Below are 144,179 nucleotides of genomic sequence, written 5' to 3'. Positions count from 1 at the left end.
AACCGTAGGGAAAACAAATGCAGAAGTTCTAGACCAGCGATTCTTAACTTTTTTGGGGGGTCGCAACCCCCTTCACAAAATAACGCCCCCCCCACACCCTTACTTCACGTATTGACGCCCCCATACCCTTGGTCAACATATCTTCCCCCACCCCCCTGCTTCGTGCCATCATCTGGCTCTGCAAACTTCTTGCTGATTTTTTTTTTTTTTTTTTTTCTCTGAGATTCAAGTGAACGTTAACCGAGTTGCATACAGACTACATTAGCCCTTCTCCAGCAGTTCATCGTCCCCCTTCCCGAGGGACGTGTATATCTTAACTGGGGTTTGCTCTGTCTTGCAATATTAGACTTATTGGTATCTTTAATTTTCCATCGAAACGACTAGATTAGAGAGAGGAAAAAAAATCAAGAAACTTTGTGCTTTGAAGGTTGAAACGGGCAGAATATGAATAACCTATCTGTCTACTGCCAGACTCCATAATCCCGTAAGGGGTGGCCATTTGACTTTATTTGTTTTACGGGAGGGGCACTGACCCTCCACCAACCCACTTGCTGACACGTAGGGAGCACGTATGGTTTTGTTATATGGTTACCACCCAGCGTTGTAAATGGTTTCTTGGCTTACAGGAAACCATTTGGTTTGTAAGTCAATGTAAAGCCACCTGTAAAGGAAAGAAAAGCAATAAGAAATGACAGGAAAGATGAGAGAAATAAGAAGACAGGAGGGCAGGCACAAAAAAAGAATGAAAAAGGCTAAGGAAGAAGTAGGCAGCACTACAACAAGTGAGTGGGTAATGGTCGCCGCCACCTACCACTAATATGAATAATGAATATATATAAGTTGTTCATCGTGACACACACACACACACACACACACTAGACAGACGCAGGGAAGAAGTGGGCTTGGCTAGGGTGAAGCACCTTGCGTGTGAGAATCCTTAGGGTGTGAAAGATGCATCCTTATATTAACAGAAGAACATAACAAAGGGAAGAGAAAGAAAAACAGGGAAAAAAAAAAAAAGCTGGTAATGTAAAGAGATTCAAGAATACAAGAAATTCAACAGAGAAAAAAGTGAAAGTAAGAGAGTAAGAAAAGGAAAACATGCTGGAGGGAATGTTATAAATATTCCGGCCAGTGAAAATAAAAACGAAAGACAGTGTGTAGGAATAAAGAAAACGAAGAAAAACGAAGAGAAAAACCGAATAATGGGAACGTTTACATACTCCCCAAACTTGCCAATTTTCACCTGATTATTAAAAAAAAAAAAAAAAAAAAAAAACGGTCAATAAAACTACTAATTTGTTTCTTTTATCACTTTGCTCATAAATATAATTTTATGAACATATTTACTCAATAAAGTAAGGACAAGAAGTTTCAGTATGATAAAGTTGAAGCGAATCTCTAAATTAACCCAACTCACCGTCTAAATCTCGGGACAAACATTGTTCTTAGCTTGAAAGCGATTAATTAAATTCTATTTACTATAATTTTAATCAGATATCATCTTCAGACGTATATGTCTATATATATAACACAAGCATAAAGTTGTTTGACTGCAAAATATTTACAGAGAATAGATGATATGCACACGCCCTTTTTAAGCTTTGTTGTTACGTTCCAGGAGACGCTGGTACTCGCGATTTCGGTTGGCAGCTTATTGTTCGCATGATTTCGGCTCCTAATATTATGCATCTTTTACAACTGATAGTCAGTAAATTCTCTTCAGCATTTACCAAATGAAGCATTAATTATTTTTATAACCAAATAAACAAGCATTTCAAATATTCAGCGAGACTTCATATATTGTGACAAATGCAATAGGACCAGTTGCCGTTTTATGCGTTCTAGTAACTGTTCTGCAGTATATAACTTAGTAAATCATATATAGAAAACTGATATAATAACAAATAAGTACAGTATTGGAGAATTTATGTACTGTTCATCACTATATATCATGGAAGGAGTTTTGGAAAATATGCGACTGTGAGCCGGGAGTAGTTGACCAAGTTCCTAATTAACTTACTTGGTGATCACTGGCAACTCCCCAGTTCGTGAATGCTCTCATCAAGTAAAAGGAAAAGATATTGTGCAGGAAAACAACTGATTAGCAAAGGTGTGTTGGAGAGAGAGAGAGAGAGAGAGAGAGAGAGAGATTGACACAGGTCGTTTGTTGGACATGAGTAATTTTTGGAGACGAGAGTGGATGGCCGAAGGAATGAGAAATGCGTGTGTGTGTGTATGTGTGTGCGTGATTGGTAAATCACACAGAGCATTACCGCTTTCATCAACAAATCAAGCCTTAGCGTGTGTGCTGAGAGAGAGAGAGAGAGAGAGAGAGAGAGAGAGAGAGAGAGAGGGAGAGAGAGAGAGAGAGAGATTTCTTTTCGTTTGGTTATCCTTGGCACTGGACTTGGGCAGGACTGTGATGTAGTGATGAACGAAGAGGAAAAGGAAGTGAAAACCGGGAGAGGAATGGAGAGGAAAAGGACAAGACAGATGAGAGGAGAGAAAGAAAGAAAACAAGAAGCGGTGTCCAAGGCACAGCAAACCTGTCTCAGGCAGTCATTTTAGTGCTGACGTTTAAACACAACCGGATATCTAGTTAAAGATGTCACATATCAAATTTGGAGTAAATCTCGTGAAAATTGACGATTTTATGCTCATTTGAAATTATGGGCCCGACCCTCCTGACATTGACTTCCCTACTGCTAACTGGGGGGTGACCCCCCTGATGTAATGAGGCATATTATAGGATGAAGATTTGAAGATGCACATTTAGGTATTGGTTTTCGTATCGATATAACGAATTAGGAGTTATGGCAAAAAAACTTTTTACTTTTTTTTTTTTTAATAGTTTTTGGGCCTACAGCTTGGTCCTTGAACAATTTGGCTGAAAATTTAATCAGGTGATGAGAAGGTCATACCCCATCATCCCTGTAATGATTGTCAAAATCGCGCCAGTAGTTTTCGCGAAAAGTTGTTATCAGACAGACAGACAAAGCAGGTGAAAACATTACCTGTCCCCGACCCCCTCCGGGGCGGGGACGGGTAAAGATTAGAAGAGGGAGGGGGTCGAGCAATTAGCTTGAAGAAAGGCCAGGAATTGAAAAGCAGTAGAGGAGACGAAAGAAAGTGAATAATGTGGAGAGAGGAGGAACTGGAAAAGGGAGAGCAGAAGAAAGAAGAAATCTGCAAGGAGAGAAGAAAGAGAAATATGTGAAAGAGAAGAGAGGATGACGAAGTACAAAAGAGAAAGCAGAAAAGAGAAGCAAAGCTGAGAGGAGAGGGAAGGAATAGGAAAAAATGTGAAGGATGAGGAACAGGAAAAACAAAGGAAAAACTAGGAAGACTGAAAACGGTAAATGAGAGGAGAGGAAGAAAAAGGGAGGAAAGAGAAGGGGAAAAGGAAAAAGGTAAAGAAGAGACAATGGAAAAAAATGGAGAGGATAGGAGGTGGAGACGGGAGAAAAGACCAAGAGGAAAATGGTAGAAAATAGGAGAGGAGCGGAGAAAAGGAAGTAAACTGAAGAACATGAAAGGAGAGAAGGGAGAGGGGAAGGAAGGGAATGAGAGATGGAAGAAAATATAGAAAACTGAGAAAGAAGAGGCACAGGAGGTGAACAGAGAATGAGGAAGTGAAGAAGACGTGCACAAGGGAGGAAGGACAGAAATATAAGATGTAATAAAGGAAGGGAACTGAATAAATATGACACCATGGAAAGGGTTAAAAAAAAAAAAAGAAAGAAAAAGAAATACAGAAGCCAGAGGGAAAATGTAAGAAGGTGACAGAGAGAAACTGTGCGTAAAGAAAGAAGAATAACGATGGGAGAAGGTGCATGAAGAGATGTGAGAAGAAGAGGTGGGATGAAAGGTTAGGTTGAGGTGATAGCACATGAGAGGAGAGAGAGAGAGAGAGAGAGAGAGAGAGAGAGAGAGAGAGAGAGAGAGAGAGAACAACCGAGAATGAAAGAGAAGACAGTGAAGAAATACATAAGACTGGGAGGAAAGGAGATGAGAGTTATAGTTAGATTTACGGCTTCTTTTCCACTTCTTGTCTTTTTTCTAACATTCTTTCTCTGAATTCTTGTCTAAATTCATGGTTTTTCATATAGCTAGGTAGTGTTATCTTCGCCATCGAAGTTGCAGGAGGTTATGTATTCACTTACATTTGTCTTTTTGTTTGTCTGTCCACACAATATCTCCAAAAGTTCTCAATGAATTTCAGTGAAATTTTGTGGAAGCGTGGGCCATGGGCCAATAAAAGATTTATTAAATTTTTGGTGGATCTGGATCCGGATTCGGATCCTGTGTATTCTGCACAATAACTCTAAAATTTCTCAATGAATTTCATAAAATTTATTTAAGATTTATTAAATTTTTGGTGGATCTGGATCCGGATTCGGATCCTGTGTATCCTGCACAATAACTCTAAAATTTCTCAATGAATTTCATAAAATTTTGTGGAAGATTGGGTGGGTGAAGGAACAGCCTATTAAATTTGGGGCGGATCCGGATCCTATGTATTCCACACAATATCTACACGGATCCGGATCCGGACCCTTTTTAATAGCAATGTCATTGGCGGAGGTGTGCTCTCTCTGAGTGCCTTTTATTTACCGCACATAAAATATTCAGCTTCACTTTGATATGCTGAGGTGTTAGGCATTAAAGCATAACCGGACCTAACCTAATTTTACTTAGCATTATCTTACATCATCGTACTTTCCCTTGCATACTCTGCATTTTATATTTGCATCTACTGTATTCCTCGGTCTTCTTAATGCAGCAGGAAAAGTAGCCTATATGGTAGTATCTTTATTGACAGTGTTAGGAAAATAACATAGGAACTGGTTGTAGAAGAACAGGGGGTTTCAGGAAGGGAAGAGGTTGTGTAGATCAGATATTCATCCTAAAATGTTTCGTGGAAAATATTCTAAAGAAAGGAAAGAAGTAGTATGCTGCCTTCATGGATTTGGAGAAAACATATGACAGAGTGACACTCCGAGCTCAGACGTTGTCTAGTGAGGAGGTCAGGCCGATTTGTCCCGAGATCTGAACTCTGTTTCATTTACTCGTGGCGATTTTCGAGCATTTTTCTCAGTTTTGGCAGTGTTGAGACTTAGTCTCTGGCACTGAGAAAGATTTTTTGCTGTTTTCCAGGTTTTTCTGGGACTTAATATCAGATTGCCTGGGTGTGAGTGGGAGTGCGTGTGTGTTTGTGACTGTGTGTGTGTGTGTGTTTGTGTGTGTGTGTGTGTGTGTGTGTGTGTGTGTGTTTTTTGGCCTGCCGTTAGTGTCCCTCACTGTAGTACGACGCCGAACCCTGAAGGGGTGCCGTTAGGGCACTTCCATGAGGGGGGGCCATTAGGGCCTGATTAAAGGAGGCAGTGAGGGCGGCTCTGGTAGATTAGGGAAGTCCCGAAAGGGGCAGTGGCAGGGCCTCCCACGTCGCCCTTTAGAGGGCGGGGAGCATAGGTTGCCTGTCACTGTAGGAAACTAGGCCACTTTTTGTATTTATTGTTTTTGTATTAAGAGTGAGTGTTGGTGTAATTGCTTGTGTGACTGTGTGAGTGGTGTCAGTGAGTGTCTGTCAATCCCAGGGACTATGAAGGGGATCCGGTCCCCTAGGCCTACAGGGCCGGTACGCTTACCTCCCAAGCAGAGGCCTTCCCGCCCTGCTACTGTGCCAGGCGCGAAGCGAGGGCCCCGTCCTTCTGACGGCAGCTCTCGCTCGTCGACGTCTGGCGAGACCTCTGCAAAAGCAGCTTCCCCTGAGGTTGAAAAGAAGGGGCTTACTCAGCCTGCTTCCAGGCCAGGCGCGAAGCGGGAGCGGCGCCTCTCAGACGCCAGCTCCCACTCGTCGACGTCTGGCGACGCCTCTGCTTCCCCTCCCTCTCCGATGCTTAAGGGGACTGCTCCCTGTGCGCGGCCAGCTACTTCAGGCCCCACTTCCACTGCGGCACGTGCACGTGCAACCAAGGTTGCACGTGTGCATGAAGGAATGGAGGACGACTCCTCGGCTCCTCCTGCCCCCAGAGCTAAAACTCAGCCTCTTGACAGCGCCCATGCAATCGCTACTCCATCTGTGCGCCCGTGCCCTCAGGCGCCTACCACTGCCAAGGTGCCACCACCTGCTGCCATGGCTGCAAACAAGAGAGAGAGAGTACTGCAGCAGCACCCACTACTGCTACTCCCCCTGATGGAGCTGCCACTTCTGCTACACCCATCAACTCTCCTGATGATGACGGTTTCATCCCTGTGGTGCGTAAACCACGACGAGTGCCGCAGGGAAACGCCCCTCCTCCTGCATCCAGGACTTCGGTGCCACGGAGGCATCCCTCCGTGTCAGTAGCCGTGCGCCCTCCACCTCACTCTTCCTACCCAGCGTTCTGCGTGCCTGTGCAAGAGGGGTACGCGACAAGCTACGATGCTGTAGCCACACTGGAACGCCACCTGCCAGGGCTGCGATGCTCCAATGTCATTGAGAAAGACGGCAGCTCAGTCTTGGTCCCAAAAGACGAGGGAGCATACGATCTGTTAAGGGCGACAGCACAGGACGAGGCCTCTCCTGTCAAAATAATAGAGCTGACACCTGGGCAGCAGAATTCCAAAGCAGTCGTGATGGGCTATCCTTTGCGGATGCCGGTGGAGATACTCCTCCAGCACCCTCAGGTCGAAGAGGCAACCCGCTGCCAGAAAGCGTGGACCAGGGAGGAGACTCGGCAGGTTGTCGTCACCCTGCGGGGTCCTCTGATCCCTGTTATTGACCTGGGGAACTGGGGAGAGTACCACCTCCGCCCCTTCACCCCCGAGCCACTCCGCTGCTACAGGTGCCAGCGATACGGGCACCACAGAGCCAATTGCAACCGGCCTGTGATCTGTGGGATGTGCAGTGGCCCACACGAAACAGAGAGATGCCTAGTAAAATTCAAGGCCAAGGAGCCTGTCTCCACCCGCTGCCCCAACTGCTTGGGGAAACACCATGTGTGGCACCCCAGCTGTCCAACCAGAATTGCTCTGGTCGATCGTGGCCGAGAATTCCAAGCTGCCTGGGTGAGGGAGAAGCAGGCAAGCAGCAACAATCCGGCACCTCCAGGAACTTTCATTTGGGGGCAGCAACGTTGTCCAGCAGCGACTGCACCCCCAGTACTAGACGAGAGAGCGTTTCCGCCACTCCAACCTGCTCTCACTCGTCACACGATGACCGCGGAGGTCCATCACCCTCCTCCACCCAAAGTCCAGAAGATAGTCGAGGAGTCTACTCCACCAATGCCTCACAACACGGACTCTCCTCTCATAGTGTTCACCAGAGAGGAACTGCGATTGCTGGGCACAGAAATTGCCAGAAGCCTGGCTCAGATGCTGGGGACGATCCTCGGCAGGCCTCTGGAAACGGCGCCACTTGTACAGGCCGTCAACGTCATGGTAGACCAAGTGGTAGAGGCAAAAGAACACCCTTGCCCTTCTGCCCTGGCACCTCCAGCATCATCTCCCACACAGACAACCATGGAGGAACCACTACCCACCCACCTTCATCTGCCTCGCCCTTGCATGTCAGACAACATGACTCCAGGGCTCACACCAGCCACAGCAGCCATAGAGGAAGAGCAAAGGGCTCTTGGCCTCCAGACAGATCCTCCCCAATGCCAGACACAACTGTCAACCCCAACCCAGACGATGGAGGAGGTTCGTCTATGTCTCTCTCCGGACGGCAGGACGACACCTCCCTCAGAATCCTCCAGTGGAACTGTCTAGGAGCACGGAGCAAGCTCCCGCTCTTGCAGGAGGCGGCTGAGAGGGACCGCCCCCATATCATATTACTGCAGGAGACCCTGCTCCCAGACAGTTCCACATTTCGTCTCACGGGTTACACCACCCATCTCCTCCCGTACGTTCGTGGCGTCACACGGGGATGTGCCGTTCTGGTTCAGGACCACATTGCGTGCACGGATTGTGAGCCCCCTCCTTTCTGTGGACCTGATGTGGAGGTCCAGGGCGTGGTTCTCCACCTGGCTGAGTCACCTCTAACGGTATATAACATATGCTGGAGCCAGAGGGGCACTCTAGAGTTGGGAGATTTGTCCTCCCAAGGTGCTAGGGGAGCCGTGTATATAGGGGGCGACTTCAATGCCCACCACGCCCTTCTATCTTTGCCTCTTCAGTCCAATGAAGCAGGACGGCACATCTCTTTGGTTCTGGAGGAGATGGGTGGTGTCTCCCTACTCAATGATGTGACAGAACCCACCCATATTGGGGGAGGTCGCCTCGATCTCTCCCTTGTCTCAACACCACTTGCGGGTCTGGCGTCGTGGTCACTCCACCCCCACCTTGCGAGTGATCACTTCGCTCTCAGAGTGAACCTGAACAGGAGACTCAATGCGGCTCGCAGGCAATACCGGCGGTGCCGTACATCTCCGCACCGTCGGTACTTGGTTGCAGTGACACACCATGTGGCTTCGGAGAAACGCCGCCTTAAGGAGGAGACGTGGATCGGATGGTGTCGGACGTTGGATTCTCACTCCACTCTCCGTGAGATGTGGAGAAGAATCAAGTCCATCTCCGATCCACGTCCTCCCCGTCCTCCATCTCATCCTGACCCTGTCGCTGAGGCCAGCCGTCTTGCCCAGCACTTCGCCGACTGCTCTGCCTCGTCTTATCTCCCGCAGTCTGTCAGAGCCCTACAGGAACAGCTGTCCGCCTCTCGCACTGCAGCAATTCAGGCAGCATGTGATAGGCCTGACCCTGCTGACTGTCTGATCACCAGTGGGGAGCTCCATAAAGCGCTGCAGCGCAGACAGGACACTGCACCGGGGCTTGACGGCCTCACATACTCTGTCCTATCAAATGCCGGAGATTATGGTAGAGCACGTCTACTTGACCTGCTCAACCTATCGTGGTCTGAGGGGCGTCTTCCGAGGTCGTGGAAGACGGCTGTTATCCACCCGATTCCGAAACCTGTTGATCCCGCCGCCATGCGCCCCATCTCCCTCCTCAGCTGTGTTGCCAAGACGACTGAGAGGGTTGTGCGGGCTCGCCTTGCTTGGCGGCTGGGACCACTGCACCCAAGGATTTATGCTTTTCACCCTGGCAGGAGTACCACCCTGGTGGAGTAGACTCCTTGGGGAGCTGAGGGGAGGAAAGGGAATGGCCGTCTTCCTCGACCTTGAGAGGGTGTTTGAACTAGCGAACCCAATGGTTATCTTGGCGGCTCTTGCAGCCAGGGGTGTGGGAGGCAGGTTACTATCCTGGATCAAGGATTATTTCACTGCTCGATCAGCGGGGGTCCGATTTCAGGGGCATCTCTCCCCTTTTTCTCACCATGACAATGGCACCCCTCAGGGAAGTGTCTTAAGCCTGCTCTTGTTTAACATCTTGATGGAGGGGCTTTTAACCATTGACTATGGGCCTGGCATAACATTACTGTGCTATGCAGACGACCTAGCCCTCATTTTTACCCGCAGGGACTGTTTTTCGCAGGCATATTCTGCCCTCTCCCGCCTGCATGAAAAATGCAATGAGCTAGGGCTCAAAATAAATCTTACAAAGACCAAATGTCTGCCCTTTGGCCTCCGTCCCCCTGACTTCCCGGTGCTGCTCGGAGGCCACCAGCTCACCGTGGTCACTTCGCACCAGTATCTGGGGGTCTGGTTTGGCGGGGGCCTCACCTTTGGCAGCCATGTCCGATATCTGAGGGAGCGTGCCTTAACTCGCATGGCTGCCCTCCGATACGTTTCAAAACAGAGTCTGGGGGCATCATATGCAGTCCTCCACACGTTTTACATCCACGCGATCCGCTCTCTTGTGGACTACGGAGCAATCTGCTTGTCTGGCCTCACACCGCCAATCTCCAGATCGCTGGAAGTCATCCAGAATGATGCTCTATGGATCATGCTGGGTGCTCCACATTGGACCCGGATCACTAACTTACAGATGGAGAGTGGTTTGCCGTCACTGGCGCACCGAATAGCACTACAAGTGACACTTATCACTCACCAGTTAGTGCAGCGCCAACCAGAACTGCCAGTCTCTGCCCTGCTCCTACGACTACTACGACGACCACCTGAGCCGCTCCCCCAAAGCGACTGGGCCCGAACCACAGCAGCACTTATCCACAACCTGGAAGTCGCGCCTTGTCTCTGCCAAGGCCCTGATTCCCCATTTCCTGGGTTTCAACACCCACCGCCATGGAGGCCACCTCCATTCCACATTCTCACTCCAACGGAGGCAAAACCTCGCTCCTCTATCCCTGCCATCCTGCGACAAGAGGGTCTCAGTCAGGTGGCTGCTCTGCACTCCCCGGGCTCGGCCACTTACTTTACAGATGGGTCGGTCCACCCTGATGGCTCTGCTGGGTCTGCTTTCGTCCTTGGAAGGACCGTTGAATCATGGCGCCTCTCCCCTGGTGTATCTGCATTTCAGGCAGAGCTCGCAGCAATTCTGGGTGCGTTGCGACATGCTCACCATCATCATTACCAACGCATCGTTGTTCATACAGACTCCCTTTCTTCTCTGCAGAGGTTGCGGTCATTCTCACTGCAAGACAATATATTTCTCATAACGGCCATCCATACATTTGCAACCCTCCTTGTCCAGAGAGGAGCCACTATCACTCTTCATTGGCTCTCAGGACATGTGGGGATCACTGAGAACGAAACAGCTGATGTCGCTGCACGCTCCGCCTGCTCTCTGCCAGAGATCACGTTCCCACTTCTCCCCGGCACATCACATGTCCGTCGCACTTTGACTGCAAAAATAGGTAGGCTGTCTCGGGAGGAGCACCAGCTTTGCATCGCTGAAGGTTCCACATCTGCGACTTGGTATGCCACAGCCACATCATACTCTCCTTTGGTGCCACCCCCAGGCCTGCCAAACTATCTTTTAGTGCGACTTAGAAGATTACGAATGGGATTCCCATGCTATAAGCAGATTAAAAATGCAGCAACAGATCAGTGTGCTCATTGCTTACAGAGGTCGGATACGCCTCTCATCCATTACATACTTCACTGCCCTGCCACAGCTCATCTCAGATCTCGTCCCGCAGCTGGCTTTGCCCAATCGGGCAACGATTATATTGACGCTGCTGGCATTATGGCCAGAACACCTTTTAAAATTTTACTACAAACAGTTAGGGACTACCCCCCTCCTCGTTAAATACAGCTTGTGCGCTACATGTGCACCACTGACGGGCTCACTGTTTGCCCGTGTCTCAGCACTGCTGAGACGAACATCCAAACAACAACAACGACAGAGTGAATAGACAAGGAATGTGGAAAATATTTAGAAAATAAAAAATAGAGTAAATAGGAAGCTGTTGAATGCCGTGCAGTGTATAACTGAGGGCACTAACGCTGCAGCGCGTGTGGATGATGAACTGAGGGAATTTTTCAGTCTAAATGTTGAACTGAAACAAGGATATGTCATGTCGCCATGGTTGTTCAATCTGTTTATGTATGCAGTTGTAAAAGGTATATACTAGGTGGGGCAGTGGATGTTGAAGAGGCTCTAATGAGAGAGGGCTATGTTTGGAAACTTCTTGTTCTGTAGTTTGCAGATGATATTGTATTGCTAATTGAAGACGAAGAGGGACTGCAAGGCTTCGTCAGTGAGTTTGGGAGAGTGTGTAAGAAACGGAATCTAAGAGTGAATGTAGGGAAGAGTAAAGTCACCGAATGCACAGTGAGGTTGGTCGATAAGAAAATGGAAAATGTGAGTGCATTTAAGTATCTGGGTAGTGTGATGAGTAACGATGGAAGTTTAGAGGATGAAGGGCATGAAAGGGTAAAACAGGGAAGAAAGGTCGCTTGTTCATTGAAAGCAGTGATAAGAAATATGGAAATGAGCATGGAGATTAAAAAGTCGCTGCATGATAGTAGAGTGATACCCATTCTGACGTACGGTTGCGAAGCTTGGACCTTACTGGAAGGACAAGTCAAGAGTGAGAGCAGTGGAAATGAGTTATTTGAGGGGAGCATGTGGAGTTACATGGAGAGACAGAATGACGAATGAGGAGATGAAGAAGCGTTATGATGTGGTTGTGGATTTGAGAGAAAGCGTTAGGAGAAAATTTATACATTGAGGTGGTTCAGCCATGTGGAGAGGATGGAAAATAAGAGAATAACGATAAGAGTGTATGTGAGTGAGGTGCAGAGGTAGGGGGAGACCGAAGAGGAGAGGGGGGAATGTAGTGGAGACGTATATGAGAGAGGGGTGTGTGAGCTGGCGGGAGGACAGCGAAATGGAAAGGGACGGAGCGACCTGAAGGCGATTTGTTTGTGGCCATCCCTTACGGGATTGAGGCGTCTGGCTATAGATAGATAGAATTTCCCACCGTAATTGGGGTTGACGGGGAAAGGATGTGGGACACGTAACTTTACTTCAAAATGAATAATACGACACAGAACTACCCAAGGGCATAGCAAAGGTGTGTCTGTGTGGTGGGGTTTAGTGAGAAGGGAAGCACCGCCACCTCACTAAGAGTTGGAAGTTTCTAATTACACTACAGAAAATGGGTTTAATTCCTGTCACCTAAGGAGTCTCCATAGGCTCAATAACGCACCTTCAATCCCAGCTTAAGTCGTAATAATTATCTGTATGTTATTCTGTGCTTCCTGTGTCGATATTAGAAAACATAGAATGCGTGACAGATTATATTTAAGCGTAATGTGCAAAATATATATATCGCTAAAGAAGAGATCTTAGACAGCCATCTCAGCTGACGAGAATGCGACGCTCACTGACAAATGGAGGACCCTGATGCCTGCCAGTCAAGATTAATTTTTATTAGTCACATTTTGAGTGTCGCCATAGCAGATCAGCTGATCGTGAGGTAACTTGTCTGACTTCATCATTTGTTGTACAGATCGTGTGTTCCATACGACCTAAATTAGACCGGTGCCCAGTAAACTGTGTACTTTAACAAGGAAAGCTATTCTTCACCTGGGAAGCCGTCACGCTGTGTGTGTGTGTGTGTGTGTGTGTGTGTGTGTGCTTACTGTATGGGGAAGTCAAGATCAGTTGCAGAACATCGGAAGCTTCCTTGACTAATTATGACTAGCCTGATACTGAATTTCCATCACTTTAATACACTCCATATCGTCGACTTCTCGCCCTAAAAACACTAGCGACTAAGCAGGGTCCTCTTTCCGGACCGGAAGTAAAGCACCAACAAAGGAACAGGACATAAAAACTAGGCAGTATACCTTAACACATCTATTACCTTAATTCTAAAACCGTTAAAATATGATACAGAGTCATATTTAGGATATAGGATACAGAGACACAGAGTTAGGTTGGGATGACACGAGATACAACTGTACTCAACACACAGTATGATCACATATAACAATGGCTCGTGGTTCTATAAGTGTGGGTGATCGTCTTTCATTAAAACCCTAAATATCTATACTCACAGTAGCAAGAGGAATACACAAGGTTAAGAGTCTGGGGGAGGAATATTACTATGAGAAAGGCAGTGTGCGGATCATGACACTCGACTCAGTTAACTAGCTGTGGTGACACTTTTCTCAGGGTTTGGGTCTCCCGTGCACCTGACTGTCATTCACACTTACGGGAAATTTCTTTATTCTGGGAGGGCGATAGTACTTTACTTATTATTGTTGAATTACTTTCCTTCAAGGGACATGTGAGTTTGTTGGGATAAATATCACTAGCTGCTGATTTCATATGGATCACACTATGTCACTTTGTCACTGTTCACTGTTCCTCTTTCTCGGGTTTACTTACGTCTAAGGGGCGTCACTGATATTCAATCTGTCACTCTGTTCGAGGGGGAGAACGTCAGGGGGACTGCCTGTGGCGGGCAACACACTGCCCGTAGGGGAGTCACTACCCAGGTCCGGTCCATCGGTGAGTTGCAGGGAGGCCCTCCTATCAGGGGGCCTCGACCTGAAGGTAGACCCTTACTTCAGGGTCTCATTGGTGGGGTGCAGGGAGGCCCGCCTGTCTGGGGGCCTCGACCTGGGAGGTGGCCCTCGGGGCTGGGGACAAACAGTTGGAGGAGGAGGGTCTGGCGTCGGTGGCTCCGCGGGGTGAGGGGGCCAGCGTTACTCTCACCTGTAGGCTGCTGGGCTCGCCTGGGGGTCCTGGGGCTGCGGTGGTCTGCCAGGGGACGCGCCGTCAGGGTTGAGCTGCGGTCTGTCTCCTGCTGGTGCCTGGAGAAGACAAGAATCTCCCAGGAGTGGGAGGCAGGTCCGGACTCGGAGTTTGCCTCCATTCTGGTGACACCTTCGGGGCAACTCTCCCGGGTGGTGTCAAGCTATTCCCACAGGGGAACGCTGAAGGTGGAGTGCACACGGAGACCGTGTCCTCTCATACATACAGTGAGGGCAGCACAGAGGCGACTCTCTCTCCTGTCTCTGTCACAGTCGTGGCTCCAGGTTGCTTTACCCTGGGACCCACTTTTCGGCGGGCAGTTTACCACCGTCGTCTTTGAAAAAGTCACGACCTCGTGACTGCAGGTGGTAGGTGGTGGAAGTGAACGTCTTGTGGGCCGGGGTGAGTTGTTGCAGGAGGTTCGTCCAGTGGTTGGTCATGGTGTTTGGTTCTCGGGCGGGGTTGAAAAAGAGGCAGATGGAGGATGGGCGGTTTGTGTGGCGTAGGCGGCGGAGAAGCTGGGGCGTTTGTTGGATCTTGATGGGTGGCTGGTTGTACGGTAGCCAGTGGATTCGGTTGATCCTCATCTTGGTGGTTGGTGCCTGGTGTGAGGACAGTACCTGAATGCTGGAGAGTGATGGGGGGGTAGGTGCTTTTATGGGGAATGGGTCTGTGGGAGGAGCATTGCACGAGGAACGAAAAGAGTTGTTTCATTCTCTTCCTCCTCCTCCTCCTCCTCCTCATCATCATCATCATCAGGAGCAGCAGCAGCAGCAGCAGAATCATCATCGTTATCAAAATTCCAGGTTGTTGTTGATGATGATAATGACGATTATGATGATTACGAGACACAGAGCGTAACAAAAAGTAACACAAGCCACAAGAAGAAATCATAGAAGAAAAGAAAACTGAGAGAGCATGTTAAGAAATATGAAACGCATGGAAAAATAGAGGAAATAGTAAACCAAGTGAGACAGATACCACCAGAGAAAGACATACAAACAGCAGAACTAAACAAAAAATGAAAAACAGCGGGCGTAGAAGTCCCATGCATAAAATTTGCAACTATATATTTTTTTCAGTAAACTATAACTTAATTATCTTTGTGATAGCTTTAAAAAGTTGCGGAATTAAAGATATCAGCAATAAAACCACCAATTTTACACCAAACCGTGGCAAGCTGCTACTCACTTTGTCGGACTTTTAGATTGATTCGGCTCCAAAGTCAATCCGTCACTGATTGCCCGCCCCTAGTAACCTAATTTAATATGATCTAACCTAACCAAACACAACTTTACCTAACCTACCCTAAGTTTACTTGACCTAACTAACCTGAACGATTTGGAGACGAATGAGTTCGGCTCCGAATCGACCCACTCTCCCTGTATTGGACACCACCGCCTATGTCAGCACTATTTTCCTCGTGCTCTTAAGTAACATGTTATTTTTGCAAAATTTGGGTGTCATTATCGAATTGTACAATCATAAGCAACATAAATGATATTTCCGAGGAATCCGGTTGTCACAGATGAATCTATAATTATGAATGATAGTCCCTGTCATAAAATATTCATCATTTGTTAATGGGAGTTCAACTGCAGTTTGTTCAAACTGTGCAGCCCCACTCCACAATAGAAGACTGTGAAACCTGAGTGGGAAGAATGAATAATACCATTGTAGCCCCAAAAGTCCTCTGTAGCGCTTCCTGTCACCGGTGACTAGTACCATAGTTAGGCCTAAAAGTCTTCTTTAACGGTTCCTATGGAAAAGCTTTGAATAGAACCCCTCTCCTCCTCTTGCTGGAAAATCCCGTGCCTTGCTCAGTTCGTGGAGTGGGAAAAGTAAATAGTGCAACAAACAATATTTGAAAACAAAATATAGGCAATAAGAATGAAAACAGCTGAGAACAGCAGACGTTGCATAAAACAAAAGCGAGACAGCATAACAAAAAGAATGGAAGAAACACAAACCGTAGGGAAAACAAATGCAGTTCTTGACCAGCGATTCTTAACTTTTTTGGGGGGTCGCAACCCCCTTCACAAAATAACGCCCCCCCCCCACACCCTTGCTTCACGTATTGACGCCCCCATACCCTTGGTCAACATATCTTCCCCCACCCCCCGCTTCGTGCCATCATCTGGCTCTGCAAACTTCTTGCTGATTTTTTTTTTTTTTTTTTTTCCGGAGATTCAAGTGAACGTTAACCGAGTTGCATACAGACTACATTAGCCCTTCTCCAGCAGTTCATCGTCCCCCTTTCCGAGGGACGTGTATATCTTAACTGGGGTTTGCTCTGTCTTGCAATATTAGACTTATTGGTATCTTTAATTTTCTATCGAAACGACTAGATTAGAGAGAGGAAAAAAATCAAGAAACTTTGTGCTTTGAAGGTTGAAACGGGCAGAATATGAATAACCTATCTGTCTACTGCCAGACTCCATAATCCCGTAAGGGGTGGCCATTTGACTTTATTTGTTTTACGGGAGGGGCACTGACCCTCCACCAACCCACTTGCTGACACGTAGGGAGCACGTATGGTTTTGTTATATGGTTACCACCCAGCGTTGTAAATGGTTTCTTGGCTTACAGGAAACCATTTGGTTTGTCAGTCAATGTAAAGCCACCTGTAAAGGAAAGAAAAGCAATAAGAAATGACAGGAAAGATGAGAGATATAAGAAGACAGGAGGGCAGGCACAAAAAAAGAATGAAAAAGGCTAAGGAAGAAGTAGGCAGCACTACAACAAGTGAGTGGGTAATAGTCGCCGTCACCTACCACTAATATGAATAATGAATATATATAAGTTGTTCATCGTGACACACACACACACACACACACACACGGCATCGTCGGAGGTAGACGTCTGTTACCGGCGCTCCATACCAGATCTACACGGCCAGAGGCATTACCTAAATAAGTATCTTTGAATGAGTCAATCTCTGTACCAGGTTAGACTAAATGATTTTTCATTATTAAAAGGAAAAGAAATAATAAGTTTAAAATAAGACTGGTTCAAACAACAAAGAACCACGATGAGTTGAGTCAGCTGGGTTTGTTTATACTACAGCAACACCGGGAAAGCGTGCATAATTTGTAAGTACACACTCTGTTCATTTAGTATTACAAAATGGATCCATACTTCAGTAAAACAAATTTGGAAAAGAAAAGGGATAAAAGTAAAAAGCAAAATGATGATTTCTACCAAGAACTGGTTGAAGTGGAGACTCAGAATAGACTGGTTGAACGTGTACACAAACTAGAAATGGCTTTCAAAAATGAAATTGATGAAATAAAGAAGCAAATGCACTTGCAAAAGGAAGAGATAGAAAAACTGGGAAGGGAGGCCAATAAGAAAGACACAACCATCAGTGAACTAACAGTAGAATTGAATACGCTTAGGAAGAAAGTGAGTGAAATGGGAAGTACAGTAGTTAATCACGAGAGTGTTATGGAAGAGTTCAAAAATGACACAGAGACAATTAGACAAGCAAGCAGTCTTATGGACCAGAGCAGTGATATTGAGGAGAAGATAACACAGGTGAATGAAGCTGTGCAAAGCTTCAAAAATTATGTAGAAATCACGTGTGCTGAAATGGTGAAAGTAAAGAAAGACTTAGAAACAAGGGTGGAGGAAAAAAACATTAAAAAGGAAGTGAAAAGAATAATCCAAAACAATCCAAAGTTAGTCAGAGATTCAGTAGAGATAAATATATCAATAGTAATCACTGGTATAGAAGAGGAAGAAATTAAAAACAAAATCACTAGAGACAAAAAGGAGATGGCAAATGTAATGAGCTTACTGAAAGAAGTATCAGAGGAAATCTGTAGTAAAGACATAGAGGAACACAAAAGGTTAGGGAAATACGAGAAAAGCAAGACAAGACCTCTAAAGGTGACTTTCCAGAGTGTAAACACTGTGGAAGAGATACTAAAAAATCCAAAGAATCTTATGGAAAAAGAGGAGTTCAAAAATGTATGGATAAAAAGATGTCTAACACAAGAGGAACTGGAATTACTGAAAGAGAAAAGGGAGGAAGCAAAAACAAAAAATGAGGGAAGATCAGAAGAGGACAAGAAGAAATTTTTTTACAAAGTAATAGGATTGCAGGTACGAAAGTGGTACACAAACAGGATGGAAGAAAAAGGAGGAAGTTAGTAGAACCATGTCATGACAAGTATATAAACAAGATGATAAAGTTGATGTACTCAAATGTGGTTGGAATGGTATCTAAATTACTAGAGATGAATGATTATGTCAGAGAAAATGAACCACAAATAATATGCCTAACTGAGACAAAATTAACACCAAGGATATCCAATGACATACTAAACTTAGAGGAATACAATATATGGAGAAGAGACAGAAATTTAAAAAAAGGAGGAGGAATTATAATATTAACTAAGAAAAATCTAAAAGTCAAGGAAATAAACCTAGATATACCATCACAAGTAGAACTGATTGCAGTAGAGATCGACACATCTGAAGGTAAAGTAATTGTACCCAATTTGTATATGCCACCCAGATCAAACACATGGGAAAGAGACGAATATGAGGACCTGGCAGAGAGTACAATTCAGAGTATAAGATCCTTGCTACATAAAATGGAAGAGAAATCGGAAAGAATTATACTAACTGGGGATTTCAATACAAATATAAATTGGAATACTCTAGATATAAATAGCCAAGAAAGCTGTTGGGACCAAAAGCTCCTGGATCTCGTACAAGAGTTTTTCTTAACGCAACTTGTGAGGGAAACCACTAGAAAAAGAGGACTTGATGTACCTTCAGTGCTAGATCTAATATTTACTAGGCAAGAAAATGTCATTGACAGTTTAATATATCACCCTCCACTCGGCAAAAGCGATGATGCAGTACTAAATTATAACTTCAGGATAGCATATGACATAGTAAACAGCAATGACAGTTACAAAAAGAGACTAAACTATAAAACGGGAAATTATCAAGACCTAAAGAAGTATTTCTTAGAAGTTGATTGGGAAAATGAGCTTAGAGGACAAGATTTAAATGCTGTATATAAAAAACTTTGTGAATTTTATGAAATAGGAGTCCAGAAGTACATCCCACAGCACAAAGAAGCAGATAAGAAAATACAGAAATGGTTCAATACAGAATGTAAAAAATCAAAAGAAAGAAGAGATTTGTTGTGGAATAGATACAGAAGACACAATAGTGAAAGGGCGTACAATAATTACAAACAGGCAAGAAACGATTATACAAGAATAAGAAGGGAAGCCCAAGAACAGTTTGAGGAGGATATAATAAATAAAAGTCGTGATCAACCAAAGCTGTTTTACAGCTATATCAGAAGCAAAACCAAAGTAAAAGATATAATACAATCCATCACGGACGAGGGAATCACTTATACACAAGAGAAAGATATTTGTGAAGCACTAAATAAGAATTTCCAATTAGTTTTTACAGAAGAAAAAATTTTTGAGAGGGAATATGTGGAACACGCATGTCTACACATACTACCAGATATACAAATAGCAGAAAAAGTAATACAGGAGGAGTTAAGTAGATTAGACAGAGGAAAAGCAAGTGGTCCTGATGAAATTTCATGTTGGGTGTTACGAGAATGTGCAAAGGAGTTAAGTAAACCATTATTTTTAATTTTCAAGAAATCCTTGAGTCAAGGGAAACTACCTGATATTTGGAAAAAAGCAAATATAGTCCCCTTATTCAAGAAAGGAAATAGACAAAATCCTCTCAACTACCGACCAGTATCACTGACCAGTGTTGTAAGCAAGGTATTAGAAAAACTTATAAGAAAAGCTTGGGTAAATCATCTAGAAGAACACAGTATGATAACAGAAAGACAGTTTGGTTTCAGAAAAGGAAAATCATGTGTTACTAACCTGTTGAGCTACTATGACAGAGTAACAAACACAATACAGGAAAGGGAAGGATGGGTGGACAGTATCTATTTAAATTTCAAGAAAGCTTTTGACACAGTACCACACCAAAGACTATTATGGAAGCTGTACCATCAAGGAGGAATTAGAGGCAAACTGTTTTGTTGGATGCAAGACTTTCTCATAAAAAGAGAAATGAGGACAGTACTAAGAGGAAACTACTCATCATGGAAAGAAGTGACTAGTGGAGTACCACAGGGTTCGGTGCTGGCACCAATCATGTTTCTAGTGTACATAAATGATATAAACAGTAACACTGGAAATGAGAGCTATCTGAATATGTTTGCAGATGATGCAAAAATACAAAGGAGAATTACTAGCACAGACTCTTGTAGGGAGCTACAAGAAGAATTAAATAAACTTCATGAATGGAGTAGTACATGGTAAATGGAATTCAATGTGGACAAGTGTCATGTAATCAAGTTTGGTAAAAGTGGAAAAAGACTTGATTGGGATTATAAGTTAGGAAATAAAACCCTATACACATCAGAAAGAGAGAAAGACCTAGGTGTGATTATCTATAACAGACTATCTCCGGCTGACCACATCAGCGAGAAGGTACGGAACATGTATACACTGGTTGCAAATATGAGAATAGCATTCACATACATAAATGAAGACATGCTAAGAAGGATAATAACATCATTCATTAGACCAACCCTGGAATATGCATCAATAGTCTGGAGTCCTCATCTCAAAAAGCATATAGACAAGATTGAAAAAGTTCAAAGGGCCGCTACAAGATGGATACCAAGCTAAAGGGACCTAAGCTACGAAGAAAGACTAAATAAACTGAATCTACCAAAATTACAGGAGAGAAGGAAAAGAGGTGACATGATAATGCTATATAAGTGCATATCAGGAAAGGAGAAAATAGACATAAATGATAACTTAACATATGGAGAAGCATCAGCAAGAGGACACTGCAAAAAACTGCATAAGAAGAGAGGTGATAAAGACGTAAGGAAATTCAGTTTCCCAGACAGAGCAATTGATCAATGGAATGCACTACCGAATGAAATAGTGTGTGCCAAAACAATTCACAAATTTAAGGATATGTACGATAAATATGGTCTAAGACACGGGACAATACGAGCTTGACTCATTCCTGTAAAGATACAATTAGGTAAGAACAATTAGGTAAGAACACACACACACACACACTAGACAGACGCAGGGAAGAAGTGGGCTTGGCTAGGGTGAAGCACCTTGCGTGTGAGAATCCTTAGGGTGTGAAAGATGCATCCTTATATTAACAGAAGAACATAACAAAGGGAAGAGAAAGAAAAACAGGGGAAAAAAAAAAGCTGGTAATGTAAAGAGATTCAAGAATACAAGAAATTAAGCAGAGAAAAAAGTGAAAGAGAGTAAGAAAAGGAAATGTTTGTTTTTTTAGTTAGTTGTTTTCCGGGGAGGGGCACTAACCCTCCGCCAACCCTTTTAGTCGCCTTTTACGACAAGCAGGGATACTGGGGGAGTATTCTTGAAAACCCCCCTACCCCCAGGGGGATTTTAAAGATTTATACCAGACTCGATCGGAAGCCTTTGAGATGTCAAGTGCAATGGCAAAGCTATCGCCAAAGTCCCGGCCAGTGAAAATAAAAACGAAAGACAGTGTGTAGGAATAAAGAAAACGAAGAGAAAAACCGAATAATGGGAACGTTTACATACTCCCCAAACTTGCCAATTTTCACCTGATTAAAAAAAAAAAAAAAACGGTCTAAAAATACTAATATGTTTCCTTTATCACTTTGCTCATAAATATAATTTTATGAACATATTTACTCAATAAAGTAAGGACAAGAAGTTTCAGTATGATAAAGTTGAAGCGAATCTCTAAATTAACCTAACACACCGTCTAAATCTCGGGACAAACATTGTTCTTAGCTTGAAAGCGATTAATTACATTCTATTTACTATAATTTTAATCAGATATCATCTTCAGACGTATATGTCTATATATATAACACAAGCATAAAGTTGTTTGGCTGCAAAATATTTATAGAGAATAGATGACGATATGAACACGCCCTTTTTAAGCTTTGTTGTTGTGTTCCAGGAGACGCTGGTACTCGCGATTTCGGTCGGCAGCTTATTGTTCGCATGATTTCGGCTCCAAAAATTATGCATCTTTTACAACCGATAGTCAGTAAATTCTCTTCAGCAATTACCAAATGAAGCATCAATTATTTTTATAACCAAATAAACAAGCATTTCAAATATTCAGCGAGACTTCATATATTGTGACAAATGCAATAGGACCAGTTGCCGTTTTATGCGTTCTAGTAACTGTTCTGCAGTATTTAACTTAGTAAATCATATATAGAAAACTGATATAATAACAAATAAGTACAGTATTGGAGAATTTATGTACTGTTCATCACTATATATCATGGAAGGAGTTTTGGAAAATATGCGACTGTGAGCCGGGAGTAGTTAACCAAGTTCCTAATTAACTTACTTGGTGATCACTGGCAACTCCCCAGTTCGTGAATGCTCTCATCAAGTAAAGGGGAAAAATGTTGTGCAGGAAAACAACTGATTAGCAAAGGTGTATTGGAGAGAGAGAGAGAGATTGACACAGGTCGTTTGTTGGACATGAGTAATTTTTGGAGACGAGAGTGGACGGCCGAAGGAATGAGAAATGCGTGTGTGTGTGTGTATGTGTGTGCGTGATTGGTAAATCACACAGAGCATTACCGCTTTCATCAACAAATCAAGCCTTAGCGTGTGTGCTGAGTGAGTGAGAGAGAGAGAGAGAGAGAGAGAGAGAGAGAGAGAGAGAGAGATTTCTTTTCGTTTGGTTATCCTTGGCACTGGACTTGGGCAGGACTGTGATGTAGTGATGAACGAAGAGGAAAAGGAAGTGAAAACCGGGAGAGGAATGGAGAGGAAAAGGACAAGACAGATGAGAGGAGAGAAAGAAAGAAAACAAGAAGCGGTGTCCAAGGCACAGCAAACCCGTCTCAGGCAGTCATTTTAGTGCTGACGTTTAAACACAACCGGATATCTAGTTAAAGATGTCACATATCAAATTTGGAGTAAATCTCGTGAAAATTGACGATTTTATGCTCATTTGAAATTATGGGCCCGACCCTCCTGACATTGACTTCCCTACTGCTAACTGGGGGGTGACCCCCCTGATGTAATGAGGCATATTATAGGATGAAGATTTGAAGATGCACATTTAGGTATTGGTTTTCGTATCGATATAACGAATTAGGAGTTGTGGCAAAAAAACTTTTTACTTTTTTTTTTTTTAAATAGATTTTGGGCCTACAGCTTGGTCCTTGAACAATTTGGCTGAAAATTTAATCAGGTGATGAGAAGGTCATACCCCATCATCCCTGTAATGATTGTCAAAATCGCGCCAGTAGTTTTCGCGAAAAGTTGTTAACAGACTGACAGACAAAGCAGGTGAAAACATTACCTGTCCCCGACCCCCTCCCGGGCGGGGGCGGGTAAAGATTAGAAGAGGGAGGGGGTCGAGCAATTAGCTTGAAGAAAGGCCAGGAATTGAAAAGCAGTAGAGGAGACGAAAGAAAGTGAATAATGTGGAGAGAGGAGGAACTGGAAAAGGGAGAGCAGAAGAAAGAAGAAAATCTGCAAGGAGAGAAGAAAGAGAAATATGTGAAAAAGAAGAGAGGATGACGAAGTACAAAAGAGAAAGCAGAAAAGAGAAGCAAAGCTGAGAGGAGAGAAGAGGAATAGGAAAAATGTGAAGGAAGAGGAACAGGAAAAACAAAGGAAAACCAGGAAGACTGAAAACGGTAAATGAGAGGAGAGGAAGAAAAAGGGAGGAAAGAGAAGGGGAAAAGGAAAAGGGTAAAGAAGAGACAAAGGAAAAAATGGAGAGGATAGGAGGAGGAAACGGGAGAAAAGACCAAGAGGAAAATGGTAGAAGAGAGGACAGGAGCGGAGAAAAGGAAATAAACTGAAGAACATGAAAGGAGAGAAAGGAGAGGGGAAGGAAGGGAATGAGAGATGGAAGAAAATATAGAAAACTGAGAAAGAAGAGGCACAGGAGGTGAACAGAGAATGAGGAAGTGAAGAAGACGTGCACAAGGGAGGAAGGACAGAAGTATAAGATGTAATAAAGGAAGGGAACTGAATAAATATGACACCATGGAAAGGGTAAAAAAAAATAAAAATAAGATAAAAAGAAATACAGAAGCCAGAGGGAAAATGTAAGAAGGTGACAGAGAGAAACTGTGCGTAAAGAAAGAAGAATAACGATGGGAGAAGGTGCATGAAGAGATGTGAGAAGAAGAGGTGGGATGCAAGGTTAGGTTGAGGTGATAGCACATGAGAGGAGAGAGAGAGAGAGAGAGAGAGAGAGAGAGAGAGAGAGAGAGGGAGAGAACAACCGAGAATGAAAGAGAAGACAGTGATGAAATACATAAGACTGGGAGGAAAGGAGGTGAGAGTTATTCTTAGATTTACGGCTTCCTTTCCACTTCTTGTCTTTTTTCTAACATTCTTCCTCTGGATTCTTGTCTAAATTCATGGTTTTTCATATAGCTAGGTAGTGTTATCTTCGCCAACGAAGTTGCAGGAGGTTATGTATTCACCTACATTTGTCTGTTTGTTTGTTTGTCCACACAATATCTCCAAAAGTTCTCAATGAATTTCAGTGAAATTTTGTGGAAGCGTGGTCCATGGGCCAATAAAAGATTTATTAAATTTTTGGTGGATCTGGATCCGGATTCGGATCCTGTATATCCTGCACAATAACTCTAAAATTTCTCAATGAATTTCATAAAATTTTGTGGAAGATTGGGTGGGTGAAGGAACAGCCTATTAAATTTGGGGCGGATCCGGATCCTATGTATTCCACACAATATCTACACGGATCCGGATCCGGACCCTTTTTAATAGCAATGTCATTGGCGGAGGTGTACTCTCTCTGAGTGCTTTTTAGTTACCGCACATAAAATATTCAGCTTCACTTTGATATGCTGAGGTGTTAGCCATTAAAGCATAACCGGACCTAACCTAATTTTACTTAGCATTATCTTACATCATCGTACTTTCCCTTGCATACTCTGCATTTTATATTTGCATCTGCTGTATTCCTCGGTCTTCTTAATGCAGCAGGAAAAGTAGCCTATATGGTAGTATCTTTATTGACAGTGTTAGGAAAATAACATAGGAACTGGTTGCAGAAGAACAGGGGGTTTCAGGAAGAGAAGAGGTTGTGTAGATCAGATATTCATCCTAAAATGTTTCGTGGAAAATATTCTAAAGAAAGGAAAGAAGTAGTACCGATATGCTGCCTTCATGGATTTGGAGAAAACATATGACAGAGTGAATAGACAAGGAATGTGGAAAATATTTAGAAAATAAAAAATAGAGTAAATGGGAAGCTGTTGAATGCCGTGCAGTGTATAACTGAGGGCACTAACGCTGCATCGCGTGTGGATGATGAACTGAGGGAATTTTTCAGTCTAAATGTTGAACTGAAACAAGGATATGTCACGTCGCCATGGTTGTTCAATCTGTTTATGTATGCAGTTGTAAAAGGTATATACTAGGTGGGGCAGTGGATGTTGAAGAGGCTCTAATGAGAGAGGGCTATGTTTGGAAACTTCTTGTTCTGTAGTTTGCAGATGATATTGTATTGCTAATTGAAGACGAAGAGGGACTGCAAGGCTTCGTCAATGAGTTTGGGAGAGTGTGTAAGAAACGGAATCTAAAAGTGAATGTAACTGAAGAGTAAAGTCACTGAATGCACAGTGAGGTTGGTCGATAAGAAAATGGAAAATGTGAGTGCATTTAAGTATCTGGGTAGTGTGATGAGTAACGATGGAAGTTTAGAGGATGAAGGGCATGAAAGGGTAAAACAGGGAAGAAAGGTCGCTTGTTCATTGAAAGCAGTGATAAGAAATATGGAAATGAGCATGGAGATTAAAAAGTCGCTGCATGATAGTAGAGTGATACCCATTCTGACATATGGTTGCGAAGCTTGGACCTTATTGGAAGGACACAAGTCAAGAGTGAGAGCAGTGGAAATGAGTTATTTGAGGGGAGCATGTGGAGTTACATGGAGAGACAGAATGACGAATGAGGAGATGAAGAAGCGTTATGATGTGGTGGTGGATTTGAGAGAAAGCGTTAGGAGAAAATTTATACATTGAGGTGGTTTAGCCATGTGGAGAGGATGGAGAATAAGAGAATAAAGATAAGAGTGTATGTGAGTGAGGTGCAGGGGGGAAGAGGGAGGGGGAGACCGAAGAGGAGAGGGGGGTATGTAGTGGAGACGTATATGAGAGAGGGGTGTGTGAGCTGGCGGGAGGACAGCGAAATGGAAAGGGACGGAGCGACCTGAAGGCGATTTGTTTGTGGCCATCCCTTACGGGATTGAGGCGCCTGGCTATAGATAGATAGAATTTCCCACCGTAATTGGGGTTGACGGGGAAAGGATGTGGGACACGTATACTTTACTTCAAAATGAATAATACGACACAGCACTACCCAAGGGCATAGCAAAGGTGTGTCTGTGTGGTGGGGTGGAGTGAGAAGGGAAGCACCGCCACCTCACTAAGAGTTGGAAGTTTCTAATTACACTAAAGAAAATGGGTTTAATTCCTGTCACCTAAGGAGGCTCCATAGGCTCTATAACGCACCTTCAATCCCAGCTTAAGTCGTAATAATTATCTGTATGTTATTCTGTGCCTGTGTCGATATCAGAAAACATAGAATGCGTGACAGATTATATTTAAGCGTAATGTGCAAAATATATATATCGCTAAAGAAGAGATCTTAGACAGCCATCTCAGCTGACGAGAATGCGACGCTCACTGACAAATGGAGGACTCTGATGCCTGCCAGTCAAGATTAATTTTTATTAGCCACATTTTGAGTGTCGCCATAGCAGATCAGCTGATCGTGAGGTAACTTGTCTGACTTCATCATTTGTTGTACAGATCGTGTGTTCCATACGACCTAAATTAGACCGGTGCCCAGTAAACTGTGTACTTTAACAAGGAAAGCTATTCTTCACCTGGGAAGCCGTCACGCTGTGTGTGTGTGTGTGTGTGTGTGTGTGTGTGTGTGTGTGTGTGTGTGTGTGTGTGTGTGTGTGTGTGTGTGTGTGTGTGTGTGTGTGTGTGTGTGTGCTTACTCTCTGGGGAAGTCAAGATCAGTTGCAGAACATCGGAAGCTTCCTTGACTAATTATGACTAGCCTGATACTGAATTTCCATCACTTTAATACACTCCATATCGCCACCTTCACATCTACTCTCTTTTTGTAAAAGCACCATCTAAACGAGCATTTTTCTACTGTCTGGTCAACTGACTTCCTTACTTCATTTTCTTTACGAATCTATATTTTCATCCTCTTCAACCTACGCAGCTAACGTGTATACATTAACCTTCATTCCCTTTCATACTGCTTTCAATTTTGATCTTTTGTGAATAACTGTGACATACCAAACTCTTGCACCCAGACGTTAACATTGACGCCTATTACTCACTCTTAGGTGATCAAAACAGTCTGCGTTTATCAGAACAGAATACTTGAATTGTCCGGACCGTGAGGGGGTAAATGATGACAGAACTAACACTCTCAGGCTCTTATAACTCACCCTTAGCTTAATAAAATCGTCTGACGTTGAGCTGAATAGAATACCCGGGTTGTTCGGACCATAAGAGATAAAGTGGGCAATAACTCACCTCCAAGCGTTTCCTCTTGCATCCTCTGTTCTCAGTCCTCTGTTCAGTACCAAGGTCTTCATAATACCACCCACGTTATTTCTTTGGACACTTTACTCTTCACATTCTTTACATAGTAACCTTCCCTTCCTGCCACTGCTCCAATATCAGTTTATATCCATTCACCACAGCTTAAACAGCGCAAAGCCCCTCTCAGTAATGATCACTTCATTCCTCAATACATCGTAAATGCTTTTTGACTTCGCCCCTCATAGACATTTACAAAACTATGAAGCAGTCTACAAAAATTATGATTACTATTAAGGAAAATCTGTATCTTAAAAAAACAAAAAAAAACAAAACAAAAAAGTAGCTCAGTAAATAGATGTGAAATATATACTGAACTCCCCCAAACGTCGGTTGGGGAGACTGAAAAAAACAAAGTGAAAATAAATAATCAGGAACACAATTACAAAAAGTACAAGATAAGCAACCCTTGATGTGTCCCTGTAGTGGACGCTAACAGAGACATCAGTGTATCGTCCATCATCACACCCTACCACCTACACCACTACCACATTCCACCATCACCACCACCACACACCAGTTCCACCACCACCGCCTCCACCACACACCAACTCCAACACAACCACCACAAACCAACTCCACCACCACTACCACGGCCGTCGCCGCCGCCGTACTCCAAGACACACCACCCACCACAGTCATCACTACCACACACCACCATCACACCACATTACCACTACCATCAACCACCACAACCACATACCACCACCACCGCCAGCAACACACATAACGACCCCACCCCTACACCTAGCCCTTCGCCTCACCCCCTCCACATTCATCGAGGAAGCTTCACAACCTTGTATCCAGCAGGGAGTCACTAGTCCGACGCTGCCCTAGTGACATCCTGCTAGAAAAATTTACCCTTTGTAATATAATTCTCTCTCTCTCTCTCTCTCTCTCTCTCTCTCTCTCTCTCAGTACAGGTTAGCGATTTGTCTGTTAGGTGATTAGTTTTAAGGTCTTTAGATTAGTTTTTCTTTATAATATAAGGTATAAAAAATATAAAACCAAGAAAAAATTTAAAAAATAAAAATACAAAAAAAAGAAATAAAATCAAAATTATTATATATATATATATATATATATATATATATATATATATACACGTTTGCATGAAAGTGTGTCTGTATGTATGCATGGAAGTGTGTGTGTGTGTGTGTGTGTGTGTGTGTGTGTGTATGTATGTATATATATATATATATATATATATATATATATATATATATATATATTATATATATATATATATGTTTGTATATATATGTATATATGTTTAAATGTATATACATATATATATATCCGGCCTTAATAACCAGGGACTTCGGCCCCAATGGTTGATAAGCCAGAAAAAAAAAAAAAAAAAAAAAAACTCGACTTGACTGGCGTGGCGATCGAACGTGTCCACTCGAGCTCCTGCCCACCTCCTTAAGTTGATTTGCTAGGCTGTATAAGTAACAGGTTCCTGGGCACAAATCAAAATGGCTGAGATGGACGGACCAGAAATGGAACTAGTGGTGAAAGCAAGAGTGGAAGAAGAACTGAACTTGCTTTCACAGAGCAGAAATAAGGATTTGACCAAAACGGCAAAGGACGTGATCGAAACCATGATACCCGAAATGACTACCTGATAACTGTAGCAGTGTCCGAAGCAGTGACAGCAGCAATGGAACGAATGATGGAGACAGTTAAAAGAAAAACAGTGGATAGCTTCCAGGTTCAGCGGCAAGCTTTACTAATGAAGTATGAATATGACAAGTTACAGCAGTATCAAAGAAGCGATAACTTAAGCATTTATGGATTAGAGGAAGAAAGAGAACAGAGGAAACACTAGAGGAGAAGGTGGTCGAGCTTGCTTCGAGCATGGGAGTTCACTTACAACCTGGAGAAGTCTCTGTGATTCATCGCCTGGGGAAGCCCCGAGATCGTGTTCGACCTGTGATCATTCGGTTTAGCAGTAGGAAGAAGAGGAAAGAAATTCTCAAGAAAAAAGGTGAACTGAAGAAGAAAAACATCAATATATTTATTAACGAGGACTTGACACAACTTAGAGCAGCGATGATGGAGATAGTGAAGGATCAAGTGGGAGTGAAAAATATTACTTCAAGAAATGGGAAGATCGTGGCCTGGCTAAACGAGGATCCGAACCGTGCCATTGGAATAAACACCCCAGACGACTTTAGTAAGGTGGGGATCGTGACCCCAGATTGGAAGCAACTGAAGATGGATCAACTTGTGGGGGAAACTGTAGCATAGAGTAAGTGCGGAGCACAGAATAATATACCAAAAGTAAATATACTCAGAGGCAAAGGAGAGAAAATAGTGGAAATAACGCTGAAATAACATATCAAGGTATCATTATAGTATTAATTAATGTGTGTGGTCTTAAGAGTAAATTAAATACACCAGAATTCATTGATCTGTGAAGGAGTCATGAAATTATATATTTCAGTGAAATTGAATGATGAAGTTGATATGCATAATATAAGGGAGGTGTTTGATAAGCTTGGGTTTACAGTAATTTATCATGTTAGACGGAACTTCAGTGTGTATAAGTCTGGCGGAATTATGATTGCTGTAAAAACTATGATGAACCCAATATGGAAGCCAATCCAGAGTAGTTCAGAGGCTTTTATAGCCTTGTTTTTGGATAAAACATGCTTAAGATTAAAGAAACATGTCCTAGTAACTTCTGTGTACATGCCTCCAAGCAATTTTAGATATTCAAGTGTTGAACTGTTTGAAGAACTTGATCATTTTTTACTGGAGCATAATGATGATACTATTACCATATTATATGTGGCGATTTTAATGCGCACACGGGTACTACTATTGATATTGATCCATTAAATCAATATGGACTAGGGGATGATGATGATAATATGAGGAAATTGATAGATGTCAGTGAGAGTATGGTGCAGCTTGGTTTTCCAGTAGAGAGGTATTTTAGAGATATGACAGGCATTAACGCGTATGGTAAGAAATTACTAGAAATATGTAGTAACAGTATGTTGTGGAAGAGTAGGAGAGGAGTGTATGATTGGTAAAGAAACTACAGTCTTTGATACAGTTGTTGACTATGTTATTGGATCACCATTCCTCTTACCTCACGTGCAAAACTTCAAGATTTTGGACTTTGACCCCCTTTTTTCAGATGTGCATTGTGGTATATCTTTGGTTATTAGGAATATAACAAAGGTGAGTATGCAGTTGTGTGAGGATAGGGAAAGTACGGGATGTATTAAAAATAGTAAGGGGACATCTGAGGGAAATAATAAACCAGGAAAGTGGGATAAACGTAGAGCTACTGAATATGTTAAAGGTATAAACCATGATTTTGTGGCTCAGGTACTCGAAAATGCTGATTTTAAGTCTGTTTCGGATGTAAATGATGATTTAAGGAATATTCTTATTGAACTAGCTTTGATAATTTTTTCACAGAAAGGTAAGGCATTTATAAAGAAAAGTAATAATAGTAATATGTCTAGTTATGATAAACAATGTTATTAAAGCAGGAAAGAGTATCATAAGGCAAAACATAAGAATAATATAGAAAAAACTCTGAATAGTTACAATGACACGATAACAAAAAGTAAGAAATATAAGCAAGAACTGAAACGAATAAAAGGGAAAGAAAAATGTAATTTAATTGTAAAGTTACGGAATGCTAAGACCAAAGACCCTAGATTATATTGGCAGATTGTCCAGGGAACACAGAAAAAATCTGATACACCTATACTTATTTCAGAATTTATGAATCATTTTAAGAGACTAGTTCAAGAGGGTAACCCTGAAGATTCTCTTAGCAATATAGACATTGATATTGACATTGAAGACGACATTATGTTAAATAAAGAGGTTACAGAGGATGAAGTGTACAAGAGTATACTGAAGCTTAAGAATAACAAGGCTGCTGGTAATGATAATATTATCAATGACTGTAAAAAATACTAAACACCTACTATGCCCCTTATATGTAAAACTCTTTAATAAGGTTCTAGAGACAGGAAATATCCCAGAGGAATGGCTGATAGGAGTAATTGTTCCTATTTATAAGAACGTAAGAGAAGTAAATGGTGTAAATAATTATAGAGGCATAACTCTACTAAGCTGTGTATGAAAATTGTTTACAACAATACCCAAGGTACGGTTAACCAAATTTTCTGATGATAATTCTGTCATTAAGGAAATGCAAGCAGGATTCAGGGAGGGATATTCTACTACTGATCATGTCTTTGTATTAAAAAATTTAATTGATCTGTTTCAGCACAAGAAGAAAAAATTGTATTGCCTGTATGTTGATTACAGAAAAGCTTTCGACCTTGTGTGCAGAGATGGCCTCTGGTATAAACTACTAAAGATAGGAATTAATGGCAAAATTATTAGAGTAATAAGGAATATATACAGCAATACAAAATCTTGTGTTTCAGTTAATCAAGAGGTCTCTGACTATTTTGTAAGTTATACTGGTGTTAGACAGGGAGAAAATCTGCCACCACTTCTTCTCTCTTTGTATGTGAATGATATTGAAGAATACATGTTAGAACATAGCTGTAATTACATTAATATTGATGACGAATGGGTAGATAATATGCTTAAAGTTCTCGTCTTGATGTATGCAGATGATACTATTATATTAGCTGAGAGTGAAGTAGGTATTTGCAATGCAATTAAAGCTGTGGATATGTATTGTGACACATGGAAGTTAGATATCAATTGTAAAAAGACAAAGATTATAATATTTAGCAAGACAAAATGTGGAACAGAGGATTATAACTTTCAATTTAAAGGAGAAAAGATTGAAATTGTTGAGGAATATAAATATGTGGGTGTTATCATGAATTATAATGGAAGTTTTAAAACATGCCAGGAACAACTGGTGCAGCAGGGTAAGACAGCAATGTACAGTTTGATTGCAAAGTGTCGTAAATTTGATTTGCCTATTGACTTGCAACTAGAGTTGTTTGATTCGACGGTATTACCGATCATTACATATGACAGTGAGGTTTGGGGATACAGATGTATTAAGGATATAGAGAAGGTACATGTTACATTCCTGAAACATATACAGTACTTAATGTTCGTAAAACCACATGCAATGCCATGATTCATGGGGAGTTGGGTAAATATCCTATCAGTACGCATGTTAAAAGTAGAATGTTGAATTAGTGGTCAAGAATAATTACTGGTAAGCAAGATAAACTTTGTTTTGTAATGTATCAGTGTCTTTACAAACTGTATAATGAAAACAATTTCAAATCACAGTGGCTGAACTATAGTAAAACTCTGTTGAATAATTCAGGTATGTCAGGCATATGGTTGTACCAAGAAGTTAATTATCGTTTATAGATGAAACTTACTTTTGAGGGAAAGGTTAAGGACCAGTGGATCACTGAATGGCAGTCAGTATTGAATAGTAAATCATGTAGCATGTATGTTTCTCAGAAAGATAGATTTGTCTTCGAAAGGTATCTAGTAAAATTACCAAAACAGCACAGGATTAACCTATGTAAATTCAGAACTAATAATCACAGAATACCCATTGTAACAGGTAGGTTGAACAGAACTCCTAGAGAAGAAAGGTTCGCAATAAATGTAATTATAATATCGTTGGAGACGAGTATCATGTATTATTTGTGTGTACTTATGAAGACATCACAGCATTGAGGCTTAGGTATATACCAATGTATTACGGAAATAATCCCAGTAGATGTAAGTTAGTACAATTATTTCAAAGTAATAGCTATGTCATACAGTGCAAAGTAGCATTATTCGTCAAGTCCGTAATTAATATTTTTAGGTAATTTGTATTGATAACCCTAGGATAAACAATTGTGTGCTAAAATTGGGAGGTGTGCTCCATGTTTTGTACAAAGTCTGAGCCTAATAAATATATGTCTGTGTCTATGTCTCTCTCTCTCTCTCTCTCTCTCTCTCTCTCTCTCTCTCTCTCCTGCTATCATCAGTAGCTTTGATTCAGGTGAAGGGAGGTTTCTTGTATTTAATGGGGTAATGAACAAACTATTATTACTCCCATAATGCCTCATAATCTTAAAGTGAGGGAAGGGATGGGCGAAGGGAAGGGATAAAGAAAGAATGTATGGGAGAAACAGGAAGAGAGAGAGAGAGAGAAGGTGAGGTACGGAAGAGGTGAGATATTACATAAAAGCAGGAAGGGGAGAGAGAAGGAAAAGAAGTGAAGGATGGAGGAGAGAGATGAGACCAGGAAGAGACGAAGGAAAGGGAGGAAGTAGTGGGAACAAGGCATGTGGGGTGGTGCAGACATGAAGTAAAGCTGACATGAGTGATCTGACCTTTACTGATGGGGACGATAAAGGTGGTTTTGGAAACGATGTCGGACGTGAAGGAGGATTTTGAGGGAGAGAGAGAGAGAGAGAGAGAGAGAGAGAGAGAGAGTATTGAAGAAGGGGAATGGAAGAAAGTGGCAGTGAGGGAAGGAAGTAGGAAAAGGAAGGAGAGCGGGAGAGAGAAAGGAAAGGTAGATGAGAGTACAGTAATGGATAGAGGAGGTAGAGGGGACAAGGAGGTAGAGGGGACAAGGAGGGAGAGAAGAGAGGAAGGGTAAGAAGGGAGGGTAGTGGGGAAGACAGAGGAGAGGAGGAAGGGGAAAGGGTCGGGGAGAGTGGAATGGAGGGACGAGAGAAGTAAGAGATGAGAAAATCAAGTAAATAAAGAGAGAGAGAGAGAGAGAGAGAGAGAGAGAGAGAGAGAGAGAGAGAGAGAGAGAGAGAGAGAGAGAGAGAGAAAGCAAGGAGGGGACAGGAGAAAAGTGCATGAAAGGTGATGAGAGGGAAAGAAAGGGGAAGATGGGGGGGGGAGTGGTTGGGATAAGTATGGGGAGGAGAGTGAAGAGGGAAGGAATGGGAGAGGAGGGGAGGAAAGAAGAGGTGAGAGGAGAGAGGAGGAACGCATGATGAGGAACGGAAGGGAGAGGTATAAGGAGGAGAGGAAAGGAGAGTTTATGCAAGGGGAATGGGGACGGGAGGAGGGAGAGGGACGGGGAGGAAATGAGAGGGTAGGTTGGAGGGAAGAAGTGAAGTCACACATTACGGCTAATAGCTCCCAAGGGCAGCCGAATCGTTCAGTGTGTCCTGCCATACCTGCCTCCCCTCCCTACCCTGCTGCCTCACCCCACCTGCCTCACCCTTCCTGCCTTACCCGTTCTCTGCTTAACGTCCTTCTCTTATTCTCCTCCTCCTCTCCGATTCCTCTGTCCCACCTTCTGTACTATATCGCCTCACTCGGTCTCACCCCACCTGTCATACCTTACCTCACTCCCCATCCCTCTGCCGTAACCGACCTGTTTCACCTATTTTACCAAACCCAAACAGCCCCACCCCACCTGTCTCACCTAGCCTGACCCCGGCTCTGTTCACTTCTCACCTCTCAGCCTTACCCTTCCCTCCCCCCTGCCAAACATCATTATTCCCCCCCCCCCTTTCTCACTCTTTTTGCCTATCTTAGTTATTCCACCCTCCCTTCTTCACTTATCCTGCTCCACGGTCTCTACCTCATGTCTCATCCTTCCCTACCCTCTCCCTAAGTTATTCCACCCTCCCTTCTTCACTTATCCTGCTCCACGGTCTCTACCTCATGTCTCATCCTTCCCTACCCTCTCCCTAAGTTATTCCACCCTCCCTTCTTCACTTATCCTGCTCCACGGTCTCTACCTCATTTTTCATCCTTCCCAACCCTCTCCCTAATCACAGCCCCTCCCCCACTTCCTCCTCACCAATTCTACTTATTCTTGGCTGTTGCCCTACCTTCCTTGCCCCACCTCTTCTGCCTAACCTTAGCTGCCTCACCTTCTCTGCCTCACCTTCTCTTGATCGCCCACCTTGATTAACCTATTCTGCCTTACCTCTTCTGCCCGTTTGCTTCCTCGCTACCCTTGAACGCAACCTACCCCAATCTTCCTCTCTCTCTCTCTGTCCCTCTCTCTCCCTCACCTCTCCTCACATTCCTACATCATTTCCCCCTTCCCTTTCCTCTCTGCCTAACTTTAGCAATCTCACTTCCTCCTGCCTCACCCGTCCTCTGACTTCATCTGTCTCACCCCTCCTGTAATCCTCCCACCTGCCTTACTCTTCCTCTGTATCACCATCACCCATCTGCCTCACCCTTCCTTTGCTTCATCCACATGCTTCGCCTCTTCTCTTCTCTACACACCTGCCCCACCCTTCCTCTTCTTTACCCAAATGTCTCTTCCCTTTCAGTCTCACGTCTCATCCCTTCACCTTTCCTCTGCTTCAGTCCTTCTTCTTTGTTTGCCATCACCGTCATCGCAGATTTTGGCCTTTCACTTCAGTCCTCCAAGGTAAGAGGGTATCCTTTTCGGCAAGGTGCCCTGTACCGTAGCGCTATACTCAGTGTGTGTGTGTGTGTGTGTGTGTGTGTGTGTGTGTGTGTGTGTGTGTGTGTGTGTTAACTCCTAGGCTATTTAATGGCTTTAAATGAAACTCCCCAGGTGAGTTCGTCGGGTTCCTGGAAATGCTTCCTCCCATAGGCGGATCTAGACTGCTATTCTGAGAGGGGCCAAGCAAGAAACGGGCGCCATTGACTGCTATTCTGGGGGGGAGACAAGCAAGAAAGGGGCGCCCGCTAGCAGCCAGCTTATTTAAATTTTCACTACCTATTACGTATATATCAAATTCTATTGAGTAACTTTTGAAGGTTAAGCTAGACATATAGTAAACGTTTTCTATAGGAAAACGTTCGCTAACGTCCCCATTTCCACACACGCACACAAACACACGTATTAAAAGATACTTTTTGTGTGCGGCATCTATATGCCTGGGTGAGGTTGAGGTGCCTGTGGCCCTGGGAGTTCAAAGGAACAAAAGGCGCAGCAAACAACTGAAAAGAATTACAGAGGGGCGCCAACATACCTCCTGGGGGGGAGGGAGGCATGGCCTCAATCCCCCTCCTCCAATCCGCCAGTGCTTCCTCCTCCTCATCATCATCCGGACCTCCTTTCCCACCCTAGGGCAGGGTGAGGAGTAGCAATGTCCAGACAGCCAAAATATGCCTAGTCCATTGGGCAGGGGCGAACCCAGAAATATTTTTCGGGGCGGGGGCATAAAAAGGAAAATTGTGGCTAGAAAAAATCAAGATTTTTTTTTAAGCGACTTAGTGTATTTCGTTTCTTACAAGGAAGGAAATTTTTTGGGGGGCATGGTCCCCTTGCCCCCCCCCCGGGTGCTCCCCTGCCATTGGGGCAAGCTTCTATTCACTCATTACTGAAGCCCCCAGAATCCTGGCTCTATCGGATATGCCAAAAACATTCACCACGTTCTGTAGCGTCACATAAACGTATCCGATAGAGTCAATCTGGAGGCTGCTACGTTAAAAAGGGATGCCAAATCCCTGATCATGCACTTCTCACAACATTCATCCAGCCAGCTCGATCTCTCGTCAGTTCCCTAGCCTTACCGACTTCGAATCCTCTCTTCCTCACACACTCATCCACCATATCTCTCCACCTTCTCCTTGGTCTATCTCGCCTCCTCCCTCCTTCAAATTCACTCAGATATACCTTTTTCACCACTCTATTGTTATCCATTCTCTCCACATGACCATACCATTTTAGTACACTCTCTTCAGTTTTGGTGTCCACAGACTTACTTCACATCTTTCACGAATCACATTATTTAGTATCTTATCCACCCTCTGTACTCCACATACATTCCTCAGCAGTCCCATCTCCACTGCTCTTACACTTGACTTTTCATTTTCATGCCACACCATAGTCTCACATCCATATGTTAAAGTTGGCACTAACACTCCTTCGTGTAAGCCTCGTGCAGCTGCAACACTCAAGCTTCTGTTTCTTATCAAGGCCATCATTGCACCAGCTATTTTTCTTCCTTGTATCAATCTACTTTCCACTTCTTTTGCACAGTTCCCTCTCTTTTCTATCACTGTACCCAGGTATTTGAACTCTCTCACCAATGCCAGTCTCTCTCCATTCACTGTAACATCGCACTTGGAGTCCTCTTCTCTCTCAATAACCATCACTTTACTCTTTTCTACATTTACTCTCAAGGCACGACACACACACATCAGCGAAAGTCTGCACTAGCCTACCAAGTTCTTGTCCGGTATTTGCAATTAGTACTGCATCATCAGCATACAACAAATTTTAGATATTCCATCCATCACCATTCATTACCAACGTCATCCCCCTCTTCATTACTCGTGTTTTTACTTCTCTCATCACCCCATCCATATATATATTGAACAACCACGGGGACATCACGCAACCTTGTCGCACGCTCACACCGATCGTGAACCATTCACTTAGATGCCCATTTACCCTTACACATGCTTCACTACCATCATAAAAACTCTTGACGGCACCTAGCAGCTTACCATCTACACCGTACATGCGCAAAACTATCCACACTCCTTCTCTGTCCACTTTGTTGTATGCTTTTTCCAGATCCATGAATGCCATAAACACCTTATGGTCCTTCTCAAAATCCTTCTCTGCTGTCTCACTGCAAATATTTGATCCACACATCCTCTGCCATTCCTAAAGCCATCCTCCTCATCACTCACAAGGACTTCTGATATCTCTCTTACTTTCTCTATAATACCCTCCCTACCACACTCAATAAACTTATGCCACGATACTTCTTGCACTCACTCACATTTATTTTTGTACAGGGGTACAATCACAGCCTTTTTCCACTCTGCTTGCATAGTTTCACTCATCTATGCCTTCTTACATATCTCCAATAAGCACTTCATTCCACTCTCTCCACTACACTTAATCATCTCTGCATACACTGGATCAATCCCAGCTGCTTTCCCATTTCTCAGCCGCTTCACAGCACTCTTCTCCTGTGCGAGTGTCACGTCTCCTGGCGCTGCATTCCTACTCTGTACACCCCCAAAACCAATCATGTTTACAGCCACTCTGCTCTTTCTACTCCCATTCATCAGGCTTTCAAAATATGCTTTCCATCTGGTCCTTACTTCATCCCCATGGGTTAATAATCTACCACCTACATCCTTCACACCATCACATTTCTTTCTGCTTTCACTTCTACATTTCCGCACCTCTTTCCAGAATAATTTCCTATTTTCAGAGTAGTTTACATTCATTTTTCTTCCTAGATCATCATTTACCTCCTTCTCCTTCTTTTTACCCTTCACTAGTCTCTTTACTTGCTTCTTGCTCTCAGTATATTCAGTTCTTATTTCAACTGAACCCCTGTTCTGTAACCACTTTGGCCACTTCTCTTTTCCTCCACTGCTCTCTTAACATCATCCCACCATGCCGTACCTTTCCTCTTTGTTGTTACTCTTGCCACACCACACACAGCTGACTAAGCAATCCTTATATGCATTCCATAGACTGTCCAGATCCATTTCATTCCAATTCACTGATTCTAACTCCTCCCCTACTTTGGTTCTGTAATCATCTGCCATTTCTTTGACCCTCAGTTTTTCAACTTTCAGTCTTTCTCCCTGACTGCTCCTCTCTCTCCTGATCCACCTCACTCCTCTCAGCTTTATCTTGCATACCACAGTCATATAATCTGACAGACTTCCACATCGTCCTCTCATGGCCCTCGTATCAGCAACCATTCCCAGCACCAACCTCTCTATGAGCACATAATCAATCAGGCTTCTTTCAACACGATCCCCGTTCCCTTTATACAATGTATGTGTATGTGCATCTTTGTGTTTGAAATACGAGTTATAAATGCACAACCTCCTCTCCTGACACATATTCTTCAGTTGCTTCCCATTATCATTTTCTTCTGGTACTCCTTTACAACCCATTATGTTATCCTCAGGACCAGTGCCTACTCTTCCATTCATATCACCCATTACGATTACTTTATATCTCCTGGGCATTTCTCCCACTACTTCATCCAGCTCATCCCAAAACCTGTCTTTCTCTCACTCGTGTACTCACACGGTACATACAGTACAATCACCACCACTTTCACCTTCTCAAACTTGAACTTGACAAAGGCCTACATGCGCCTCAAGCTGACACATTTGTAGTCTCTCATTCCACTCTGCAACACCTCACTCATCAACAGCACAACTCCTTCTTTGCATCTTCCACTCCCATTCATGCCCGATCTTACACATTTCACACTCTCCCACTCCTCCACTTCACACCCTTTCATCATTGTTTCACACAGAGCCATCTCCCACTCTTGAACACATTCACCACTTCCACCCTCTTGCACTCCTCATTCACATCTCTCACATTCCACACGGCCATATGAATCTGCCCATTTGATTGGGGCCCTGGGCAGATAATGAGCCTCCAAGGCTTTCTGAAGCAACTGCCATGGCTAATTGATTATGGATGGGGGAATCTGGGGACATTAACCCTGCCAAAAACCCCGGTTATATGGTTGCCACCCAGCTTAGTAAATGGTTGCCTGGGTACAGGAAACCATTTGGCTTGTCACTCAGTGTAGAGATCATAGACATCTCTACACTGGGTGAGTGGATGATGGGTGCTGCCATCCAAATGTCTTCCATTATATACGGTACAATTTTCCAACCATGATTTTTAGGGGGATCAGCCCCCTAGCCCCCCCAAAAATCTCAGAAACTATGAATGGAAGGCAGATATAGCTTTGATACCATAGTATATGTTGTACAATGAGCACATATCCGTAATGCGATATTTGAGGAGTGTGACCCCCCAGTGATTCTTGGGGATCAGCCCCCATACCAAAAATAAAAATGATGATAAAGAAATGAAAGTGTGCTGATGGATTTCAACAAAACTTCTCAGGTCAGTTCAACTGGTTACTTGATAATGTCCTCCACTTAATTTTTTTTTTAAATTATATTTTGGGGGGGTCAGCCCCACCTCCAAAACTAATAAAGGATACAAAATACAGGAAAGAGGGCGGATATGACTCTAATATCTTGGTACGTGTTGTACAAAGGACTCTCATCCGTAATGCGATATTTGGGGAGCGTGACCCCCCCCACCGCTAATTCTTGGAGGGGTCAGCCCCTTCCCAAAAATAAAAATGATCAGAAATGGGGGAAATACTTGAACGTAGCTGCCCAGGTGAGTTGGTTGGGTAACTGGGAATTTTTTTCACTCTAAACAGTTTTCCAACCCTTCCTTTTAGGAGGTCAGCCTCCTTTCACCTAATTAAAAAGTAAAAATGATTAGAAACAGAGAAAAGAAAGCCCAAGATTTCAATGAAATCAACATATGAATCACATGATAAGGTAGGCAATTTCCTAGAAGCTGAACATCGATATTTGGAGTGCATGACTCCCCTCCCATGATTCCTGGGGGGTAAGCCCCCTTACAAAAAAAAAAAAAAATCAGTAATAGCAGAAGGATCTAAATATAGCTTCCCAGGTGAGTTCATCTGGTTACTCCGAAGATCATCCACTTTATACAGTTTTCCATCCATTATTTTTAGGGGAGTCAGCCCACTCCCCAAATTAAAAATACTCAGTGAAAGAAGGCCAGATATAGCTTTGATATCTTAATACTTGTAAAATGCGTGGCTTGAAAAACAGTGCCCCTGGAGAACACCATAGTACCCCCGACGACAGGGCAAGCCAAGAACAGCGTAGTGTGCCCACGGATACGCCGACACCCCCACATGGACCCCACAGGGTGGCCGCCACCAGCCAGCACCACTCTGGGCAACAGCGACACATGTCAGCCCGGGCTGTGCGCCCCAGTGACATGCAGCCACCACGCCGCCGCCACCATAGGAGAAGGACACTACCTTTGTATAGTGGAATTCCTGAGCCAGCTAGGGGTGGAGTTAGAAACTATACTCCAGACGGCGCCCCTCTGGTAGAGACGATCTATGGTCGCTCCCGAAGGGTTCCAGTAGAGACGATCTATGGTTGCTCCCAAGGTGTTCAGGTAGAGACGATCTATGGTCGCTCCCAAGGTGTTCCGGTAGAGACGATCTATGGTCGCTCCCAAGGCGTTCAGGTAGAGACGATCTATGGTCGCTCCCAAGGTGTTCCGGTAGAGACGATCTATGGTCGCTCCCAAGGTGTTCCAGTAGAGACGATCAATGGTCGCTCCCAAGGTGTTCAGGTAGAGACGATCTGTGGTCGCTCCCAAGGTGTTCCTGTAGAGACGATCTATGGTCGCTCCCAAGGTGCTCCGGTAGAGACGATCTATGGTCGCTCCCAAGGTGTTCCGGTAGAGACGATCTATGGTCGCTCCCAAGGTGTTCCGGTAGAGACGATCTATGGTCGCTCCCAAGGTGCTCCGGTAGAGACGATCTATGGTCACTCCCAAGGTGTTCCGGTAGAGACAATCTATGGTCGCTCCCAAGGTGTTCCGGTAGAGACGATCTATGGTCACTCTCATCCTCGTGAGACGATCTATGGTCGCTCTCATCCTCGTGAGACGATCTATGGTCGCTCCGAGAGTGTCGTGGTAGAGACGACCCATTGTCGCTCCCTCCCTCGTGAGACAATCTATGGTCGCTCCGAGGGCGTGCAGAGTAGAGAGACGTCCCCACGGCAGGAGACTGGAGCCCAGGCTACCTGTCCCAGAGTGACCCAGACAGGCCTCCCAGCCTCCCCTGGTCTCTGTACCCTAGCGCCTGGCTCTAGAGCAGATGCACCTGACGGACCCCAGGGGAAGTCGCTGCCGCAGCTCTCCCCTGTCGGCGCCCCTAGACGCTGGAGACCGCAGTCCACAGTGTCTCTCGGCTCTCCCCAGGACACCTGGGCGTGATCTCTCTACGCCCCCACGACGCTGGGACCTATCACAGAGGTTCCTGGAGCTATTCAGCCCCAGTCCCGAGGGCCACACGCCGGAGCCAAGTCCGGAAGCCACGGGAAGTCCAGGAAGCGAGAGGACGCCCTTACGAGCTATCCCGTGCCCTCTTGGCACGCTTCGCATTGACGGTGCCCCTAGCCCAGCATGATCACCGATGACATGTTCCTGCCTATCCCCCTGATGAATACATGTGATATTGTAGCACGAGTGATTTAGGTTAAGTGTGATTTCCCCTAATGTAAGTATTGTGCAGTGATTTTATATAGTGAATATCGGGGTAAATCAGATCACAGTGAGAAGTTAGAGGATGAGAGTGTGGAACAAGATCTGATTGACTATTCGTGTGAGTGACATGTCTGTTATATAAGTAATAAGCCTGTGCCTATAAAGACATACCCCCATTACTGTGAAGGAATATTGTGAAAGGAAGTATTAATAGTATTCTCTCCTTCCCCCACGCTGTGGAACAAGATCTGATTGACTATACGTGTGAGTGACCTCTCTGTTATATAATTAATAAGCCTGTGCCTCTAGAGACATACCCCCATTACTGTGAAGGAATATCGTGAAAGGAAGTATTAATAGTATTCTCTCCTTCCCCCACGCTACCCATAAATCTTGTTTACTACCCGCTCTCACTCCCATATCTCAAGTAAGTGGAATCAAGGATAAAATCAATTACCAAAATATTTTGGCTAGTGGAAACCATACAAATTTCACGGCTAATATCTACCGCCTTCCAGTATTACCATAACTTTCCCCTAGCCGTCACAAGTCACTCCCCGCACCTCCCCTATCTCCTCCTAGTGAGTCTCAACCCCTTCCCCGCGCCCCCGCGCGCGCGCCTATATTTACTGCACTCCTGATACACTATGGTCAGACTCAAATATGAAGTCTGTTTGGGTGGGGCCCGAGAGGGGATTTCCCTCTCTACAGCTCTGCCGCATCAACCCCAGTACCTATCACTCTCTCTCATATGTCAGCTATTTACTATTTGAAATTGTATATTAAATATTCTGTACTTATTAAATATATTAAATAAGGCTATATAGTGCTATGAATGTGTCGCTTTTTAGGATAATAACAATGATTTGTATAAATTCCACACCACGTGACAACGTCGCTTTCCGACGTTGCCAGAGGTCAAGGACACCCACCTCAGACCACAGGTGACCGGTCATTTTCTCCCTGATCTCCACCCACGATGACAGCTACTCCGACTCGCTCTCGTGTGCTCCACAGTCGGGAGAAAGAACTTATTTACAATGTAAACAAGTATTTTTTAGAAGAAAAGGCTATTGGAGACTTTATAATTCCACCTTCAGGAGCAGTTGCTCGCACTGCCAAAGCTACCAACGTTAGCGAAAAAACAGTCCAAAGAATCTGCTCAAAATTTAATAAAGCTTGTGTGACACAAATGTCACCAGAACAGCCTGTATTCTCGTCACCAAAAAAGAAGCGCAGTGCAACTGTAACGAATCTCGACGATTTCGACAAGCGTGTGGTCAGAAGAACTGTCCTGGGATTCTATGAAAGGCATGAAATTCCTACATTGCACAAGATTTACGAAGAACTCAAGGAAAACATAACTTTCAACGGAAGCAACGAGTCTCTTCGCAGGATTCTCTTGCAGATGGGCTTCAAATATGCAAAAGTTGATGGCCGAAAGTTCCTTATGGAAAGGAGCGATGTAGCAGCAGCTCGGACCAGATTTTTGAGAGAAATTCGGCAGGTCAAAGTGTCTTCCCAGAACATTGTATATCTTGACGAAACTTGGGTAAATCAAAATTATACAGTTGGAAAATGCTGGACTGACACTGCATCCCCACAAGCCACTGGAATACAGCAACCGACTGGACAAGGACGTCGTTTAATTATTGTGCATGCTGGAACGAGAAATGGCTTTGTTAACAATGCTGAGTTGATATTTCAAGCAAAAAACGATGGGGACTACCATAATCAGATGAATTCAACACTTTTTGAAGACTGGTTCAGGAATCAACTAATACCAAACATTTCACCAAACTCTGTAATTGTTATGGATAACGCTTCCTATCATTCAGTCCAACTTGAATAAACCAACCTCGTCCTGGAGAAAATCGGATATAAGGGACTGGCTTATAAAGAAGGGAGTACGGCCCAGCGACGATCTCTTAAAACACGAGCTGTATGAACTTGCAAAGAAGTTTGATACTGGCACAAAGTATGTAATTGACACAATTGCTGAAGAAGCAGGGCATCGGGTCATAAGATTACCACCGTACCATTGTCAGTACAACCCTATTGAGCTCATTTGGGCTCAGGTGAAGACCTATATAGCCAAGGCAAACACCTTCAAAATGGTTGATCTTAAACGTCTTGCCAAAGAAGCTTTGAATCATGTAACACCGAATAACTGGATGAAAGCAGTACAGCATGCTGAACAACAGCAAGAAGAAGATTCACAGCAAGACGTAGCAGTCGACCATTTCGTGGATTCATTCTTAATCAACATATCAGAAAGCTCAGAGGATGAATTGTCTGATTAAAGATCAGAGAGGACTTATGCCTACTGGGGAAACCTCTATAAAAAAAACGCGCCAAGACTTTTACCTCAGTGGTGGTGTGGAAAAAAGGTCGAAACAATATAGAAGAAAACAAAACTTATAAATATATAAAAACTTTCTCAATCAACTGAGAGAGAGAGAGAGAGAGAGAGAGAGAGAGAGAGAGAGAGAGAGAGAGAGAGAGAGAGGAGGTTTGGCAGGGCTGTAGAGAGGGAAATCCCCGCTCGGGCCCCACCCAAACCGACTTCATATTTGAGTCTGACTTTAGGATTGTTTGTGATGTCATTAGTATCAGAGAAGCAAGTATCCTGCGAGATACACATATCCTAGATAAGGTTTTATATTGCCACATATTGTGCTGTAATATCTGGTGATTTGTCCTGTGTCTGACTGTGGTAACATATGTGTAAAGGTGTTGCCTAGAGTTTTTGTGTCCTGCCTCTCTTTATTGCACTAGCTCCGGTCTCGAAAGAGGACCTCGCCCCACGTTAGGTGAAATGGAAACGAGAAGTCGAGCCTAATTTCACCTAGCATTACACTGGTGGCCAGCAGTGGTTCTAAACCCGGGCGTAAGAGAGAGGTAATCAGGAAATATTTGGCAAAATGGCAACTAATCCGCACGTTCAGTTACCCAAGTTTGACCCCGACCAGTATGATATACACACATATCTGGCAATAATTAAACCCTTACTGGATATTGGCTTTGAAAATGACCAACAAAAAATTGCAGTCACACTACCACTGTTGGGTAAAAAGGCGGCGAACATAGCATCGAAAATCGTCCCAGAACTTACCTGGCAGAACTTTACAAAGTTCACTGTACAAGCCATCACCCCATCATTGGGGAAAGTAGTGGCTCTATCCAAATTCGATAGCTTTTCATTCGACGGGGATTTAGATAATACCCTGATACAGGCAAGACGCCTGGTTACTGCTGCCTACCCGGAGGCAGATGATGAAACCCGGGATCAGCATACATTTACTCTGCTCAGAGTACTCCCAAATGTTGTAAGACAACACTTCACTATCCATGATCCAACAGGAGACACGGATAGAGATATCAGTTTAATGAGGCGCCTTTTAGCCGTCCATGCCACCCCTCAACGCATCGGCGAAATAAATCAATTCCCCGTTGACCTCATCACCGTCAACCCATGGGAATTTTCTCCGTGCTACCACGGATGTCCGATCCACGACGTCTGTGAGCAGCTAGAAGCTGCCCAGTGCAGCCAAATGACACGAGGGCGCTTACAAACCTCCCCACCATACGCAAATTCCCCTAAGCCTCAGGGGAAGGTAATACAAAAAGGGAAACACAAAAAGCGCCCCCCCCACTTCCCCCGCATCCCACTGTAATGATGGGGGCCACCTCACCTCTCCCCCAGTCTATGACAGGGGAGAACATTATCTTTCCTTTTCCTCCCCTCTCACTATCTCTTCTGTTCTACCTTCCCCTATTCCTGCCCCTAGTTCCAACCTTCCCACCCCACACACCACTATACCCCCTCAACACAAAAGCGGCCTCCCTCTTCACAGGCTTCCTAGGACCCTCTCCTCATCTTCCCCTAACCTACTTCCTAAAACCACCTCCCCTACCACCTCAGCCTCCACCGCCTCCACCACCCCCCGCACCTCACCTGACATCTCACCCGCCACACCTCGCTCACCCTCACCCCTTCCCTCCGCTGCCTCACCCTTTCCACCCAAGCCCACGTGCCCCGCCCACCCCGCCACCCCCGCAGGACAACCCACTACCACCACCCTCTCCCCTCCACACCTACGCACGCCCACTCCGACGCTCTCACCTTCTCCCGCGCCCCCAACGCGCGTGACAGCCCATGCTAACTGACCCCGCCCACCCCGCACGCCTACTTCCCCACCTACACCCACCCTCAGGACCACCACCACCACCCCCTCCGGCCGACTCTCATGCCCACCCACCCGATACACACACACCCCTACACCGCCCACCTCTCCACGACTTCACACCATCAAGCTACATCAGGCCCAAATCTCCTCTACCTGTACTCCTCAGAGACTCAACGCCGCATTACCATGGCACAAAACCCGGCCCTTACCAGCAGTATCCAACATTCAGCTCCCAACCACACCGACAGCCACACCAAGCAAGATGAGAGTGAAGCGGGCCGTATGGGCACCTACCCTTGGCAGAAACCACAGACTCCATGGGCCACACCACCTGCTAAACCTCCTCCACTCTACCACCACCACCTCCACACTCTTTCTCACCTACGACCCACCACAAGAAGAGAACTCCTACACTGTCGCCTGGCGAACTATGCTGCAACACCTCCAGCCCGTCTACACCACCTCCAACACACAAGCGTTCCACCTCCAGCCACGGGGACGTGACTTTTTACGGGGGGAGAGTGGTAAAATGCGTGGCTTGAAAAACAATGCCCCCAGAGAATACCATAGTACCCCCGATGACAGGGCAAGCCAAGAACAGCATAGTGTGCCCACAGATATGCCGACACCCCCACACGGACCCCCCGGGGTGGCCGCCACCGGCCACCACCACTCCGGGCAACAGCGACACATGTCAGCCCGGGCCGTGCACCCCAGTGACATGCAGCCACCACGCCGCCGCCACTGTAGGAGAAGGTTACTACCTTCACATAGTGGAATTGCTGAGCCGGCTAGGAGTGGAGTTAGAAATTATACTCCAGACGGTGCCTCTCTGGTAGAGACGATCTATGGTCGCTCCCAAGGTGTTCCAGTAGAGACGATCTATGGTCGCTCCCGAAGTGTTCCGGTAGAGACGATCTATGGTCGCTCCCAAGGTGCTCCGGTAGAGATAATCTATGGTCACTCCCAAGGTGTTCTGGTAGAGACGATCTATGGTCGCTCCCAAGGTGTTCCGGTAGAGACGATCTATGGTCGCTCCCATCCTCGTGAGACGATTTATGGTCGCTCCGAGAGTGTCGTGGTAGAGACGACCCATTGTCGCTCCCTCCCTCGTGAGACGATCTACGGTCGCTCCAAGGGCATGCAGAGTAGAGAGACATCCCCACGGCAGGAGACTGGAGCCCAGGCTTCCTGTCCCAGAGTGACCCAGACAGGCCTCCCAGCCTCCCCTAGTCTCTGTACCCTATGCCAGGCTCTAGAGCAGACGCACCTGACGGACCTCAGTGGAAGTCACTGCCGCAGCTCTCCCCTGTCGGCGCCCCTAGACGCTGGAGACCGCAGTCCACAGTCTCTTTCGGCTCTCCCCAGGACACCCGGGCGTGATCTCTCTACTCCCCCACGACGCCGGGACCTATCACAGAGGTTCCTGGAGCTATTCGGCCCCAGTCCCGAGGGCCACACGCCGGAGCCAAGTCCGGAAGCCACGGGAAGTCCAGGACGCGAGAGGACGCCCTTACGAGCTATCCCGTGCCCTCTCGGCACGCCTCGCATTGACGGTGCCCCTAGCCCAGCATGATCACCGATGACATGTTCCTGCCTATCCCCCTGATGAATACGTATGATATTGTAGCATGAGTGATTTAGGTTAAGTGTGATTTCCCCTAATGTAAGTATTGTGCAATGATTTCATATAGTGAATATCGGGGTAAATCAGATCACAGTGAGAAGTTAGAGGATGAGAGTGTGGAACAAGATCTGATTGACTATACGTGTGAGTGACATGTCTGTTATATAAGTAATAAGCCTGTGCCTATAAAGACATACCCCCATTACTGTGAAGGAATATTGTGAAAGGAAGTATTAATAGTATTCTCTCCTTCCCCCACGCTGTGGAACAAGATCTGATTGACTATACGTGTGAGTGACCTCTTTGTTATACAATTAATAAGCCTGTGCCTCTAGAGACATACCCCCATTACTGTGAAGGAATATCGTGAAAGGAAGTATTAATAGTATTCTCTCCTTCCCCCACGCTACCCATAAATCTTGTTTACTACCCGCTCTCACTTCCATATCTCAAGTAAGTGGAATCAAGGATAAAATCAATTACCAAAATATTTTGGCTAGTGGAAACCATATAAATTTCACGGCTAATATCTACCGCCTTCCAGTATTACCGTAACTTTCCCCTAGCCATCACAAGTCACTCCCCGCACCTCCCCTATCTCCTCCTAGTGAGTCTCAACCCCCTCCCCGCGCCCCCGCGCGCGCGCCTATATTTACTGCACTCCTGATACACTAGGATTGTTTGTGTTCTCATTAGTATCAGAGAAGCAAGTATCCTGCGAGATACACATATCCTAGATAAGGTTTTATATTGCCACATATTGTGCTGTAATATCTGGTGATTTGTCCTGTGTCTGACTGTGGTAATATACGTGTAAAGGCTGTTGCCTAGAGTTTTTGTGTCCTGCCTCTCTTTATTGCACTAGCTCCGGTCTCGAAAGAGGACCTCGCCCCACGTTAGGTGAAATGGAAACGAGAAGTCGAGCCTAATTTCACATAGCATTACACTGGTGGCCAGCAGTGGTTCTAGACCCGGGCGTAAGAGAGAGGTAATCAGGAAATATTTGGCAAAATGGCAACTAATCCGCACGTTCAGTTACCCAAGTTTGACCCCGACCAGTATGATATACACACATATCTGGCAATAATTAAACCCTTACTGGATATTGGCTTTGAAAATGACCAACAAAAAATTGCAGTCACACTACCACTGTTGGGTAAAAAGGCGGCGAACATAGCATCGAAAATCGTCCCAGAACTTACCTGGCAGAACTTTACAAAGTTCACTGTACAAGCCATCACCCCATCATTGGGGAAAGTAGTGGCTCTATCCAAATTCGATAGCTTTTCATTCGACGGGGATTTAGATAATACCCTGATACAGGCAAGACGCCTGGTTACTGCTGCCTACCCGGAGGCAGATGATGAAACCCGGGATCAGCATACATTTACTCTGCTCAGAGTACTCCCAAGTGTTGTAAGACAACACTTCACTATCCATGATCCAACAGGAGACACGGATAGAGATATCAGTTTAATGAGGCGCCTTTTAGCCGTCCATGCCACCCCTCAACGCATCGGCGAAATAAATCAATTCCCCGTTGACCTCATCACCGTCAACCCATGGGAATTTTCTCTGTGCTACCACGGATGTCCGATCCACGACGTCTGTGAGCAGCTAGAAGCTGCCCAGTGCAGCCAAATGCCACGAGGGCGCTTACAAACCTCCCCACCATACGCAAATTCCCCTAAGCCTCAGGGGAAGATAATACAAAAAGGGAAACACAAAAAGCGCCCCCCCCACTTCCCCCGCATCCCACTGAAATGATGGGGGCCACCTCACCTCTCCCCCAGTCTATGACAGGGGAGAACATTATCTTTCCTTTTCCTCCCCTCTCACTATCTCTTCTGTTTTACCTTCCCCTATTCCTGCCCCTAGTTCTAACTTTCCCACCCCACACACCACTATACCCCCTCAACACAAAAGCGGCCTCCCTCTTCACAGGCTTCCTAGGACCCTCTCCTCATCTTCCCCTAACCTACTTCCTAAAACCACCTCCCCTACCACCTCAGCCTCCACCGCCTCCACCCCCCCCGCACCTCACCTGACATCTCACCCGCCACACCTCGCTCACCCTCACCCCTTCCCTCCGCTGCCTCACCCTTTCCACCCAAGCCCACGTGCCCCGCCCACTCCGCCACCCCCGCAGGACAACCCACTACCATCGCCCTCTCCCCTCCACACCTACGCACGCCCACTCCGACAATCTCACCTTCTCCCGCGCCCCCAACGCGCGTGACAGCCCGTGCTAACCGACCGCGCCCACCCTGCATGCCTACTTCCCCACCCACACCCACCCTCAGAACCACCACCACCACCCCCTCCGGCCGACTCTCATGCCCACCCACCCGATACACACACACCCCTACACCGCCCACCTCTCCACGACTTCACACCATCAAGCTACATCAGGCCCAAATCTCCTCTACCTGTACTCCTCAGAGACTCAACGCCGCATTACCGTGGCACAAAACCCGGCCCTTACCCACAGCATCCAGCATTCAGCTCTCAACCACACCGACAGCCACACCAAGCAAGATGAGAGTGAAGCGGGCCGTATGGGCACCTACCCTTGGCAGAAACCACAGACTCCATGGGCCACACCACCTGCTAAACCTCCTCCACTCTACCACCACCACCTCCACACTCTTTCTCACCTACGACCCACCACAAGAAGAGAACTCCTACACTGTCGCCTGGCGAACTATGCTGCAACACCTCCAGCCCGTCTACACCACCTCCAACACACAAGCGTTCCACCTCCAGCCACGGGGACGTGACTTTTTACGGGGGGAGAGTGGTAAAATGCGTGGCTTGAAAAACAATGCCCCCAGAGAATACCATAGTACCCCCGATGACAGGGCAAGCCAAGAACAGCGTAGTGTGCCCACAGATATGCCGACACCCCCACACGGACCCCCCGGGGTGGCCGCCACCGGCCACCACCACTCCGGGCAACAGCGACACATGTCAGCCCGGGCCGTGCACCCCAGTGACATGCAGCCACCACGCCGCCGCCACTGTAGGAGAAGGATACTACCTTCACATAGTGGAATTGCTGAGCCGGCTAGGAGTGGAGTTAGAAATTATACTCCAGACGGTGCCTCTCTGGTAGAGACGATCTATGGTCGCTCCCAAGGTGTTCCAGTAGAGACGATCTATGGTCGCTCCCGAAGTGTTCCGGTAGAGACGATCTATGGTCGCTCCCAAGGTGCTCCGGTAGAGATAATCTATGGTCGCTCCCAAGGTGTTCTGGTAGAGACGATCTATGGTCGCTCCCAAGGTGTTCCGGTAGAGACGATCTATGGTCGCTCCCATCCTCATGAGACGATTTATGGTCGCTCCGAGAGTGTCGTGGTAGAGATGACCCATTGTCGCTCCCTCCCTCGTGAGACGATCTACGGTCGCTCCGAGGGCATGCAGAGTAGAGAGACATCCCCACGGCAGGAGACTGGAGCCCAGGCTTCCTGTCCCAGAGTGACCCAGACAGGCCTCCCAGCCTCCCCTAGTCTCTGTACCCTATGCCTGGCTCTAGAGCAGACGCACATGACGGACCTCAGTGGAAGTCACTGCCGCAGCTCTCCCCTGTCGGCGCCCCTAGACGCTGGAGACCGCAGTCCACAGCGTCTCTCGGCTCTCCCCAGGACACCCGGGCGTGATCTCTCTACGCCCCCACGATGCAGGGACCTATCACAGAGGTTCCTGGAGCTATTCGGCCCCAGTCCCGAGGGCCACACGCCGGAGCCAAGTCCGGAAGCCACGGGAAGTCCAGGACGCGAGAGGACGACCTTACGAGCTATCCCGTGCCCTCTCGGCACACCTCGCATTGACGGTGCCCCTAGCCCAGCATGATCACCGATGACATGTTCCTGCCTATCCCCCTGATGAATACGTGTGATATTGTAGCATGAGTGATTTAGGTTAAGTGTGATTTCCCCTAATGTAAGTATTGTGCAGTGATTTCATATAGTGAATATTGGGGTAAATCAGATCACAGTGAGAAGTTAGAGGATGAGAGTGTGGAACAAGATCTGATTGACTATACGTGTGAGTGACATGTCTTGTTATATAATTAATAAGCCTGTGCCTATAAAGACATACCCCCATTACTGTGAAGGAATATTGTGAAAGGAAGTATTAATAGTATTCTCTCCTTCCCCCACGCTGTGGAACAAGATCTGATTGACTATACGTGTGAGTGACCTCTCTGCTATACAATTAATAAGCCTGTGCCTCTAGAGACATACCCCCATTACTGTGAAGGAATATCGTGAAAGGAAGTATTAATAGCATTCTCTCCTTCCCCCACGCTACCCATAAATCTTGTTTACCACCCGCTCTCACTCCCATATCTCAGGTAAGTGGAATCAAGGATAAAATCAATTACCAAAATATTTTGGCTAGTGGAAACCATATAAATTTCACGGCTAATATCTGCCGCCTTCCAGTATTGCCATAACTTTCCCCTAGCCATCACAAGTCACTCCCCGCACCTCCCCTATCTCCTCCTAGTGAGTCTCAACCTCTTCCCCGCACCCCCGCGCGCGGGCCTATATTAATAGTATTCTCTCCTTCCCCCACGCTACCCATAAATCTTGTTTACCACCCGCTCTCGCTCCCATATCTCAAGTAAGTGGAATCAAGGATCAAATCAATTACCAAAATATTTTGGCTAGTGGAAACCATATAAATTTCACGGCTAACATCTGCCGCCTTCCAGTATTACCATAACTTTCCCCTAGCCGTCACAAGTCACTCCCCGCACCTCCCCTATCTCCTCCTAGTGAGTCTCAACCCCCGCTCGGGACTTTGATGAATGGTTGCGGAGAGTGCAGTCTTGTTTTCATTGCTCTTTCCTCTAGCGATCTAGGGCTGCCTCACCGGCAATAGTTTTATAAATAGGGGAATAAAAGTTAGGTTAGCTAGATCTCATTTTCCTCCCTGGCCTTAGTAGATATAGTAAGTGTCTATATCTGTTTCCTGAGATTGCCTTTGCTTACTCACCTCTGGAGTGTACCCCCCACTGACCGCTCTGGGGTGTGAGTGACACACAGGCGCGTCCTCCCGAGAGTGGTTTGAGAGGGTAATCTCAGACTAGGTGGGTCTTCCCCAGGTGCTCTGTCCCTTGCTCGTTTTTCTCTTTCTTCCCACTTCCCCCTCACGGGGGAAGTGGTACCTATGGAGGACGCCCCTACTGCCTCCCCCCCCTTCAGGGGGGGAGGTGGTCCTGACGATATTAGGCAAGACAGGACTGACCACCCCCAGACTGACGGACGCCAGACTCGAGCCCCACTTGACATCCCAGTAGCTAATGCGACCTACGTCACCATCCATGCGCTAGGTTCCACTCCCCTGTCCAGTCTCAATCCCTTCTTTATCAAGAAGGTGATTGACCACTGTGCGGGACAAGTCGAACAAGTTAAAAAACTTGCTAATGGAGATCTCCTGGTCAAAACTGTAAACTCGGCACAAGTAAAGGATTTGTTGAAACTGTGCAAATTCCATTGTTACGATGTCGAAGCCAAAATCCCAGTCTCCATGAATTCTTGCAAGGGTGTTGTCACTTGCAGGGATATCATGGTGATGAGCGAGGACGAGATCGTAAGTGAATTGGCGCAGCAAGATGTCATCGAGGCTAAATTCATAACTCGCTACTCGGAAGGCATAAGGACGAAGACAGCAACTATCATCTTGACATTTGCCAAATCTTCTCTTCCTAGTGATATCAAAGTTGGTTATGAAATTATTCACGTTCGGCCGTACATCCCTAACCCTTTGCGTTGCCTGAAATGCCAGCTGTATGGGCATGGTACAAAGACTTGTCGGGCTTCCCAGCCAGTGTGCGGCAAGTGTGCAAGCCAGGGTCATGATTCGGAAAGTTGCACATCAGAGACAGTACATTGCTTTCACTGCAAGAGTACTCACTCCACTTCCTTTAGGGATTGTCCCAAGTGGAAGGAGGAGAAGGAAGTCTGCACAGTGAAGGCAACTGAGGGTATTTCCTACTACGAAGCTAGGAAAAAGGTGAAGGAGTTGCATGCAACTCCCACGCCGAATAGGTCCTATGCTTCGGCGGTAATGTCCCGTCCTGTGATGTGCTCTGTCGAGACGCAGACTGACCCTGTCTTTCTCCCTCCTGCCGCTCACAGTACATCTCCATCTCGACCTCCTGTCCGTTCCAACTCTCTCACTGACATCCCTAAGGCATCAACTTACTCTCAGGCTGCTGCTGCCTGTCCATCAGTATGGCCTAAAGCGAAGCCTGACAAGCCTACTAAAAATAACATGACCACCCTCACGAAACAGTCACGTCCTCATGTCCTTCCGGTTCCTACTCCAGCGAGGGAGAGAAAGGTTAGCTCTTCCTCGGGGGAGGCTGGGAACCTAGTTATTGATGAAAATATGGAGGTTTCCATCAACAAGCACCGGGATAGGTCCCCTGGTAGTCGCTCGCCTACTGGCGGGCGACAAAAAAAGACGAAGCACACTGGCCCCCAACGGAAATCTTAAACCGCCGCATTCACTCTATTACAGTGGAATTGTAGAGGTATTGGGAATAAGTTACAAGATATAGCAATCTTGCTGCCAATACACAGGCCAGACGTAGTTTGTTTACAGGAGACGTGCCTGGAGGATCATCCTGATCCTCCACAGTTCAAACACTACCACTCGTATAGAAGATATGAAGGTCACGGAGTTGCCATTTACACACACAAATCACACCCACAAACAGAAGTGATTCTAAATTCTACTCTGGAAGCTGTCGCGTGCAGAGTAAAATTTAATAACACGTATCTGTCTATTTGCTCTCTGTACTGTCCTCCACATGGCCCCATTGGTAGTGATGCTTTAAATTCACTAGTGGAACATCTCCCAGGGAATAAGTTAGTGTTGGGCGATTGTTAATTAACGCCCATCACTATCAATGGGGTAGCTTGAGGATTGATGGTCGTGGGGAGCAAGTAGCCGACCTAATACTACAGTCCAACCTCTGTCTTCTGAACGATGGTAGAGCGACTCATGTAGATGATCGTACTGGTGACTTTTCGGCCATTGACTTATCTTTGGCCTCCCCTGGTATACTTCAAGATCTCTCATGGGACCTTTACGACGACTCCTTGGGAAGTTATCATTTACCCATCTGTCTTTCTTATACACGCGACATCATTTCGGACCCTCCACCTCCAAAATTTAACTATAAGAAAGCAGATTGGGGATCCTTCTCAAAGATCGCCAATTTAGATATATCTGGGGAGACCATAGATGTTAAGGTCGAAAATATAACTACTTCCATATTACACGCAGCTGAGGCTGCTATTCCCAAGACTTCTACAGTTCATGCGAAGCATAGAGCACATTGGTGGACGCCTGATTGCCAACAAGCATTAAGAAAACGCAATAGGAGATACAGGATTTTTGATAGTCAGCCCACTGAGGAAAATTTTATTCCATACAAACAGGCACGGGCTGAGGCAAGGAGATTAATAAGAAGGGCCAAACGTGACTTCTGGCGGTCCTTTGTGTCCACGGTGACTCGTACAACACCATTACGTAAAGTCTGGTCCACCATAAGAATATTAAATAATAAAGGCCCATACTTCCCAGTCACCACTTTGCACATAAATAATAACATCTATGACGAGCCCGTCGACGTTGCTAACATCCTCGCAAGGAGTTTTTCTCATGTAAGTACCTCAGCCAATTATGACCCGCGTTTCCAACATCATAAACGCACGGCTGAGCTACACATATTAGACTTTGCCACAGAAGACGTAAACTCCCCGTACAACCAAGAGTTTACGCTAGATGAACTGCTCCTTGCCCTTAAATCCTGTAAAGACACCAGCCCTGGACCAGACACCATCACGTACGGTATGATCCAGCATCTTAATCAGGACAACCTGATTAAGATGTTAGCATTGTACAATGAGATTTGGGCGTCTCGAACGTTCCCAAACTCATGGCACTTTGCGCACGTCATACCGATACCCAAAGAGGCTGGTCGTCTTATGAATCCCACTTCATTTCGTCCTATTGTGTTGACTTCTTGTCTATGTAAGGTCATGGAACGTATGGTTAACAATAGGCTTCTTTTTGTTTTAGAGTCGAAGAATTTGTTAAATGATCAACAATGTGGCTTCCGTAAATACAGAAGTTCACTAGATCATTTAATGAATTTGGAGCATTGTATTGCAGAGGCATTTGCCAAAAAAGAATTCATGATAGGGGTGTTCTTGGACATCCATAAAGCCTATGACATGACCTGGCGACACGGTATACTAATGAAGCTCTATGCTCATGGTTTAAGAGGAAATTTACCTGTTTTTATTTCAAATTTCTTAAGGGACAACTTTCTCTGTCAAATTGCCCCGTAACGTAACATCGGATATATTTATCCAGGAAAACGGGGTGCCACAGGGAAGTGTGCTTAGTCCTACTTTATTTAGTATTATGATCAATGATCTTCTGTCATCAGCTCCCATCCCGAGGAATCTTAAATACTCGCTTTACGCTGACGATTGTGCAATATGGCATTCTTCCCATGATGCACAATTTTCGGCTGGGCGGATTCAAGCAGCCCTTGACTCCGTCCACCAATGGGCCTTGCAGTGGGGATTTAAGTTTTCCGTACGTAAGTGTGCCGCTATAGTTTTCACTAATCGTAACGTACCTAATTTGTGCTTAACTTTGGATAATCAGGCGGTACCTTTTGAAAATTCTGTAAAATTTTTAGGAATAAATTTTGATCGTAGAATGAATTTTAAACTTCACGTTAATACTTTGCTTGCTCGTTGTGATAAACCGTTAAATGTCCTCAAGTACCTAGCGGGTACCACATGGGGTGCCGACAGAAAATCTTTATTAATGGTGTATAAGTCCCTTATTCGATCGAAGCTTGACTATGGCACACAGGTGTATGGCTCGGCATCCGATGCCACTCTGAAAGGATTGGATGTGTTACAGAATAAATGTTTGCGATTGTGTTTTGGAGCCGTCCGGTGTACCCGTGTGACTCGTATGGAAGTGGAGGCGAATGTGCCTCCCCTCCGTATTCGCCGTGACCACCTGGCCTTGTCCTACGGAATAAGGACGTTAAGGAAAAGTAATATCGGCAATGTGGCCTGTACCCCCCTGCGTCAATACCACCACCTTCTGCGGGGGGTGCGTCGGCCACTTGCCGCTCGCCTCCACTTACTGACTCAGGAGCTTGATGTGGACCCCAGTGACTGTGACAAGTTGGTGCTTAAAAATATAGCGCCTTGGGAGCCACCCGACTTTACAGGCGAAGTTACATGGCTCCCAGCACCAAAGGCCAAGGCGCCGGAGGCAGAGGTCCACCACTTGTTTCGTAACATCATTGTTCGTCACTTGGGGTCCCATCAATTGTACACTGACGGCTCCAAGTCGAGTGAATGTGTGGGTGCAAGTGTGTGGTCGACTGAATGTGCCCTCAGGTATCGGTTGCCGACTCATACATCTGTGTTTACTTCAGAACTTTTTGCTATTGACAAAGCCATAGACTATGCTCTCAATTCTAGGCATGACTCATTTGTCATATTTTCAGATTCAAAATCAGCCGTTCAGGCAATTGCATCTTGCACTGCGGACTCTCATGAGATCCAGGGCCGCATCGTTAATAAGTTGCATTCATGCAACAAGTCATTCACGCTGATCTGGGTGCCTGGTCATTGTCGTATCTACGGCAATGAGCAGGCTGACTTACTTGCAAAGTCGGCTGTAGAGCTCGAGGAGACTTGGGACGTTCCTCGTGAACTACGGTCGAGTCTATCTCTCGGAAAGAAATCAATAAATCTTCTGTGGCAAGGTCAGTGGACCAGACTAAATATTCCAACTTGTAAGCCGTACCTGGGCGACTGGGACACTGCCAACCGTCCCAGTCGCCTAGAAGATAAAGTGTTGGCACGGTTGCGGCTTAATGCCACCATTTTAACCCACATAAAACCATATATGGAAAGACGCTTCCCACCGCACTGTGACATCTGTAATGCGGTGTTATCTATTAGTCATATCATCCTGCGCTGTCGGCGATTTATTCGTGAACGTGCTTCACTTATAAATTACTGCGGCGCAGTAGACGTCCCCTTCACCCTTTCCACCATCCTGGGTGATGGGGACATTGTTATGACTGATAAATTGATGGCTTTCTTGAGAGAGACCGGACTGATCAGAGTGATGTGACTTTTTTACTGCTTGGTTATGGTTTTTATGAACAGTAAATATGTATATATTGTAATATTAATTAGGGCTGACAGTTGACATATTTGAAATAGTTCCTCCTCCCACCGATCTATTTCTAATATAGATGTCCCCTACATTAAGCCAAGTTCCTCGCCTGACAGTCACCAGCTGATGAGTGCAAGTGTGCAATATAGGAAGGTATTGGGCACTTGCAGTCGATGGTAGTCTGCTGGGCGAGGTTATTCACTTTTTGTACAAATTATGTAAATACATTACATTATCTTGCTTAAGTTATTCTAATTAGGGCCGACAGCTGACGTATATGGAAATGTTCCTGACTCGCCTGGTTCCCTTTCATATACTGATGTCCCCTATATTAGGTTGTGCCTCGACTGACAGTCACCAGGTGATGAGTGCAGGTATGTCATGTAGAATGGCATTACATATCTGCAGTCGATGGTGTTCTGTTAGTCGAGGTATTTTTACCATTAGTGTAGGTCTAGCTATTTGTCTCTGTAGGATTTAGTATAGGTTAGCGATTTGTCTGTTAGGTGATTAGCTTTAGGGTCTTTAGATTAGTTTGTCTTTATAATATAAGGTATAAAAAATATAAAACCAAGAAAAAATTAAAAATATAAAAATACAAAAAAAATAAATAAGATTAAAATTATTATATATATATATATATGTACGTTTACATGAAAGTGTGTCTGTATGTATGCATGGAAGTGTGTGTGTGTGTGTGTGTGTGTGTGTGTGTATGTATGTATATATATATGTTTGTATATACAGTATATATATATATATATATATATATATATATATATATATATATATATATATATATATATATATATATATATATATATGTTTAAATGTATATATATATATATATATATATATATATATATATATATATATATATATATATATATATATGTATATATGTTTAAATGTATATACATATATATATATATATATATATATATATATATATATATATATATATATATATATATATATATATACATGGCCTTAATAACCAGGGGCTTCGGCCCCAATGGTTGATAGGCCGGGAAAAAAAAAAAAAAAAAGTCAACCCCCACCCCGCGCCCCCGCGCCCGCGCCTATATTTACTGCACTCCTGATACACTAGGATTGTTTGTGTGTCATTAGTATCAGAGAAGCAAGTATCCTGCGAGATACATATATCCTAGATAAGGTTTTATATTGCTTCATATTGTGCTGTAATATCTGCTGATTTGTCCTGTGTCTGACTGTGGTAATATACGTGTAAAGGTTGTTGCCTAGAGTTTTTGTGTCCTGCCTCTCTTTATTGCACTAGCTCCGGTCTCGAAAGAGGACCCCGCCCCACGTTAGGTGAAATGGGAACGAGAAGTCGAGCCTAATTTCACCTAGCATTACAACTTGTACAATGGACTCTCATCGGTAATGCATTATTTGGGAAGTGTGACCTTCCCAATTGTCCCTGGGGAGTTAGGCACCCTCCCAAGAATAAAAACGAGCCGAAATAGGCGCAAGTGAGCACATGGATTTCAATGAAATTGGCATATATATCGCAGGATTGGGTATGATGTTTCCATATTTTCTCAGAATGCACCAGGATTGGAGTAATTGCACATCTCAAATAAATTACAATTACAATTTCTTGATATAACATTCAACTAAAATTACAATTAGGCTACATTAAATATTTTCAGTTACATTAAAATTACCACACAATTTAGAAACAAAATATTCAGTTACAATTACAATTACAGTTACAACTTTTGCATAATAGCATATGGTCTGAAAAACATTAATGTAATGCAGTTCTGAAAAGTTCATTCTGTACGGCACTACTAAAACCATCTCACCAGACTATGCTGTACTGATATATATATATATATATATATATATATATATATATATATATATATATATATATATATATATATATATATATATATATATATACCCCCTGGGGAAGGAGGGATAGAATACTTCCCCAGTATTCCCTGCTTGTCGTAAGAGGCGACTAAAAGGGACACTTTTATCTACATTCTTTTTTCTCTCTTTCCCTTGTACTTTGTCCAAACCCTCTGCATTTTACTTTCATTTAGTTAATTTCCTCTCTTCACTGTCTGGTTCCTGCGAGTCACTGGCATTGGCTCCAGGGTAAAATATTTTTCTGCCTAAGAAATCTTGATGAACTCTGGTGACGAAGCAATGGCCCTCAGTTCCGTGCAGCCCTTAAGTGGGCAGGGGGTGCTAAGAATCCCACGGTGTAGAAATAAGTTTATACATCCAAAAAGAACCTTAAGTATAGGAAACTGGAATGTTCGAACTCTTAATCAGGGTGGTAAAATGGAAGAACTTATTTCAGTGTTCAAGGAATACAAGATGGATATTTGTGCTCTTACAGAAACGAGGTTGCTTGGAGTTGATAAAGTGAATTTGGAAGATGGTATTACCATGTTGGTTTCTGGTAGGAGTGATGGAAATCATTACCAAGGAGTAGGCTTACTGCTGAGCAGAGATGCTTGTAAGGCAGTATGTGAGTTTGAACCAATTAATGAGCGCTTGCTTAATGCTCGTTTAAAATCTGACCATGGTAATATCAGTATGGTTGTAGGGTACGGTCCGACAAATGAGGTTGCTGATGAAATGAAGGATGACTTTTATGAGAAGCTGCAGGATGTAGTGAACAGAGTGGCAAGACATGATGTGTTAGTTTGCATTGGTGATTTTAATGCTATTGTTGGCAATAGTAGGGATGGCTCTGAAGACTGTATGGGTAAGGAGGGTGTTGGTATAAGAAACGAATATGGGGTGCGATTTGGAAGCTTTTGTTTGGCAAATGACCTTATAATTGGTGGAACTAACTTTGAACATAGAAAAATACACGACTACTTGGATTTCACCATGTGGTAAATATTGTAACCAGATTGACCACATTGCAATTAGCAGAAAGCATAAGAGTAATTTGCAAGATGTTTGCGTAAGGAGGGGGGCAGATATCGGTAGTGATCATCAACTTGTTGTGTCAAAGATTAAAATAAAACTTAAGAGAAACGTTAGTGGTAATTGTACAGGAGGTAATAATTATGATTTTGATGAGCTGAGGAATGATGAGAACACGAAGGAAAAGTTTCGGTGGGAATGTAGGAACAGGTTTCTAGTCCTGCAGACTTTGATGGAATCTGAAAACAATGATATTAATCAAATGTGGAGAAAGGTAAAAGAGGTTTTGCATGAGAGTGCTAAGGTTACTATTAAGAAAAAGGGAAGAGCGAGAAGGAAAAAGTGTATGTCAGATGAAACATGGAATGCAATTCAGAAAAGAAAAGAGGCTAAGTTAAGAAGTGAAGAACAACATGTTGATGGTCAGGTAGTTGAAGTACTTAGAGCAAAGTACTGGAGTTTACATTCTGAAGTAGAAAGACTCGTTAGACGTGATAAGAGGAGGCAATATGATGAAAAGGCAACAGAGACAGAAATTAAATTAAGTAAAAATGTCGGTCAGAGCACAAGAACAGCGTATCAGGCCATAAAGGAGTTAACTGGGACTGAAAAGAGAAGGAAGGAAATACCTGTACGAGATAGAAATGGTAATTTGATGACTAAAGATTTGGATATAAAAGGAAGGTGAAAAGAGCACTTTGAATCTGTTCTAAATAGACCAATCCCAGCTGATGAGGACATTTTGCCAGCCAAGAGAGATTTGCAGATAGAAACAGGGGATATAACCTTGGAAGAGGTAGCAAAATCTATAATGGAGTTAAAGAATTTTAAGGCCCCAGGAGAGGATGGAATATTTCCTGAAATGCTTAAGGTGAAAAATGACGAGTTGATGAATGCGCTTTTGAAACTTTTCAATGTGGCTTGGGATAATGGTGGAATTCCAGAAGAGTGGAAAAATGGAGTGATTATAAAAATACCAAAAAAGGGAGATTTAAGTGTGTGTGGCAATTGGAGAGGGATAACTTTGACACCTGTAGTTGCAAAAGTCTTTTCCAAAATCTTGTTAAACAGAATAGAGCCAGTAATTGACAAATTTTTAAGAGAAGAACAAGCGGGATTTAGAAAGGGTCGAGGTTGTAATGATCAGATTTTTATTGTAAGGCATCTAATGCAACAAGCTAATGAGATGAAAATGCCACTTAGTATGTGTTTTGTGGATATTGAAAAGGCGTTTGATGGTGTTTCACGTGGAGCTATGTTGAAAATTATGAGATTCTATGGTATACCAGAAAAGTTTGTAAATATTATTAGAAGTCTGCATGAAGGTACTTTTTGTAAGGTAATGGTGGGTGGTTCTTTAAGTGATCCATTTCAAGTTAGGTCAGGAGTGATTCAAGGAGTTCTTTCGCCATTGCTGTTTGTTTTGGTTATGGATTATGTTATGAGAAAGGTTGTAAGAACAGGTCAGGAATTAACTGGAAAGAAAATAAGAAGCTGATGGATTTGGATCATGCAGATGACATTGTACTGATTTGCGGAAGTATTTACGAGATGCAGAGGGTGCTTGATTGTCTGGTGGAGGAAGGAGAAAAAGTGGGATTGGTAATAAATTGTGGAAAGACTGAAATTATGAATATGAACGTGGAGAACCAAATCGATTGTGTAATTGGGAATAATGTGGTGAAGAATGTAAAAAACTTTAAATATCTGGGAACGATTGTATCATCTAATGGGTTATTAAACAATGAAATTGAGGAGAGGATTAGACAGGCTTGGCGAGCAGTTGGAATGTTGAAATCTGTTTGGAATAACAATATGCTTTCGGTACATACTAAAGTGAAAATTTACAAGTCCATGGTTAGACTAATTTTAATTTATGGTCATGAGTCATGGTACAGTACAATTGCAACAGATCAGAAAGTATTAGGATTTGAGAATAAAATACTGGAAGGATTCTTGGGGTAAAGTGGCAAGACAGAGTTACAAATGAAAAAGTAAGGGATATTACGAGATTGGAACCAGTTAATGAATATGTGAGACTGTCTCGCTGGAAGTGACTGGGGCACATATACAGAAAAGAAGATAGTTTAATACAGGATGTGCCAGAGTGGACTGCTAGATGAAGAAGAGGTAGAGGTAGGCCAAGGGAAACCTGGTTGAGGACAATGAAAAAAGAAGCAGGAGAGGAGTGTTGATGAGACCTGAAGGAGATGGCAAGAGACAAATATTGGTGGAGAGAGTTCATCGAGGCCCTATGCATCCCGTGGGGTGCCACAGGAAATTATATATATATATATATATATATATATATATATAGATAGATAGATAGATAGATAGGTATATCTATATCTATAGATATATATATATATATATATATATATATATATATATATATATATATATATATATATATATATATATATATGTGTGTGTGTGTGTGTGTGTGTCAATTTCACGTAAACTACAATGTTATAAATTATATCTACAGAGCTGAAAGTTTTTCAGATAAGTCGTCATTGCACTTTATCATTAGCAATGACCGGAAAGAAGCGACACCATGTTGGGACCTGTTGGCAGTAAAATTATTTCCAGTAATACTGAAAACTCGTTCGGATGGAGCAGACGTAGCAGCCATATTGCAGGAAATTTTGCCTATCAGAATTCTTTCATTCCGCAAACTGCATCTCTCTGGAACTCGCTTTCCCAGAGTTGTTTCCCTCCAAACTTCAAACTACGGCAGTTCAAGTCCAACTGTTACAGACATTTTATGAATGGAGGACACCAATAATCTGGTGTATAGATTATTTTATTTATTCATATGTTTTTCCTTCCTCTGTTCTGTTATTTAAAAAAAAAAAAATCCCAGCTCTCTTGCTAAGTTTATTAGTGGGTTCAGTGTTGAAGGTATTTCTTTCTGGTACAGCATACAGTAGGATCAGTTGAAAAAGGTACTGTTCCTTCCTCCACATAGTGCTTCAATAACAGATTCATTGTGCATTCCTGTGATGCTCGTTGATATTTTGAACTACTGGAAGATGATGGTATGAAGGGGAAAAGTCTGGGTCGTTTTGTCTCATCATATTTGCCCATTTCCTCATCCTCTGCTAACCCTTCCTGAAGCACCTGAACTGTCTCCGAGCCTTCCAGCATTTCTTTGACATCCTCCAGCACTTGGTCTTTTTGGCCCTGTAATGGCAGCCAGTCCAATTTGCATCTAGGATCCAGAAAACTGTTGCTTTAATAACCTTCATTTCCGTGTATGGGTCCAGCCGTTTCTTCAGGGTGAAACAGGGCTCTAACTAATGGTTCACAGCATTGCAATTGACAGCTGCTAGAAAACCCTAATTTTAATAGGTGCTCAAATGAATGTCTAAGTCCTTGTATCTGCCCCTCGACAACTTCCGTGGCTTCTTGAAATGCTTCAAAGACAGTGACAAGCTCCTTCAAGGCAGAAATTTCCGTTGATGTTATCTGTTTTTCTTTCTTTCTTTTTTTTTTTTTCTGGGAGAAAAGCCCAATCGCAGTATTAACCTCTGCTGCACTCTTGAGTAATGATTTCACCATTTTCAACTGTGAATTCCATTGTGTTACATTATGTGTTTAAAGAATCCCTTTAGATCGAAGGTATGGCGCAGCTTCTGTCGACTTTCGAATTGGGTTGATCAAGGATGCAACCTTCTGAAGTGTTGATGAGAGAAGTAATGTTTTGACATCTGGGTGAGTAAATCCATCCTTCACACACAACTGCTGAGTGTGTGCAATACACCCTATTCTTTGAGGATGCAATAACAAGATATCTTCCAAGCTAATATCCTCATCAAGGATGTTGGGGTCATCTCCTAAATATTCATCCTTTACTTGGTCCTTCTCCATGTAGAAACTTGGCAGGAAAACGTCAAAAGAAAAGACATCTGCAGCCCCTTTCTTGACTTTTCCTTGAATTCTGAACCGACTGACAACATCCTCATAGGCAGTAGCAGTCTCGGGATTTCAGTTCCCAGTTTTTGTTCACATAATGAACTGTAACCCCACGAAAGGAAGTCATCTGTCGATTCATCCTGAGGTCAAGAGTTAAAGTCTATTAAGATCCCTTAATTCTGAAGCCAAAGTAACTTCCATTTTGCTTATGGACTCTGGGAGAAGAACATTTCGGATGGAGCTTCGGGCAGGAAAGACAAACGTTGGCTCAGCCCTAGTACAAAACCAAGAAACGTGGAACTCTCCACTACCGAGGGAAAACTGTTCAGCTGCCAGTGAAAAGAGAAGCGCATTTATCCTCTGCCGTTGCTTTAGATCTTTTGGTCTAAAGTGCTCACAAATCTCGGCCCTGAAGAATGAATGCATTTTCAGTTGGCTAGTACTGCTCTTGATGATCTTGAGTTTAGATGCATGCCTTTTGTTTCCTAAATATTCAAAGTGCTGATTAGAATTACATCTCAGATGAGTTATGAGATTAGAAGTAGCTTGGATGCTTGCCTTATCTTAGATCTATGGTCATTGCATTTGATTAATATTTTATTTTCTGCAGAGCTGCAATCTTTGAAGTATTTTGATAACAGTTCAGGAAGTATATTCTGAATGACACAATTCCTCGGAGTCGTCCCACTTGTACACTCCTGGCTCGTGGTATTGCCACAGACGATTCATGTGTACCACCTTTGGGCAAGATTTGCTGCCTCCCTGAATCCAGTACATTACATTTGACAGACAGTCCATAACAGTGTAGGGCCCATTCCACAGGCTCTGCAGCTTCAGTGACTGTCCCTTCTTCCACTGAGGATTTTATAACCAAACTTTGTCACCATCCTTGAAACTCACCTCACTTGCCTTGGCGTCATACTTGTGCTTCATCACTTCTGAAAACTTAAAGGCTCCTCGCACTTGATGATGTACCTCACCCAGCCTTTCCCGAAGATGCTTCGCATAGCTGGAGGTATCTGTAGGCAGCTCCTCACCAGGTGATACTCCCATTAACAGGTCAACTGGTAAGCGTAACTCATGGCCCAACACAAGTTTTGCAGGGGTGTTGCCGGTAGACTCATGGGATGCAGACTGATATGCCATCCAGGGGCGCACCCGGAGGGGGGGGACCAAGGAGGCCATGGCCCCCCCCGAAATTTCCTTCCTTGTAAGAAACGAAATACATTAGTAGTCGCTTTAAAAAATGATTTTTTCCAGCCACAATTTCCTTATTATGGCCCTCTCCAAAAAATATTCCTGGGTGCGCCCCTGATGCCATCAGCAATACAGCTAATTTCTGGTCCCATTCCATCTGCCTCTTTACACAGTACTTGGCCAGTTCTTGCCCCAGGGTACAGTTGAATTTCTCCACCATCCCATCTGACTGTGACCTTACTAGGGTTGTCCTGGTCTTCTTGATGCCCATTAATTTGCAGCACTGACGCAACACAGCAGACTCGAAATTTCTACCCTGGCCTGAATGTTGCTCCTGTGGCATCCCAAAACGACAGAAGAACTGGTCAGCCAACACCTGACCAACAGTCGCAGCCTCTTGATAGGGGATGGCATAGGCTTCTGGCTACTTTGTGAAGCAGTCCATGGCAACACAGGTATACCGGTTTTCTCTTTCAGTGAGTGGCAGAGGTCCAGCAATGTTCATCGCGTCTCTTTCCGTTGGTGAACCCACTTGGTACAGCTGAAGGGGAACGCAACCACATTTCTTGGGTCCCTTCTTAGCACAACACACATCACAGGCATGACACCACTCTTCAACATCCTGCCCCTTGCCAGTCCAGTAGAACCTCTATCACAGCCAACTTGGCGTTTTCTTCACTCCTAGGTGCCCACTAGTGATTTGGCTTTGGAACTCATCCAAGATCTCGGACTTCATTTTCTTCGGAACCACCAGTTGCCAATACTTGCTGAGGCCATCAGGTGTCTCCCACTGATGCTCCAGTAGTCCGTTGTTCAAACGAAGAAGGTCTCATTCACTCCAGCAGCTCTTAGTCACAGGGCTGAATCTGGAAATCTCTTCTTAATATGTTAGCACAGTATTCTACTGCAGCCACCCTAGCACTGGTTGTAAATCTGCATCCGCCGTCATCACCCTCTTCAGGTCTTCTTCAGCTGACACTGGCCCTGTCACTACTGTACAGTGGCATTTCTTGCTAAGATTCCCATTCTTGCTGTTAGGACTCCATATTATAATTACAAATCATAATAGATAAATAGATGAATAGATAGATAGAGAGACAGATAGAAGCAGGAAGTCAGATGATGAGAAGGTATTGTGTTTGCGAGAATCGAGCAATGCTAAACATGCTTACACACTCTTAACTCAAGGAATGCTTTATAGGCACACGACAGCGCCTCGTGACCATACACACACATACACATATTCTTACACACAGGTTTCTAGAACTTTCCAACCACAGTGTAACACACGTGACACGACCCCTGCTACACCAGAATTTAGGAAGCAGAGCTCAGAAGGAGACAGGCCATAGAACCGGCAGGTAGTAGGGAGAAGGGCTTAGCAACATGGAAGAGAGAGAGAGAGAGAGAGAGGGAGGTGGCTAGCGGGATTCTATACTTCACTCTTGTGTGAGAGACTTTGTTAATATTTCCAAGACAAATAAAAATAGTCCCATACTATTCTTTACCTCTCCTGTCATTGCATGACAAAAAGGAACAAAGATTATCTACTGTACTTACAAAGCTACTTACATATAACAACCGCTCGTCCACAAGTTCAATATATATATAACTAATCTACAAAACTTCTCTAAAAGTTACTACAAAGAAAGAAAGAAAAAGAAATAGAGTAAGATCACAACAAGAAAACAAGAAAGAAAGAAAAAGAAATAGAGTAAGATCACATAACAAACAAACGAAAATAAGTGTCAGTGTTACTACAAATGCCAAAATGCCACATTAATTACAAACAAAAAGCAAATTGTTGTCTCCACAAGCTAGTGGCATGGCACATCATATCATCGACCGCAGCATGACCGGATTCAATGTCAGGACTGCAATTATTACAATTATGTAACTACAAACAGTATGTAACAATTATGTAACAGTTGCATTAACAAGATGTAATTTTTATGTAACTTTAACTACAATTATGTAACTGCAAACAATATGTAACAATTATGTAACAGTTGCATTAACAAGATGTAACTTTTATGTAACTTTAACTACAATTATGTAACTACAAACAATATGTAACAATTATGTAACAGTTGCATTAACAAGATGTAACTTTTATGTAACTTTAACTACAATTATAAGGCTAACACAATTATGTAACAGTTGCATTAACAAAATGTAACTACAATTATGAGGCCAACACAATTATGCATTACCACAATATTATGTAACAATTCATAAAATGTTACAATTATGTATTACTACAATGTTACTACAATGTAACCATTACAATACAATTATGTAACAATTCACAATGTTACAATTATGTATTACCACAATGTTACTACGATATTATGTCATACAATTATACCACAATTCTGTATTACCAGAATCATCTTACAAGTTAGGTGAAATATTAGACAATACTAAAGGGATAACTCAATATGTAATGTAATAACCTAGCAGTATTACCATTGCACAATTATATGCGTATGTCTGTTATACATACACATCTTACAAAATGTCATACAACAACCATTGCATTTATTCAATTATGTACACAACTTGTTTAAAATGTAATATTACTAGATCATTGCAATTTACTATGAACACTATATGTATACAATATTATAATCAATATTATGTACTAATAGATTAGCATATGTCAATGATAATTGCTGTCAGAGGACCTTCAGGGGCGTGGCCGAGCATATGTTAGGACTCCATATTATAATTACAAATCATAATAGATAAATAGATAAATAGATAGATAGAGAGACAGATAGAAGCAGGAAGTCAGATGATGAGAAGGTATTGTGTTTGCGAGAATCGAGCAATGCTAAACATGCTTACACACTCTTAACTAAAGGAATGCTTTATAGGCACACGACAGCGCCTCGTGACCATATACACATATTTACACACAGGTTTCTAGAACTTCCCAACCACAGTGTAACACACGTGACACGACCCCTGCTACACCAGAATTTAGGAAGCAGAGCTCAGAAGGAGACAGGCCATAGAACCGACAGGTAGTAGGGAGAAGGGCTTAGCAACATGGAAGAGAGAGAGAGAGAGAGAGAGAGAGAGAGAGAGAGAGAGAGAGAGAGAGAGTGAGACAGGGAGGTAGTTAGCGGGACTCTACTTTATACTTCACTCGTGTGTGAGAGACTTTGTTAATATTTCCAAGACAAATAAAAATAGTCCCATACTATTCTTTACCTCTCCTGTCATTGCATGACAAAAAGGAACCAAGATTATCTACGGTACTTACAAAGCTACTCACGTATAACAACCGCTCGTCCACAAGTTCAATATATATATAACCAATCTACAAAACTTCTCTACAAGTTACTACAAAGTCTTTTGTGACATTGCTACACTGCTTGCTTTCTGTTCTTCCATCTTCTCGTACACTATTCATCAAGTTTCTCTTGTATTTCCTCAGTGGTGGGGATTCATAGGAAAAGCTGGCTGGTTGTTGCCTCTAGTATCAAACCTTTACTGATTTACTCTCATCCTTCTCATCTTCTGTAGCCTTCTTCTTGCCATCCTTCTCATTTAGACAGTCATAGCTGAAGTGTTCCACCTCACCACATGTCCAACACCCGTTTGTTGCAATCGTGGGTTCCCTTGTACTGCACCATTCTTGCTCCTTCTTCCATTTGTAAAAATCCACCTTCTTGTGTCCTGGCTTCTTGCAGAAACAGCAACCTCCTCTGATCTTCTGTTCTCTCTTCCACTTGTAGCAGTCCACTTTCTGATGTCCTGGCTTCTCACAATACCAGCAACTTCCTCTGATCTTCTCCTGTTCCCTCTTTCACTTGTAGCAGTCCTCTTTCCTATGTCCTGGCTTGCACAGAACCAGCAATTTCTTCCAAATTTTTCTGCTTCACGTACCTGCCCCTTTCTTGCCTTGAATCCTGCACTACGACCTGCCTGAAAAGTGGACGTACTGGACCTGATGTAGGACTCAGATTCCAAAGCCCTGGCTAGTGCTTCATGCATGCTTCTGGGTTGTGCTTGTTTCACTTGCACTTCCAGCTCTGCACTATCAAGAGCATCGATGAACTGTCCCTCAGTAGAAAAGCCAACAAGTTAGGTGCCACTCCTGGGTACACCTTGTGTGCCATGCTCTCCAGGTCATGAGCAAGCTGCTGGAGGGATTCGCCTTGAGCCAGTTCACGGGTCCGGAATCTTGTCCTGTAAACCCCAGTCCGGTACATGGTCCCATATCTGGACTCCAGTACTAATACTAAGGACTGATAACTGTTCCTCTCCTCCACCTGCATCTGGTCCATAATCTCCATTGTGGCACCCTTGCTAGCCTGGCTATTATTAAGCTGCACTGCCCTCTGACTATCATCCCAACTATTCCTATCAGCAAGTAACTCAAACTTCACACGGTAAACTTCCCAAGATACTCTACTATCAAATTCCTGGGATTTCTTTTTAATTGGACCCCCACTATAGTCATGCACTTCACTGGTTTGGGGGCTAATAATGGGCATCATAATTAAGTTCAGGACCCCAAACCCGTGCACTGCGATTGCCCAACCCTGTAGTGCTATCTTTAGATGCTTGGGATTCATCAAGATTCAGCATACACTGTCTTTTTTTTTTATGCTCCTTGTACACGAATCTGAGGCTCAACAATGCAGTATTTCTGTACCTTTCTGTTCTTCATTTTGTGCTTGTAGTTGTACACTTTGTCCATATAATAGCTTCATGATTGCAGCCAGGAACACCTCCTCCTCCTGCCCAGCTCGGCTCCTTATCTGCACACCCCATTGCTCCATGTCTAGGATTAGACTCACTGCAGCATTTTGCTAATGATCCACATTCCTGACACCACTGTTAAGTCCGCATCCCACACTCTCACAGGCTTCAACAGTAATAGTTCAGTATGGGAAGGATGTTGCCCCGCGAGTTGTTCTTCCTATGGTCAGCCTTTTGTGTGCAACAACAAAATCGGCTCAGGCATGGTAAATAAACACTGGCTTCACAAGTTCACGGTCTTTATTCACCAAATAATTTCACTTAATGCTTGCCAGCTTCACTTCAGAGTTTTCACAAGTACCATAGCTGTACAATCTTCACTAAGCCGCACTCACACTGAACTGCACCGAAACTAAAATATTAACAAAACTAACTCCTCTAGGCTCTTCCACCTCCATATATAGCCTTCCCTACTTCTCCAAAGTTCTAGTACATTCTCGAAGTAGCAACAGTTACAACTCAGAGAAATTCAATATATCCCAGAGTTTTCTTACACTACATAACACTCTAAATTATTTAACACAGAAACTGTAATAAAATTACATAATCTAACAGTCACATGAATACAACATTATAGAAAAAAAATGCAGAAAATCTTATGCATAACTTTTCAAAATACCTTCACTCACAAATAGCAGGCTAACTGGCAACTTTTTTTTGGGGGGGGGGGATTTTTTTTTTTTTTGGCCTATCGACCATTGGGGCAAAAGCCCCTGGTCATTAAGGCCGTATATATATACAGTATGTATAAACACACACACACTCTTCCATGCATATATACAGATACACTTCCATGCACTCGTACATATATTGTTACGGAACAGAGAAAGATAACGTACACTTTAAGTGAGAATACTAAGAGTCACTACTGTCCCGTAAAGTTCCAGGTTCAAAACAAAAGAGTTAGGTAAAATTACAAGTTAAAGTTTAATGCTCAAACTAACAACAAAACATTCAGGACTCATAAGGATAATGTAATGGCAAAAACAGGTTAAATATATGGTTAACTGCGATAGCCTCTATTAACACGAAATTAGCAAGAGTAACTTTATCTAAGTCAGCCCTGATAAAATAAAAAAATACACCGGGTAATGCTCAGTTAATGCAAGATAAATTATTACAGATACAAAATATTATTAATGATGACTGACAAATAACCCTTACACAAATTACAAAAACCTCACTAGGCCTAAGAATCAACCTTATGCTACACAGTACAAGAAAAAATGCAACAGTTATACTCAAATTATACACAGCTGCTAGATGTTTGGAGATTTCTTGAGCACTCACAATAATAATATCTGTACAGGGGAGGACAGAGATGTGAACAAAATGAGGAGCAGATCTAAGTGGCAATGATGCAGAGACTGAGCTCATTATATAGGGGCCGGCAGAGCTTGATACAACTTGTAAGAAGGATGCGCAAATGAAGCCATGGGGACAAAGAGTTGACAATCCTGCTCTGAACTCCAGAAATGACGACTTACTCTACTATAACGGTAGAAGGGGGGAACTGAGGCAGAACACGCTCGTGATCAAACATGCAGCATACTGTGCGTTAAAATTACACAAAGGATGATGAAATCATAGGCTATGTAACAATATATATATAATAATTATTATTTTATTTGTTTTTTTGTATTGTTATTTTTATGATTTTTTTATATTTTTTATATTTTTTAACCTTACATTATTCATAAACATAAATACCTAATCTAAAGACCCTAAAACTAATCACCTAACAGACAAATCGCTAACCTATACTAAATCCTACAGAGACAAATAGCTAGACCTACACTAATGGTAATAATTCCTCGACTAACAGAACACCATCGACTGCAGATATGTAATGCCTTTCTACATGACATACCTGCACTCATCACCTACTGACAGTCAGTCGAGGCACAACCTAATATAGGGGACATCAATATATGAAAGAGAACCAGACGAGTCAGGAACATTTCCATATACGTTAGCTGTAGGCCCTAATTAGAACAACTTAAACAAGGTGGTAGAGGGTATTAACATAACATGTACAGAAAGTGAAGGACCTCATCCAACAGACCACCATTGACTGCAACTGCCCAATACCTTTCTATATTGCACACATACACTCATCAGCTGCTGACTGTCAGTCGAGGAACAGGGTTAATGTAGGGGACATCAATATTAGAAATAGATCAGTGGGAAGGAGGAACTATTTCAAATATGTCAACTGTCAGCCCTAATTAATAGTACAATATATACATAATTACAGTCGATAAAAATCAAAACCATATAATAAAAAAGTCACATCACTCTGATCAGTCCGGTCTCTCTCAAGAATGCCATCAATTTATCAGTCATAACAATGAGCCCATCACCCAGGATGGTGGAAAGGGTGAAGGGGACATCTGCTGCGCCACAGTAATTTATAAGTGAAGCGCGTTCACAAATAAATCGCCGACAGCGCGGGATGATATGACTGATAGATAACATCGCATCACAGATGTCACAGTGCGGTGGGAATCGTTTTTCCATATAAGGTTTCATGTGCGTAAGGATGGTGGCATAAAGCCGTAATCGCTCCAAAACTTTTTCTTCCAGGCAAATGGGACATTTGGCAGTGGTCATGTCGCCCAGGTACAGCTTACACGTGGTAGAGGGTATTAACATAACATGTACAGAAAGTGAAGGACCTCATCCAACAGACCACCATTGACTGCAACTGCCCAATACCTTTCTATATTGCACACATACACTCATCAGCTGCTGACTGTCAGTCGAGGAACAGGGTTAATGTAGGGGACATCAATATTAGAAATAGATCAGTGGGAAGGAGGAACTATTTCAAATATGTCAACTGTCAGCCCTAATTAATAGTACAATATATACATAATTACAGTCGATAAAAATCAAAACCATATAATAAAAAAGTCACATCACTCTGATCAGTCCGGTCTCTCTCAAGAATGCCATCAATTTATCAGTCATAACAATGAGCCCATCACCCAGGATGGTGGAAAGGGTGAAGGGGACATCTGCTGCGCCACAGTAATTTATAAGTGAAGCGCGTTCACAAATAAATCGCCGACAGCGCGGGATGATATGACTGATAGATAACATCGCATCACAGATGTCACAGTGCGGTGGGAATCGTTTTTCCATATAAGGTTTCATGTGCGTAAGGATGGTGGCATAAAGCCGTAATCGCTCCAAAACTTTTTCTTCCAGGCAAATGGGACATTTGGCAGTGGTCATGTCGCCCAGGTACAGCTTACACGTTCGAATATTTAGTCTGGTCCATTGACCTTGCTCCAGAAGATTAATTGATTTCTTTCTGAAAGAAAGACTCGACCGTAGATCACGAGGAACGTCCCAAGTCTCCTCGAGTGTATGGCTTTGTCAATAGCAAAAAGTTCGGAGGTAAACACAGATGTATAAGTCGGCAACCTATACCTGAGGGCACATTCAGTAGACCATACACTTGCACCCACACATTCACTCGACTTGGAACCGTCGGTGTACAATTGGTGGGACCCCAAGTGATGCACGATGATGTTACGAAACAAGTGGTGGACCTCCGCCTCTGGCGCCTTGGCCTTTGGTGCTGGGAGCCATGATACGTCAACAGTAAAGCCAGGTGGCTCCCAAGGCGCTATATTTTTTAACACCAACTTGTCACAGTCACTGAGGTCCACACCAAGCTTCTGAGTCAGTAAGTGGAGGCAAACGGCAAGTGGCCGACGCACACCCCGCAGAAGGTGGTGGTATTGACGCAGGGGGATACAGGCCACATTGCTGATATTACTATTCCTAAATGTTCGTAGTCCATTGGACAAGGCCAGGTGGTCACGACGAATACGGAAGGGAGGCACATTCGCCTCCACTTCCATGTGAGCTACACGGGTACACCGGAAGACTCCAAGACACATTCGCAAACATTTATTCTGCAACACATCCGATCTTTTCTGCGTGGCATCGGATGCCGAGCCATACACCTGTGCGCAATAGTCTACCTTTGATCGAATAAGGGACTTAGACACCTTTAATAAAGATTTTCTGTCGGCACCCCAGGTAGTATCCGCTAGGTACTTGAGGGCATTAACTGATTTATGACAATGAGCAAGCAAATTATTAACATGATGTTACATAGCCTATGATTTCATCATCCTTTGTGTAATTTTAACGCACAGTTGCTGCATGTTTGATCACGAGCGTGTTCTGCCTCAGTCCCCCCCTTCTACCGTTATAGTAGAGTAAGTCGTTCTCTCTGTTATACTTTGCGGGATTTTCATCTCTTTGTCCCCGTGGCTTCATTTGCGCGTCCTTCTTACAAGTTGTATCAGGCTCTGCTGGCCCCTATATAATGAGCTCAATCTCTGCATCATTGCCACTTAGATCTGCTCCTCATTTTGTTCATATCTCTGTCCTCCCCTGTACAGATATTATTATTGTGAGTGCTCAAGAAATCTCCAAACATCTAGCAGCTGTGTGTAATTTGAGTATAACTGTTATTGCATTTTTTCTTGTACTGTGTAGCATAGGGTTAATTCTTGGGCCTAGTGAGGTTTTTGATTAATGTTGGGTTATGTCAGTCATTTTTGATAATAGTTTGTATCTGTAATAATTTATCTGGCATTCACTGAGTATTATCTGGTATCTCATTTTATCAGGGCTGACTTAGATAAATTTACTCTTGCTAACTTCGTGTTAATAGAGGCTATTGCAGTTAACCATATATTTAACCTGTTTATTTTGCCATTACATTATCCTTATGAGTCCTGAATGTTTTGTTGTTAGTTTGTGCATTAAACTTTAACTTGTAATTTTACCTAACTCTTTTGTTTTGAACCTGGAACTTTACGGGACAGTAGTGACTCTTCGTATTCTCACTTAAAGTGTACATTATCTTTCTCTATTCCGTAACATAAATTTGGCGACCTAATATCAGGATATTCAGGATATTATCATAAGGATATTGCTTGATATTTTGTGACTGTTACTTATTAATTATGTCTACTATTACTACACTTGATGAAGCCAAAGATTTTTTGTCAAATGTGCAAACAGTGTGTGATATAGAAAACAGAACAAAGAATGAACTTAAGCTTGTTGCTCAACAATTGGGAATTGCAGTTCACTCTCATCATTCTAAAGATCAAATTGTTGGCATGATTAATAAAAGCTTGTTTAATGTAACTCCTCCAAATGAGCAAACGCAGATTGAATTAACTAAGTTACAGCTAGCTCTGCAGGAGGCTCGTGCTAAAGAAGCTGAATTTCAGGCAAATGCTAAGCAGGCGGAGTCTCAGGCTCGTATTCAGGAGGCTGAATTTCAGGCAAATGCTAAGGAGGCGGAGTCTCAGGCTCTTATTAAGGAGGCACAGATACAGGCTCAGGCACAAGTTGAACTTGCCAGGATTCAGGCAGACCATGAGTATCGCATGAAACAAGGTGGAACTGGATCATCTAGCTCTGATGATTTTGATGTGGCTAAAAATGTTAAACTTGTCCCTCCTTTTAATGAATCTGATTTAACAAAGTATTTTCAGTTGTTTGAGAGGGTAGCTACAGGTTTTAATTGGCCTAAGGAGTATTGGCCAGTACTCCTTCAAACTGTTCTCACCGGTAAAGCTCAAGTAACTTATGCATCTTTGCCTCAGGATCAGTCTGATAATTATGATGTAGTTAAGAGCTTGATTCTTAAGGCCTATGAGCTTGTTCCTGAAGCCTATAGAGTAAAATTTAGGACAACTTACAAGCAAGATAAGCAATCCCATGTTGAGTATGCAAAAATCAAAGAAGATTTGTTAGAGCAGTGGTTAAATTCTAAGAATGTGGATTCTGATTTTGGTAAATTTAAGCAGATGATTTTGCTGGAGGATTTCAAAAGGTGTATTTATAAAGATGTAAGCCTATATCTTGATGAGAAAAGAGTAGATAATTTGTCTGATGCTGCAGTTTTAGCTGATGAGTATGTTCTCACTCACAAGAGATATTCTAGAGAAAAAGGGAACGCTGAGAGTAAGTACGTTGCCTCTACTCAGAGTACAGGTAACAGGAAAGAGAATAAGGATGATGTTTCTCAGGAAGTAAATACCAGCTTCACCTCTAGATTTCAGAAAAGTAAATGTACTTATTGTAGTAAGCTTGGTCATACTACGGAGAGATGTTTCAGGAGACAGCGTGATGTGAACAAAAAGGAGTCTTTAAATATTCAGTCAATTGGTCTAGTGTCCACTCTTGAGAGTTCCCAGAATTCTTTAACTGAGTTAACTGAACCTGCTTTGAAGGGGTAACTTAAATTCTCATGATGGAGCTCCTCTTTTGAGCAGTAACGTGGGTGACACTCTCAAGAGTTCATGTGCTAATTTCCTGTCTGATGGTTTTGTCAGTCCTCTGGACAGTAATGACAGGAAATCAGTTCAAATATATCGTGATACAGGTGCTTGCCAATCCCTTATGCTGACCAGTGTTCTAGGCTCTAATGTTAATTCCTCTGATGAAACTGTAATCTTACAAGGTGTAGGGAATAATTACTTCTCTGTCCCTCTGTGCAGAGTGAATTTAGAGTCTGGTTTTGTTAATGGTTCCGTTATGGTTGGGTTGGTTGAGACACTCCCAATGTCAGGTGTAACTTTCTTACTTGGAAATGATATTGGTGGAAGTCAAGTGTGTCCAGCTCCTCAGTTGTCTAGTGAGCCAGTGGCTGTGTCCCAGGATTGTGATGTCCCTGATGTGTTCCCTGCATGTGCTGTCACTAGGGCTAAGTCTAAAGTTACTGGTGATTTAGAGGATAATGATGATGATGATGTTATCCTAGCTGACACTTTTCTTGCTAATTTGGACCACTCACCAGATGAGGCAGTACCCCGTAGTGTTGATAATTTGTCTCGTCAAGAGTTGGTTGAGTTGCAGGTTGCTGACCCTGAGTTGAAAGGTCTAGCTAACTCTGCTTACAGTGAAGAAGAGTCAGCCGGTGCTTCTACTTGTTATTATGTAAAGTCAGGAGTACTTATGAGGAAGTGGAGACCCCCAACAGCATCAGCCGACTGTGAATGGGAGGTTGTACATCAAGTTGTCATCCCTCGTGTTTGTAGGCAGGATATCATTCGAGTGGCTCATGATTCCAGTTTGGCAGGACACCTTGGAGTGAGGAAGACTGTGGCACGCATTTTGAAACACTTCTACTGGCCAGGTATCTTCAGGGATGTTTCCTGGTACTGTAAGTCTTGTCACACCTGTCAAGTTGTGGGGAAGTGTAATCAGACCGAAAAGGTTGCACCTCTAGTTCCCATTCCTCCTTTTGAGGCGCCTTTCACCCGTGTGTTGGTGGATATTGTGGGCCCTCTTCCTAAGACTTCTTCAGGATTTTCTTATGTGTTGACCATGATTGATATGGCTACTCGTTATCCTGAAGCCATTCCACTTAGAAACATCTCAGCAAAGAACGTGGTTAAGGAAATGCCAGGGTTCTTCACAAAGTTTGGTCTGCCCAAGGAGGTACAGTCAGACCGAGGAAGTAATTTCATGTCAAACGTTTTCAAGCAGTCTCTGAAAGAGTTGGGCATCACCCAGATCACGTCTTCAGCTTACCATCCCCAGACCCAAGGAGCGTTGGAGAGATATCATCAAACACTCAAATCGATGCTCAAGAAATACTGTTTGGAACATCAGAAAGACTGGGATAAAGGTCTTCCATTCGTTGTGTTTGCTGCAAGAGAATCTCCAAATGAATCACTGGGCTTCTCACCTTTAGAACTACTGTTTGGCCATGAAGTAAGAGGACCCCTTAAGTTACTCAAGGAATGCTGGCTGTCGGAGGAAGATGACGTCAACCTGCTGGAGTATGTGATGAAGTTCAAAGAACGGCTGTCCACTGCTTTACAGCTGGCGAGAGAGAATTTAGGAGCTGCTCAGGAGAAGATGAAGACTTGGTATGATAAGAAGTCCAGGATACGCCACTTTCAGCCAGGAGATCAGGTTTTGATTCTGCTACCAGTTCATGGGCAACCTCTTCAAGCCAAGTTTAGTGGCCCTTATTTCGTGGAGAAGAAACTCAGTGATGTCAACTATGTCATCGCCACGCCAGATCGTAGAAAGAGCAAGCAACTATGTCACATCAACATGCTAAAGTTATATCACAGGCGGGACGAAAATAATCCAGTCTGCACTGTAGCTGTTCCACCCGAGTCTGCAAGTGAAGCTCTCCCATGCAGTATGAGCCTGAGTGATAGTTTGGGGAAGAATCCTGATATCATGAATGATCTCCAGACTAAGCTTTCTCATCTACCTCCCAAGGAAAGGCAGGAGTTTTCGGCATTACTGCAGGAGTACCCGCAAGTGTTCCGTGCTACTCCAGGAAGAACCACTGTGTTGATGCATGATGTCGATGTTGGAGACGCAAAGCCAATTAAATTGCCTCCTTACCGTGTGAACCCAGTGAAAGTTCCTCTCATCCAGAAGGAGCTTGGCTACCTGTTGGACCACAAGATGATTGAGCCCTGTCAGAGCGAGTGGAGTTCTCCTGTCACTCTGGTCCCTAAGCCAGGTGGGTCACAGCGGCTTTGCATCGACTACAGTCGTGTTAATCAGATAACTAAAACAGACACTTACCCTCTCCCTCGTGTGGAAGATTGCATAGACAAGATCAGAAAGGCTAGGTACATAAGTAAGTTTGATTTGTTAAAGGGATACTGGCAAGTACCTATGACTGAACGTGCTGGGGAGATCTCATGTTTTGTAACATTAGGAAAGACATTTGCATGTTCTGTAATGCCATGTACAGATTGTTTTAGAGTAATAAGAAATTTCCTTTGTAAATTTCTTTTTTCTTTGTGGGGAGGTGTTACATAGCCTATGATTTCATCATCCTTTGTGTAATTTTAACGCACAGTTGCTGCATGTTTGATCACGAGCGTGTTCTGCCTCAGTCCCCCCCTTCTACCGTTATAGTAGAGTAAGTCGTTCTCTCTGTTATACTTTGCGGGATTTTCATCTCTTTGTCCCCGTGGCTTCATTTGCGCGTCCTTCTTACAAGTTGTATCAGGCTCTGCTGGCCCCAATATAATGAGCTCAATCTCTGCATCATTGCCACTTAGATCTGCTCCTCATTTTGTTCATATCTCTGTCCTCCCCTGTACAGATATTATTATTGTGAGTGCTCAAGAAATCTCCAAACATCTAGCAGCTGTGTGTAATTTGAGTATAACTGTTATTGCATTTTTTCTTGTACTGTGTAGCATAGGGTTAATTCTTGGGCCTAGTGAGGTTTTTGATTAATGTTGGGTTATGTCAGTCATTTTTGATAATAGTTTGTATCTGTAATAATTTATCTGGCATTCACTGAGTATTATCTGGTATCTCATTTTATCAGGGCTGACTTAGATAAATTTACTCTTGCTAACTTCGTGTTAATAGAGGCTATTGCAGTTAACCATATATTTAACCTGTTTATTTTGCCATTACATTATCCTTATGAGTCCTGAATGTTTTGTTGTTAGTTTGTGCATTAAACTTTAACTTGTAATTTTACCTAACTCTTTTGTTTTGAACCTGGAACTTTACGGGACAGTAGTGACTCTTCGTATTCTCACTTAAAGTGTACATTATTTTTCTCTGTTCCGTAACATAAATTTGGCGACCTCATATCAGGATATTCAGGATATTATCATAAGGATATTGCTTGATATTTTGTGACTGTTACTTATTAATTATGTCTACTATTACTACACTTGATGAAGCCAAAGATTTTTTGTCAAATGTGCAAACAGTGTGTGATATAGAAAACAGAACAAAGAATGAACTTAAGCTTGTTGCTCAACAATTGGGAATTGCAGTTCACTCTCATCATTCTAAAGATCAAATTGTTGGCATGATTAATAAAAGCTTGTTTAATGTAACTCCTCCAAATGAGCAAACGCAGATTGAATTAGCTAAGTTACAGCTAGCTCTGCAGGAGGCTCGTGCTAAAGAAGCTGAATTTCAGGCAAATGCTAAGCAGGCGGAGTCTCAGGCTCGTATTCAGGAGGCTGAATTTCAGGCAAATGCTAAGGAGGCGGAGTCTCAGGCTCTTATTAAGGAGGCACAGATACAGGCTCAGGCACAAGTTGAACTTGCCAGGATTCAGGCAGACCATGAGTATCGGATGAAACAAGGTGGAACTGGATCATCTAGCTCTGATGATTTTGATGTGGCTAAAAATGTTAAACTTGTCCCTCCTTTTAATGAATCTGATTTAACAAAGTATTTTCAGTTGTTTGAGAGGGTAGCTACAGGTTTTAATTGGCCTAAGGAGTATTGGCCAGTACTCCTTCAAACTGTTCTCACCGGTAAAGCTCAAGTAACTTATGCATCTTTGCCTCAGGATCAGTCTGATAATTATGATGTAGTTAAGAGCTTGATTCTTAAGGCCTATGAGCTTGTTCCTGAAGCCTATAGAGTAAAATTTAGGACAACTTACAAGCAAGATAAGCAATCCCATGTTGAGTATGCAAAAATCAAAGAAGATTTGTTAGAGCAGTGGTTAAATTCTAAGAATGTGGATTCTGATTTTGGTAAATTTAAGCAGATGATTTTGCTGGAGGATTTCAAAAAGTGTATTTATAAAGATGTAAGCCTATATCTTGATGAGAAAAGAATAGATAATTTGTCTGATGCTGCAGTTTTAGCTGATGAGTATGTTCTCACTCACAAGAGATATTCTAGAGAAAAAGGGAAAGCTGAGAGTAAGTACGTTGCCTCTACTCAGAGTACAGGTAACAGGAAAGAGAATAAGGATGATGTTTCTCAGGAAGTAAATACCAGCTTCACCTCTAGATTTCAGAAAAGTAAATGTACTTATTGTAGTAAGCTTGGTCATACTACGGAGAGATGTTTCAGGAGACAGCGTGATGTGAACAAAAAGGAGTCTTTAAATATTCAGTCAATTGGTCTAGTGTCCACTCTTGAGAGTTCCCAGAATTCTTTAACTGAGTGAACTGAACCTGCTTTGAGGGGTAACTTAAATTCTCATGATGGAGCTCCTCTTTTGAGCAGTAACGTGGGTGACACTCTCAAGAGTTCATGTGCTAATTTCCTGTCTGATGGTTTTGTCAGTCCTCTGGACAGTAATGACAGGAAATCAGTTCAAATATATCGTGATACAGGTGCTTGCCAATCCCTTATGCTGACCAGTGTTCTAGGCTCTAATGTTAATTCCTCTGATGAAACTGTAATCTTACAAGGTGTAGGGAATAATTACTTATCTGTCCCTCTGTGCAGAGTGAATTTAGAGTCTGGTTTTGTTAATGGTTCCGTTATGGTTGGGTTAGTTGAGACACTCCCAATGTCAGGTGTAACTTTCTTACTTGGAAATGATATTGGTGGAAGTCAAGTGTGTCCAGCTCCTCAGTTGTCTAGTGAGCCAGTGGCTGTGTCCCAGGATTGTGATGTCCCTGATGTGTTCCCTGCATGTGCTGTCACTAGGGCTAAGTCTAAAGTTACTGGTGATTTAGAGGATAATGATGATGATGATGTTATCCTAGCTGACACTTTTCTTGCTAATTTGGACCACTCACCAGATGAGGCAGTACCCCGTAGTGTTGATAATTTGTCTCGTCAAGAGTTGGTTGAGTTGCAGGTTGCTGACCCTGAGTTGAAAGGTCTAGCTAACTCTGCTTACAGTGAAGAAGAGTCAGCTGGTGCTTCTACTTGTTATTATGTAAAGTCAGGAGTACTTATGAGGAAGTGGAGACCCCCAACAGCATCAGCCGACTGTGAATGGGAGGTTGTACATCAAGTTGTCATCCCTCGTGTTTGTAGGCAGGATATCATTCGAGTGGCTCATGATTCCAGTTTGGCAGGACACCTTGGAGTGAGGAAGACTGTGGCACGCATTTTGAAACACTTCTACTGGCCAGGTATCTTCAGGGATGTTTCCTGGTATTGTAAGTCTTGTCACACCTGTCAAGTTGTGGGGAAGTGTAATCAGACCGAAAAGGTTGCACCTCTAGTTCCCATTCCTCCTTTTGAGGCGCCTTTCACCCGTGTGTTGGTGGATATTGTGGGCCCTCTTCCTAAGACTTCTTCAGGATTTTCTTATGTGTTGACCCTGATTGATATGGCTACTCGTTATCCTGAAGCCATTCCACTTAGAAACATCTCAGCAAAGAACGTGGTTAAGGAAATGCCAGGGTTCTTCACAAAGTTTGGTCTGCCCAAGGAGGTACAGTCAGACCGGGGAAGTAATTTCATGTCAAACGTTTTCAAGCAGTCTCTGAAAGAGTTGGGCATCACCCAGATCACGTCTTCAGCTTACCATCCCCAGACCCAAGGAGCGTTGGAGAGATATCATCAAACACTCAAATCGATGCTCAAGAAATACTGTTTGGAACATCAGAAAGACTGGGATAAAGGTCTTCCATTCGTTGTGTTTGCTGCAAGAGAATCTCCAAATGAATCACTGGGCTTCTCACCTTTAGAACTACTGTTTGGCCATGAAGTAAGAGGACCCCTTAAGTTACTCAAGGAATGCTGGCTGTCGGAGGAAGATGACGTCAACCTGCTGGAGTATGTGATGAAGTTCAAAGAACGGCTGTCCACTGCTTTACAGCTGGCGAGAGAGAATTTAGGAGCTGCTCAGGAGAAGATGAAGACTTGATATGATAAGAAGTCCAGGATACGCCACTTTCAGCCAGGAGATCAGGTTTTGATTCTGCTACCAGTTCATGGGCAACCTCTTCAAGCCAAGTTTAGTGGCCCTTATTTCGTGGAGAAGAAACTCAGTGATGTCAACTATGTCATCGCCACGCCAGATCGTAGAAAGAGCAAGCAACTATGTCACATCAACATGCTAAATTTATATCACAGGCGGGACGAAAATAATCCAGTCTGCACTGTAGCTGTTCCACCCGAGTCTGCAAGTGAAGCTCTCCCATGCAGTATGAGCCTGAGTGATAGTTTGGGGAAGAATCCTGATATCATGAATGATCTCCAGACTAAGCTTTCTCATCTACCTCCCAAGGAAAGGCAGGAGTTTTCGGCATTACTGCAGGAGTACCCGCAAGTGTTCCGTGCTACTCCAGGAAGAACCACTGTGTTGATGCATGATGTCGATGTTGGAGACGCAAAGCCAATTAAATTGCCTCCTTACCGTGTGAACCCAGTGAAAGTTCCTCTCATCCAGAAGGAGCTTGGCTACCTGTTGGACCACAAGATGATTGAGCCCTGTCAGAGCGAGTGGAGTTCTCCTGTCACTCTGGTCCCTAAGCCAGGTGGGTCACAGCGGCTTTGCATCGACTACAGTCGTGTTAATCAGATAACTAAAACAGACACTTACCCTCTCCCTCGTGTGGAAGATTGCATAGACAAGATCAGAAAGGCTAGGTACATAAGTAAGTTTGATTTGTTAAAGGGATATTGGCAAGTACCTATGACTGAACGTGCTAGGGAGATCTCATGTTTTGTAACATTAGGAAAGACATTTGCATGTTCTGTAATGCCATGTACAGATTGTTTTAGAGTAATAAGAAATTTCCTTTGTAAATTTCTTTTTTCTTTGTGGGGAGGTGTTACATAGCCTATGATTTCATCATCCTTTGTGTAATTTTAACGCACAGTTGCTGCATGTTTGATCACGAGCATGTTCTGCCTCAGTCCCCTCCTTCTACCGTTATAGTAGAGTAAGTCGTTCTCTCTGTTATACTTTGCGGGATTTTCATCTCTTTGTCCCCGTGGCTTCATTTGCGCGTCCTTCTTACAAGTTGTATCAGGCTCTGCTGGCCCCTATATAATGAGCTCAATCTCTGCATCATTGCCACTTAGATCTGCTCCTCATTTTGTTCATATCTCTGTCCTCCCCTGTACAGATATTATTATTGTGAGTGCTCAAGAAATCTCCAAACATCTAGCAGCTGTGTGTAATTTGAGTATAACTGTTATTGCATTTTTTCTTGTACTGTGTAGCATAGGGTTAATTCTTGGGCCTAGTGAGGTTTTTGATTAATGTTGGGTTATGTCAGTCATTTTTGATAATAGTTCGTTCGTTCGTTCGTTCAAAGATTTCCTGCAACTTTATTGCAGGCCGGGCCATACATTAGCCCGGTCAGTGGGGTATGGGCTGGTTAAAGAATAGTAAGTGGGGAGAACAGGACCTAGGGATTGCCTAGCACACACGTCCTGTCTCCTGGCGGGCTTTGTGGTGTGTGTGTGATAATAGTTTGTATCTGTAATAATTTATCTGGCATTCACTGAGTATTATCTGGTATCTCATTTTATCAGGGCTGACTTAGATAAATTTACTCTTGCTAACTTCGTGTTAATAGAGGCTATTGCAGTTAACCATATATTTAACCTGTTTATTTTGCCATTACATTATCCTTATGAGTCCTGAATGTTTTGTTGTTAGTTTGTGCATTAAACTTTAACTTGTAATTTTACCTAACTCTTTTGTTTTGAACCTGGAACTTTACGGGACAGTAGTGACTCTTCGTATTCTCACTTAAAGTGTACATTATCTTTCTCTGTTCCGTAACAATGAATTTTGAAGTTCAACTGATGATCAAAATGAATTCCCAAAAACTTTACAGAATTTTGAAAAGGTACCACCTGATTATCCAAAGTTAAGCACAAATTAGGTACTTTACAAGTTGTAAAAACTACAGTGGCCCACTTAGGGATGGAAAACTTAAATCCCCACTGCAAGGCCCATTGGTGGACAGAGTCAAGGGCTGCTTGAATCCGCCCAGCCGAAAATTGTGCATCATGGGAAGAGTGCCATATTGCACAATCGTCAGCGTAAAGCGAGTATTTAAGATTCCTCGGGATGGGAGCTGATGACAGAATATCATTGATCATAATGCTAAATAAAATAGGACTAAGCACACTTCCCTGCAGCACCCCGTTTTCCTGGATGAATATTTCTGATGTTACGTTACGGGGTAATTTGACAGAGAAAGTCCTGTCCCTTAAGAAATTTGAAATGAAAATAGGCAAATTTCCTCTTAAACCATAAGCATAGAGCTTCATTAGTATACCGTGTTGCCATGTCATGTCATAGGCTTTATAGATGTCCAAGAACACCCCTATCATGAATTCTTCATTGGCAAATGCCTCTGAAATACAATGCTTCAAATTCATTAAATGATCTAGTGAACTTCTGTATTTATGGAAGCCACATTATTGATCATTTAACAAATTCTTCGACTCTAAAACAAAAAGAAGCCTATTGTTTACCATTCGTTCCATGACCTTACATAGACAAGAAGTCAACACAATAGGACGAAATGAAGTGGGATTCATAAGACGACGAACCTCTTTCGGTATCGGTATGACGTGCGCAAAGTGCCATGGGTTTGGGAACGTTCGAGACACCCAAATCTCATTGTACAATGCTTACATCTTAATAAGGCTGTCCTGATTAAGGTGCCGGACCATACCTTACGTGATGGTGTCTGGTCCAGGGCTGGTGTCTTTACAGGATTTAAGGGCAAGGAGCAGTTCATCTAGCATAAACTCTTGGTTGTACGGAGAGTCTACGTTTTCTGTGGCAAAGTCTATGATCTGTAGCTCAGCCGTGCGCTTATGGTGTTGAAAACGCGGGTTGTAATTGGCTGAGCTACTTACATGAGAAAAACTCCTGGCGAGGATGTTAGCAACGTCCACGGCCTAGTCATAGACGGTGTTATTCACCTGAAGGGTGGGGATACGGAAGTATAGGCCTTTATTATTTAATATTCTTATGGTGGACCAGACTTTACTTAATTGTGTTGTACGAGTCACCGTGGACACAAAGGACCGCCAGGAGTCACGTTTGGCCCTTCTTATTATTCTCCTTGCCTCAGCCCGTGCCTGTTTGTATGCAATAAAATTTTCCTCAGTGGGCTGACTATCAAAAATCCTGTATCTCTTACTGCGTTTTCTTAATGCTCGTTGGCAATCCGGCGTCCACCAATGTGCTCTATGCTTTGCATGAACTGTAGAAGTCTTGGGAATAGCAGCCTCAGCTCTGTGTAATATGGAAGTAGTTACATTTTCGACCTTAACATCAATGGTCTCCCCAGATATATCTAAATTGGCGATCCTTGAGAAGGATCCCCAATCTGCTTTCTCATAGTTAAATTTTGGAGGTGGAGGGTCCGAAACGATGTCACGTGTATAAGAAAGACAGATGGGTCAATGATCACTTCCCATGGAGTCGTCATAAGGGTCCCATGAGAAATCTTGATGTCTACCAGGGGAGGCCAGAGATAAGTCAATGGCCGAAAAGTTACCAGTACGATCATCTACACGAGTCGCTCTACCATCGTTCAGAAGACAGAGGTTGGACTGTAGTATTAGGTCGGCTACTTGCTCCCCATGACCATCGATTCTCAAACTATCCCTTTGATAGTGATGGGCGTTAAAATCGCCCAACACTAATTTATTGCCAGGAAGATGTTCAAATAGTGAATTTAAAGCATCACGATCAATGGGGCCATGTGGAGGACAGTACAGAGAGCAAATAGACAGATGTGTTATTAAATTTTACTCTGCATGCGACAGCTTCCAGAGTAGAATTTAGAATCACTTCCGTTTGTGGGTGTGATTTATGTGTGTATATGGCAACTCCGTGACCTTCATATCTTCTATATGAGTGGTAGTGTTTGAACTGTGGAGGATCAGGATGATGCTCCAGGCGCGTCTCCTGTAAACTAACAACATCTGGCCTGTGTATTGAAAGCAAGATTGCTATATTTTGTAATTTATTTCCAACACCTCTACAATTTCACTGTAATATAGTGAAAGCGACGGTTTAAGATTTACGTTGGGGGCCAGTATGCTTAGTCTTTTTTTGCCACCCGCCAGCAGGCGAGCGACTACCGGGGGACCTATCCTGGTGCTTGTTGAGGGAAACCTCCATACTTTCATCAATAACTAGGCTCCCAGCCTCCCCCAAGGAAGAGCTAACCTTTCTCTCCGTCGCTGGAGTAGGAACCAGAAGAACATGAGGGCATGACTGTTTCGTGAGGGTGGCCATGTTCCTCTTAGTAGGCTTGTCAGACTTCGGTTTAGGCCATACTGATGGAGAGGCAGCAGCAGCCTGAGAATATGTGGAAGCCTTAGGGATGTCAGTGAGAGAGTTGGAGTGGACAGGAGGCCGAGATGGAGAGGTACTGTGAGTGGCAGGAGGGAGAAGGACAAGGTCAGTTTGCGTCTTGACAGAGCACATCGCAGGACGGGACATTACCGCTGAAGCATAGGACCTATTTGGCTTGGGAGTTGCGTGCAACTCCTTCATCTTTTTCATAGCTTCATAGAAGGAAATACCCTCAGTTGCCTTACGTTCTTCTCCTCCTTCCACTTGGGACAATCCCTAGAGGAAGTGGAGTGAGTACCCTTGCAGTGAAAGCAACATACTGTCTCGGATGTGCAATGTTCCGCATCATGACCCGCACACTGGTTGGGAAGCCCGACAATTCTTTGCACCATGCCCATACAGCTGGCATTTCAGGCAACGCAAAGGGTTAGGGATGTACCGTCGAACGTGAATGATTTCATAACCAACTTTGACATAACTAGGAAGAGAAACTTTGACAAACGTCAAGATAATAGTTGCTGTCTTCGTCCTTGTGCCTTCCGAGTAACGAGTAATGAATTTAGCCTCAATTACATCTGGCTGCGCCAATTCATGTACGATTTCGTCCTCGCTCATCACCATGAGATCCTTGCAAGTGACAACACCCTTGCAAGAATTCATGGAGACTGGGATTTTCGCTTCGACATCGTAACAGTGGAATTTACACAGTTTCAGCAAATCTTTCACTTGTGACGAGTTAACAGTTTTGACCAGGAGATCTCCATTATCAAGTTTTTTTACTTGCTTGACTTCTCCCGCACAGTGGTCAATCACCATCTTGATAAGGAAGGGATTGAGACTGGACAGGGAAGTTGAACCAAGAGCATGGATAGTGACATATGTCACATTGTCTACAGGAACGTCAAGTGGGGCTCGAGTCTGGCGTCCATCAGTCTGGGGGTGGTCAGTCCGGTCATTCCTACAGTCGTCAGGACCACCTCCCCCCCTGAAGGGGGGGAGGCGGCAGGGGCGTCCGCCGTAGTAACCACTCCCCCCTAATGGGGGAAGTGGGAAGAGGGAGAAAAACAAGCAAGGGACAAATCACCCGGGGAAATCACACCTACTCTGAGATTACCCTCTCAAACCACTCTCGGGAGGACGCTCCTGTGTATATCTCACACCCCAGAGCGATCAGTGGGGGGTACAGTCCAGAGGCGTGTAAGCAAAGGTAAGCTCAGTAAACAGATATAGACACTTACTATATCTCTATTAAGGACAGGGAGGAAAATTAGGACTAGCTAACATAACTTTTATTAACCCTATGTACAAAATTAATGCCGGTGAGGCAACCCTGAAAGCTAGAGGAGAGCCAGCAAAACTCGTCCGTACTCCCCACGACCATGCATCACAAAGTCCCTGGCAACTCTGATTCTTAACTGAAAAATGTGAGAAGTACTGAGAACCTTCCAGTACTTTCTAGCAAATCCTGTTTCACAACAATATTTAAACTTACCATGCCATTTCCAACACATTTCCCTAATAACAAAGTGCTCACATTTTTTTTTTTTTTTACTAGGCTAAGATAGGTAACATATGTTGGTCAGTGATAGTAAAGTGATTTCCTGCAGTAAAGAAGGGCAACATCATCCCAAACACATCCAAGACAGTTGAAAAATCTTTGATCCTATGCTTCAGTTGGTGTGGGATAGTAAAAATTGACCAAAATAAGTAGCAGGTTGGGTGATAAGCTAAAGGGCAATAGGATACCAAAACAACAGATAAGGGTAAGAAAAGATGTATGGGGGAAACGATGATCAGAAAGACACTGATCAGAAACAGAGGACATAAAATTGAGATGATGATTAAAAAGAAAAGAAGTATTTGATGGAAAAGAATAGCCTAGGTACACCAGATCACCTGGCCCCTTTTCGGCTTTTCGTTTATTTCTTTAACCACAGAGCCTCCTTTTTATCTTATCATTTTGTATATATTAATTGCCCATAGAAACAGTTACTGAAACCGATATCTTCAAATACAACAGAAAACAACTCAAACTTACTGTACCTGCAGTTAATTCCCTCCACACTTGTCAACAAATGCGTTCATAAGCATTGAAGAATACAAAAAACGACATTTTTTTTTAAACGTTCATGGACGACCGGAAGCGAAAAATAACGCGAATTTATATATGCGTTGTCCTTTGCAATCATCATACAAAATTAACAGACCCATGATAATTTCATACAAAATAATACAATTATTAATTGTCAGTTAGGGGGACTATCGCCAAAGTCCCCCCCCCCCCAGGCTGCTCTCTTGGTGGGTGGGGTGACACCCGGGGAAGGTAGCTGTTGTAACTTGTCCTGTGTACTATGTAAATGAGCAATTACAGCCCACCACAGGCTCAAGGGCCTGGGTGATGGATAAATTTTGATCACCGCCACAAGACGCCAAAGGGCGTATGACCCCACACTGACGATGTAGTGACCATTGCCAAATCCTTCACTTTCCTATTTCCAGCTCTCACGAAGATAAGTATGTCTAGGGTATGAACAACGTATGAAATGCAGTATGTATAAGAGAGGAAAAATCAAAGCATCCTTACGATTAGCAGCAGGCAATAGCCTACAGGATGCCAGCGTAAATTAACACTCTAACCCCAGTCAGTAACTTGTACATATGCTACTCTGGCCACACGATTGTTCACTAGATATTCGTGAACTTAAAACTTTGAGGTACAGTGACGTAAGTCTATTACACCATGCCTAAAGGCTATAATAGGAGAGATTCATTTGCCTGTCTGTCCTTAACGCTACAAACACTGCATGCGGATGCAGCACACGTTTGTTTACCGTTTTCTGTGGACCAGAATGCAGGACCAAAATATAGAGGGACTCTTATAATGATCTTCCGGTGTCTTGTGATAGCGGTTTTTGGAATAATTCAATCATTATATTAACTTTACAATTGCAATTAAATTACAGTTACTTTGCTTTCATGTACGGTTACAATTACAGTTAACTGGTAACTCTGAGTTTTCAAATATAGTTACAGTTATCTCTTGTAATTAATTACAATTAAACTGAATTACAAATACGATTACTTCAACGCTGGAATGCGCATGAAGAAACTGCACATCTACTTAAGTTTCTCACTACCACCATCTGTACCCCCATTTCCACCATCATTCTCACTACCACCACGACACAACAACCACCACCATCACCTGTAGCTCAGTTCACCTCTAATCACCCACTCATCACCAACAACGTTCTCTCCTCCAGCCAGCCCCCTCCATTACAGCCGTCTTCTCTCCTGTCATCACTTCCTCCAACACACCACCTTCACCTTTATCCTCCCCACCCCCGTCAATCTCTCTCTTTTGACCTTCCCCTTCATCATAACCATCTGTCGCGCCACCATCATCTTCTAACTTGTTGCACCCTTAAGGCTGTCTCAGACATATTCACGACCCATTCCTTGTCGCAACTTAGCTTTGTTTTTGTAGGAAGAACCGTAGACATAGAAAGCCTACACTCCTTTCTAACTTTTCCTTGTATCCGAAGCAAAGAACAGCCATGACCGTTTTCCTATCGTAAGCAAGAATTGTTCTTGACGAAATAATGAAAAACTAGGAAATACTGTATTGTACTTTAGTTGTCTAGCCTGCAAAAACAAATGTGAATTACAAAAGGAAATGCATCGTAACTTCCTTTGAGAATTCCACCCCAAGGGTTAAGAACTTAAACAGGATGGTAATCGCCACAGATTTGCATGATTACTTTGCCTATGTTTTAATTTATAATATTAAAACTATTTGCATGAAATAAGATAATACTTCATGTTTTATACATAAAATATGTTGAGCTATGAGTTAGAAAAGTGCTAGATTTAGAAAATAAAATGCACATTGTTATCAACTACCGGTAAGTATAATGGTAATATTTTCAGTGTTAAGTGGTTGTGAGATTCAGTCTCTGTACTAATTGCTGAGTATGGAGGGGCTATGTCTTGGCTTGAGCTACGTAGTTTATTGGTCCACCGCCAGGACAGCGCTGGTGCAGTGGCAGCCATGTTGAAACACCCCGCCTGACACCCGCGTCCTTCGAAATCAGCCGATGAGTCAGGAAATAGTGCCATGGTCCATCGTGCAGCTTCCCGATGCAAAAATGGGCACAGGAATTCATTGAAGAAAGATGGCATTACATTTCACATGGAGGAAATGTATCTTGTTGCTAATTTTCTAAAATTACTGATAAATACAATACACTTCGTGCAATATGCAGGATACATTCGTGTAACATGCAGGATATTCGTATCACATAAAAAAAAAAATAGATGTTCAAAGAGAGAGAGAGAGAGAGAGAGAGAGAGAGAGAGAGAGAGAGAGAGAGAGAGAGAGAGAGAGAGAGAGAGAGAGAGAGAGAGAGAGAGAGATTGTAATATAGAGGTCAGTGCTTCGATGTCACTAATTTCCTATTTCATAAAAGAAATTAAAGCTTTGTCAAGAAGCAGTGGTATCATAACTGGCAATAGTTACTTGAGCACTTTATAGAAAAGAGAGACAGAGAAGGCCTGCTTAGTGCAAGTGAGTGTAGTTACAATCTGTCACTGAACAGAGATGCTTTCAAATTTTGCAAAAGAACAAGTAGAAATTCTTAAAACATCAGCTAATGCCACTAGTTACTGGCACAGCTGTGTTGCACATCTCACATAGTATTACTATACAGAGAATATTTGATTGTCTAAACACTCCTATGTCTGACACCTCCATTTTTGACAATCGTGTTCACAATTAATAAGACTGGTATCACAGTGCTACAGTGTTGATAAGGTACATCACATTAAGTAATTTATTACCAAGGAAGCTAATGATGTTAATGTAAGAAAGCAGCTAGCTAGGTTGATTGTATTTAAAAATCAGTAAGAAATAATTATGGAAGTCTGTTTATGTTTATGAAGATATGTGTAGACAGTACTGTTAATAGCTGATTGATAATGGCAATTTTATATTGTATATAATGTGCTTATATGTTTTATGATGGCGAAATATACATTATTTCCATATATGGGCTCTTTTCATCGACCTCAATTTTATCTTTGCTATTATAATTAGACATTATTTTAAGGATGTCTTAAAGAAAAAAGAAAAAGGGTATCTTATGCACTACAGCAACGTATGACGTTATTTTATTCATACTCTTAGCTAAATGTATCTATTATAATTCTTAGAGTTAGGCAAAGAAAAATTATAATCTATATATTTTTTGTATTTTGACACATATGTATGCTTAGAAGTAGCATTAAGGCAGAGAAAGCAAGTAAAGAACAGTGTCCGAATTGCATTACTGTGGTAGTGGCAATCAGTGCTGGTGCATCAATATGGCGACCGTAAGTCACACGCTCGCTGCGGAGATAGCCCCTCCGTGTTATAGAGCTCCGTGGTACTAATGCCCACCAAGTGTGTCATAACTTCAGCTTTGCACATTATACTGTGAGCTATGACAGACATCCAACTGTCGTATTGTTGCCAAACGGCAACGTTTCTCAAAACATCTAAGTGTAACTTATTATCAAACACTACATCTATAACCCTTACTTCTGCGATCTGTTGACTCTGTTTATAACAATTTAGCTACATTTTTTTTATTTTACCAAATGAGTCCTTTTGTGCTACATATATCTTCAACATGCCCAGTTCATACAATGCCCCCTATCCATACTGTTCATGCCATAAATCCCTCCACGCACCCCGCTAGCTCCATGTACACATAGAAAAACTTCATACATCCCACCGTGCATCATGTTGACAGTCACTGATCCAGTCTGCCAACATCACCACCCCAGCAACAACAACGACTGCAACAATAACAGCCATTATTTTCACCATCACCACTCTCACCACCATTCCTCCATCACACTTACCATCACTACAACACCCATCACTACCTCGGAAACCATCGCCACCACAACTACCACCACCTCTATAAGAACAATTCAGTCCACCACCAACATCTCTACCATTCCCATCATTACCACTACAATCACAACTACCATCATTACAACCATGCAATCTACCAGTATGCCCCCTGCCACCACCACAACTCCTGCCCCGCTCACAACCACTTTTGCCACCACTGCATCTACCACTACCACCACAAACTCTACATCTGCAGTTCCTACCACTCCTTCCATAAGTATCACCATTACCACTACAGCAGCTGCAACCATCATCATTACTTTCGCCACCATCACCACTGCTACCATGCACACCACCACAGCAACAACAACCATTACAGTAAAAAGTATCTGTACCACATCCACCACCACAACAAAACGTACAACAGCTACAACCGCCACTACCACCACCATCACTCCCATCACCACTGTCACCACCACCATTACAACCAAAATTATCACCATCATTACTCCTACTACCATCTCATTTATCACCAACCCCGCAGCTACCACCATCATCACCCGCACAGTTACCACCACCACCAATACAACCACAACTACCACCGCTACCACCATCACAACCACCAGCACCACTACCTCCAACATTCCCTCCCTTCCTGCCTTCACAATCTTCTTTCTCCAGAAACAGCGACTGAAAACCTGAGAGCCTCACAAAAAAAAAAAAAAAAAAAAAAAAAAAAACACACAAGAAAGCGGGAGAGAGAAAGCGCCAAATTAAAATACAGTACCACAGGAGAGAAAATGGATCGCTTACAAAAAGCACAACTCGAGAGAATGAGCTTTTTTATTACCCGAAGCTCACGTAGTTTTTCGTTCACATAAGCAACAAGCACACCAGTCATTTTCCTTATACATATCAAGCACATGCAGTTATCCATTCCATACACAGAACAGACACGCAGATATTCATTCCATGCACACAACAAGCTCACACAGTCATCCTTTCCGTGCACACAACAAGCACACGCAAAGGCTCTTCGATAAACACAACAAATTCACGCAATTATTCTCTGACACACTCAGCAGAGATGCATCCACATATCAATACTTTTAAACTGGTACTCAGAAATACGAGCAACAAGACCAACACTTTCTACACGCTTATTATTATTATTATTATTATTATTATTATTGTTGTTATTATTACTATTATTTTTAGTTACCACCAAACGATTTCATTCAGCATGGGGGAAAATGTTTTCGAAAGGAACGGGTTGTAACACGTTCTTTTCGAAAACCTTTTCCCCCATGCTGAATGAAATCATTTGGTGGTAACTAAAAAAAAAATAATAATAATAAGCTTGTAGAAAGAGTTGGTCTTGTTCCTTTCGAAAACCGTTATATACAGTATATCCTTCATCAATCCCTCCGACGCCTTCACGCGGAAGTGCAATATAATCGGGTTACACAGGCGTCCTTCAACTCCCTCCCTTTCCCATTAGTGGAGGATGGTGGACAGCAAAAGAAGGGGATCTTCAGCATGCAGTACACCGGGTTCACGTCCAGGTAAATAAAGTAACGCAGACGTAATCGTAGAGAAGTGGTTACACTTGTACCTGAAAGGAAAGTAAACATCCATATAATAATAATGGTAATAAATGACAGCGTAAATTTATATCTAAATAATATGGAAACTTCAGTACGATGACGTGTTTCTGTAGTGCATTCTTTTTTCCATCGACTGACTGTATTCAGCTTAGAGAGACCCAGGTAGTTAATGAAATCTGTATTTAATCCCTCTTGCTCGAAAGTCTCTCCCAGGTCGCATTTTAACGAAAGGGGATGGCAAGGCAATAACACAAGAAAGCGTCATCGTGGTGAAAAGACTGAAAAAAAAAAAAAGTCCCCATAACCCGTTTTTACGAGGCACGGATACATGCCCCTATTCCTTTTTTTTTTTCTTTCTTTCTTTTTCTGGCGTTCTTACAACAGCTTTTGCGTTTTCACTTTAGTCTAGAAGGATTGGTAAAACACTTGTTACCGATCCAACCACAGAGAATGGAGGTTCGGTGCTGTTCCTGGGTTCTAGTTGTAAGTGCTGTGGGAATGTGAGGCTAGGAGAATGGAGGAACTGTAAACAAAAATTACTAGACATTCTTTTGTGACCAGACACTTTCCTGTTCCACTCTAGTCTTTGATCATTTTTTTTTGGTGCGTTCTCCTCATACTCGCTGTCTGAAAGATGCACCAACTAGGATTCCAAACTTTGTAATGAATTTTCGATTTTCGTCTGGAATTCTATGCTATTCCCCCTCCCCCTCCATTCCCGAAACGCACTTGGCTGCGTCAGTTAACCCTCAACCCTGTGCAGTGACTGAGGTATGCATAGGAATTTCATTGAAGGTGATACAAAACACTTTTATTCAGTTGTGGGAAATTCCATCCAATAAAGGCGTTAATGGTTTGTTAACACTTAAGTACTTTGTTTTGTCTAACACCAAAAGACCTTGTTTAGTTTAGAAGCACTTCGACCTCAGTCATTTTACTTTATTACTAGCAGAAGTTCTCGCATAGCTCAGTAAGAATAAGATGACCAGAGTCCCGCTTTTAGGCGGGACAGTCCCGCTTTTTTGGCAACTGTTCCGCTTTTAGCAAATTGTCTAAAATGTCCTACTTTTAGAAAATTACTATTACATTAGATATAACATGACCTACTTTTATGAAATTATGATGAATGAATGAAAATTATGCATAATCCAAACCAAATGAAATAACGAATTGTTAATATAAAATCTGTGATACCAACTAGTAACTTTGGTCGGCCCATTCACTATATCGTACAGTATATTGGAGTTCGTTTGAGACCGTGACTACGTTAGTGTTTGATTTGCAGCCTCAGGGTGATGTGTTGCACAGCAGCAGTCGCTGTCACTCACATATCACTGTATATCTATCTATCTATCTATCTATCTAGCTAGCTATCTTTATAATATACAGTATATAATATATATATATATATATATATATATATATATATATATATATATATATATATATATATATATATATATATATATATATATATATTGTTACATAGCCTATGATTTCATCATCCTTTGTGTAATTCTAACGTACAGCATGCTGCATGGTTGATCACGAGCGTGTTCTACCTCAGTCCCCCCCTTCTACCATTATAGTAGAGTAAGTCGTTCTTTCTGTTGTTCAGAGCAGGAGTGTCAACTCTTTGTCCCCATGGCTTCATTTGCGCGTCGTTCTTACAAGTTGTATCAAGCTCTGCCGGCCCCTATATAATGAGCTCAGTCTCTGCATTATTGCCACTTAGATCTACTCCTCATTTTGTTCACATCTCTGTCCTCCCCTGTACAGTTATTATTGTGAGTGCTCAGGAAGTCTCCAACCATCTAGCAGCTGTGTAATTTGAGTATAAGTGTTATTGCATTTTGTTCTTGTACTGTATAGCATAAGTTGTTAATTTGTAGGCCTAGTGAGTTTTTTTGTAATTCATGTAAGGTTCTTATTGTTAGCCATTGTTCATAATAGTTTGTATCTGTAATAATTTATCTTGCATTAACTGAGCATTACCCAGTGTATTTTCATTTTATCAGGGCTGACTTAGGTAAATTTACTCTTGCTAATTTCGTGTTAATAGAGGCTATTGCAGTTAACCATATATTCAACCTGTTTTTTTGCGATTACTTTATCCTTATGAGTCCTGAATGTTTTGTTGTTAGTTTGAGCATTAAACTTTAACTTGTAATTTTACCTAACTCTTTTGTTTTGAACCTGGAACTTTACGGGACAGTAGTGATTTTTAGTATTCTCACTTAAAGTGTACATTATCTTTCGCTGTTCCGTAACGTAAATTTGGCGATCTCTTATCAGGATATTCAGGATATTATCATAAGGATATTGCTTGATATTTTGCGACTGTGATTTATTCATGATGTCTACTATTAGTACGCTTGATGAAGCCAAAGATTTTTTGTCAAATGTGCAAACAGTGTGTGATGTAGAAAACAGAACAAAGAATGAACTTAAGCTTGTTGCTCAACAATTGGGAATTGCTGTTCGCTCTCATCATTCTAAAGATCAAATTGTTGACATGATTAATGAAAGCTTGTTTAATGTAACTCCTCCAAATGAGCAAACGCAGATTGAAATAGCTAAGTTACAGCTAGCCCCGCAGGAGGCTCGTGTGAAGGAAGCTGAATTTCAAGCACGTGCTAAGGAGGCTGAGTCTCAGGCTAAGGAGGCGGAGTCTCATGCTAAGGAGGCTGAGTTTCAGGCTCGTGCTAAGGAGGCTGAGGCACAAGTTGAAATTGCTAGGATTCAGGCAGACCATGAGTATCGCATGAAACAAGGTGGAACTGGATCATCTAGCTCTGATGATTTTGATGTGGCTAAAAATGTTAAACTTGTCCCTCCTTTTAATGAATCTGATTTAACAAAGTATTTTCAGTTGTTTGAGAGGGTAGCAACAGGTTTTAATTGGCCCAAAAAGTATTGGCCAGTACTCATTCAAACTGTTCTCACTGGTAAAGCTCAAGTAACTTATGTATCTTTGCCTCAGGATCAATCTGATAATTATGATGTAGTTAAGAGCTTGATTCTTAAGGCCTATGAGCTTGTTCCTGAAGCCTATAGAGTAAAATTTAGGACAACTTACAAGCAAGATAAGCAATCCCATGTTGAGTATGCAAAAATCAAAGAAGATCTGTTAGAGCAGTGGTTAAATTCTAAGAATGTGGATTCTGATTTTGGTAAATTTAAGCAGATGATTTTGCTGGAGGACTTCAAGAGGTGTATTAGTAAATATGTAAGCCTATATTTTGATGAGAAAAGAATAGATAATTTGATGCTGCGGTTTTAGCTGATGAATATGTTCTCACTCACAAGAGATATTCTAAAGAAAAAGGGAAAGCTGAGAGTAAGTACGTTGCCTCTACTCAGAGTACAGGTAACAGGAAAGAGAATAAAGATGATGTTTCTCAGGAAGTAAATACCAGCTCCACCTCTAGATTTCAGAAAAGTAAATGTACATATTGTAGTAAGCTTGGTCATACTACGGAGAGATGTTTCAGGAGACAGCGAGATGTGAACAAAAAGGAGTCTTTAAATATACAGTCAATTGGTCTAGTGTCCACCCTTGAGAATTCCCAGAATTCCTTAACTGAGTTAACTGAACCTGCTTTGAGGGGTAACTTAAATTTTCATGATGGAGTTCCTCTTTTGAGCAGTGACGTGGGTGACACTCTCAAGAGTTCATGTGCTAATTTCCTGTCTGATGGTTTTGTCAGTCCTCTGGACAGTAATGACAGGAAATCAGTTAAAATATATCGTGATACAGGTGCATGCCAATCTCTTATGCTGACCAGTGTTCTAGGCTCTAATGTTAATTCCTCTGATGAAACTGTAATCTTACAAGGTGTAGGGAATAATTACTTCTCTGTCCCTCTGTGCAGAGTGAATTTAGAGTCTGGTTTTGTTAATGGTTCCGTTATGGTTGGGTTGGTTGAGACACTCCCAATGTCAGGTGTAACTTTCTTACTTGGAATTGATATTGGTGGAAGTCAGGTGTGTCCAGCTCCTCAGTTGTCTAGTAAGCCAGTGGCTGAGGCCCAGGATTGTGATGTCCCTGATGTGTTCCCTGCATGTGCTGTCACTAGGGCTAAGTCTAAAGTTACTGGTGACTTAGAGGATAATGATGATGATGATGTTATCCTAGCTGACACTTTTCTTGCCAATGTGGACTACTCACCAGATGAGGCAGTACCGCGTAGTGTTGATAATTTGTCTCGTCAAGAGTTGGTTGAGTTGCAGGTTGCTGACCCTGAGTTGAAAGGTCTAGCTAACTCTGCTTGCAGTGAGGAAGAGTCAGCTGGTGCTTCTACTTGTTATTATATAAAGACAGGAGTACTTACGAGGAAGTGGAGACCCCCAACAGTATCAGCCGACTGTGAATGGGAGGTTGTACATCAAGTTGTCATCCCTCGTGTTTGTAGGCAGGATATCATTAGAGTGGCTCTTGATTCCAGTTTGGCAGGACACCTTGGAGTAAGGAAGACTGTGGCACGCATTTTGAAACACTTCTACTGGCCAGGTATCTTCAGGGATGTTTCCTGGTATTGTTAGTCTTGTCACACCTGTCAAGTTATGGGGAAGTGTAATCAGACCGAAAAGGTTGCACCTCTAGTTCCCATTCCTCCTTTTGAGGCGCCTTTCACCCGTGTGTTGGTGGATATTGTGGGCCCTCTTCCTAAGACTTCTTCAGGATTTTCTTATGTGTTGACCCTGATTGATATGGCTACTCGTTATCCTGAAGCCATTCCACTTAGAAATATCTCAGCAAAGGACGTGGTTAAGGAAATGCTGGGGTTCTTCACAAAGTTTGGTCTGCCCAAGGAGGTACAGTCAGACCGGGGAAGTAATTTCATGTCAAATGTTTTCAAGCAGTCTCTGAAAGAGTTGGGCATCACCCAGATCACGTCTTCAGCTTACCATCCCCAGACCCAAGGAGCGTTGGAGAGATGTCATCAAACACTCAAATCGATGCTCAAGAAATACTGTTTGGAACATCAGAAAGACTGGGATAAAGGTCTTCCATTCGTTGTGTTTGCCGCAAGGGAATCTCCAAATGAATCACTGGGCTTCTCACCTTTTGAACTACTGTTTGGCCATGAAGTAAGAGGACCCCTTAAGTTACTCAAGGAATGCTGGCTGTCGGAGGAAGATGACATCAACCTGCTGGAGTATGTGATGAAGTTCAAAGAACGGCTGTCCACTGCTTTACAGCTGGCGAGAGAGAATTTAGGAGCTGCTCAGGAGAAGATGAAGACTTGGTATGATAAGAAGTCCAGGTTACGCCACTTTCAGCCAGGAGATCAGGTTTTGATTCTGCTACCGGTTCATGGGCAACCTCTTCAAGCCAAGTTTAGTGGTCCTTATTTCGTGGAGAAGAAACTCAGTGATGTCAACTATGTCATCGCCACACCAGATCATAGAAAGAACAAGCAACTTTGTCACATGAACATGTTAAAGTTATATCACAGGCGGGACGAAAATAACCCAGTCTGCACTGTAGCTGTTCCACCCGAGTCTGCAAGTGAAGCTCTCCCATGCAGTATGAGCCTGAGTGATAGTTTGGGGAAGAATCCTGATATCATGAATGATCTCCAGACTAAGGTTTCTCATCTACCTCCCGAGGAAAGAGTTTTCGGCATTACTGCAGGAGTACCCGCAAGTGTTCTGTGCCACTCCAGGAAGAACCACTGTGTTGATGCATGATGTCGATGTTGGAGACGCAAAGCCAATTAAACTGCCTCCTTACCGTGTGAACCCAGTGAAAGTTCCTCTCATCCAGAAGGAGCTTGGCTACCTGTTGGACCACAAGATGATTGAGCCCTGTCAGAGTGAGTGGAGTTCTCCTGTCACTCTAGTCCCTAAGCCAGGTGGGTCACAGCGGCTTTGCATCGACTACAGACGTGTTAATCAGATAACCAAAACAGACACTTACCCTCTCCCTCGTGTGGAAGATTGCATAGACAAGATCGGAAAGGCTAGGTACATAAGTAAGTTTGATTTGTTAAAGGGATACTGGCAAGTACCTATGACTGAACGTGCTAGGGAGATCTCATGTTTTGTAACACTAGGAAAGACTTTTGCATGTTCTGTAATGCCATATGGTATGAAGAATGCACCAGCCACATTTCAGAAGCTCATGAATGTTGTAACAGAGGGTTTGGCAGAGTGTGTTGTTTATATTGATGATGTATTAATCTTCAGTGACAACTGGAAAGATCACCTATGCCATGTCAGTAAATTTCTTGAGCGTTTAGTTCAGGCTAATCTTGTAGATAATTTATCAAAGTGTGAGTTTGGTCAAGCTAAAGTTCAGTACCTTGGGTACGTAATTGGTGATGGACATGTTGCACCAGCAGCAGCTAAGGTTCAGGTTATAAGTGATCTTCCCAGACCTAAAAGTAAGAAAGAGCTACAAAGATTTTTGGGAATGGTAGGTTATTACAGGAGATTTGTTCTTAACTTTTCAATTCTTGTATCACCACTTACAGACCTACTGAAAAAGGGAGTTAAATTTGTCTGGACCAATAACTGTGAATCCTCTTTCAACAAACTTAAAGCTATCCTATTAAGTCAGCCAGTGCTCGCTACTCCAAATTTTGCTAAGCCTTTTAAGATGGCTGTTGACGCAAGTGATACAGGAGCTGGGGCTGTTTTGCTGCAAGAGGATGATCAGGGGGTTGAACATCCTGTATCTTATTACAGTAAGACGTTCACTCCACCTCAAAAGAACTACTCAACTATTGAGAAAGAGCTTTTGGCCTTGATTTTGGGTTTAAAGCATTTTTCATTTTATTTGTGTTCTTGTTTTGACCCCATAGTCATTTATACCGTTCATAACCCACTGAAATTCCTTAGTAAGTTTAAAGATAAAAATCAGAGATTGACAAGATGGAGTCTACTTCTTCAGGAGTATTCGTTAGACATACAACATGTCAAGGGTAAAGAAATGTTATTGCAGATTGCTTATCTAGACTTTAGACAGATTGTTTTAGAGTAATAAAAAATTTCCTTTGTAAATTTGTTTTTCTTTGTGGGGAGGTGTTACATAGCCTATGATTTCATCATCCTTTGTGTAATTCTAACGTACAGCATGCTGCATGTTTGATCACGAGCGTGTTCTACCTCAGTCCCCCCCTTCTACCGTTATAGTAGAGTAAGTCGTTCTTTCTGTTGTTCAGAGCAGGAGTGTCAACTCTTTGTCCCCATGGCTTCATTTGCGAATCGTTCTTACAAGTTGTATCAAGCTCTGCCGGCCCCTATATAATGAGCTCAGTCTCTGCATTATTGCCACTTAGATCTACTCCTCATTTTGTTCACATCTCTGTCCTCCCCTGTACAGTTATTATTGTGAGTGCTCAGGAAGTCTCCAACCATCTAGCAGCTGTGTAATTTGAGTATAAGTGTTATTGCATTTTGTTCTTGTAGTGTATAGCATAAGTTGTTAATTTGTAGGCCTAGTGAGGTTTTTTGTAATTCATGTAAGGTTCTTATTGTTAGCCATTGTTCATAATAGTTTGTATCTGTAATAATTTATCTTGCATTAACTGAGCATTACCCAGTGTATTTTCATTTTATCAGGGCTGACTTAGGTAAATTTACTCTTGCTAATTTCGTGTTAATAGAGGCTATTGCAGTTAACCATATATTTAACCTGTTTTTTTGCCATTACATTATCCTTATGAGTCCTGAATGTTTTGTTGTTAGTTTGAGCATTAAACTTTAACTTGTAATTTTACCTAACTCTTTTGTTTTGAACCTGGAACTTTACGGGACAGTAGTGATTTTTAGTATTCTCACTTAAAGTGTACATTATCTTTCGCTGTTCCGTAACAATATCTATATCTATCTATCTATCTATCTATCTATCTATCTATCTATCTATCTATCTATATATATATATATATATATATATATATATATATATATATATATATATATATATATATATATTCACGTGACAATGTCCCGCTTTTAGCTCCAATAAATCTGGTCACCTTAAGTAATAGGCTAACACTTATTAATAAATGATTATTGTGTTGAATACATTAAAGAGTGTAAAAAGTATGATAATACCTTTTGTGGCAGGGAATGAGCGCGTGGAAAAAAGTGAATATTGAGCTACATGAACCGTAGGTTCGTAAAACTGTACATCAGGTAAGTGACGTCATAGCCTCTCAAATTTTTACCAGTGACCTGGCAATGCTTTGCCAGAAGGTCCAACTTCCTTGATGGGTAAACTTTGGCTACAAGTGGCCATGCATTGGAAGAGATAGTTTTGCACATACAATGATGAACATCAGATCCTTGAATCAACAGACATGTTTGAAAGGTTATTTTTGCTACTTTAAAACGACTTTATTCAGGAGAGATGTTTGGCTGTGTGGGAGTTACAAACTTTACACACACCTTTTTTACGAGAGGTCTAACCAAAGCTTTGTGCAAATAATTTAGATGTAGCAGGAATAAAATAAGAATAACGTTACCGTACTGAAGGGGTTAAGCAATCGAAAACGAAGCCCCATATATGTCGCTAAGGAGTCGAGACGAAACTTTTGTCTGAATGATTCGGAATAACCGTGCATAAAGGACTGATCGACAGACAGGCAGAAAGACAAACTATTCTGACCTTGTGCACCTATAGCATTAATTGTCTGGCAAAGTTCAGACCAAGCAGACCAGAATCGACCGACTAATTTATTATCGGAGAAAATAAGTTGGATAAACAGCAAAAGTACTTATTCCTCTGCTTCCAGTTAGCTCCACGACACCCACGGGTTTCCCCCACTGGGCTCTATAATATGGAGGGACTTTCTCATGGGAAGCGCCGCGTAGTTTGTGTGCCCGCTGTCAGGGCAGTGCTGGTGTCGTGGCAGCCATGTTGCACCCCTACTGAAGCACGCGCTTTTTGAAATCAGCCGATGAGTCCCGAAAATGTAGTGCCACCAGTCCACAGTGCAGCTTCGGGATGCCAAAATAAGCACAGGAATTCACTGATGAGATATGGCATAACATTTCACTAGTTCACCTTTGGCAGCCATTTTGGTGACCTTGACCTTGACTCCGAGTGCCTATTTCGAACTCGTCCAAGATTTTTGCCATATCTTGATACTCTGAAAGTTTCATGTCGATAACCCAAGCCGCTCATGAGATAGCTTGTTTACCCACACACAAACATATGCCAGCTAGTTACCCTCACAGCTGAAAACATTACCACTCCTCTCGCTTCGCAGTGCGGATGGTAAAACTATTAAAAGATCAGCCTGTGCCACTGGTTATTTCCATGGCTGTGTTACGCAACATCTCGCACAGTATTACTCTTCAGTGAATATTTGACCATCTAACAAACATATGTTTGATATTTCCATTGAGGACAATCATGTTCACAAATTAATAAGACTGGTATCACAGTTCTACAGTATTATCAGGGTACATCACGTTAAGAAATTTATCACAGAGGAAGCTATTGGTACCAAAGTAAGAAAGCAGTTGGCTAGGTTGATTGTATTTAAAAATCAGAAAGAAATAATTCCGGAGTTAATGTACATGAAGACAATGTGTAAGTAGTAATGTTAATAGCTATTAGATAATGACAATATTTTACGATGTATACTATAATGTGTTTTTATATTTTATGATGGCGACATATACACTGTTTTCATATATGAGCTCATTTCATCGGCGTCAACTTTATCTTTACTATCAGAATCAGATGTCAGGCTAAGGCGGTCATAAAGAGAAACCCACACACACAAGAAAAGAGTATGTTCTGCACCGCAGCAACCTACGACGTGAATTTATTCATACTCGTAGCTAAATGTATCATATAATTCACAGAGCCAGACAAAAAAAATCTTAATATATACACATATACGGTATATATACAGATAGATAGATTGATAGACACATAGATATAGATAGATAAATAGACAGATAGATAGATATAGATATAGGTAGGTAGATAGATAGATAGATACATTGATACATAGACACATATAGATACATACACACACACACACACACGCACACACACACACACATATATATATATATATATATATATATATATATATATATATATATATATATATATATATATATATATATATATATAATTCAAGGAAGAAGGAACCAAAGACCAGGAGCCCGCAAACCGTGCCTTCCAAGAAAAAAAAATACAAAAGAGATCCAAATTTAAGATCTGTTCATTTCGAGATTCCTGGACACACTGGGTGTGAAAGACTGGAGATCATAGGAAGTAGGAAATACAGTCAGAGGGAGACAGTTCCAGAGTTGACTATTGCATACATGAAGGACTGTGAGTAACGGCTGACTCTTGCATTAGAGAGTTGGACAGAAAAAGAATGAGAGTTTTTTGCCAGACTGGTGCTACGCCCCCGTCGTAGAGGTGGACGGATGCAAGCAGACAGTTCAGGGAAGCAGTGACCACTGACATTGCGATAGAAAAGAGGTAAAGATGCAACAGTGCAGCGAAGGGACAGAGATTGAAAGGAACCAGTAAGAGGAGGAGAGTTATTGAGATGAAAGGCCTTTGACTCCACCCTACTGAGAAAAGCTGTATGTGAGGAGCCTCCCCACACATGAGAGTTGTACTCTACACAGGGGAGAATAAAACCCGAGCATAAAGTCACCAATTGTGCAGGGGTAAAGAAGGTACGGAGTCGGCTTAGCACACCCAATCTCTTGAAAGCAGATTTTACAAGAGATGCAATATGATCTTTCCAAGATAAGTCCCAAGTGAATGAAACCCAAGCATGTTTAAGGATGATGCAGGATTCTATCTATCTATCTATCTATCTATAGCCCGACGCCCTAATCCCACAAAGGGTGGCCGCAGACAAAACGCCTCCAAGTCACTCTGTCACCCACCATTTGACTACCCTCCCCCCAACTCACCCCCCCCTCCCTCATATACCTCTCAACTCCATCCCTCCACCTCATCCTCGGTCTACCCCTCCCTCCCCCTCCCTCCACCTCACCTACATACACCCTCTTAGTCAGTCTTTCATTCTCCATTCTCTCCACATGTCCAAACCACCTCAGTGTATTTCTCCTAATCTTTTCAACCACATCCACATCTACCCCACAACGTTCCTTCACTTCTTCATTCGTCAACCTGTCCCTCCACGTCACTCCACATGCTCCTCTCAAGTAACTCATTTCCACTGCTCTCACTCTTGACTTGTTCCCCTCTTGCAAGGTCCACGCCTCGCTTCCATACGTCAGGGTAGGGATCACAATACCATCATGCAGTGACTTCTTAACTTCCATACTCACCTCCCTATTTCTCATCACTGCTTTCAGTGTACCAACAACCTTTCTTCCCTGCTGTACCCTTTCACGTACTTCATCCCCCAAAGTTCCATCCTTACTCATCACACTACCTAAGTACTTGAATGCACTCACATTCTCCATATCCTCACCATCCAACCTCACTGCACACTCTGTGACTTCATTCCTCTCAAACACCATAACTTTACTTTTGTTTACATTAACTTTCAGCTTCCTCCTCCTACACACTGTCCCAAATTCATTCACCAAACCTTGCAACTCCCATTCATCTTCACTCAACAATACTGTATCATCAGCAAACAGCAACACCGGAAGCTTCCAAATCTCACCCTCATTCATTAGGGCCACCCCCACATCCACTGCCCTACCTTGCACCTCCTTTACAACCCCATCCATATATATATTAAACAGCCATGGAGACATCACACACCCCTGTTTCAGTCCCACATTGAGATCAAAGAACTCACTCAGCTCACCATCCACTCGCACCGTAGCCCTAGCTCCCTCGTACATACTCTTCACAGCACTCAACAATTTCCCCTCCACTCCATATATTCTTAATACCTTCCACATACCTTGCCTATCTATTCTGTCATAAGCTTTCTCCAAGTCCATGAAGGCAGCATACACTTTCCTTGCCTTCTCTAGATACTTCTCCACTAAACATCTTAGAACAAATATCTGATCTACACACCCTTTTCCCTTCCTAAATCCCCCTTGTTCTTCTCCAACTAGCTCCTCTGTCATATGCCTAACCCTATCAATGAGTATTCTACCATATATTTTACCAGTCACACTAAGAAGGCAAATACCCCTATGGTTACCACATACTTCTCTCTCCCCTTTTCCTTTGTACAGAGGAACAATTATACCTGATTTCCAGTCCTCTGGAACCCTTCCCTCTTCCCAAGCCAATCTACACAACTTCCATATCCACTCCACAACAATCTCACCCCCATACCTAAGCATTTCACCACACACTCCATCAATTCCTGGGGCCTTTCCCAGCTTAATCTTCTTCATCGCTTCCACTACTTCCGACCAACAGGATTCTGCTGGATATTATTAAACATTAGTGGGTACCCCTGTGGAAGATTTTGCCGGGTTAATAGGTGTAAAAACTGAGTCTTTGATGCACTAAAAACAAGATTATTTTTACCCCAGTCAGAGATATGAGCCAAGTCAGACATTAGGTGTGCCATAGCCTCATCCCTTGTTTCTTGAAGTAACTGCTGAGATGGACGTTGCGGGAACTGAATGGAAAGGTGAAGGGTGGAATCATCAGCGTTCAAGTGGATAGGATTAGATGTACAGCTTAGAAGATCATTGATGAATAAAAGGACGAGAGTTGGTGATAGGACAAAGCCCTGAAGAACACCATTGGTGATAGATCTAGGAGAAGAACGATGGCCTTATACAACAGCAGCTATAGAACGATTAGAAAGGAAGCAATAGATGAAGGCACAGATAGAAAGATAGAAACCGTAAGAGGGCAGTTTGGAAATTAAAGATTTATACCAGACTCGATCGAAAGCCTTTGAGATGTCAAGTGCAATAGCAAAGCTTTCGCCAAAGTCCCGAAAGGAGGATGGCCAGGAGTCTGAAAGGAAGGTGGGAAGATCGCCAGTGCAGCGTCCCTGACGGAACCCATACTAACAATTAGAAAGAAGGTTGTGAGAGGAAAGATGCTTAAAAATTTTTCTGTTAAAAATAGACCAGAAAACTTTTGAGACACTGGATATTAATTGGACGCTAGTCAGACGGTTGGAAATGGTCACCCTTCTTTGGGACTGGCTGAATGAGATCAAACTTCCAGCAAGAAGGAAAGGTACAAGTTGAAAGACAAAGGCGAAAGAGTTTACCTAGGCAGGGTGTAAGCACAAAAGCACAGGTCTTGAGGACAACAGGAGGGACTCCATCAGGCCCATATGCCTTGTTAGTATTAAGGCCGGTGATGGCAGAAAATACATCAGCTGAAGAAATTCTAATGTCAGCCATGAGGAAGTCAGAGGGACGAAGTGATGGAGGAACATCACCGGAATCATCAATGGTGGAGCTGGGGGAGAAAGTCTGGGTGAAGGCTTTTGCTTTATCAGTAGAAGAAATGGCTACAGAGCCATAAGAGTGGAAAAGAGGACGGAAGGATGATGACGTAAAGTTGTTAGAAAGGTTTTTGGCAAGGTGCCAGAAGGAGCGGGAAGAATTCGAGTTGGAGAGTTGAGAGCATTTGGTATGGATGAAATTATTTTTAGCAGTGAGAAGAACAGACTTAGCACGATTCTGGGCAGAAACATAAAAAAGATGTGATTCAGGGGTGGGTTGGCTCTGGTACATTTTATAGGTCCTCTCCTTGCTGCAGACAGCATTAGACAAGAGTGATTAAACCATGACTTTCTTGCATTAGTCAAAGGAGAAGGAAATATATGCTTCCATGACTGAGAGAATAACCTCCGTAATATCACAAGGCACACCCAGATGCCTCCCGGCCTTGGAAGCAATAATCATTCCAGGGAAAATCAACGAAGTACTGCCTGACGGCCTCCCAATCAGCAGCTCCAAAGCCTCAACTGACGTTTCTTTGGAGGGTCCACAGGCCGTACTGGAGCGATAGGACAATTTAAGGTGATAAGGTTATGATTAGAGAAGCCCAATGGAGAGAAAAGATTAACGGTGTAAGCAGATGGATTAATTGTAAGGAAGAGGTCAAGTACAGTATGTTGGAGCTCCAAGGCACTCAGGGATACGGGTAGGGTGCTGTACAAGCTGCTCTAGGTCATTAAGGATAGAAAAGATGTAGGCTTTTTCACCACGTGGATCAATGAAAGGAGAGGAGAGCCAAAGGTGGTGGTGAACACTGGAATCTCCTAGAATGGAGATTTCAGAGAAAGGAGAAATGGATAGAATGTGTTCCATCATAGAAAAAAGATAGTCGAGTAATTTTTGATAGCAGAATTAGAAGATAAGTAAACAGTGCAGATACATTTATTCAGAGAGCGACAGGACAGCCGAAGCCAGAGAGTAGAGAATTCAGAAGATTCAAGTTCAAGAACACGAGAGCTAGATAAGTCGTTGCGTACATACTGTATACACAACATCCATCTTTGGCTTTGAAATGAGTATAGAGAAAGTAGGAGGATACAGAAAAGGGTTTGCTGTCAGTTGCCTCAGACAGCTGAGTCTGTGTGGAAGAGAAGGTGAGGTGCAGAAGTGGAGAGGTGGTGTTCAACAGAGAGAAATTTAGAGGAAAGTCAGCAAACGCTGCAGAAATGAAGAAGTGAGTTAGACAGTGGTTCCAGGCATCTCATTTGGTTGTCACTGGCAGAGGGGCGGATAGTGGGGACTTTTATGGTCCCCCTCCCTAGGGATTCCAAGGCTTGGTGTTGAGATGCCATTTTTAACCAGATTTTGAATAGGAAGTGTAATGTGTAATGCACATGTAGTTTGGTGTTGACAGTTAGAGGAACTTGTACTGGAGAGCATGCTGGCTTTGTGTTACTGAAACACTGAAAGTGTTCAGCAACGGGGGATGGTCGGAAGCTACTCCCCAGGGCTGATGAAATGGGAGCTCCAGCTCTCGCTGCCGTCAGTTTCCACCCACCTTGGAAATACCGCCCTGTTCAACTGGTGCTACAGTTTACTCCCTGTAAAAGGGAAGGAATCGGTGTTGTTTCTACATAGCCTCATTCCCCTTTCTCATACCTGCTACTGTAGTCTTAAGAAAAGATGCACTTTCTGCCCTCACAAAACTCATTACAGAGGTATACAATCTTGATGAGGGCCCTCCTGCTGTTGTTGTTGCTGTTGTTAATAACCCTTGTCTTTTTGGCCGAACAGACCCAGCAATTGCTGGCAAGCAACGACCCCCAAAAGGCCATCCCGTGCTGTTTCCATTGTGGCATACAACGCTTTACCACAGCGAGGCGTGATGAAGAGTGTTGGGATTTGGTTCCAGGATGGACGACTCATTTGCCTTTCTGCACCCAGTTAACAAGGGTATCACAATAGGCTCTATGTCATCCCATACTGGTCTTCTCAAGAACAGTGTTTCATGTTTTGACACAGTACCTAAACAGACTCTTTCACCATCGTCAAGTAGTACCTTTTGCTTTTTGTTCTTATTCATCCTGTCTGGAAGAAGGGTGATCGCTCCTAACCCTCCAGCTATCATCATCATGATTTCAACCATTATGAGTCCACTACTGAACAACGATCTCCCGCAACCTTTGCCACGAATTCTTTGACTGAGCCAATCTCTACCAGGTTCTGCCTACAAACTTGCCCATCTCATCTCTCCACCTCCTTTCTGGCCTTTTTCTACTACGCTCACACTCTCTTGGAGTCCAGTCAGCCAGTCTCTTGTTCCATCAGTTATCTCTTGTTCTTGCTATGTGATCTGCCCACTTCCATTCCTTTTCTTTTATAAATTCTATGATATCTTTGACTTTATCTGCCCTCTCGCCCAAGCTGATCTTTTCCTGTCTCCCAAAGATATTCCCAACATTGACATTTCCATTGCTCGTTCAGAACAGAATAGTTTGTTTTCCATTGATTTTGTTGGCTTCCAGGTCTGACAACCGTATGTCATAGATGGGATTATATATTCATATAACATTCTGTTTAATACATATGGTCAAGCTACTTTTCATGATGTCTCTGAGTTTACCGAAAGCTATCCATCTAGCCCTTCCATGGCCGTGGGTCCGGAATTTTCTCTGCAACCCAGGCCGAAGCTGGGGCCATTTTCTGAAGTTTCGAAAATTGATTTTTTTTCTTGCCATATTGAAAAGAAAGTTAAGACACACCTAACAGTGCAAATCCCAGCTAAATGTCATTCGATGCCAGCGGCCACGGACGGGCTAATAATAATGTGTCTTTTTTTTTGTTTATTTATTTTTCCATGGTCTTCCTCTAGTTGTAGTATTTGTCATAAGTAATTGTACTCCTAAACTTCGTCTAGAATTTCTTCATTTGTTGTGCTGTCACTTTTTGCTGCATTTTGATTAAATATTACTTTTAACCCAGTTCATGTTTAGCCCTATTCTGAGACACTGTAGGTCATTTAACGTCTCTTGCAATGTCCCTGCTGTTTCAAAGATTAGGGCATCATCAGCTGCAAATTTTCAATGTTTTAAATTTTCTTCATCTATGATTACTCATTTCTCCTGGCATTCTAGCTCTAAAAATGCTTTCAATGCATGCTGTAAATATTTTTTATAAAATTTTGATCTCCCTGAGGCACGCCTTTCTCAAATTATATTTTTTTCTGTTTTTTAAGCTACTTAACCGTAGTAGTTACCTCTGTGTAAAGTCATAAGAAAAAGTATCGTTACCCCAGGAATGTTCGATGCGAAACGAGGGTTAGGTGGGCTATGTGGGCGGGTCCTTGCTGTTCGCCCCTCCCCTATCTAGTGTTGCCATATCACAGTCCCATTACAAGAGTTGGAATAATGAGCAAGAATAAGCCACATGGCAGGGAAATATATAGGATATGTTTGCGTTACCCTGAGTGCCCCGCCGGGGATTAATAATGAAACTCGACACGTTTATTATTTTCCTACCATTCAACACATTATCTATGGAATACAACAAATAAATTATTTTAGAGGGTATTAAATCTATAGGCATCGACTATATTTTTTTTTTCATAGTCTAGCAGGGGTGCACGAGTTCATTTGTTTGCTTTAGATGGGTGATTAAATGCTTCAGATGGATGATTCAGACGTTTAGAGGCTGTTTTGGAAGCAGGGGGTGGGTATACAGAATATTAAAGCAATGAGACTGAACATGTATTATTATTTTCCTTTTATTCAACATTTATTATATGTAGAAAGATATATTTATCATTATTACAATGAAATTTACTAACTTGGCTTATATCGGCTGAATGACTATCATACGTCTGGCATGTGTGCACATACTCATTGCCCGTCTGCATGTGTGTTGCCGACGTCAGACCATTCGGTTATATTTTTATTTAATGTATTCGGTGCCGGATAATAAAGCGTATTGTCTCTATGCACAGAGGCCAACGATCTACCGGTAATTAGTTTTTATTACCTCTAGCACAATTTCTAATATTTGTGTCTCACATAACCGACATTGACGGGTTTGAGGTACAAACGTTCCTATTCCGTCATACCACAACACTTCGTCGTTGTGTCATAATGGATAGCTCTGAAAAGTATGATAGTTTTTCTTATGACTACATAATTTCGGGCAGTTTTACAGTGTTCTTGTATACGCCATTTTCCCGCAATGAGTTTACATTTCCTAGGAGTAGGTGCTCCACGGAGTAGAAAGCCTTTTCATAATCAACAAAACCTAAGCACAATGGTTTACTTTATTCTGTAACTTTCCCAGCAGCTGATTCATTGTATGTAGATGATCTGTAGTCGAATTCCTGGTTTGGAATCCAACCTGCTCACGAGGCTGGTTTTCTTTCAGATTTGTTATGCTCATAAGGACTTCAGTGAAGAGTTTGTAGATGACTGATAAGAAGCTAATAAGTCGGTAGTTAGTAAGATCTTTTGAGTCGCCTTTCTTGTAAAGCAGAATAACTATTGCATTACACCATGTTTGGGAAATTTTCTTCTTTACACATTGGGTAAATAAGTGAGTGAGCAGGTTTTGAATTTCTGCATCCGACAGTGAATCTGCTACTATTCCATCTTCTCCTGGGGCCTTTCCTTTTCTGATACTTTTAAGAGAAAAGTTTGCTTTATCTGGTGTTGCCTCTGGTATTTCACTTGTGTCAGCTGAAAAGTTAGCGATTGGTGCCATTGTCTTTGATGCATGCTGTTACGGCCCAGTCCCCACACTGCCACATGCTCCAACAGCAGTAGCGCAGTACAGGAAGGACGTTGCCCAGTGAGTTGTTCTTCCTATGGTCAGCCTTTGGGTGTGCAGTAAACAAGATCAGTTGAGGTGAAAATAAACTCTGGCTCCTTAAAGTTCACTGTCTTTATTTTCCAAATAATTCCACTTAATGCCTTCCAACTTCACTGTTCTCACAAGCACTGGAGCTATACACACTTTACTAACTGTTATTACACTTAATGCTTAACACTTCACTGTTTTCTCAAGTTCCAATGATATACAAACTTCAATAACCCGTCACTATTTGCCACTGTTTTCACAAGTACCAAAAATATACAATCTTCACTGACACTGACACTCTTCACTGACACTGACACTGCACTACACCAAAACCGACTGCACTTACACAAACTGACCTGAAACCAGACTAAACTTGCAATAATCTCTACCCCATCTTTATATAAACTTGCATTGCTCTCGATACTTCTGGTGTACTCTCGATGGGCAATAGTTGCCAATTCAGAGACAACTCAAAACATGCCAAAGTCTTCTTACATTACATAACACACTAAATCATTTACCATATGAACTTAAACTACATGATTCAACAAGCAATCACTTAAATAAAACATTATAAAGAAAAAGAGCACAAAACTGATGCATAACTTACGAAATAACTAAGATCACAAACAGCAGACAAACTGGCAACTCTGATGACTCGTACCGGAACTTACGGACCCAGAAACGTCTCGAAGGTACGAGACTGCCTAACTGGCAAATTCCCCTTCATAACACTACCCCCTCCCTAGTTCTTAGTCTTCCCGACAAAACTACACAATATACACGAACATAAACATAAACCCTAATTCTAATGAAACATCTAACTATACACAAAATAATCCTTGAACTTATCAGGTCTTCTTCTACGCTGCTTCTGACGATGTCCTTGTTTCCCCACACAGTTCACTCCTCCTGGAAGGTCTTGGTCCTCTTCTTGATTCGCTTCTTCTCTTGGGGAACTGTCACCATCCTCTTGCACTTCAGCTCCTTGGTCCTCCTCAACATCCTCGGCAGCAGGAGAGCACAACTTCTCGGAGACGTCCCAGCTGAACTGTCCTGGCCCATGGTACTGCCACAGACGATTCACGTGCACCACCTTTGGGCGAGACCTCCTGCCTCCATGAATCCGATACTTTACCTCTGATAGGCAGTCCAACACAGTGTAAGGCCCATCCCATGGACTTTGCAGCTTCGGTGACTGTCCCTTCTTACGCTGAGGATTGTATAACCAAACTTGGGCACCATCCTTGAAGCTCACTTCACATGCCTTGGCATCGTACTTGCGCTTCATCACCTCTTCTGAAAACTTGAGGGCTCCTCGCACTTGATGACGTACCTCAGCCAGCCTTTCCTGAAGGTGCTTCACATAGCCGGTGGTGTCTGTAGGCAGCTCTTCACCAGGTGGACTTCCCATTAACAAATTAACAGGTAAGCGTAACTCATGGCCCAACATTAGTTTTGCAGGAGTGTAGCCAGTAGACTCATGGGATGCAGACCGATATGCCACCAGCAACGCACGTAATTTCTGGTCCCACTGTGTCCATCAATGCAGTACTTGGCCAGTCCTTGTCCCAGGGTCCAATTGAATTTCTCCACCATCCCATTTGACTGTGGTCTTAGTAGGCTCATCCTGGTCTTCTTGATCCCCAGTAACTTGCAGCACTCACAGAACACAGCAGACTCGAAGTTTCTACCCTGGTCTGAATGTAGCTCATGTGGCATCCCAAAATGACAGAAAAACTGATCAACCAACACCTGAGCAACAGTCGCAGCCTCTTGATCGGGGATGGCATAGGCTTCTGCCCACTTCGTGAAGTAGTCCATGGCAACACATATATACTGATTTCCTCTCTCAGTGATGAGATGAGATGAGATATAATCTCATCAGCTGTTTGAGTGTCCACTGCAGGACCAGCCTATCCCGACCGAAGTGGGAATGATACAGCTAATGTATCTACCAAGTGGCTTAGGCTGTCCGGTAGAGATTGCATGTAGGGTGAGAATCGCTTGTAAGTGTAATTGTAGTCTTGGAGTGGCTTTGGATGTGTGTGTAGTCCGTGAACCAGGTGTAATCGGCCGGCGCAAGCCGACTGGGTGCAAGCATACTTTATAGTATGTGACACTGGTTCAACCACAGCACTCCTTATGTCCACCAAGCAGTACATGACCAGAAGAACGCTCCCAAAGTATATTACTTTGGCGGGGCGCGAACCCTCATTCTTCAGTGTACGAACACACACACACACACACACACACACACACACACACACACACACACACACATATATATATATATATATATATATATATATGTGTGTGTGTGTGTGTGTGTGTGTGTGTGTGTGGTAGTGTGCGTGTTCGTACACTGAAGAATGAGGGTTCGCGCCCCGCCAAAGTAATATACTTTGGGAGCGTTCTTCTGGTCATGTACTGCTTGGTGGACATAAGGAGTGCTGTGGTTGAACCAGTGTCACATACTATAAAGTTATTGAGATGAAAGGCCTTTGACTCCACCCTACTGAGAAAAGCTGTATGTGAGGAGCCTCCCCACACATGAGAGTTGTACTCTACACAGGGGAGAATAAAACCCGAGCATAAAGTCACCAACTGTGCAGGGGTAAAGAAGGTACGGAGTCGGCTTAGCACACCCAATCTCTTGAAAGCAGATTTTACAAGAGATGCAATATGATCTTTCCAAGATAAGTCCCAAGTGAATGAAACCCAAGCATGTTTAAGGATGATGCAGGATTCTATCTATCTATCTATCTATCTATAGCCCGACGCCCTAATCCCACAAAGGGTGGCCGCAGACAAAACGCCTCCAAGTCACTCTGTCACCCACCATTTGACTACCCTCCCCCAACTCACCCCCCCCTCCCTCATATACCTCTCAACTCCATCCCTCCACCTCATCCTCGGTCTACCCCTCCCTCCCCCTCCCTCCACCTCACCTACATACACCCTCTTAGTCAGTCTTTCATTCTCCATTCTCTCCACATGTCCAAACCACCTCAGTGTATTTCTCCTAATCTTTTCAACCACATCCACATCTACCCCACAACGTTCCTTCACTTCTTCATTCGTCAACCTGTCCCTCCACGTCACTCCACATGCTCCTCTCAAGTAACTCATTTCCACTGCTCTCACTCTTGACTTGTTCCCCTCTTGCAAGGTCCACGCCTCGCTTCCATACGTCAGGGTAGGGATCACAATACCATCATGCAGTGACTTCTTAACTTCCATACTCACCTCCCTATTTCTCATCACTGCTTTCAGTGTACCAACAACCTTTCTTCCCTGCTGTACCCTTTCACGTACTTCATCCCCCAAAGTTCCATCCTTACTCATCACACTACCTAAGTACTTGAATGCACTCACATTCTCCATATCCTCACCATCCAACCTCACTGCACACTCTGTGACTTCATTCCTCTCAAACACCATAACTTTACTTTTGTTTACATTAACTTTCAGCTTCCTCCTCCTACACACTGTCCCAAATTCATTCACCAAACCTTGCAACTCCCATTCATCTTCACTCAACAATACTGTATCATCAGCAAACAGCAACACCGGAAGCTTCCAAATCTCACCCTCATTCATTAGGGCCACCCCCACATCCACTGCCCTACCTTGCACCTCCTTTACAACCCCATCCATATATATATTAAACAGCCATGGAGACATCACACACCCCTGTTTCAGTCCCACATTGAGATCAAAGAACTCACTCAGCTCACCATCCACTCGCACCGTAGCCCTAGCTCCCTCGTACATACTCTTCACAGCACTCAACAATTTCCCCTCCACTCCATATATTCTTAATACCTTCCACATACCTTGCCTATCTATTCTGTCATAAGCTTTCTCCAAGTCCATGAAGGCAGCATACACTTTCCTTGCCTTCTCTAGATACTTCTCCACTAAACATCTTAGAACAAATATCTGATCTACACACCCTTTTCCCTTCCTAAATCCCCCTTGTTCTTCTCCAACTAGCTCCTCTGTCATATGCCTAACCCTATCAATGAGTATTCTACCATATATTTTACCAGTCACACTAAGAAGGCAAATACCCCTATGGTTACCACATACTTCTCTCTCCCCTTTTCCTTTGTACAGAGGAACAATTATACCTGATTTCCAGTCCTCTGGAACCCTTCCCTCTTCCCAAGCCAATCTACACAACTTCCATATCCACTCCACAACAATCTCACCCCCATACCTAAGCATTTCACCACACACTCCATCAATTCCTGGGGCCTTTCCCAGCTTAATCTTCTTCATCGCTTCCACTACTTCCGACCAACAGGATTCTGCTGGATATTATTAAACATTAGTGGGTACCCCTGTGGAAGATTTTGCCGGGTTAATAGGTGTAAAAACTGAGTCTTTGATGCACTAAAAACAAGATTATTTTTACCCCAGTCAGAGATATGAGCCAAGTCAGACATTAGGTGTGCCATAGCCTCATCCCTTGTTTCTTGAAGTAACTGCTGAGATGGACGTTGCGGGAACTGAATGGAAAGGTGAAGGGTGGAATCATCAGCGTTCAAGTGGATAGGATTAGATGTACAGCTTAGAAGATCATTGATGAATAAAAGGACGAGAGTTGGTGATAGGACAAAGCCCTGAAGAACACCATTGGTGATAGATCTAGGAGAAGAACGATGGCCTTATACAACAGCAGCTATAGAACGATTAGAAAGGAAGCAATAGATGAAGGCACAGATAGAAAGATAGAAACCGTAAGAGGGCAGTTTGGAAATTAAAGATTTATACCAGACTCGATCGAAAGCCTTTGAGATGTCAAGTGCAATAGCAAAGCTTTCGCCAAAGTCCCGAAAGGAGGATGGCCAGGAGTCTGAAAGGAAGGTGGGAAGATCGCCAGTGCAGCGTCCCTGACGGAACCCATACTAACAATTAGAAAGAAGGTTGTGAGAGGAAAGATGCTTAAAAATTTTTCTGTTAAAAATAGACCAGAAAACTTTTGAGACACTGGATATTAATTGGACGCTAGTCAGACGGTTGGAAATGGTCACCCTTCTTTGGGACTGGCTGAATGAGATCAAACTTCCAGCAAGAAGGAAAGGTACAAGTTGAAAGACAAAGGCGAAAGAGTTTACCTAGGCAGGGTGTAAGCACAAAAGCACAGGTCTTGAGGACAACAGGAGGGACTCCATCAGGCCCATATGCCTTGTTAGTATTAAGGCCGGTGATGGCAGAAAATACATCAGCTGAAGAAATTCTAATGTCAGCCATGAGGAAGTCAGAGGGACGAAGTGATGGAGGAACATCACCGGAATCATCAATGGTGGAGCTGGGGGAGAAAGTCTGGGTGAAGGCTTTTGCTTTATCAGTAGAAGAAATGGCTACAGAGCCATAAGAGTGGAAAAGAGGACGGAAGGATGATGACGTAAAGTTGTTAGAAAGGTTTTTGGCAAGGTGCCAGAAGGAGCGGGAAGAATTCGAGTTGGAGAGTTGAGAGCATTTGGTATGGATGAAATTATTTTTAGCAGTGAGAAGAACAGACTTAGCACGATTCTGGGCAGAAACATAAAAAAGATGTGATTCAGGGGTGGGTTGGCTCTGGTACATTTTATAGGTCCTCTCCTTGCTGCAGACAGCATTAGACAAGAGTGATTAAACCATGACTTTCTTGCATTAGTCAAAGGAGAAGGAAATATATGCTTCCATGACTGAGAGAATAACCTCCGTAATATCACAAGGCACACCCAGATGCCTCCCGGCCTTGGAAGCAATAATCATTCCAGGGAAAATCAACGAAGTACTGCCTGACGGCCTCCCAATCAGCAGCTCCAAAGCCTCAACTGACGTTTCTTTGGAGGGTCCACAGGCCGTACTGGAGCGATAGGACAATTTAAGGTGATAAGGTTATGATTAGAGAAGCCCAATGGAGAGAAAAGATTAACGGTGTAAGCAGATGGATTAATTGTAAGGAAGAGGTCAAGTACAGTATGTTGGAGCTCCAAGGCACTCAGGGATACGGGTAGGGTGCTGTACAAGCTGCTCTAGGTCATTAAGGATAGAAAAGATGTAGGCTTTTTCACCACGTGGATCAATGAAAGGAGAGGAGAGCCAAAGGTGGTGGTGAACACTGGAATCTCCTAGAATGGAGATTTCAGAGAAAGGAGAAATGGATAGAATGTGTTCCATCATAGAAAAAAGATAGTCGAGTAATTTTTGATAGCAGAATTAGAAGATAAGTAAACAGTGCAGATACATTTATTCAGAGAGCGACAGGACAGCCGAAGCCAGAGAGTAGAGAATTCAGAAGATTCAAGTTCAAGAACACGAGAGCTAGATAAGTCGTTGCGTACATACTGTATACACAACATCCATCTTTGGCTTTGAAATGAGTATAGAGAAAGTAGGAGGATACAGAAAAGGGTTTGCTGTCAGTTGCCTCAGACAGCTGAGTCTGTGTGGAAGAGAAGGTGAGGTGCAGAAGTGGAGAGGTGGTGTTCAACAGAGAGAAATTTAGAGGAAAGTCAGCAAACGCTGCAGAAATGAAGAAGTGAGTTAGACAGTGGTTCCAGGCATCTCATTTGGTTGTCACTGGCAGAGGGGCGGATAGTGGGGACTTTTATGGTCCCCCTCCCCTAGGGATTCCAAGGCTTGGTGTTGAGATGCCATTTTTAACCAGATTTTGAATAGGAAGTGTAATGTGTAATGCACATGTAGTTTGGTGTTGACAGTTAGAGGAACTTGTACTGGAGAGCATGCTGGCTTTGTGTTACTGAAACACTGAAAGTGTTCAGCAACGGGGGATGGTCGGAAGCTACTCCCCAGGGCTGATGAAATGGGAGCTCCAGCTCTCGCTGCCGTCAGTTTCCACCCACCTTGGAAATACCGCCCTGTTCAACTGGTGCTACAGTTTACTCCCTGTAAAAGGGAAGGAATCGGTGTTGTTTCTACATAGCCTCATTCCCCTTTCTCATACCTGCTACTGTAGTCTTAAGAAAAGATGCACTTTCTGCCCTCACAAAACTCATTACAGAGGTATACAATCTTGATGAGGGCCCTCCTGCTGTTGTTGTTGCTGTTGTTAATAACCCTTGTCTTTTTGGCCGAACAGACCCAGCAATTGCTGGCAAGCAACGACCCCCAAAAGGCCATCCCGTGCTGTTTCCATTGTGGCATACAACGCTTTACCACAGCGAGGCGTGATGAAGAGTGTTGGGATTTGGTTCCAGGATGGACGACTCATTTGCCTTTCTGCACCCAGTTAACAAGGGTATCACAATAGGCTCTATGTCATCCCATACTGGTCTTCTCAAGAACAGTGTTTCATGTTTTGACACAGTACCTAAACAGACTCTTTCACCATCGTCAAGTAGTACCTTTTGCTTTTTGTTCTCATTCATCCTGTCTGGAAGAAGGGTGATCGCTCCTAACCCTCCAGCTATCATCATCATGATTTCAACCATTATGAGTCCACTACTGAACAACGATCTCCCGCAACCTTTGCCACGAATTCTTTGACTGAGCCAATCTCTACCAGGTTCTGCCTACAAACTTGCCCATCTCATCTCTCCACCTCCTTTCTGGCCTTTTTCTACTACGCTCACACTCTCTTGGAGTCCAGTCAGCCAGTCTCTTGTTCCATCAGTTATCTCTTGTTCTTGCTATGTGATCTGCCCACTTCCATTCCTTTTCTTTTATAAATTCTATGATATCTTTGACTTTATCTGCCCTCTCGCCCAAGCTGATCTTTTCCTGTCTCCCAAAGATATTCCCAACATTGACATTTCCATTGCTCGTTCAGAACAGAATAGTTTGTTTTCCATTGATTTTGTTGGCTTCCAGGTCTGACAACCGTATGTCATAGATGGGATTATATATTCATATAACATTCTGTTTAATACATATGGTCAAGCTACTTTTCATGATGTCTCTGAGTTTACCGAAAGCTATCCATCTAGCCCTTCCATGGCCGTGGGTCCGGAATTTTCTCTGCAACCCAGGCCGAAGCTGGGGCCATTTTCTGAAGTTTCGAAAATTGATTTTTTTTCTTGCCATATTGAAAAGAAAGTTAAGACACACCTAACAGTGCAAATCCCAGCTAAATGTCATTCGATGCCAGCGGCCACGGACGGGCTTATAATAATGTCTTTTTTTTTGTTTATTTATTTTTCCATGGTCTTCCTCTAGTTGTAGTATTTGTCATAAGTAATTGTACTCCTAAACTTCGTCTAGAATTTCTTCATTTGTTGTGCTGTCACTTTTTGCTGCATTTTGATTAAATATTACTTTTAACCCAGTTCATGTTTAGCCCTATTCTGAGACACTGTAGGTCATTTAACGTCTCTTGCAATGTCCCTGCTGTTTCAAAGATTAGGGCATCATCAGCTGCAAATTTTCAATGTTTTAAATTTTCTTCATCTATGATTACTCATTTCTCCTGGCATTCTAGCTCTAAAAATGCTTTCAATGCATGCTGTAAATATTTTTTATAAAATTTTGATCTCCCTGAGGCACGCCTTTCTCAAATTATATTTTTTTCTGTTTTTTAAGCTACTTAACCGTAGTAGTTACCTCTGTGTAAAGTCATAAGAAAAAGTATCGTTACCCCAGGAATGTTCGATGCGAAACGAGGGTTAGGTGGGCTATGTGGGCGGGTCCTTGCTGTTCGCCCCTCCCTATCTAGTGTTGCCATATCACAGTCCCATTACAAGAGTTGGAATAATGAGCAAGAATAAGCCACATGGCAGGGAAATATATAGGATATGTTTGCGTTACCCTGAGTGCCCCGCCGGGGATTAATAATGAAACTCGACACGTTTATTATTTTCCTACCATTCAACACATTATCTATGGAATACAACAAATAAATTATTTTAGAGGGTATTAAATCTATAGGCATCGACTATATTTTTTTTTCATAGTCTAGCAGGGGTGCACGAGTTCATTTGTTTGCTTTAGATGGGTGATTAAATGCTTCAGATGGATGATTCAGACGTTTAGAGGCTGTTTTGGAAGCAGGGGGTGGGTATACAGAATATTAAAGCAATGAGACTGAACATGTATTATTATTTTCCTTTTATTCAACATTTATTATATGTAGAAAGATATATTTATCATTATTACAATGAAATTTACTAACTTGGCTTATATCGGCTGAATGACTATCATACGTCTGGCATGTGTGCACATACTCATTGCCCGTCTGCATGTGTGTTGCCGACGTCAGACCATTCGGTTATATTTTTATTTAATGTATTCGGTGCCGGATAATAAAGCGTATTGTCTCTATGCACAGAGGCCAACGATCTACCGGTAATTAGTTTTTATTACCTCTAGCACAATTTCTAATATTTGTGTCTCACATAACCGACATTGACGGGTTTGAGGTACAAACGTTCCTATTCCGTCATACCACAACACTTCGTCGTTGTGTCATAATGGATAGCTCTGAAAAGTATGATAGTTTTTCTTATGACTACATAATTTCGGGCAGTTTTACAGTGTTCTTGTATACGCCATTTTCCCGCAATGAGTTTACATTTCCTAGGAGTAGGTGCTCCACGGAGTAGAAAGCCTTTTCATAATCAACAAAACCTAAGCACAATGGTTTACTTTATTCTGTAACTTTCCCAGCAGCTGATTCATTGTATGTAGATGATCTGTAGTCGAATTCCTGGTTTGGAATCCAACCTGCTCACGAGGCTGGTTTTCTTTCAGATTTGTTATGCTCATAAGGACTTCAGTGAAGAGTTTGTAGATGACTGATAAGAAGCTAATAAGTCGGTAGTTAGTAAGATCTTTTGAGTCGCCTTTCTTGTAAAGCAGAATAACTATTGCATTACACCATGTTTGGGAAATTTTCTTCTTTACACATTGGGTAAATAAGTGAGTGAGCAGGTTTTGAATTTCTGCATCCGACAGTGAATCTGCTACTATTCCATCTTCTCCTGGGGCCTTTCCTTTTCTGATACTTTTAAGAGAAAAGTTTGCTTTATCTGGTGTTGCCTCTGGTATTTCACTTGTGTCAGCTGAAAAGTTAGCGATTGGTGCCATTGTCTTTGATGCATGCTGTTACGGCCCAGTCCCCACACTGCCACATGCTCCAACAGCAGTAGCGCAGTACAGGAAGGACGTTGCCCAGTGAGTTGTTCTTCCTATGGTCAGCCTTTGGGTGTGCAGTAAACAAGATCAGTTGAGGTGAAAATAAACTCTGGCTCCTTAAAGTTCACTGTCTTTATTTTCCAAATAATTCCACTTAATGCCTTCCAACTTCACTGTTCTCACAAGCACTGGAGCTATACACACTTTACTAACTGTTATTACACTTAATGCTTAACACTTCACTGTTTTCTCAAGTTCCAATGATATACAAACTTCAATAACCCGTCACTATTTGCCACTGTTTTCACAAGTACCAAAAATATACAATCTTCACTGACACTGACACTCTTCACTGACACTGACACTGCACTACACCAAAACCGACTGCACTTACACAAACTGACCTGAAACCAGACTAAACTTGCAATAATCTCTACCCCATCTTTATATAAACTTGCATTGCTCTCGATACTTCTGGTGTACTCTCGATGGGCAATAGTTGCCAATTCAGAGACAACTCAAAACATGCCAAAGTCTTCTTACATTACATAACACACTAAATCATTTACCATATGAACTTAAACTACATGATTCAACAAGCAATCACTTAAATAAAACATTATAAAGAAAAAGAGCACAAAACTGATGCATAACTTACGAAATAACTAAGATCACAAACAGCAGACAAACTGGCAACTCTGATGACTCGTACCGGAACTTACGGACCCAGAAACGTCTCGAAGGTACGAGACTGCCTAACTGGCAAATTCCCCTTCATAACACTACCCCCTCCCTAGTTCTTAGTCTTCCCGACAAAACTACACAATATACACGAACATAAACATAAACCCTAATTCTAATGAAACATCTAACTATACACAAAATAATCCTTGAACTTATCAGGTCTTCTTCTACGCTGCTTCTGACGATGTCCTTGTTTCCCCACACAGTTCACTCCTCCTGGAAGGTCTTGGTCCTCTTCTTGATTCGCTTCTTCTCTTGGGGAACTGTCACCATCCTCTTGCACTTCAGCTCCTTGGTCCTCCTCAACATCCTCGGCAGCAGGAGAGCACAACTTCTCGGAGACGTCCCAGCTGAACTGTCCTGGCCCATGGTACTGCCACAGACGATTCACGTGCACCACCTTTGGGCGAGACCTCCTGCCTCCATGAATCCGATACTTTACCTCTGATAGGCAGTCCAACACAGTGTAAGGCCCATCCCATGGACTTTGCAGCTTCGGTGACTGTCCCTTCTTACGCTGAGGATTGTATAACCAAACTTGGGCACCATCCTTGAAGCTCACTTCACATGCCTTGGCATCGTACTTGCGCTTCATCACCTCTTCTGAAAACTTGAGGGCTCCTCGCACTTGATGACGTACCTCAGCCAGCCTTTCCTGAAGGTGCTTCACATAGCCGGTGGTGTCTGTAGGCAGCTCTTCACCAGGTGGACTTCCCATTAACAAATTAACAGGTAAGCGTAACTCATGGCCCAACATTAGTTTTGCAGGAGTGTAGCCAGTAGACTCATGGGATGCAGACCGATATGCCACCAGCAACGCACGTAATTTCTGGTCCCACTGTGTCCATCAATGCAGTACTTGGCCAGTCCTTGTCCCAGGGTCCAATTGAATTTCTCCACCATCCCATTTGACTGTGGTCTTAGTAGGCTCATCCTGGTCTTCTTGATCCCCAGTAACTTGCAGCACTCACAGAACACAGCAGACTCGAAGTTTCTACCCTGGTCTGAATGTAGCTCATGTGGCATCCCAAAATGACAGAAAAACTGATCAACCAACACCTGAGCAACAGTCGCAGCCTCTTGATCGGGGATGGCATAGGCTTCTGCCCACTTCGTGAAGTAGTCCATGGCAACACATATATACTGATTTCCTCTCTCAGTGATGAGATGAGATGAGATATAATCTCATCAGCTGTTTGAGTGTCCACTGCAGGACCAGCCTATCCCGACCGAAGTGGGAATGATACAGCTAATGTATCTACCAAGTGGCTTAGGCTGTCCGGTAGAGATTGCATGTAGGGTGAGAATCGCTTGTAAGTGTAATTGTAGTCTTGGAGTGGCTTTGGATGTGTGTGTAGTCCGTGAACCAGGTGTAATCGGCCGGCGCAAGCCGACTGGGTGCAAGCATACTTTATAGTATGTGACACTGGTTCAACCACAGCACTCCTTATGTCCACCAAGCAGTACATGACCAGAAGAACGCTCCCAAAGTATATTACTTTGGCGGGGCGCGAACCCATATTCTTGAGTGTACGAACACGCACACTACCACACACACACACACACAAATATATATATATATATATATATATATATATATATATATATATATATATATATATGTGTGTGTGTGTGTGTGTGTGTGTGTGTGTGTGTGTGTGGTAGTGTGCGTGTTCGTACACTGAAGAATGAGGGTTCGCGCCCCGCCAAAGTAATATACTTTGGGAGCGTTCTTCTGGTCATGTACTGCTTGGTGGACATAAGGAGTGCTGTGGTTGAACCAGTGTCACATACTATAAAGTTATTGAGATGAAAGGCCTTTGACTCCACCCTACTGAGAAAAGCTGTATGTGAGGAGCCTCCCCACACATGAGAGTTGTACTCTACACAGGGGAGAATAAAACCCGAGCATAAAGTCACCAACTGTGCAGGGGTAAAGAAGGTACGGAGTCGGCTTAGCACACCCAATCTCTTGAAAGCAGATTTTACAAGAGATGCAATATGATCTTTCCAAGATAAGTCCCAAGTGAATGAAACCCAAGCATGTTTAAGGATGATGCAGGATTCTATCTATCTATCTATCTATCTATAGCCCGACGCCCTAATCCCACAAAGGGTGGCCGCAGACAAAACGCCTCCAAGTCACTCTGTCACCCACCATTTGACTACCCTCCCCCAACTCACCCCCCCCTCCCTCATATACCTCTCAACTCCATCCCTCCACCTCATCCTCGGTCTACCCCTCCCTCCCCCTCCCTCCACCTCACCTACATACACCCTCTTAGTCAGTCTTTCATTCTCCATTCTCTCCACATGTCCAAACCACCTCAGTGTATTTCTCCTAATCTTTTCAACCACATCCACATCTACCCCACAACGTTCCTTCACTTCTTCATTCGTCAACCTGTCCCTCCACGTCACTCCACATGCTCCTCTCAAGTAACTCATTTCCACTGCTCTCACTCTTGACTTGTTCCCCTCTTGCAAGGTCCACGCCTCGCTTCCATACGTCAGGGTAGGGATCACAATACCATCATGCAGTGACTTCTTAACTTCCATACTCACCTCCCTATTTCTCATCACTGCTTTCAGTGTACCAACAACCTTTCTTCCCTGCTGTACCCTTTCACGTACTTCATCCCCCAAAGTTCCATCCTTACTCATCACACTACCTAAGTACTTGAATGCACTCACATTCTCCATATCCTCACCATCCAACCTCACTGCACACTCTGTGACTTCATTCCTCTCAAACACCATAACTTTACTTTTGTTTACATTAACTTTCAGCTTCCTCCTCCTACACACTGTCCCAAATTCATTCACCAAACCTTGCAACTCCCATTCATCTTCACTCAACAATACTGTATCATCAGCAAACAGCAACACCGGAAGCTTCCAAATCTCACCCTCATTCATTAGGGCCACCCCCACATCCACTGCCCTACCTTGCACCTCCTTTACAACCCCATCCATATATATATTAAACAGCCATGGAGACATCACACACCCCTGTTTCAGTCCCACATTGAGATCAAAGAACTCACTCAGCTCACCATCCACTCGCACCGTAGCCCTAGCTCCCTCGTACATACTCTTCACAGCACTCAACAATTTCCCCTCCACTCCATATATTCTTAATACCTTCCACATACCTTGCCTATCTATTCTGTCATAAGCTTTCTCCAAGTCCATGAAGGCAGCATACACTTTCCTTGCCTTCTCTAGATACTTCTCCACTAAACATCTTAGAACAAATATCTGATCTACACACCCTTTTCCCTTCCTAAATCCCCCTTGTTCTTCTCCAACTAGCTCCTCTGTCATATGCCTAACCCTATCAATGAGTATTCTACCATATATTTTACCAGTCACACTAAGAAGGCAAATACCCCTATGGTTACCACATACTTCTCTCTCCCCTTTTCCTTTGTACAGAGGAACAATTATACCTGATTTCCAGTCCTCTGGAACCCTTCCCTCTTCCCAAGCCAATCTACACAACTTCCATATCCACTCCACAACAATCTCACCCCCATACCTAAGCATTTCACCACACACTCCATCAATTCCTGGGGCCTTTCCCAGCTTAATCTTCTTCATCGCTTCCACTACTTCCGACCAACAGGATTCTGCTGGATATTATTAAACATTAGTGGGTACCCCTGTGGAAGATTTTGCCGGGTTAATAGGTGTAAAAACTGAGTCTTTGATGCACTAAAAACAAGATTATTTTTACCCCAGTCAGAGATATGAGCCAAGTCAGACATTAGGTGTGCCATAGCCTCATCCCTTGTTTCTTGAAGTAACTGCTGAGATGGACGTTGCGGGAACTGAATGGAAAGGTGAAGGGTGGAATCATCAGCGTTCAAGTGGATAGGATTAGATGTACAGCTTAGAAGATCATTGATGAATAAAAGGACGAGAGTTGGTGATAGGACAAAGCCCTGAAGAACACCATTGGTGATAGATCTAGGAGAAGAACGATGGCCTTATACAACAGCAGCTATAGAACGATTAGAAAGGAAGCAATAGATGAAGGCACAGATAGAAAGATAGAAACCGTAAGAGGGCAGTTTGGAAATTAAAGATTTATACCAGACTCGATCGAAAGCCTTTGAGATGTCAAGTGCAATAGCAAAGCTTTCGCCAAAGTCCCGAAAGGAGGATGGCCAGGAGTCTGAAAGGAAGGTGGGAAGATCGCCAGTGCAGCGTCCCTGACGGAACCCATACTAACAATTAGAAAGAAGGTTGTGAGAGGAAAGATGCTTAAAAATTTTTCTGTTAAAAATAGACCAGAAAACTTTTGAGACACTGGATATTAATTGGACGCTAGTCAGACGGTTGGAAATGGTCACCCTTCTTTGGGACTGGCTGAATGAGATCAAACTTCCAGCAAGAAGGAAAGGTACAAGTTGAAAGACAAAGGCGAAAGAGTTTACCTAGGCAGGGTGTAAGCACAAAAGCACAGGTCTTGAGGACAACAGGAGGGACTCCATCAGGCCCATATGCCTTGTTAGTATTAAGGCCGGTGATGGCAGAAAATACATCAGCTGAAGAAATTCTAATGTCAGCCATGAGGAAGTCAGAGGGACGAAGTGATGGAGGAACATCACCGGAATCATCAATGGTGGAGCTGGGGGAGAAAGTCTGGGTGAAGGCTTTTGCTTTATCAGTAGAAGAAATGGCTACAGAGCCATAAGAGTGGAAAAGAGGACGGAAGGATGATGACGTAAAGTTGTTAGAAAGGTTTTTGGCAAGGTGCCAGAAGGAGCGGGAAGAATTCGAGTTGGAGAGTTGAGAGCATTTGGTATGGATGAAATTATTTTTAGCAGTGAGAAGAACAGACTTAGCACGATTCTGGGCAGAAACATAAAAAAGATGTGATTCAGGGGTGGGTTGGCTCTGGTACATTTTATAGGTCCTCTCCTTGCTGCAGACAGCATTAGACAAGAGTGATTAAACCATGACTTTCTTGCATTAGTCAAAGGAGAAGGAAATATATGCTTCCATGACTGAGAGAATAACCTCCGTAATATCACAAGGCACACCCAGATGCCTCCCGGCCTTGGAAGCAATAATCATTCCAGGGAAAATCAACGAAGTACTGCCTGACGGCCTCCCAATCAGCAGCTCCAAAGCCTCAACTGACGTTTCTTTGGAGGGTCCACAGGCCGTACTGGAGCGATAGGACAATTTAAGGTGATAAGGTTATGATTAGAGAAGCCCAATGGAGAGAAAAGATTAACGGTGTAAGCAGATGGATTAATTGTAAGGAAGAGGTCAAGTACAGTATGTTGGAGCTCCAAGGCACTCAGGGATACGGGTAGGGTGCTGTACAAGCTGCTCTAGGTCATTAAGGATAGAAAAGATGTAGGCTTTTTCACCACGTGGATCAATGAAAGGAGAGGAGAGCCAAAGGTGGTGGTGAACACTGGAATCTCCTAGAATGGAGATTTCAGAGAAAGGAGAAATGGATAGAATGTGTTCCATCATAGAAAAAAGATAGTCGAGTAATTTTTGATAGCAGAATTAGAAGATAAGTAAACAGTGCAGATACATTTATTCAGAGAGCGACAGGACAGCCGAAGCCAGAGAGTAGAGAATTCAGAAGATTCAAGTTCAAGAACACGAGAGCTAGATAAGTCGTTGCGTACATACTGTATACACAACATCCATCTTTGGCTTTGAAATGAGTATAGAGAAAGTAGGAGGATACAGAAAAGGGTTTGCTGTCAGTTGCCTCAGACAGCTGAGTCTGTGTGGAAGAGAAGGTGAGGTGCAGAAGTGGAGAGGTGGTGTTCAACAGAGAGAAATTTAGAGGAAAGTCAGCAAACGCTGCAGAAATGAAGAAGTGAGTTAGACAGTGGTTCCAGGCATCTCATTTGGTTGTCACTGGCAGAGGGGCGGATAGTGGGGACTTTTATGGTCCCCCTCCCTAGGGATTCCAAGGCTTGGTGTTGAGATGCCATTTTTAACCAGATTTTGAATAGGAAGTGTAATGTGTAATGCACATGTAGTTTGGTGTTGACAGTTAGAGGAACTTGTACTGGAGAGCATGCTGGCTTTGTGTTACTGAAACACTGAAAGTGTTCAGCAACGGGGGATGGTCGGAAGCTACTCCCCAGGGCTGATGAAATGGGAGCTCCAGCTCTCGCTGCCGTCAGTTTCCACCCACCTTGGAAATACCGCCCTGTTCAACTGGTGCTACAGTTTACTCCCTGTAAAAGGGAAGGAATCGGTGTTGTTTCTACATAGCCTCATTCCCCTTTCTCATACCTGCTACTGTAGTCTTAAGAAAAGATGCACTTTCTGCCCTCACAAAACTCATTACAGAGGTATACAATCTTGATGAGGGCCCTCCTGCTGTTGTTGTTGCTGTTGTTAATAACCCTTGTCTTTTTGGCCGAACAGACCCAGCAATTGCTGGCAAGCAACGACCCCCAAAAGGCCATCCCGTGCTGTTTCCATTGTGGCATACAACGCTTTACCACAGCGAGGCGTGATGAAGAGTGTTGGGATTTGGTTCCAGGATGGACGACTCATTTGCCTTTCTGCACCCAGTTAACAAGGGTATCACAATAGGCTCTATGTCATCCCATACTGGTCTTCTCAAGAACAGTGTTTCATGTTTTGACACAGTACCTAAACAGACTCTTTCACCATCGTCAAGTAGTACCTTTTGCTTTTTGTTCTCATTCATCCTGTCTGGAAGAAGGGTGATCGCTCCTAACCCTCCAGCTATCATCATCATGATTTCAACCATTATGAGTCCACTACTGAACAACGATCTCCCGCAACCTTTGCCACGAATTCTTTGACTGAGCCAATCTCTACCAGGTTCTGCCTACAAACTTGCCCATCTCATCTCTCCACCTCCTTTCTGGCCTTTTTCTACTACGCTCACACTCTCTTGGAGTCCAGTCAGCCAGTCTCTTGTTCCATCAGTTATCTCTTGTTCTTGCTATGTGATCTGCCCACTTCCATTCCTTTTCTTTTATAAATTCTATGATATCTTTGACTTTATCTGCCCTCTCGCCCAAGCTGATCTTTTCCTGTCTCCCAAAGATATTCCCAACATTGACATTTCCATTGCTCGTTCAGAACAGAATAGTTTGTTTTCCATTGATTTTGTTGGCTTCCAGGTCTGACAACCGTATGTCATAGATGGGATTATATATTCATATAACATTCTGTTTAATACATATGGTCAAGCTACTTTTCATGATGTCTCTGAGTTTACCGAAAGCTATCCATCTAGCCCTTCCATGGCCGTGGGTCCGGAATTTTCTCTGCAACCCAGGCCGAAGCTGGGGCCATTTTCTGAAGTTTCGAAAATTGATTTTTTCTTGCCATATTGAAAAGAAAGTTAAGACACACCTAACAGTGCAAATCCCAGCTAAATGTCATTCGATGCCAGCGGCCACGGACGGGCTAATAATAATGTGTCTTTTTTTTTGTTTATTTATTTTTCCATGGTCTTCCTCTAGTTGTAGTATTTGTCATAAGTAATTGTACTCCTAAACTTCGTCTAGAATTTCTTCATTTGTTGTGCTGTCACTTTTTGCTGCATTTTGATTAAATATTACTTTTAACCCAGTTCATGTTTAGCCCTATTCTGAGACACTGTAGGTCATTTAACGTCTCTTGCAATGTCCCTGCTGTTTCAAAGATTAGGGCATCATCAGCTGCAAATTTTCAATGTTTTAAATTTTCTTCATCTATGATTACTCATTTCTCCTGGCATTCTAGCTCTAAAAATGCTTTCAATGCATGCTGTAAATATTTTTTATAAAATTTTGATCTCCCTGAGGCACGCCTTTCTCAAATTATATTTTTTTCTGTTTTTTAAGCTACTTAACCGTAGTAGTTACCTCTGTGTAAAGTCATAAGAAAAAGTATCGTTACCCCAGGAATGTTCGATGCGAAACGAGGGTTAGGTGGGCTATGTGGGCGGGTCCTTGCTGTTCGCCCCTCCCCTATCTAGTGTTGCCATATCACAGTCCCATTACAAGAGTTGGAATAATGAGCAAGAATAAGCCACATGGCAGGGAAATATATAGGATATGTTTGCGTTACCCTGAGTGCCCCGCCGGGGATTAATAATGAAACTCGACACGTTTATTATTTTCCTACCATTCAACACATTATCTATGGAATACAACAAATAAATTATTTTAGAGGGTATTAAATCTATAGGCATCGACTATATTTTTTTTTCATAGTCTAGCAGGGGTGCACGAGTTCATTTGTTTGCTTTAGATGGGTGATTAAATGCTTCAGATGGATGATTCAGACGTTTAGAGGCTGTTTTGGAAGCAGAGGGTGGGTATACAGAATATTAAAGCAATGAGACTGAACATGTATTATTATTTTCCTTTTATTCAACATTTATTATATGTAGAAAGATATATTTATCATTATTACAATGAAATTTACTAACTTGGCTTATATCGGCTGAATGACTATCATACGTCTGGCATGTGTGCACATACTCATTGCCCGTCTGCATGTGTGTTGCCGACGTCAGACCATTCGGTTATATTTTTATTTAATGTATTCGGTGCCGGATAATAAAGCGTATTGTCTCTATGCACAGAGGCCAACGATCTACCGGTAATTAGTTTTTATTACCTCTAGCACAATTTCTAATATTTGTGTCTCACATAACCGACATTGACGGGTTTGAGGTACAAACGTTCCTATTCCGTCATACCACAACACTTCGTCGTTGTGTCATAATGGATAGCTCTGAAAAGTATGATAGTTTTTCTTATGACTACATAATTTCGGGCAGTTTTACAGTGTTCTTGTATACGCCATTTTCCCGCAATGAGTTTACATTTCCTAGGAGTAGGTGCTCCACGGAGTAGAAAGCCTTTTCATAATCAACAAAACCTAAGCACAATGGTTTACTTTATTCTGTAACTTTCCCAGCAGCTGATTCATTGTATGTAGATGATCTGTAGTCGAATTCCTGGTTTGGAATCCAACCTGCTCACGAGGCTGGTTTTCTTTCAGATTTGTTATGCTCATAAGGACTTCAGTGAAGAGTTTGTAGATGACTGATAAGAAGCTAATAAGTCGGTAGTTAGTAAGATCTTTTGAGTCGCCTTTCTTGTAAAGCAGAATAACTATTGCATTACACCATGTTTGGGAAATTTTCTTCTTTACACATTGGGTAAATAAGTGAGTGAGCAGGTTTTGAATTTCTGCATCCGACAGTGAATCTGCTACTATTCCATCTTCTCCTGGGGCCTTTCCTTTTCTGATACTTTTAAGAGAAAAGTTTGCTTTATCTGGTGTTGCCTCTGGTATTTCACTTGTGTCAGCTGAAAAGTTAGCGATTGGTGCCATTGTCTTTGATGCATGCTGTTACGGCCCAGTCCCCACACTGCCACATGCTCCAACAGCAGTAGCGCAGTACAGGAAGGACGTTGCCCAGTGAGTTGTTCTTCCTATGGTCAGCCTTTGGGTGTGCAGTAAACAAGATCAGTTGAGGTGAAAATAAACTCTGGCTCCTTAAAGTTCACTGTCTTTATTTTCCAAATAATTCCACTTAATGCCTTCCAACTTCACTGTTCTCACAAGCACTGGAGCTATACACACTTTACTAACTGTTATTACACTTAATGCTTAACACTTCACTGTTTTCTCAAGTTCCAATGATATACAAACTTCAATAACCCGTCACAATTTGCCACTGTTTTCACAAGTACCAAAAATATACAATCTTCACTGACACTGACACTCTTCACTGACACTGACACTGCACTACACCAAAACCGACTGCACTTACACAAACTGACCTGAAACCAGACTAAACTTGCAATAATCTCTACCCCATCTTTATATAAACTTGCATTGCTCTCGATACTTCTGGTGTACTCTCGATGGGCAATAGTTGCCAATTCAGAGACAACTCAAAACATGCCAAAGTCTTCTTACATTACATAACACACTAAATCATTTACCATATGAACTTAAACTACATGATTCAACAAGCAATCACTTAAATAAAACATTATAAAGAAAAAGAGCACAAAACTGATGCATAACTTACGAAATAACTAAGATCACAAACAGCAGACAAACTGGCAACTCTGATGACTCGTACCGGAACTTACGGACCCAGAAACGTCTCGAAGGTACGAGACTGCCTAACTGGCAAATTCCCCTTCATAACACTACCCCCTCCCTAGTTCTTAGTCTTCCCGACAAAACTACACAATATACACGAACATAAACATAAACCCTAATTCTAATGAAACATCTAACTATACACAAAATAATCCTTGAACTTATCAGGTCTTCTTCTACGCTGCTTCTGACGATGTCCTTGTTTCCCCACACAGTTCACTCCTCCTGGAAGGTCTTGGTCCTCTTCTTGATTCGCTTCTTCTCTTGGGGAACTGTCACCATCCTCTTGCACTTCAGCTCCTTGGTCCTCCTCAACATCCTCGGCAGCAGGAGAGCACAACTTCTCGGAGACGTCCCAGCTGAACTGTCCTGGCCCATGGTACTGCCACAGACGATTCACGTGCACCACCTTTGGGCGAGACCTCCTGCCTCCATGAATCCGATACTTTACCTCTGATAGGCAGTCCAACACAGTGTAAGGCCCATCCCATGGACTTTGCAGCTTCGGTGACTGTCCCTTCTTACGCTGAGGATTGTATAACCAAACTTGGGCACCATCCTTGAAGCTCACTTCACATGCCTTGGCATCGTACTTGCGCTTCATCACCTCTTCTGAAAACTTGAGGGCTCCTCGCACTTGATGACGTACCTCAGCCAGCCTTTCCTGAAGGTGCTTCACATAGCCGGTGGTGTCTGTAGGCAGCTCTTCACCAGGTGGACTTCCCATTAACAAATTAACAGGTAAGCGTAACTCATGGCCCAACATTAGTTTTGCAGGAGTGTAGCCAGTAGACTCATGGGATGCAGACCGATATGCCACCAGCAACGCACGTAATTTCTGGTCCCACTGTGTCCATCAATGCAGTACTTGGCCAGTCCTTGTCCCAGGGTCCAATTGAATTTCTCCACCATCCCATTTGACTGTGGTCTTAGTAGGCTCATCCTGGTCTTCTTGATCCCCAGTAACTTGCAGCACTCACAGAACACAGCAGACTCGAAGTTTCTACCCTGGTCTGAATGTAGCTCATGTGGCATCCCAAAATGACAGAAAAACTGATCAACCAACACCTGAGCAACAGTCGCAGCCTCTTGATCGGGGATGGCATAGGCTTCTGCCCACTTCGTGAAGTAGTCCATGGCAACACATATATACTGATTTCCTCTCTCAGTGATGAGATGAGATGAGATATAATCTCATCAGCTGTTTGAGTGTCCACTGCAGGACCAGCCTATCCCGACCGAAGTGGGAATGATACAGCTAATGTATCTACCAAGTGGCTTAGGCTGTCCGGTAGAGATTGCATGTAGGGTGAGAATCGCTTGTAAGTGTAATTGTAGTCTTGGAGTGGCTTTGGATGTGTGTGTAGTCCGTGAACCAGGTGTAATCGGCCGGCGCAAGCCGACTGGGTGCAAGCATACTTTATAGTATGTGACACTGGTTCAACCACAGCACTCCTTATGTCCACCAAGCAGTACATGACCAGAAGAACGCTCCCAAAGTATATTACTTTGGCGGGGCGCGAACCCTCATTCTTCAGTGTACGAACACACACACACACACACACACACACACACACACACACATATATATATATATATATATATATATGTGTGTGTGTGTGTGTGTGTGTGTGTGTGTGTGGTAGTGTGCGTGTTCGTACACTGAAGAATGAGGGTTCGCGCCCCGCCAAAGTAATATACTTTGGGAGCGTTCTTCTGGTCATGTACTGCTTGGTGGACATAAGGAGTGCTGTGGTTGAACCAGTGTCACATACTATAAAGTTATTGAGATGAAAGGCCTTTGACTCCACCCTACTGAGAAAAGCTGTATGTGAGGAGCCTCCCCACACATGAGAGTTGTACTCTACACAGGGGAGAATAAAACCCGAGCATAAAGTCACCAACTGTGCAGGGGTAAAGAAGGTACGGAGTCGGCTTAGCACACCCAATCTCTTGAAAGCAGATTTTACAAGAGATGCAATATGATCTTTCCAAGATAAGTCCCAAGTGAATGAAACCCAAGCATGTTTAAGGATGATGCAGGATTCTATCTATCTATCTATCTATCTATAGCCCGACGCCCTAATCCCACAAAGGGTGGCCGCAGACAAAACGCCTCCAAGTCACTCTGTCACCCACCATTTGACTACCCTCCCCCCAACTCACCCCCCCCTCCCTCATATACCTCTCAACTCCATCCCTCCACCTCATCCTCGGTCTACCCCTCCCTCCCCCTCCCTCCACCTCACCTACATACACCCTCTTAGTCAGTCTTTCATTCTCCATTCTCTCCACATGTCCAAACCACCTCAGTGTATTTCTCCTAATCTTTTCAACCACATCCACATCTACCCCACAACGTTCCTTCACTTCTTCATTCGTCAACCTGTCCCTCCACGTCACTCCACATGCTCCTCTCAAGTAACTCATTTCCACTGCTCTCACTCTTGACTTGTTCCCCTCTTGCAAGGTCCACGCCTCGCTTCCATACGTCAGGGTAGGGATCACAATACCATCATGCAGTGACTTCTAAACTTCCATACTCACCTCCCTATTTCTCATCACTGCTTTCAGTGTACCAACAACCTTTCTTCCCTGCTGTACCCTTTCACGTACTTCATCCCCCAAAGTTCCATCCTTACTCATCACACTACCTAAGTACTTGAATGCACTCACATTCTCCATATCCTCACCATCCAACCTCACTGCACACTCTGTGACTTCGTTCCTCTCAAACACCATAACTTTACTTTTGTTTACATTAACTTTCAGCTTCCTCCTCCTACACACTGTCCCAAATTCATTCACCAAACCTTGCAACTCCCATTCATCTTCACTCAACAATACTGTATCATCAGCAAACAGCAACACCGGAAGCTTCCAAATCTCACCCTCATTCATTAGGGCCACCCCCACATCCACTGCCCTACCTTGCACCTCCTTTACAACCCCATCCATATATATATTAAACAGCCATGGAGACATCACACACCCCTGTTTCAGTCCCACATTGAGATCAAAGAACTCACTCAGCTCACCATCCACTCGCACCGTAGCCCTAGCTCCCTCGTACATACTCTTCACAGCACTCAACAATTTCCCCTCCACTCCATATATTCTTAATACCTTCCACATACCTTGCCTATCTATTCTGTCATAAGCTTTCTCCAAGTCCATGAAGGCAGCATACACTTTCCTTGCCTTCTCTAGATACTTCTCCACTAAACATCTTAGAACAAATATCTGATCTACACACCCTTTTCCCTTCCTAAATCCCCCTTGTTCTTCTCCAACTAGCTCCTCTGTCATATGCCTAACCCTATCAATGAGTATTCTACCATATATTTTACCAGTCACACTAAGAAGGCAAATACCCCTATGGTTACCACATACTTCTCTCTCCCCTTTTCCTTTGTACAGAGGAACAATTATACCTGATTTCCAGTCCTCTGGAACCCTTCCCTCTTCCCAAGCCAATCTACACAACTTCCATATCCACTCCACAACAATCTCACCCCCATACCTAAGCATTTCACCACACACTCCATCAATTCCTGGGGCCTTTCCCAGCTTAATCTTCTTCATCGCTTCCACTACTTCCGACCAACAGGATTCTGCTGGATATTATTAAACATTAGTGGGTACCCCTGTGGAAGATTTTGCCGGGTTAATAGGTGTAAAAACTGAGTCTTTGATGCACTAAAAACAAGATTATTTTTACCCCAGTCAGAGATATGAGCCAAGTCAGACATTAGGTGTGCCATAGCCTCATCCCTTGTTTCTTGAAGTAACTGCTGAGATGGACGTTGCGGGAACTGAATGGAAAGGTGAAGGGTGGAATCATCAGCGTTCAAGTGGATAGGATTAGATGTACAGCTTAGAAGATCATTGATGAATAAAAGGACGAGAGTTGGTGATAGGACAAAGCCCTGAAGAACACCATTGGTGATAGATCTAGGAGAAGAACGATGGCCTTATACAACAGCAGCTATAGAACGATTAGAAAGGAAGCAATAGATGAAGGCACAGATAGAAAGATAGAAACCGTAAGAGGGCAGTTTGGAAATTAAAGATTTATACCAGACTCGATCGAAAGCCTTTGAGATGTCAAGTGCAATAGCAAAGCTTTCGCCAAAGTCCCGAAAGGAGGATGGCCAGGAGTCTGAAAGGAAGGTGGGAAGATCGCCAGTGCAGCGTCCCTGACGGAACCCATACTAACAATTAGAAAGAAGGTTGTGAGAGGAAAGATGCTTAAAAATTTTTCTGTTAAAAATAGACCAGAAAACTTTTGAGACACTGGATATTAATTGGACGCTAGTCAGACGGTTGGAAATGGTCACCCTTCTTTGGGACTGGCTGAATGAGATCAAACTTCCAGCAAGAAGGAAAGGTACAAGTTGAAAGACAAAGGCGAAAGAGTTTACCTAGGCAGGGTGTAAGCACAAAAGCACAGGTCTTGAGGACAACAGGAGGGACTCCATCAGGCCCATATGCCTTGTTAGTATTAAGGCCGGTGATGGCAGAAAATACATCAGCTGAAGAAATTCTAATGTCAGCCATGAGGAAGTCAGAGGGACGAAGTGATGGAGGAACATCACCGGAATCATCAATGGTGGAGCTGGGGGAGAAAGTCTGGGTGAAGGCTTTTGCTTTATCAGTAGAAGAAATGGCTACAGAGCCATAAGAGTGGAAAAGAGGACGGAAGGATGATGACGTAAAGTTGTTAGAAAGGTTTTTGGCAAGGTGCCAGAAGGAGCGGGAAGAATTCGAGTTGGAGAGTTGAGAGCATTTGGTATGGATGAAATTATTTTTAGCAGTGAGAAGAACAGACTTAGCACGATTCTGGGCAGAAACATAAAAAAGATGTGATTCAGGGGTGGGTTGGCTCTGGTACATTTTATAGGTCCTCTCCTTGCTGCAGACAGCATTAGACAAGAGTGATTAAACCATGACTTTCTTGCATTAGTCAAAGGAGAAGGAAATATATGCTTCCATGACTGAGAGAATAACCTCCGTAATATCACAAGGCACACCCAGATGCCTCCCGGCCTTGGAAGCAATAATCATTCCAGGGAAAATCAACGAAGTACTGCCTGACGTCCTCCCAATCAGCAGCTCCAAAGCCTCAACTGACGTTTCTTTGGAGGGTCCACAGGCCGTACTGGAGCGATAGGACAATTTAAGGTGATAAGGTTATGATTAGAGAAGCCCAATGGAGAGAAAAGATTAACGGTGTAAGCAGATGGATTAATTGTAAGGAAGAGGTCAAGTACAGTATGTTGGAGCTCCAAGGCACTCAGGGATACGGGTAGGGTGCTGTACAAGCTGCTCTAGGTCATTAAGGATAGAAAAGATGTAGGCTTTTTCACCACGTGGATCAATGAAAGGAGAGGAGAGCCAAAGGTGGTGGTGAACACTGGAATCTCCTAGAATGGAGATTTCAGAGAAAGGAGAAATGGATAGAATGTGTTCCATCATAGAAAAAAGATAGTCGAGTAATTTTTGATAGCAGAATTAGAAGATAAGTAAACAGTGCAGATACATTTATTCAGAGAGCGACAGGACAGCCGAAGCCAGAGAGTAGAGAATTCAGAAGATTCAAGTTCAAGAACACGAGAGCTAGATAAGTCGTTGCGTACATACTGTATACACAACATCCATCTTTGGCTTTGAAATGAGTATAGAGAAAGTAGGAGGATACAGAAAAGGGTTTGCTGTCAGTTGCCTCAGACAGCTGAGTCTGTGTGGAAGAGAAGGTGAGGTGCAGAAGTGGAGAGGTGGTGTTCAACAGAGAGAAATTTAGAGGAAAGTCAGCAAACGCTGCAGAAATGAAGAAGTGAGTTAGACAGTGGTTCCAGGCATCTCATTTGGTTGTCACTGGCAGAGGGGCGGATAGTGGGGACTTTTATGGTCCCCCTCCCCTAGGGATTCCAAGGCTTGGTGTTGAGATGCCATTTTTAACCAGATTTTGAATAGGAAGTGTAATGTGTAATGCACATGTAGTTTGGTGTTGACAGTTAGAGGAACTTGTACTGGAGAGCATGCTGGCTTTGTGTTACTGAAACACTGAAAGTGTTCAGCAACGGGGGATGGTCGGAAGCTACTCCCCAGGGCTGATGAAATGGGAGCTCCAGCTCTCGCTGCCGTCAGTTTCCACCCACCTTGGAAATACCGCCCTGTTCAACTGGTGCTACAGTTTACTCCCTGTAAAAGGGAAGGAATCGGTGTTGTTTCTACATAGCCTCATTCCCCTTTCTCATACCTGCTACTGTAGTCTTAAGAAAAGATGCACTTTCTGCCCTCACAAAACTCATTACAGAGGTATACAATCTTGATGAGGGCCCTCCTGCTGTTGTTGTTGCTGTTGTTAATAACCCTTGTCTTTTTGGCCGAACAGACCCAGCAATTGCTGGCAAGCAACGACCCCCAAAAGGCCATCCCGTGCTGTTTCCATTGTGGCATACAACGCTTTACCACAGCGAGGCGTGATGAAGAGTGTTGGGATTTGGTTCCAGGATGGACGACTCATTTGCCTTTCTGCACCCAGTTAACAAGGGTATCACAATAGGCTCTATGTCATCCCATACTGGTCTTCTCAAGAACAGTGTTTCATGTTTTGACACAGTACCTAAACAGACTCTTTCACCATCGTCAAGTAGTACCTTTTGCTTTTTGTTCTCATTCATCCTGTCTGGAAGAAGGGTGATCGCTCCTAACCCTCCAGCTATCATCATCATGATTTCAACCATTATGAGTCCACTACTGAACAACGATCTCCCGCAACCTTTGCCACGAATTCTTTGACTGAGCCAATCTCTACCAGGTTCTGCCTACAAACTTGCCCATCTCATCTCTCCACCTCCTTTCTGGCCTTTTTCTACTACGCTCACACTCTCTTGGAGTCCAGTCAGCCAGTCTCTTGTTCCATCAGTTATCTCTTGTTCTTGCTATGTGATCTGCCCACTTCCATTCCTTTTCTTTTATAAATTCTATGATATCTTTGACTTTATCTGCCCTCTCGCCCAAGCTGATCTTTTCCTGTCTCCCAAAGATATTCCCAACATTGACATTTCCATTGCTCGTTCAGAACAGAATAGTTTGTTTTCCATTGATTTTGTTGGCTTCCAGGTCTGACAACCGTATGTCATAGATGGGATTATATATTCATATAACATTCTGTTTAATACATATGGTCAAGCTACTTTTCATGATGTCTCTGAGTTTACCGAAAGCTATCCATCTAGCCCTTCCATGGCCGTGGGTCCGGAATTTTCTCTGCAACCCAGGCCGAAGCTGGGGCCATTTTCTGAAGTTTCGAAAATTGATTTTTTTTCTTGCCATATTGAAAAGAAAGTTAAGACACACCTAACAGTGCAAATCCCAGCTAAATGTCATTCGATGCCAGCGGCCACGGACGGGCTAATAATAATGTGTCTTTTTTTTTGTTTATTTATTTTTCCATGGTCTTCCTCTAGTTGTAGTATTTGTCATAAGTAATTGTACTCCTAAACTTCGTCTAGAATTTCTTCATTTGTTGTGCTGTCACTTTTTGCTGCATTTTGATTAAATATTACTTTTAACCCAGTTCATGTTTAGCCCTATTCTGAGACACTGTAGGTCATTTAACGTCTCTTGCAATGTCCCTGCTGTTTCAAAGATTAGGGCATCATCAGCTGCAAATTTTCAATGTTTTAAATTTTCTTCATCTATGATTACTCATTTCTCCTGGCATTCTAGCTCTAAAAATGCTTTCAATGCATGCTGTAAATATTTTTTATAAAATTTTGATCTCCCTGAGGCACGCCTTTCTCAAATTATATTTTTTTCTGTTTTTTAAGCTACTTAACCGTAGTAGTTACCTCTGTGTAAAGTCATAAGAAAAAGTATCGTTACCCCAGGAATGTTCGATGCGAAACGAGGGTTAGGTGGGCTATGTGGGCGGGTCCTTGCTGTTCGCCCCTCCCTATCTAGTGTTGCCATATCACAGTCCCATTACAAGAGTTGGAATAATGAGCAAGAATAAGCCACATGGCAGGGAAATATATAGGATATGTTTGCGTTACCCTGAGTGCCCCGCCGGGGATTAATAATGAAACTCGACACGTTTATTATTTTCCTACCATTCAACACATTATCTATGGAATACAACAAATAAATTATTTTAGAGGGTATTAAATCTATAGGCATCGACTATATTTTTTTTTTCATAGTCTAGCAGGGGTGCACGAGTTCATTTGTTTGCTTTAGATGGGTGATTAAATGCTTCAGATGGATGATTCAGACGTTTAGAGGCTGTTTTGGAAGCAGGGGGTGGGTATACAGAATATTAAAGCAATGAGACTGAACATGTATTATTATTTTCCTTTTATTCAACATTTATTATATGTAGAAAGATATATTTATCATTATTACAATGAAATTTACTAACTTGGCTTATATCGGCTGAATGACTATCATACGTCTGGCATGTGTGCACATACTCATTGCCCGTCTGCATGTGTGTTGCCGACGTCAGACCATTCGGTTATATTTTTATTTAATGTATTCGGTGCCGGATAATAAAGCGTATTGTCTCTATGCACAGAGGCCAACGATCTACCGGTAATTAGTTTTTATTACCTCTAGCACAATTTCTAATATTTGTGTCTCACATAACCGACATTGACGGGTTTGAGGTACAAACGTTCCTATTCCGTCATACCACAACACTTCGTCGTTGTGTCATAATGGATAGCTCTGAAAAGTATGATAGTTTTTCTTATGACTACATAATTTCGGGCAGTTTTACAGTGTTCTTGTATACGCCATTTTCCCGCAAT

The sequence above is a fragment of the Coenobita brevimanus genome, chromosome 64 (genome assembly GCF_032717465.1).
Source record: "Coenobita brevimanus isolate Jiangsu-jjx chromosome 64, ASM3271746v2, whole genome shotgun sequence".
Classification (NCBI taxonomy): domain Eukaryota; kingdom Metazoa; phylum Arthropoda; class Malacostraca; order Decapoda; family Coenobitidae; genus Coenobita; species Coenobita brevimanus.
The sequence above is the reverse complement of the archived record's forward strand: the minus strand, read 5'-3'. Positions refer to the sequence as shown.